Raw genomic sequence first — 139856 nt, forward strand, 5'->3', positions numbered from 1 at the left:
TGGAGGATCGTAAACCACGCCTCCTCTGCGGAAAAATGCATAGCTGATAACCAGACAAATCTCATTTGTGATTAGTCTGGTGTTAGCCAGACTAGTTGCAGCTGAAATTATTTAAATAAGGCATTTAAGCAGCAGTTTAAGATGAACATCAGCCAATCAGGATGAAGCAAAAAAGAAAATAACGTTTTTTAAAAGGAATGATACAGAATTTCATATGCAAGTGAACATAATACTGATTAATAACAGAGAAGTATTAATGTCTGCTACCTTATCATACAGGAGAATCATTTTAGAGAATTCTAAATATCCAGAGAACTTTTCAGTGAGAAACAACAACATCACACATCAGATGACTGCTACAACGATACATACAGTAACTCTACTGTAACAGCAGCGACAACGATTCATGCATGATCATTTCCTTAATCTTTGAGGAGTTCAGTGGTAGTATCTAATGTAACTACAGCTACAACGATACATACAGTAATTATACTGTAACTATAGCTACAATGATACATACAGTAACTCTACTGTAACTGCATGGTTCTGTTTGGTGACATTAATACAATGTTACGACTCAACAGATATAAATTTATATCTAATTCTCTCCGCTGAGAATCTGTATGGATCATAGATTGACTGTTGACTAGTTTGAGACACTGTTTTAAAAGTAGTTTGAGGCTTTCTAGCCAATTTCAAGCCGAAGCTCAGAACAAAACCTGCTTAGTTACCATGGTGATCTAGCCAGGTTAAAAGAGAACCACCTTGGAGATACTGATAACCAGGGTTAAACCTCAGGTTACCTCACTGACCTTCAAATCCTGCTTCGTAGTACAGGCCTCTGAAATCACACAACAGGGATAGCTGGTTTCGGGATTTCAGGTCTAAATTAAAACATAGCATGACTATCTTGAAATACAAAATGAAGAAGGGACAACTTTCAGGCAACTTTGGTCAACCGAGAATGTTTTTATTTTGTTTTGCTGTTAGAAAAAAATAAAGTTGTAATTGTTACACTTCTACAATCAAATATTGAATTAAAATATCAGTTTGTGAACTTTTGTTTTGTAAAACAAAACAAAAATGAACAGAAGTAAATGAATATATCACATCATGGAGAAGAAAGTGTTTTTTAATTATATTGTAGGTAAATTTCATAGACTCAGAAAAAATATTTATAAAAGTTACTACAAGCTTTGAAGCATTTAAAAAAGACTTGAAAAAGATTGAAAAAGAGGTTTGCATCTCTTCATGTGGGCTGCTGGCTGGAGGCTCTGCCTCTTTGTTCTCCTCAGTTTGATGAAACTTTGAGGACGAGCGGCCAGCACATTTATGAAAGGTTTCTCTCATCTGTGGACTCTCATGTGTCTCTTTAAATGCCCACTTTGTGTAAAAGATGTATGACAAACTGAACAGCTGAAACGTTTCTCTCCTGTGTGGGTTCTCATGTGTGCCTTTAAAGTTCCACTCTCTGTAAAACTTTTCTTACAAACTGAGCAGCTGAAAGGTTTCTCTCCTGTGTGGAGTCTCATATGTACACTTAAATGTCCACTCCGTGCAAAAGATTTCTTACAAACTGAGCAGCTGAAAGGTCTCTCTCCTGTGTGGAGTCTCATGTGTGACTTTAAAGTTCCACTCACTGTAAAAGTTTTCTTACAAACTGAGCAGCTGAAAGGTTTCTCTCCTGTGTGGAGTCTCATGTGTTTCTTCAGATAGCACTTGTAGCCAAATCTTTTCTCACACTTAGAGCAGCTAAATCGTTTCTCGCCGGCACAAAACGAGGAATCTCTGACAGGGCCGCCATCTTTTTCCAAACAGTTCAAACCTGACTGAGGTTCTCTGGTCTCAGGTTCAGAAGAGTCTGCAGGGTTGTCACCAGTATCAGGTTGTAAATGTGGATCTGGATCAGAGCAGCTGAAATGTTTCTCTCCTGTGTGGAGTCTCATGTGTGCCTTTAAAGTTCCACTCTGTGTAAAAGTTTTCTTACAAACTGAGCAGCTTACAGGTCTCTTTCCTGTGTGGAGTCTCATGTGTTTCTTTAAACTTCCGTTCTGTGTAAAAGTTTTCTTACAAACTGAGCAGCTGAAAGGTCTCTTTCCTGTGTGGAGTATCATGTGTTTCTTTAAACTTCCATTCCGTGTAAAAGTTTGCTTACAAACTGAGCAACTGAAAGGTCTTTCTCCTGTGTGGAGTGTCATGTGTTCCTTTAAATGTCCACTCTGTGTAAAAGTTTTCTTACAAACTGAGCAGCTGAAAGGTTTCTCTCCTGTGTGGAGTCTCATGTGTAACTTTAAATGTCCACTCTGTGTAAAAGTTTTCTTACAAACTGAGCAGCTGAAAGGTTTCTCTCCTGTGTGGACTCTCATGTGTTTCTTTAAAAGCTCACTTTGTGCAAAAGATTTAGCACACACTGAGCAGCTGAAAGGTTTCTCCCCTGTGTGGCGTCTCATGTGTACCTTCAGATAGCGTTTGGAGGCAAATCTTTTCCCACACTCAGAGCAGCTAAATTGTTTCTCATCAGCACTAAATCTGGAATCTCTGACAGGGCCGCCATCTTTTTTCAAACAGTTCAAACCTGACTGAGGTTCTCTGGTCTCCTTCCAATCAGCACTGTCATCAGTCTCAGGTTCAGAAGAGTCTGCAGGCTCGTCACCAGTATCAGGTTGTAAATGTAGATCTGGATCAGAGTTCCTGTCTGGTTCTGGTCCTCCACAGTCCTCTCCATCAGCTTCTGTTTCCATCTGTTCAGTCTGTGTTTGATGAAGCTGTGAGGACTGAGGTTTCTCTTCATCTTCACTCTTCACAGGGACAGGAGTGAATGTGAACTTGGTGATATCAGCCTCCTCCAGCCCCTGAAGCTGCTCTCCCTCCTGACTGCTCCAAGGTTCCTCCTGTTCCTCTCTAATGTGTGGGGGCTCTTGCTCCTCCTGGTCCTGGTCTTGGTCCGGAGTGGATCTTCTCTCCTGCTGTTCAGAGGGAAACTCCTCTTTAACCACCAACAGCTGCTGGGCATCTGTAGAGAAGGGTAAACACACACAGAGGCTCTTACAGCAGCTAAAGTAGGGCGGCCACGATGCGTCTCACTGTTCACACCATTGTGGTGCATGTAAAAAACGATCGATTTCTTTGTCAAAGAAGCCTTTTGAAGCTGGATGGAGATGTTTGTGGTGGCAGCCATTAAACAGATGAACTTGACCACTGAAATCATCAGAAATTCTTGTATATATATTCAATACAATTAATTCCATATTTAATTGTCTAGAGCTTCTGTTGACTTCAGATTCCTGCTCTAATGTAGCTGATCATCACAGGTTGCAGCAGCACTGCTATTAAAAGTTGAGCTGTGTGTCTGTATGAAATGAGCTCTGTGTAAATATGAGAATTTCAGATGATTTCAGCGGTCCAGTCCGTCCGTTTACTGGCTTGCAACCATAATCGTCTCTGTCTAGCCTGCAACTGCGCCAGAAGAATTTGGTTGCTGCTAATTTTTGTACATTATTTCTTATGACTGCAGCACTGATGCCTTATTTCCAAACTTAAATAATTAATATTTTTTATTTGAGGGTGTCACATGTCACAACATATTAGTGTATGTTTTCTTTGATACTGTGGTTTTTGTTTATGTTTGTATGTGTGTCTATATGTTTGGTGTATGTTTTGTGTAATGTAACCTCTAATATGCAGGGAAAAGATACTATAAATGACCAAAAATGCTATGCTGAGTCTGGACAGCCTGCCAAGAACAGGACTGAGAATAGATGACATTAACAAATGTAGTCTTAGAAACAAAATAACTGATAGTTTGTATTTCGTCTGAAGTTGTGCATGTACAAGCACTCACTGAAACTCACTTGGATGACACAATTAATGATTCTGTTATCAATTTTAATGGGTACAAAATATTTAGGAGGGACAGAAATGTATTTGGAGAAAGCATGGCAGCCTATGTCTATGCCTATGATGCAATTTTTTTTAGCATTGCTGTGCATCTAATTTCTGTTCCTGTGTGTTACATATTCAACTTGTGCGCTAAGAAAGGTGTTTTCCTGTAGGTCTGGAAATTTGCCAAAGTTATCCCGTTACCTAAAGATTCTGCTGCACCTTTCTCTGGTGCGAATTGTAGACCAAAAAGTCTGCTACCTGCTTTAGGGAAAGTAATGGAATGGGTCATGTTTGATCAAATTCAAAATTACTTTGACATCAATAATTTAAATAGTGATTTTCAATATGCGTTTCATGGAAGTTTGTCTGATATTAAATATGTTGACAGTGGGGTTCCTCAAGGGAGTTGCCTTGGGTCGCTATTATTTTCAATTTTTGTCAACGATTTCCCACTTGTGTTGGATAAAACTAGAACAGTTATGTATGCAGATGATTGTACAATATATTCAGCTGAAACGTCCGCAGTAGGATTAAATAATAAGTTACAGCATGATTTAAGGTTAGTGGCAGAATGGGTGACCAGTGGTGGTTCTACACAGGGGCCTCCAGGGGCCCCCAGGGGCCCCTGCCCCTGTGAAGAAGCCTTTGGCCCCTGCTGTGGCACCTGTGTCAAATTAATAATAAAATGGTCAATTTATAACGATGAACAATGGAACAATTCTAACCATTTTTTTGTTCAAACAATATCTCATTGTACACAAAAGAAACCCAGAATGTGAAGATTGTATAATAGTTTAACTCTATGGAGTCTTAAAGGGCTATTTTGTCCATTTTTTAATCGTTTTCATGTCTTTACATGTCTTTGTAAGTCATTTTGTGTCTTTTTTATGGTAATTTTGTATCTGTTCTTGTGTCTGTTTTAGTTATTTTGTTTCTTTTTTGGTCATTTTGTGTCTTTTTTTGAAATTTTTATGTCTTCTGTGGGGTTATTTTTTGGGTTATTTTTTTGTCTTCTCATTTTGTGTCTTTTTTGGTCATTTTGTGTCTTTTTCAAGACATTCAAAGATTTTGAATGCTTAAATATCATCTTTGCCATTTTTTCATGTACTAATGTGCCCCTCTGATTAAACACTGGCCCCTCCTTGGCCCCCACAGTAAAAATGGTCTAGAACCGCCACTGTGGGTGACTGAAAAACAAATTGATATTGAATGTGGGAAAAACTAAATCTATTGTTATTGGGTCAAAGTATTTGCTGAGTGATGTACCTTCCCTGTTGTTCCTGTTGAACAAGTTTATGATACTAAACTTTTAGGCATAATTGTTGATCAACATCGAGCATGGTCGAAACATATTGATAATATTGTTAACAAAATTGGAAGAGGGGTCGTCATAGTAAAAAGAGTGTTAAAAATTACATCCCAAGATATCATCAAGAAAGTTGCAAATACATTAGTTTTGTCGCAGCTAGATCATAGTTTTCTGATTTGGTCTAGTGCTTCAATGAAAGATTTAAACAAATTGCAAGTTGCCCAAAATAAAGCAGCAGGCTGTGTCTTACAGTGTTCCTATAGAACAAATGTGACACATATGCATGAGCAACTTGGTTGGCTAACTATCACTCGAAGAAGCTCTTACGCGTTGTTGAACTTGCTCAGGAATATAACTGTAAATAAATCTCCAAACATTTTGTATTGTTTTTCTCACGTCAGTGGAGTCGACATATTTATCTGACAAGACATGATACTGAGGGGAGGTTTACTTTGCCCAGGGAAAATACTAATGTCTTAAAGAAATGTGTCCTGTTCAGAGCCGTTCTGGAGTGGAACTCCTTGCCACCTTATACCATATTAATAGATTCCAAAGAGAGGTATACATTTTTGCTTAAACAGTTTCTCTTAATGTTGCAGCTGCAGTAGCTAAACTGTTCAGGTGCACAAGGGTCTTTGTATAAACAATCTTCCTATCCTGTGAGACCACTTTTTCTTTTTCTTTATTTATCTTTTTTTTTTGGTATCTGTTTGTATGTTATGCTATGGTGTTTGTGTGTTGTGTATGGACTCTTAATTGTACTGTACAAGTGTTGCGTCATGTCTTGTGATACATGTTTATCAGCGTCTATGATTGTGTTGTGACTGTATTGACGGTTGTTCTTGTTCTTGTTCTTGTTCTTGTTTTTTTGATCGTCTCGGAGAATGGACAATTTGATTTAATGATTGGACTCCAGGAAGAATAGCTATGCTAATGTGCTGGAGCTAATGGAGATCCAATAAATAAATAAATAAATAAATAGCGTCAAAGGGAGTCTTTGACAAAGTAATCAATAGGATATAATAGGTACATTAAATCTTTTTTTTTTCTTTTTTTAACTATTCTTGTTTTGACATCCAAGTGCACAGCCAGACATAATCCACCCCTTAAACTCTTCTATTCCCTCTTTTTTCTTATTGTTTTCATAGATTGGTTATTAATAGTAGTTGTTTCTGCAAACTTAAACTAACATTTACAAACATAGTAGCAGTTCTTCTTTCCATAACATACACAAATACTGACTTTTAAATAAAATAACCTGCTCTCTGTTACCCAAGTAAAGTAACTAACCTGCTCTGTGTAAGTGAAGTAAAGTATCTAACCTGCTCTGTGTAACTGAAGTAAAGTAACTAACCTGCTCTGTGTAACTGAATCTGAGGGTTGAAAACAGCATCCAGTAGTCTCTGTTGTCGCTCGTTCTTCTCTTCTGAACGACAAAGTTGCTCCTCGTACTCTGCTATCGTTCTTTCAAACAGCCCAAATATCTCTTCAGCAGCCGCAGTCAGTCGCTGCTCCACCAGCGCTCTCACCGTTTGGACTTTAGACATTTTTCACACAGTGACACCAACTTTTTCTTCACACAAACTCCGTCAGAAACACAATTTGCTCTCCATGAAGCACTCACACTAACTAGCGCCGTGGTGCTAACCAGCTAGCATGCTAAGCTAACATGAATGAGTTTGTAGTCTACCGGGAGATGAGTCAGAGGTAAAACATCCAGAAAGAAAAGGTGAACAGCACAAAGTCCATTCAGACAGGTTTATCCGGACACACAGAGGCTCTGACGGATCACAACACAAACTTTCTCACACAAAGAAAGTGACTCCACTGTTTCTACTGACGTTGGACGGCATATCGCTGAAAGAGCAACATCCGGTTCCGCTGCAACTTCGTGGGCAACCTTCAAAATAAAAGTCGATCGGCCATTCTCTGGAATAAAATCATAAAGGGAGAACTTTTGTTTTGAGACGCTTGTGACCAAAGTGTTTCTGTAGTTTTTTTGCACCTTTTGAATTAGCATTTTGTTAAATTTACATTCTTTATTTTTAAACTATCTTTTCTTCTGTGCTTAAACTGCTGCTTAATTTTTTTCCCTCAAGATAAATAAATGACTTTTTAACATGCAGGGTGATCTACATTATTAGGGATTCATATTTTCATACATTTATAAAGATGAGTACAGTAGCTACTATGTAAATAAGCTGTTTTTCCTTTTAAACAGTAAATTGTTTAAAGATTAGAGACATTTATTTTGAAGATCAGATAGATAGATAGATAGATAGATAGATAGATAGATAGATAGATAGATAGATAGATAGATAGATAGATAGATAGATAGATAGATAGATAGTACTTTATTCATCCCAAGCTGGGAAATTACAGTGTAGCAGCAGCATTACACACAGAGACAATATGTCACAATTAAATAAGAACAACAACCTAGGCATACTTCAAGCAATAAAATATAAAAATACAATAAAAATACAATAAAAAATTAAAGTGTCGAAAGAAGGAGTATGTATTAAGGAGTAGAATTCCAGTGCAGAATAAACATGAATATGCAGTATAAAATTGTTGGTGGAATGAAACAAATAAGGTGCAATGAACAGTGTGCATAAAAAACACATGAAGTGCATAACGACGGTTTGTAATGAACCAGACTATTTGTTATTGTACAGTATGATGGCATGTGGCAGGAAAGATTTTTGTATCTGTCCCTTTGACAGCGGAGCTGGAACAGCCTGTGAGAGAAGGTGCTCCGCTGTCTTTCTACTGTGTGATGGAGAGGCTGCTGATCATTGTCCATGATGGAGAGGGTGCTGATCATTGTCCATGATGGAGAAGGTGCTGATCATTGTCCATGATGGAGAGGGTGCTGATCATTGTCCATGATGGAGAGGGTGCCGATCATTGTCCATGATGGCCAGCAGTTTGTTCAGTGTTCTCCTCTCCACCACAGTCCCAAAAGTTATTTACAGTCCTCCACCTCCTCCACCACCTCCCCACTGATCTGAAGCGGCTGTGAAAGCATCTTCTTACTCCTGAAGTCGATCACCATCTCTCTGGTCTTGTTGACGTTCAGCTTCAGGTGATTCTGTTCGGACCACTCTACAAATCTGTCCACCAGTGTCCTGTACTCACCCTCCTCTCCCTCTCTTATACACACGACAACAGCTGAGTCGTCAGAAAACTTCTGCAGGTGACATAACTCAGAGTTGTACTGAAAGTCAGTGGTGTATAAGGTGAAGAGGAAGGGAGAAAGCACAGTTCCCTGTGGAGCTCCTGTATCACTGACCACCACATCAGACAGGATACTGCCCAGATGGACAAAAAAAAGGAGATCCTTCAGTAATCGACACCCATCCCCCGCAGCTTCTCACCCAATAGCAGAGGTTGAATGGTGTTGAAAGCACTGGAGAAATCAAAGAATGTGATCCTCACAGTGCCTCCTCCACCATCCAGATGCATATGGGCTCGTTGCAGCAGGTAGATGACAGCATCGTCAACTCCTAAATGGGGCTGGTAGGCAAATTGCAAGGGCAATTGTCTCAACTTCTTGGGGACTGGGACCAAGCAGGACGTCTTCCACAGCAGCAGGACTTTCTCCTGACTCAGACTCAGGTTGTACAGGTGTCGTAGTACAGGAGACAGCTTGCTGGCGCAGGTCTTCAGGATCCTGGGTGTGATACCATCCGGACTTGCAGCTTTACGCTGATGTAGTCTTTCCAGCTGACTCTTTACCTGGCCTGTAGTCACTGCTGAGTGGGGGTTGGTGCAGATGTCATCAGTGTAGGAGGAGGAGGAGGGGGTGGGGGAGAAGGAGGGGGGGAAGATTGGGGAGGTGCTGCACTGGAGAGTGCTGGGGGGAGGGCAGAGCCATTCGGGACAGTGTGGGTGTGTGCGGGGCAGGGGGTGTAGAAGGGGTGAGCTAAACCTGTTAAAAAAGTGGTTAAACTGGTTTGCTCTGTCCAGGCTCCCTGACATCTGCCTGTCTTTCCCCTTCATCCCTGTGATGTGTTTCATTCTAGTCCACACATCTCTCACACTGTTCTGTTGGAGTTTGGCCTCCAGCTTCCTCCTGTAGGTGTCCTTGCTTGTCCTCAGCATCTCCCTGAGTTCGTGCTGCACTCTCCTCTGCTCCTCTCTGTCTCCAGACATGAAAGCCCTTGGCTACAACAAGCCCTGGATTACCAGTGACCTGAAGGCACTTCTTGTTCAGAAGTGCCTTCAGGTCACTGGTAATCCAGGGCTTGTTGTTGGAGAAGCAACGTACGGTCCGGGCTGGCATGGTGGTGTCCTCACAGAATTTGATATACTCTGTGATGCAGTCAGTCATATTGTCAATGTCCTCCCCATATGGCTCACACAGTACATCCCAGTCTGTCGACCCAAAGCAGTCCTGCAGTGCCTCAGAGGCCTCATGTGTCCACCTCCTCACCGTCCTGGTGTGCACAGGCTGCCTTCTCACAAGAGGAACATATCTTGGAGTCAACATGACCAAGTTGTGGTCCGACCTGTCGAGGGGGGGGGGGCTGTTGCCTCATATGCATCCATGTCATTAGCATACAGGAGATCCAGTGTCTTATTGTCTCTGGTGGGGCAGTCAACATATTGCTGGAGGTTATTTAATGTTTTTCCCAGAGAGGCATGATTAAAATCACATGTAATAACCATGAATGCATCCGGGTGTTCAGTCTGTAGTTTAGCAGTGACGGAGCTGATAACTTCACAGGCCACCGCTGCATTAGCTGACGGGGGGATGTAAACAGCGATAAACATGGTAGACGTGAACTCCCTCTGCAAATAATATGGGCGCATTCCCACCGCCAGTAGTTCAATGTCCGTGGTACAGAGCCGTTCCTTCACACTGACGTGTCCGGGGTTTCACCACCTCTCACTCACATAAAGTGGAAGCCCGCCACCTTTCTTCTTCCCACTTTTGGAACAGTCTCTGTCTCCTTGAACCAAACTGTAGCCAGGAACATCAACGCCGCTATCCGGGTTATGTGAGTGCAGCCAGGTTTCACTGAAGCACAAAACGCCACACTCACGGTATTCCCTCTGGGTCTTCACCAGCACTGCAAGCTCGTCCGTCTTATTTCCCAAAGACCTCATGTTTCCCATTATAATCGCCGGGACTGCTGGCTTATATTTCCTCCATCTCCCCCTCCGCAAGGCTCCAGACCTGCAACCCTGGCGTCTCCTCCGCAACTCCTGCAGGACCGCAAGTCTGTATCCAGGCAACAGTAGAGGCTTACACAGCGCAATCAGCTGTTCGCGCCTGTAAACAATGCCCTCATAACTACCGGCAAGGTTCTCTGTTACAAAGAGTAGAAAAAGTAACAGAAGAACGCGGAGAATGGTAGTAAAACTTAGTCCAGCCATTGTCACAACGTTTGTGAACAGGATGTGATTGATAAAAAACAACAACAAAAGGAATAAAAACCAACAAATAAACAAAAGTTACAAGACACTACGGGAGCTTCGGCTACAGGTTGCCACCTGGAGTGGCGCCAGAGACGAATGTGAAATCTCTCAGAGGTAACAGCATTTCAACAAGCACTGCATTTTAAATAAAAGAATATTGACCTGAACATATGTTTTATTTCTTTATTTCATTAACATGGAGCTGTTTATTAAATACAAAATGTCTCAGCTTTCACTCTTTATCTCTCACTGTGAAATAAAGACTAGAAATGACGAGTTTACAGTGCATTCAGAAAGTATTTAGGAGTTGATGTATTTATTCAACCACTCCATGTGCTCTCAATGCCTACTGTTGATGTCTACCCTGACAGCTGCACAAACAGCACACTGACAGTTACTCTGTAAACTGACATTTAAACATGATGATCATGAAGTTGATTTAGATCTGAAACTGTCCCATAATGAAGGATTCATCCACATATATTTAATTTTGGCGAACTTCAAGAATAAATTATTTAACAGCATATTATTCTTGATTAACAGGCGTTAGTTAGGCCCAATAAGTATTTTTTAAGCTGAAAAACCAGCAGTTTAAAAAAACTAATTTCAGCATAAAACATAACATTGTAAGGAATAATACAGTATTTCATATGCAAGTGAACATCATACTGATTAATAATATAATGAAGTATTGATGTCTGCTACCTTATTTTACAGGAGTCATTTCAGAAAACTCTAAATGTCCAGAGAACTTTTCAGTGAGAAACAACAACTTCACACATCAGCTGACTGCAACAACAACACATACAGTAACTCTAATGTAACTGTAGCTAAAACTGTACATACAGTAACTCTACTCTAACTGCATGGCTCAGTTTGGTGATATACAATGTTACGGCTCAACACATTAAATTAAGTTCTAATTCTCCCAGCTAAGAATCTGTATGGATCATAGATTGACTGTTGACTAGTGTGAGACACTGTTTTAAAAGTAGTTAGAGGCTTTCTAGCCAATTTAAAGCCGAAGCTCAGAACAACACCTGGTGAGTTACCATGGTGACCTAGCCAGGTTAAAAGAGAACCACCTTGGAGATACTGACAACCAGGGTTAAACCTCAGGTTACCTCACTGACCCTCAAATCCAGCTTCGTAGCACAAGCCTCTGAAATCACATAACAGGGATAGCTGGTTTAGGGTCTAAATTAAAACATAGCATGCCTATCCTCGTACCACAAACTGAAGAAGGGACAACTTTCAGGCAACTTTGGTAAACCAAGAATGTTTTTATTTTCTTTTGCTGTTAGAAAAAAATAAAGTTGTCATTGTTACACTTCTACAATCTAATATTTCATTAAAATATCAGTTTGTGAACTTCTGTTTTGTAAAACAAAACAAAAATGAACAGAAAGGAAATGAATATATCACATAGTGGAAAAGAAAGTGTTGTTTACTTATATTGTAGGTAAATTTCATACACACAGAATAAATATTAATGAAAGTTACTACAAGTTTTAAAGCATTTAAAAAAGACTTGAAATAGTTTATCAAATCCTTTAAAAAGATTGAAAAAGAGGTTTGCATCTCTTCTTGTGGGCTGCTGGCTGGAGGCTCTGCCTCTTTGTTATCCTCAGTTTGTAGAAACTTTGAGGACGAGCGGCCAGCACATTTATGAAAGGTTTCTCTCATGTGTGGACTCTCATGTGTTTCTTTAAATGCCCACTTTGTGTAAAAGATTTATGACAAACTGAACAGCTGAAAAGTTTCTCTCCTGTGTGTAGTCTCATGTGTGCCTTTAAAGTTCCACTCTGTGCAAAAGTTTTCTTACAAACTGAGCAGCTGAAAGGTCTCTCTCCTGTGTGGAGTCTCATGTGTGACTTTAAAGATCCACTCCATGTAAAAGTTTTCTTACAAACTGAGCAGCTGAAAGGTCTCTCTCCTGTGTGGAGTCTCATGTGTGCCTTTAAATGTCTGCTCTCTGTAAAAGGTTTCTTACAAACTGAGCAGCTGAAAGGTTTCTCCCCTGTGTGGAGTCTCATGTGTGACTTTAAATGTCTACTCTCTGTAAAAGTTTTCTTACAAACTGAGCAGCTGAAAGGTTTCTCTCCTGTGTGGACTCTCAGGTGTCTCTTCAGATTGTACTTGTAGACAAATCTTTTCTCACACTCAGAGCAGCTAAATCGTTTCTCACCAGCACTAAATCTGGAATCTCTGACAGGGCCGCCATCTTTTTTCAAACAGTTCAAACCTGACTGAGGTTCTCTGGTCTCCTTCCAATCACCACTGTTATCAGTCTCAGGTTCAGAAGAGTCTGCAGGCTCGTCACCAGTATCAGGTTGTAAATGTGGCTCTGGATCAGAGTTCCTGTCTGGTTCTGGTCCTCCACAGTCCTCTCCATCAGCTTCTGTTTCCATCTGTTCGGTTTGTGTTTGATGAAGCTGTGAAGACTGAGGTTTCTCTTCATCTTCTTCACTCTTCACAGGGACAGGAGTGAATGTAAACTTGGTGATATCAGCCTCCTCCAGCCCCTGAAGCTGCTCTCCCTCCTGACTGCTCCAAGGTTCCTCCTGTTCCTCTTTAATGTGTGGGGGCTCCGGCTCCTCCTGGTCCTGGTCCTGGTCCAGACTGCAGCTCCTCTCCTGCTGCTCAGAGGGAAACTCTTCTTCACTCACTGACAGCTGCTGGACATCTGCAGGAAACCCAGCAACCCAGAGTGAGGAAAAATACACACTCTGTGTATTCATCTCTGTTTGACACAGATTCTTTAAACTACAGTTCCCAAAATGCTTTGGGAATATCAACATGAACCATAAAGTAACTTAAAATCCTGCTCTGTGTAACTGAAGTAAAGTAACAAACCTGCTCTGTGTGACTGAAGTAAAGTAACTAACCTGCTCTGTGTGACTGAAGTAAAGTAACTAACCTGCTCTGTGTAACTGTAGTAAAGTAACTAACCTGCTCTGTGTAACTGAAGTAAAGTAACTAACCTGCTCTGTGTAACTGAAGTAAAGTAACTAACCTGCTCTGTGTAACTGTAGTTAAGTAACTAACCTGTTCCGTGTAACTCTAGTAAAGTAACTAACCTGCTCTGTGTAACTGTTATAAAGTAACTAACCTGCTCTGTGTAACTGAAGTAAAGTGACAAACCTGCTCTGTGTGAGTGAATCTGAGGGTTGAAAACAGCGTCCAGTAGTTTCTGTTGTCGCTTGTTCTTCTCTTTTGAACGACAAAGTTGCTCCTCGTACTCTGCTATCGTTCTTTCAAACAGCCCAAATATCTCTTCAGCAGCCGCAGTCAGTCGCTGCTCCACCAGCGCTCTCACCGTTTGGACTTTAGACATTTTTCACACAGTGACACCAACTTTTTCTCCACACAAACTCCGTCAGGAACACAGTTTGCTCTCCATCAAACAGTCACTCTGACTAGCGCCGTGGTGCTAACCAGCTAGCATGCTAAGCTAACTTGAATGTATTTGTAGTCTACCGTGAGATGAGTCAGAGGTAAAACATCCAGATAGAAAAGGTGAACAGCACAAAGTCCATTCAGACAGGTTTATCCGGACACACAGAGGCTCTGACGGATCACAACACAAACTTAATCACACAAAGAAAGTGACTCCACTGTTTCTACGGACGTTGGACGGCATATCGCTGAAAGAGCAACATTCGGCTTTGCTGCAACTTGGTGGGACACCTTCAAAATAAAAGTCGATCGGCCATTCTAAGTTGGAATTAAATCATAGAGTGAGAATGTTTGTTTTGAGACGCTTGTGACCAAAGTGTATCTGTTGTTTTTTTGCACCTTTTGAATTAATATTTTGTTAAATTTACATTATTTATATTTAAACTATTTGTTCTTTTGTGCTTAAAATGCTGCTTAACAAATTCAATCAAGATAAATAAATAACTTTTTAACATGCAGGGTAATCTACAAACATTTTTAGAGATTCATATTTTCATACATTTACAAAGATGAGTACAGTACTATGTAAATAAGCTGTTTTTCCTTTTAAACAGTAAATTGTTTATTTAAAGATTACAGACATTTATTTTGAAGGTGAGCCTTCAAGTGTAATCTCTCAGAGGTAACGGCATTTCAACAAGCACTGCATTTTAAATAAAAGAATATTGACCTGAACATGTTTTATTTCTTTATTTCATTAATATGGAGATGTTTATTAAATATAAAATGTCTCAGCTTTCACTCTGTATCTCTCACTGTGAAATAAAGACCGTAAATGACGGGTTTACAGTGCATTCAGAAAGTATTTAGACCAAGGCATGTGGTGATTTCTGGCAAAAATAATAAGTGTGAATTAATGAGTTGATGTATTTATTTAACCACTCCATGTGCTCTCAATGCCTACTGTTGATGTCTAACCTGACAGCTGCACAAACAGCACACTGACAGTTACTCTGTAAACTGACATTTAAACATTATGAACATGAAGTTGATTTAGATCTGAAACTTTACCATTATGAAGGATTCATCCACATATATTTAAATTTTACCAAATTAAAAAATTGATTATTTTAAAGGCTATTATTCTTGATTAACAGGCGAACAACAGACATTTTCCAATAAGTATTTTTTTAAGCTGAAAAACCAGCAGTTTAAAACAAACATCAGCGTAAAGCATAAAACATAACATTGTTTTAAAGGAATAATACAGTATTTCATATGCAAGTGAACATCATACTGATTAATAATATAGTGAAGTATTGATGTCTGCTACCTTATTTTACAGGAGTCATTTCAGAGAACTCTAAATGTCCAGAGAACTTTTCAGTGAGAAACAACAACTTCACACATCAGCTGACTGCTACAACGACACATACAGTAACTCTACTGTAACTGCATGGCTCAGTTTGGTGATATACAATGTTTCAACTCAACACATTAAATTCATATCTAGTTCTCTCCGCTGAGAATCTGTATGGATCATAGATTGACTGTTGACTAGTGTGAGACACTGTTTTACAAGTAGTTTGAGGCTTTCTAGCCATTTTCAAGCCGAAGCTCAGAACAAAACCTGGTGAGTTACCATGGTGACCTAGCCAGGTTAAAAGAGAACCACCTTGGAGATACTGATAACCAGGGTTAAACCTCAGGTTACCTCACTGACCTTCAAATCCTGCTTCGTAGTACAGGGCTCTGGACTCAGTTAACAGGGATAGCTGGTTTAGGGTCTAAATTAAAACATAGCATGCCTATCCTCGAACCACAAACTGAAGCAGGGACAACTTTCAGGCAACTTTGGTAATCCAAGAATGTTTTTATTTTGTTTTGCGGTTAGAAAATAAAGTTGTCATTGTTACACTTCTACAATCTAATATTTAATTAAAATATCAGTTTGTGAACTTTTCGTTTTGTAAAACAAAACAAAAATGAACAGAAAGTAAATGAATATATCACATTGTGGAAAAGAAAGTATTGTTTAATTATATTGTAGGTAAATTTCATACACAGAATAAATATTTATGAAAGTTACTAAAAGCTTTAAAGCATTTAAAAAAGACTTGAAATAGTTTATCGAGTCCTTTAAAAAGATTGAAAAAAGAGGTTTGCATCTCTTCATGTGGGCTGCTGGCTGGAGGCTCTGCCTCTTTGTTCTCCTCAGTTTGATGAAACTTCTAGGATGAGCGGCCAGCACATTTATGAAAGGTTTCTCTCATGTGTGGAGTCTCATGTGTTTCTTTAAAGTTCCACTCTGTGCAAAAGTTTTCTTACAAACTGAGCAGCTGAAAGGTTTCTCTCCTGTGTGTAGTCTCATGTGTGACTCTAAATGTCTACTCTCTGTAAAAGATTTCTTACAAACTGAGCAGCTGAAAAGTTTCTCTCCTGTGTGGAGTCTCATGTGTGACTTTAAATGTCTACTCTCTGTAAAATATTTCTTACAAACTGAGCAGCTGAAAGGTTTCTCTCCTGTGTGGAGTCTCATGTGTAACTTTAAAGTTTCCCTCCATGTAAAAGTTTCCTTACAAACTGAGCAGCTGAAAGGTTTCTCTCCGGTGTGGAGTCTCATGTGTCTCTTCAGATTGTACTTGGAGCCATATTTTTTCCCACACTCAGAGCAGCTAAATCGTTTCTCACCAGCACTAAATCTGGAATCTCTGACAGGACCACCATCTTTTTTCAAGCAGTTCAAACCTGACTGAGGTTCTCTGGTCTCCTTCCAATCACCACTGTCATCAGTCTCAGCTTCAGAAGAGTCTGCAGGCTTGTCACCAGTATCAGGTTGTAAATGTGGATCTGGATCAGAGCTCCTGTCTGGTTCTGGTCCTCCACAGTCCTCTCCATCAGCTTCTGTTTCCATCTGTTCAGTTTGTGTTTGATGAAGCTGTGAGGACTGAGGTTTCTCTTCATCTTCTTCACTCTTCACAGGGACAGGAGTGAATGTGAACTTGATGATATCAGCCTCCTCCAGCCCCTGAAGCTGCTCTCCCTCCTGACTGGTCCAAGGTTCCTCCTGTTCCTCCTTAATGTATAGGGGCTCTGGCTGTAGAACCGTTTGGACCGCCGTATCTTGGCTCAGACTTCCTCCTTCTATGAACTCTTCCTCTGCTGCAAGATTCCCTCTGTGGATCTTTGGGAGGTGAGTGGTGTCACTCTCCTGTTCTTCTTTAATGTGTGGGGGCTCTGGGTCCTCCTGGTCCAGAGTCGAGCTTCTCTCCTGCTGCTCAGAGGGAAACTCCTCTTTAACCACCAACAGCTGCTGGGCATCTGTAGAGAAGGGTAAACACACACAGAGGCTCTTACAGCAGCTAAAGTAGGGCTGCCACGATGCGTCTCACTGTTCACAACATGGTGGTGCATGTAAAAAACGTTTGATTACTTCGTCAAAGAAGCCTTTTGAAGCTGAACGGAGATGTTTGTGGTGGCAGCCATTAAACAGACGAACTGGACCACTGAAATCATCAGAAATTCTTGAGTGTGTATATAAATATATATATATATATATATTTAATATAATTAATTCCATATTTGTGTCTAGAGCTTTTGTTGACTTCAGATTCCTGCTCTAATGTAGCTGATCATCACAGGTTGCAGCAGCACTGTTATTAAAAGTTGAGCTGTGTGTCTGTATGAAATGAGCTCTGTGTAAATATGAGAATTTCAGATGATTTCAGCGGTCCAGTCCGTCCGTTTACTGGCTTGCAACCATAATCGTCTCTATTTAGCTTCAAAGATAATGAAATAATACTTTGACAAAGTAATCAATAAGAATGAAAGTCAGTTTTTTTTCTATTCCTGTTTTGACATCCAACCACACAGCAAGGCATTACCCCCTGAAACTCTTCAGTTTCTCTCTTTTTTCTTATTGTTTTCATAGATCTGTAATTTATAGTAGTTGTTTCTGCAGATTTAAAGTAACATTTACAAACATAGAAGCAGTTCTTCTGTCCGTGACACACACAAATCCTGCTTTTAAATAAAATAAAATTTTCTGTGTAACTGAAGTAAAGTAACTCACCTGCTCGGTGTAAATTAAGTAAAGTAACTAACCTGCTCTGTGTAACTGAAGTAAAGTAACTAACCTGCTCTGTGTAACTGAAGAAAAGTAACTTACCTGCTCTGTAACTAAAGTAAAGTAACTAACCTCCTCTGTGTAACTGAAGTAAAGTAACTAACCTGCTCTGTGTAACTGAAGTAAAGTAACTAACCTGCTCTGTGTAAGTTAAGTAAAGTAACTAATCTGCTGTGTGTAACCGAAGTAAAGTAACTAACCTGCTCTGTATAACTGAAGTAAAGTAACTAACCCGCTTTGTGTAAGTGAAGTAAAGTAACTAACCCGCTTTGTGTAAGTGAAGTAAAGTAACTATCCTGCTCTGTGTAACTGAAGTAACTACCGTGCTCTGTGCAACTGAAGTAAAGTAACTAACCTGCTCCTTGTAACTGAAGTAAAGTAACTAACCTGCTCTGTGTAACTTAAGTAAAGTAACTAACCTGCTCTGTGTCACTGAAGTAAAGTAACTAATCTGCTCTGTGTAAGTTAAGTAAAATAACTGATCTGCTGTGTGTAACCGAAGTAAAGTAACTAACCTGCTCTGTATAACTGAAGTAAAGTAACTAACCTACTATGTATAACTGAAGTAAAGTAACTAACCTGCTCTGTGTAACCAAAGTAAAGTAACTAACCTGCTCTGTGTAACTGAAGTAAAGTAACTAACCTGCTCTGTGTAAGTTAAGTAAAGTAACTAATCTGCTGTGTGTAACCGAAGTAAAGTAACTAACCTGCTCTGTATAACTGAAGTAAAGTAACTAACCCGCTTTGTGTAAGTGAAGTAAAGTAACTAACCCGCTTTGTGTAAGTGAAGTAAAGTAACTATCCTGCTCTGTGTAACTGAAGTAACTACCGTGCTCTGTGCAACTGAAGTAAAGTAACTAACCTGCTCCTTGTAACTGAAGTAAAGTAACTAACCTGCTCTGTGTAACTTAAGTAAAGTAACTAACCTGCTCTGTGTCACTGAAGTAAAGTAACTAATCTGCTCTGTGTAAGTTAAGTAAAATAACTGATCTGCTGTGTGTAACCGAAGTAAAGTAACTAACCTGCTCTGTATAACTGAAGTAAAGTAACTAACCTACTATGTATAACTGAAGTAAAGTAACTAACCTGCTCTGTGTAACCAAAGTAAAGTAACTAACCTGCTATGTATAACTGAAGTAAAGTAACTAACCTGCTCTGTGTAACCAAAGTAAAGTAACTAACCTGCTATGTATAACTGAAGTAAAGTAACTAACCTGCTCTGTGTAACCAAAGTAAAGTAACTAACCTGCTCTTTGTGAGTGAATCCGAGGGTTGAAAACAGCGTCCAGTAGTTTCTGTTGTCGCTCGTTCTTCTCTTTTGAGCAACGAAGTTGCTCCTCGTACTCTGCTATCGTTCTTTCAAACAGCCCAAATATCTCTTCAGCAGCCGCAGTCAGTCGCTGCTCCACCAGCGCTCTCACCGTTTGGACTTTAGACATTTTTCACACAGTGACACCAACTTTTTCTCTACACAAACTCCGTCAGAAACACAGTTTGCTCTCCAAACAGTCACTCTGGCTAGCGCTGTGGTGCTAACCAGCTAGCATCCTAAGCTAACTTGAATATAATAATAATAATAATAATGTTTCTACGTTAGTCTACCGGGAGATGAGTCAGAGGTAAAACATCCAGAAAGAAAAGGTGAACAGCACAAAGTCCATTCAGACAGGTTTATCCGGACACACAGAGGCTCTGACGGATCACAACACAAACTTTCTCACACAAAGAAAGTGACTCCGCTGTTTCTACGGACGTTGGACGGCATATCGCTGAAAGAGCAACATCCGGTTCAGCTGCAACTTGGTGGGACACCTTCAAAATAAAAGTCGATCCGTCATCCTCTGGAATTCAATCATTAAGGGAAAAAAATGTTTTGAGACACTTATGACCAAAGTGTTTGTGTTACTTTTAAATCTTATGGATTCGTAATTTGTTGAATTTACACTTTTTATATTTAAACTATTTGTGCTTTTGTGCTTAAACTGCTGCTTAACAATTTCCCTCAAGATAAATAAATAACTTTTTAACATGCAGGTAATCTTCAAACATTTTTAGAGATTCATATTTTCATACATTTACAAAGATGAGTACAGTTCTATGTAAACAAGCTGTTTTTCATTTTAAACATTAAATTGTTTATTTAACGATTACAGACATTTATTCTGAAGGTGAACCTTAAAGTGTAATCTCTCAGAGGTAACAGCATTTCAGCAAGTACTGCATTTTAAATAAAAGAATATTGACCTGAACATATATGTTTTATTTCTTTATTTCAATAACATGGAGATTTTTATTAAATATAAAATGTGTCAGTTTTCACTCTGTATCTCTCACTGTGAAATAAAGAGCGAAAATGGCGAGTTTACAGTGCATTCAGAAAGTATTTAGACCAAGGCATGTGGTGATTTCTGGCAAAAAAAAAGTGTGAATTAATGAGTTGATGAATTTATTTAACCACTCCATGTGCTCTCAATGCCTCCTGTTGATGTCTAACCTGACAGCTGCACAAACAGCACACTGACAGTTACTCTGTAAACTGACATTTAAACATTATGATCATGAAGTTGATTTAGATCTGAAACTGTCCCATAATGAAGGATTCATCCTTGTATATTTAGTTTCTGGAAATTCAAAAAATAAATTATTTTAAAGCCTATTATTCTTGATTAACAGGCTAACAGACATTTTCCAATGAAGCATAACACATAACATTGTTTTAAAGGAATAATACAGTATTTCATATGCAAGTGAAAATCATACTGATTAATAATATAGTGAAGTATTGATGTCTACTACCTTATTTTACAGGAGAGTCATTTCAGAGAACTCTAAATGTCCAGAGAACTTTTCAGTGAGAAACAAAAACTTCACACATCAGCTGACTGCTACAACGACACATACAGTAACTCTACTGTAACTGCATGGCTCAGTTTGGTGATATACAATGTTACGACTCAACACTTTAAATTTATATCTAATTCTCTCCGCTGAGAATCTGTATAGATCATAGTTTGACTGTTGACTAGTGTGAGACACTGTTTTAAAAGTAGTTAAAGGCTTTCTAGCCAATTTCAAGCCAAAGCTGAAAACAAAACCTGGTGAGTTACCATGGTGACCTAGCCAGGTTAAAAGAGAACCACCTTGGAGATACTGATAACCAGGGTTAAACCTCAGGTTACCTCACTGACCCTCAAATCCAGCTTTGTAGTACAGGCCTCTGAAATCACATAACAGGATAGCTGGTTTAGGGATTTCTGGCCTAAATGAAAACATAGCATGCCTATCCTGGAATCACAAACTGAAGAAGGGACAACTATCAGGGAACTTTGGTAAACCAAGAATGTTTGTAACTGAAGTAAAGTAAATAACCTGATCTATGTAACTGAAGTAAAGTAACTAACCTGCTCTGTGTAACTGAAGTAAAGTAACAAACCTGCTCTGTGTAACTGAAGTAAAGTAACTAACCTGTTCTGTGTAACTGAAGTAAAGTAACAAAGCTGCTCTGTGTAACTGAAGTAAAGTAACTAACCTCCTCTGTGTAACTGAATCCGCGGGTTGAAAACAGCGTCCAGTAGTTTCTGTTGTCGCTCCATCTTCTCTTTTGAATGACAAAGTTGCTCCTCGTACTCTGCTATCGTTCTTTCAAACAGCCCAAATATCTCTTCAGCAGTCGCAGTCAGTCGCTGCTCCACCAGCGCTCTCACCGTTTGGACTTTAGACATTTTTCACACAGTGACACCAACTTTTTCTCCACACCAAACACACAAAGTTTGCTCTCCATCAAACACTCCATCAAGTCACTCTGACTTGCACCGCGGTGCTAACCAGTTAGCATGCTAAGCTAACTTGAATGAATTTGTAGTCTACCGGGAGATGAGTCAAAACATCCAGAAAGAAAAGGTGAACAGCACAAAGTCCATTCAGACAGGTTTATCTGGACACACAGAAAGAGAGAAGAAAGAAATAAAGAAAGTGACTCCGCTGTTTCTACGGACGGAAAAAACGAAAACAGTGCCCCCTTTTCCTTTTTTCGTTTTAAACCAAAAACGAAAAAAAGATTTTTGCTATCAGCATCAAAAAACCAAATAACCAAAAAACCTAAATGAAATAACGGCCGTTATTTGTTTTTTGCAAATTCATTTTTCCCTCGGACAAAAAACGGAAAAGACGGAAAAGTCTCTTCAAAATAAAAGTCCCGTATTAATAAGTACTTATTATCAAGCATAAAAAGGATTTAAAAAAACATATAAGTTCAGTTCAGTATCAGTTCAGTTCAGTATTCACTTTATTGTCATTGATCAAGTAACAAGTACCATTACAATGAAATTGGCCATCATCCTATCCAAACGTATACAACACACACAAACAATCAATATGACGAAGGTAAACAGGACAGGACGACAGGGTGAGAAGAGAGAGAAATACAGCACACTTGAGGAGAGGAAAGGAGGAAAAAAGCGTGAAAAAACCCTCAGCACATCAGCATAATAATACATTTTCACAACAACATGAACAGGCTTTTGACATGCCACATGGTAAGGCATTCTACGGACCCGCCTGTCTCGCTGGGGGTACAAAGCGTCGGAGGCGTTGGAGATGACCTTCCTTCCTGGGCCAGGGCAAAGGCAGACAGTTCAACAGGTGGTTGTGGGAGTTGAGAGGGGGGAGGATGGGATGGTAGTGTCTCACTACATTCCTCAGCAGGGAAGATTAGCAACGGCCTTCGAGCCAAGGCTGTTGTTTGGGGAAGCCAGATAAGATTGGAATTTGTACTGGGGGAGGAAGTTGCAGCGATTTTCTGCTACTAATCCTTAAGATGGTAAAAAATGTCCCTACTGGTCTCCGATTCGATCCCTTTCCAGGGCTGTCACCCTTCCCTGAATGGTATCCACGGTGCGGTTTGTAACCACAGTCTGAGTTCCGACAGCCCTGGCCATTGATTCAATCATCAAGAGCAGCTTGATGGGGCCTTTTACAGCTGACACCGTTTCCTTTGTGTTTCGATAAACTAGAGCAAAGCCCAATCCCATCAGCAAAAACCCTTTTATCACTTTTCCGAATAGGTAAAGATCTTCAATGTTTGAGACATGTCAGAGACAGAGGTGCCAGGCACAAGACACGCCACCTGCTCCAGGCGTCCATCGTGTAACCGGCCACAAAAGTCCCCTCGGGACAGGCGGACTCCCCTGAGCCGCGGCTTCTCGTCGAGAAGATGGTGTCAATTGCGTTAAGAGACCAGTTGATCAAATCCATGGTTTTTGGTTTTTGAGAGCAGTGTAGAGAGAGTCTTCCAAAAGTTAGACAGTGGACGAGACGAGACGAGACGAGAGGAGCGAAGCAGGGAAAAACACAGGGAGGGAGAGAGAAAAAAGATGCGACCGCCTCCGTTGAGTGTCAGCAACAGACCGTAAGTCTAATCGTAGTATAGTACTAGTATAAGCTACTGTTCTCTGAACCATGCATGGTTCACATTTATTAACATAATTATTATTGATTATTAATTATAATCATAACTAATACCGGCGGGTGAGCCAGGCATCAGTTATAGTAGCCTATACTGTGTTCACTAGCATCGGCTACTGTTCTCTGAACCATGCATGTTTCACATTTATTAACATAATTATTATTGATTATTAATTATAAATATAACGAATGCCAGGCCTAACGCCATTAATGAAAGCTATCGCTATGAAAGAGTATTGGTTTTTTTTCAAGATAAATGAAGTAGGACATTAAAAGATTCCCTTTGATTAGAGGCTATAGCACACTCAGAACATTGTCATATCATTTAATTACAGCCATAGGCGGCGGGTGAGCCTGACGTTTGGGAGACTATCTGACCTGACATGTTATACAGCCCGGTCGCCGGTGCTGCTGGTCGCTTCTGAAGTACTTTTATGTTGTTTATCTTATCACCATGGCAACGCGTTGTCACCGGCAACTTGTCAGCATAGTGACGAACCGGCAGCAGCTGCAGCGACAATCTCACACACATTATAAACACAATAATTATTGAAAATGAGAATTTGTGAAGTTCTGGCTTCAGTGCTGATGTTTAGTTATTACATGAAGAGTAGACCTGAGGGCTGTAACTCCTGCTCATTTCACACCTACTTTCTCCACTTTCCCCAGCATCATTTACCACTTACCATAACTTAAGACAGGTACCATGTCATTTGCAGAATTTACTTCCGAATCAGTTTAAGTATATTGACTGAATTAGGGTTCTGTACACTACAAAACAATGCTTTTGCTCTTTGCTCATGGCAGCTGTAACAAGTCATTATAGTATAAGTGTCAGCAGCCAAGCTTCATCCATATTCCAGGGATATATTATGTTTTGTCTTACAGCCTACTTACTTGTATGACTTGGAAAAAGAATATGTTGAGAAATGGATCTATAGTATGGAAATTGTTTCATAACAGGCTGTCTGGAATACAAAGCAACCGTCTGGAATAAAAAGCAAACTTACTCTCTCATATGCACATTCATGGAAGTCTTGTGTTGTCATCCCAAGACAAAACACAAACAATACAGTAATGTAATAATACACATGTTTAAATGCACAATAATGAGTCATTCAGGGAGTTATTAAATGTTTTTTTTATTACAACACACAAACCACATTCTCTCATCCATACTCTGTAAGTAGAGCAATGTGAAGGTTTCACACATGGTGGTTGGATCACTCTTGACGTGAAATGTCCTTAGTGTGTAAGTAGAGCGTACTTTCCCTGAAATTAGTGAGTAAGTAGAGCATACTTTCCCTGGTGTACAGACTAACAGTGAGGACTGGGCTGGATTATGAAAGTAGCACTGTTCTCCCGTCCTTGCTGTGTATCTTGGCATTCAGATGTTAACCTTATTTGGAACACAGTTACCTCAATGCTTCACAAGATAACAATTCAACCAGGACAGACAAATAAGGATGAAGAGAGACGGACTGAAAAACGAAATGACATTTATCATGATAAAAGATTGAAAAAACAAACAAAACAAAGCCTCTTCCCGCCGGCCTCAGTGCAGGTCCCATACCATACGGTGATACAGAACACCAGCAGGCTCCCATACAAGAGTGGTAGAAGGTCTCCATCAGTTCGGTGCCTTAAATGTTCTTTCTGAGGACCCTGGACGGACAATGTGGTGGTCCTCCTCACTGTTGTGTATGTGTCAGGATCACTGGAGATGACAGTAAAACACCCTGCCATACAGTCAACAGTGGTCATGTCAGAGCCAGTAATGGACTCTTGCATTGTGTTCACTTGAAAACAGCCAAAAGGCTGCAGGTGTACAGACAAGGAGGGAGGATCATTTTCATGGTTTGAATGTGTTAAAACAAAACAACTGTATTGGTGTCTGTGTGCTACGCATTAACTAATAGAACTAGCACTTTGACCCAAACACATTGTTTGATCCCAGAGATTGCCCTTGTGTAGGGACTTCTGGACCAGCTTCCCACTAAGGGGTCAGATTCCTTTTCCTGGGGAAATTATCTCAGCAGGTATTTTGGGAACCTATAATTTAAGCTGGTGGTGAGGAGACGCGCCTAGCTTCTGACTGCCTTGGTCCGGACACCTATCCTGCTTCCTCCAGAGTGGCACCTGTTGAGAAACCCTGGAATACAGATACCACACTGGCCACGCCCGGTTAATGGCAGCTCTCCTCTTATTGATCTGTGCACTTGGAATTTGCTAGGTTAATTTTAGTGGCTGTGAAAATAAGCGGTGGATCTTTAAAGTCAGTTTTTATTAACCCCTTGGACCTTTTGGAGGGTGTGGTGGATTCAGTTTGAAGGCTACAGAGAAGATCATCACATATTGGTATGAACCTAGATGATCTTAGGAATCCTTTTGCGCAAAATATGTTGTCATCTCTTGTTGGGAAGGCGGTGAAATTTGATGTTTATTTGTCTAATGAGCATCTTTAGATTTTTGTTTTAGAGGTTTTTTTTGTTTTTCAAAACAGAAGTTCACAAACTGATATTTTATTTAAATATTTGATTGTAGAAGTGTAACAATTACAACTTTATTTTTTTAGCAGCAAAACAAAGTAAAGACATTCTTAGTATACCAAAGTTGCCTGAAACTTGTCCCTTCTTCAGTCTGTGGCACGAGGATAGGCATGCTATGTTTTAATCTATGCCAGAAATCCCTAAACCAGCTATGCCTGTTATGTGATTTCAGAGGCCTGTATTACGAAGAAGGATTTGAGGTTCAGTGAGGTAACCTGAGGTTTAACCCTGGTTATCAGTATCTCCAAGGTGGTTCTCTTTTAATCTGGCTAGGTCACCATGGTAACTCATGCTGCGGAGCTAACCTGGTCGGGACCAGGTTTTGTTCTGAGCTTCTGCTTGAAATTGGTAAGAATGCCTCGAACTACTTTTAAAACAGTGTCTCAAACTAGTCAACAGTCAATCTATGATCCATACAGAGTCTCAGCGGAGAGAACTAGATATAAATTCATATCTGTTGAGTCGTAACATTGTATAAATGTCATCAAACAGATCCGTGCAGTTACAGTAGAGTAACTGTATGTATCATTGTAGCTGTAGTTACAGTACAGTTATTGTATGAAACATACTCGTAGTTAAAGTAGAGATACTGTATCGTAGCTGCAGTTACAGTAGAGGTACTCGTTGTAGTTGCAATTACCGTCTAGTTACTCTATGTATTGTTGTAGCTACAGTTACTGTAGAGATACTGCATGTATCGTTGTACTTACAGTTACAGTAGAGTTACTGTATGTATCGTTGTAGCAGTCAACTCATGTGTGAGGTCTTTGTTTCTCACTGAAAAGTTCTCTTGACATTTAGAATTCTCTGAAATTACTCTCCTGTATAATAAGGGAGCAGACATTAATACTTCAATATTTTATTAATAAGTATGATGTTCACTTACATATGAAATACTGTATAATTCCTTGAAAACAGAATGTTAGGTTAATTTGATTTATCCTGATTGGCTGATGATCATTTTAAACTTCTGGTTAAATGCCTTATTTTAATAATTTAGCTGCAACATTAATAAATGTGAAAAGAGTGAAGTGCTCTTAATACTTTCTGAATTATTAGGCCTATTATTGTTATTATTATTATGACTGATATTGTGGCTTGAAGCATCGAAAACAACATGCTTGAGAAATATTTTTAGTCTATTTTAATAATTTGTCTCCCTGTGTGTTTGTAAGAGGAAGTGTATCATTTCAGAAATTTTGGACTTTTACTTTGAAAGCCATCAAATCCTCTGCCCCGGAAGCTGTCGTCTTCACTGCGGCTAACTTCACGCTGTTTAATCAAGACGGCAGCTCGTTGGAGTTTCTTTATTGTTCGTGAGAAAGTTTGTGTTGTGATCCGTCAGAGCCTCTGTGTGTCCGGATAAACCTGTCTGAATGGACTTTGTGCTGTTCACCTTTTCTTTCTGGATGTTTTACCTCTGACTCATCTCCCAGGAGACTACAAACACATCCAAGTTAGCTTAGCATGCTAGCTCGTTAGCACCGCGGCGCTAGTCAGAGTGACTGTTTGATGGAGAGCAAACTGTGTTTCTGACGGAGTTTGTGTGGAGAAAAAGTTGGTGTCACTGTGTGAAAAATGTCTAAAGTCCAAACGGTGAGAGCGCTGGTGGAGCAGCGACTGACTGCGGCTGCTGAAGAGATATTTGGGCTGTTTGAAAGAACGATAGCAGAGTACGAGGAGCAACTTTGTCGTTCAAAAGAGAAGAACGAGCGACAACAGAAACTACTGGACGCTGTTTTCAACCCTCAGATTCAGCTACACAGAGCAGGTAAGTTACTTTACTTCAGTTACACAGAGCAGGTTAGTTACTTTACTTCAGTTACACAGAGCAGGTTAGTTACTTTACTTCAGTTACACAGATCAGTTTAGTTCCTTTACGTCAGTTACACAGAGCAGGTTAGTGACTTTACTTTAGTTACACAGATCAGTTTAGTTCCTTTACGTCAGTTACACAGAGCAGGTTAGTTACTTTACTTCAGTTACACAGATCAGTTTAGTTCCTTTACGTCAGTTACACAGAGCAGGTTAGTGACTTTACTTCAGTTACACAGAGCAGGTTAGTAACGTATGTATCTAAAATACCTGCAGTTACATTAGAGTAACAGTAGTTACTGTGTGTAACATTGTTGTAGAGCACTTTAATTAATGTACTTCACCTACACAGAGCAGGTTTGTAAGTTGAGTTATGGTTCCAGTTGATATTAATTCAGCATTTTGGAAACTGTAGTTTCAATTATCTCTGTCAAACAGAGATGAATACACAGACTGTGTATTTTTCCTCACTGTGTTTCTGTGTTTCCTGCAGACGTTCAGCAGCTGTCGGTGGGTGAAGAAGAGTTTCCCTCTGAGCAGCAGGAGAGGAGCTGCAGTCTGGACCAAGACCAGGACCAGGAGGAGCCAGAGCCGCCACACATTAAAGAGGAACAGGAGGAACCTTGGATCAGTCAGGAGGGAGAGCAGCTTCAGGGGCTGGAGGAGGCTGATATCACCAAGTTCACATTCACTCCTGTCCCTGTGAAGAGTGAAGAAGATGAAGAGAAACCTCAGTCCTCACAGCTTCATCAAACACAAACTGAACAGATGGAAACAGAAGCTGATGGAGAGGACTCTGGAGGACCAGAACAAGACAGGAACTCTGATCCAGATCCACATTTACAACCTGATACTGCAGACTCTTCTGAACCTGAGACTGATGACAGTGCTGATTGGAAGGAGACCAGAGAACCTCAGTCAGGTTTGGACTGTTTGAAAAAAGATGGCTACCCTGTCAGAGATTCCTCGTTTCGTGCTGGTGAGAAACGATTTAGCTGCTCTGAGTGTGGGAAAAGATTTGGCGACAACTACGATCTGAAGAGACACATGAGAATCCACACAGGAGAGAAACCTTTCAGCTGCTCAGTTTGTAAGAAAACCTTTGCACGGAGTGGAACTTTAAAGTTACACATGAGACTCCACACAGGAGAGAAACCTTTCAGCTGCTCATTTTGTGAGAAAACTTTTGCACAGCGTGGAACTTTAAAGTCACACATGAGACTCCACACAGGAGAGAGACCTTTCAGCTGCTCAGTTTGTAAGAAAACTTTTACAGAGAGTAGACATTTAAAGGCACACATGAGACTCCACACAGGAGAGAGACCTTTCAGCTGCTCAGTTTGTAAGGAAACTTTCACATGGGGTGGATCTTTAAAGTCACACATGAGACTCCACACAGGAGAGAGCCCTTTCAGCTGCTCAGTTTGTAAGAAACCTTTTACAGAGAGTAGACATTTAAAGGCACACATGAGACTCCACACATGAGAGAGACCTTTCAGCTGCTCAGTTTGTAAGAAAACTTTTACATGGAGTGGATCTTTAAAGTCACACATGAGACTCCACACAGGAGAGAAACTTTTCAGCTGCTCAGTGTGTGCTTAATCTTTTGCTCAAAGTAGGCATTTAAAGTCATACATAAGACTCCACACAGGAGAGAAACCTTTCATAAATGTGCTGGCCGCTCATCCTCAAAGTTTCATCAAACTGAGGAGAACAAAGAGGCAGAACCTCCAGCCAGCAGCCCACAAGAAGAGATGTAAACCTCTTTTTCAATCTTTTTGAAGGATTCGAAAAAGATTTTCAAGTTTTTTTTAAAATGCTACAAAACTTGTAGTAACTTTTATAAATATCTTTTTCTGTTCGTATGAAATTTACCTACAATATAATTAAACAATACTTTCTTTGCCATGATGAGATATGATTTTAATTTCTTCTTTGTTTATTTTTATTTTATTTTTTTACAAAACAAAAGCTCACCCACTGATATTTTAATTCAATATTTGATTATAGAAGTGTAAAAATTACAACTTTATTTTTTTTAACAGCAGAACAAAATAAAAATATTCTTGGTTTACCAAAGTTGCCCGAAAGTTGTCCCTTCTTCAGTTTGTTATTCCAGGATAGGCATGCTGTGTTTTAATTTAGACCCGAAATCCCGAAACCAGCTATCCCTGTTATGTGATTTCAGAGCCCTGTACTACGAAGAAGGATTTGAGGGTCAGTGAGGTAACATGAGGTTTAACCCTGGTTATCAGTATCTCCAAGGTGGTTCTCTTTTAACCTGGCTAGGTCACCATGGTAACTCACCAGGTTTTGTTCTGAGCTTCGGCTTGAAATTGGCTAGAAAGCCTCTAACTACTTTTAAAACAATGTCTCACACTAGTCAACAGTCAATCTATGATCATTACAGATTCTCAGCGGAGAGAATTAGATATACATTCATCATTCATCGTTGTACATTCATCATCAACTTTTCATTAGCATCTTTTTCACATTAATCATACTGGATCAACATCAATCATTACATTTCCATTCGTGTATCACATCATCTATTAGGAAAGTGCCCAAAACTCACCAATTGTTGTTACCCTGCTGGAAAGTCCCTGATTTCCACAGTCTCATACCACTTAGCTGGTGTGTGGCGAGTAGAGATCTCAACTCACTTGACAACATAACTCAGGAAACAAAAGATTACAAACACATTCTCATTGATTTAAAACACAAAAACAACCAACTTGCAGAATAACACATTAAAAGAAACAAGGGACAATTATGAACAAAACAAAATAGGATTTATATTATAACTATAAAAAAACATATCCCCTCTAGGTCAGGAATGGGCAACTTAAATGCTGCCAGGTATGATGAAACTGCAATTTCAAATATTTAAAATAATAAAATAATAGTTTACAGCACAGTAACTTAACATATTTCATGCTCAAATGCATGTACACTGCAAAAAAGGTGTTTAGTCTAAAAACAAGTTAAAAACAGTAAATCTGAGGGAAATGATCTTGCTGCATGGACAGATAATTTACCTTGACAAGATTTCTTAAAATTAGATTATAAAAATGTAGAAATAAGCATGTTGAACACTTAAAATAAGAAATAACTCTTAAAACAAGATAAATGATCTAACACTTCTAAATCTAATTTTGTTTTATCTTAAGAACCAAATAATTTGCAGTGTATAACAGTATAAATAGGTATACAAAAGGTTTGAAGCAAATAAAAAATAACCACTCACTGTGATTTCTTTTCTTTTTTTTTTCAGTGCAAGAACAGCAGACCAACATTAATTGAGTGAGTGTATCGGCCAGAATATTTGGAATCCCTCTTCCTTATGAAAGACAAAGGGAATGTTGAATCACTTTATTTTTCTCTTGGTGTTGCGATACATTAAATTGTACTGTAACTAACTGTCAGTATCACAGTATTAGTATTGTTAAAGCCTATTTACACTGACATAAGCCGTCTGTGTTTTTGTTTTTGTCTAATTTGGCCATCAGGCAACTCTTATTCCACAGTACTGCGTTGTCAGAGTTATTTTCTACCCGATTCATGTGAATGTGTCACAGAGAAGGAAGTCATGACATGCAAAGGATATGCAGCTAAAAAAAGAGAGCTAATTTATCAGTTCTTATGTAAATCTAATGATTACATTTTAAATTCTCCTAAGTTTTGATTAACAAGAAAAATATTAATGCTATATTATTTAAAGTAAGTCTATAACACAACAAAATGTAGAATAAATGAAGGGCTCTGAGTACTTTTTAGATGCTGTATTTACACATGTTTTACTTTACATATTTTGAATTTGAAAATGCACGATGGGACCTGAGAAAGCAGCAGGGCAAGCTGCCAGCTGTTGCCAAGGGGAAAGTTATCCTCATGGCAAGCTCCCTGCTAAGTGGAATTTATTTTTGTGTTGGGGATACAACTGCTAAAATGGATCAAATACCTGAAACTGTGTGAGAATTCCAAGCATCAATAAAGCGTTGCAGTGCGATGCTTGCTAGCTGACAGGTCAGCTTTGACACACAGTATCGGACTGTGGTTCTCCATAGCAACAGGTGAACCAAGGCTGCCTTCAGTGGATAGGTGACACGGTTGTTAACTTCAGGCCACACACGTTCCATCCTGTGGTTCTGTAAAAATGCAGAGCAGAAGGGAATTTAAAAACACTGACTAAGTTTTTTGTTGTTTTCGGTGAACGTTCAAGTCCCAATCGTCAATTGAACACATTTTAGGAGATAATAATATTATTCCAAGATATATTTTTATTTTTACATGCCATATAACTCAGAAAAAAATAGTGGGAAAAGAAATGCATATCGTTAGCCTAATAGCATATTTGCCTAAGTCATATTTGAACGTTTTCGGGAAACAAGAAAAAACACAATTTTTAGTAAGCCCATTGGTATTTTTAGTTGATATTGTAACAGTAAGTTCAAATAGGAGTGTGAACAAGTTTGCATAAAAAATTAAACACATCGATTTCATAACAGATAAAAGTGACTTAGGCAGAATATGCCTTGACTAAGGCAATTTTTCTCTTACATATAAATAATGTAGTTTGGTTTGTGTGTAGCGGCAAAAATGCCTAAGTCAAGGAGATGAAAGTGATTTTGGACTCTAACAAGTGTTCTGATAGGCTGAGAACATAGGCAATAAGGCAGAAAGATGCAGCAGTGGTAGGAGAGTAAAGTTAGGCAGATATCACAATTTGGCCAAAAAATGACTTAGGCAATTATGCTATGAGGCTAACGATATAATTTCACGACCACTGTCTGATATAATTTAGTAACATGTATAGATATAGACACACGGGAGCTATGTACAGAAACCAAGACACTCCACTGTCCAAGTACTGAAAAATACATAATATAACACATAATATATCATGTTGAGAGAAATAATGTTTAGAATTTTTTTTACATACACGTGTTGATGCTGTCTGCTGATATGGTGCCTTATCCTGCTGAAACCTGTACCGACAGTTTCTCTTGCATGAATAGCGAGAGATAAAGTTCTCCTCCATGGTCCACCCTCACTTGGTCCCAAACAGCATTCCTGCTTAATCAATGAAAAGGGAAATAAAAGATAAAAAGAACTTGCACATTACACATCCTATCACAAGTTAATAAGACATATTTCATAATTTAATTTCCTATTTGATTACAGTGCTGCTTTTGAGAATGTATCCTTTCATTTATAAGACCACCCAAATACATTACAACTTTTTTCTTGTCCTTTAACACAGCTATTCTCAACCTTGGGGTCCCGACCCCAATCGGGGTCGCGAGATGATTTCTGGGGGTCGCCAAATCATTTTAGAAGTCAGCTCTGTCTCCACTGTGTTAAAGTGTTCATGTGTTGTAGTCTTTTTGGTCACTTAGTGGCTTTTTTTTTGTTGATAATTTTGTGTTTCTTTTAGTCATTTTGTGTCGTTTTTTGGTCATTTTGTGTCTTTTTTGGTCAAATTTAGTCTTTTTTTTGCTGGGGAAAGTGGAGAAAGTAGGTGTGAAATGAGCAGGAGTTACAGCCCTCAGGTCTACTCTTCATGTAATAACTAAACATCAGCACTGAAGCCAGAACTTCACAAATTCTCATTTTCAATAATTATTGTGTTTATAATGTGTGTGAGGTTGTCGCTGCAGCTGCTGCCGGTTCGTCACTATGCTGACAAGTTGCCGGTGACAACGCGTTGCCATGGTGATAAGATAAACAACATAAAAGTACTTCAGAAGCGACCAGCAGCACCGGCGACCGGGCTGTATAACATGTGGTCAGATAGTCTCCCAAACGTCAGGCTCACCCGCCGCCTATGGCTGTAATTTAATGATATGACAATGTTCTGAGTGTGCTAATCAAAGGGAATCTTTTAATGTCCTACTTCATTTATCTTGAAAAAAAATATCATAGCGATAGCTTTCATTTATGGCTTTAGGCCTGGCATTAACTTTATAATTATAATTAATAATCAATAATAATTATGTTAATAAATGTGAAGCATGCATGGTTCAGAGAACAGTAGCCTATAATAGTGTACGATTATACGTTTTTTTAATCCTTTTTATGCTTGATAATAAATACTTTTTAATACGGGACTTTTATTTTGACGGGACATTTATTTTCCGCTTCCGATGTGTCCGACGTCATATCAATAAATGAGAAACGAAAAAAGGAAAAAATGAATTTGCAGAAACCAAATAATGGCCGTTATTTCATTTAGGTTTTTTGGTTATTTCGTTTTTTGATGCTGATAGCAAAATCCGTTTTTGGTTTAAAACAAAATAAGGAAAAGGGAGAATTTTTGTTTTGAGACACTTCTGACCAAAGTGTTTGTGTTACTTTTGCACCTCATGGATTCGTAATGTGTTGATTTTACACTATTTATGTATAAACTATTTGTGCCTTTGTGCTTAAACTGCTGCTTAACAATTTCCCTCAAGATAAATAAATAACTTTTTAACATGTAGGATAATCTACAAACATTTTTAGGGATCATATTTTCCTACATTTACAAAGATGAATACAGTACGATGTAAACATTATTTTTTTATTTAAAGATTACAGACTGAGGTGAGCCTTAAAGTGTAATCTCTCAGAGGTAACAGCATTTCAACAAGCACAGCATTTTAACTAAAAGAATATTGACCTGAACATATGTTTTATTTCTTTATTTCATTAATATGTAGATGTTTATTAAATATAAAATGTCTCAGCTTTCACTCTCTCACTGTGAAATAAAGAGCGGAAATGGCGAGTTTACAGTGCATTCAGAAAGTATTTATACCAAGGCATGTGGTGATTTCTGGCAAAAAAAAAGTGTGAATTAATGAGTTGATGTATTTATTCAACCACTCCAGGTGCTCTCAATGCCTCCTGTTGATGTCTAACCTGACAGCTGCACAAACAACACACTGACAGTTACTCTGTAAACTGACATTTAAACATTATGATCATGAAGTTGATTTAGATCTGAAACTGTCCCATTATGAAGGATTCATCCACATACAGTTGAAACCAGAAGTTTACATACACTATATAAAAAGACACATATGCTTTTTTTTCTCACTGTCTGACATGAAATCAGACAATCACTTTTCCTGTTTTAGGTCCATTAGGATTACCAAAATTATTTCTATTTGCTAAATGCCAAAATAATGAGAGAAGGATTTTTTTAGACAATTTTTTATTACTTTCTTCAAAGTCAGAAGTTTACATACACTAACATTATTATGCCTTGAAACAATTTGGGAAAGCCCAGATGATGCTGTCATGTCTTTGGAAGCTTCTGATAGGTTTATTGACAACATTTGAGTTAATTGGAGACACACCTGTGGATGTATTTTATGGCACACCTGAAACACACTGCTTCTTTGTGTAACATCATGGGAAAGTCAAAAGAAATCAATCAAGATATCAGGAAGAGAATTGTGGACTTGCACAAGTCCGGTTCATCCTTGGGTGCAATTTCCAGATGCCTGAAGGTTCCACATTCATCTGTTCATATAATTATACCCAAGTATAAACACCATGGGAATGTCCAGCCATCATACCGCTCAGGAAGGAGAAGCATCTTGTGAAGATGCTGGCTGAAGCTGGTAAGAGTGTGTCATTATCCAGTGAAACGAGTCCTTAGACATGGGCTGAAAGGCCACTCTGCCAGGAAGAAGCCATTACTCCAAAAGAAACATAAAAAAGACAGATTACAGTTTTGTCAGACCAAAAAGTAAGGTATTTGTCCCTGTGTGCATTTGCAAACTGTAATCTGGCTTTTTTATGTTTCTTTTGGAGTAATGTCTTCTTCCTGGCAGAGTGGCCTTTCAGCCCATGTCTCAGGACTCATTTCACTGGATAATGACACACTTTTACCAGCTTCAGCCAGCATCTTCACATGGTCTTTGCTTTTGTTCTTGGGTTGATATGCACATTTTGGACCAAAGCACGTTCATCTCTGGGACACAGAGCCCGTCTCCTTCCTGAGCGCTATGATGGCTGGACATTCCCATGGTGTTTATACTTGGGTATAATTATTTGAACAGATGAATGTGGTACCTTCAGGCATCTGGAAATTGCACCCAAGGATGAACCAGACTTGTGCAAGTCCACAATTATCTTCCTGATATTTTGGTTGATTTCTTTTGACTTTCCCATGATGTCACACAAAGAAGTAGTGTGTTTCCGGTGTGCCTTAAAATACATCCACAGGTGTGTCTCGAATTAACTCTTAATGTTGTCAATAAACCTATCAGAAGCTTCCAAAGACATGACAGCATCATCTGGGCTTTCCCAAATTGTTTCAAGGCATAATAATGTTAGTGTATGTAAACTTCTGACTTTGAAGAAAGTAATAAAAAATTGTCTAAAAAATCCTTCTCTCATTATTCTGGAATTTAGCAAATAGAAATAATTTTGGTAATCCTAACGGACCTAAAACAGGAAAAGTGATTGTCTGATCTCATGTCAGACAGTGAGAAAAAAAAGCATATGTGTCTTTTTATATAGTGTATGTAAACTTCTGGTTTCAACTGTGTATTTAGTTTTTGCCAAATTCAAAAATAAATTATTTTAAAGCCGATTATTCTTGATTAACAGGCTAACAACAGACATTTTCCAACAAGTATTTTATACGCTGAAAAACCAGCAATTTAAAACAAACAAAAATGTATATCTAATTCTCTCCGCTGAGAATCTGTATGGATCATAGATTGACTGTTGACTAGTGTGAGACACAGTTTTAAAAGTAGTTGGAGGCTTTCTAGCCAATTTCAAGCCGAAGCTCAGAACAAAACCTGGTGAGTTGCCATGGTGACCTAGCCAGGTAAAAATAGAACCACCTTGGAGATACTGATAACCAGGGTTAAACCTCAGGTTACCTCACTGACCCTCAAATCCTGCTTCGTAGTACAGGACTCTGAAATCACAGAACAGGGATAGCTGGTTTAGGGATTTCGGGTCTAAATTAAAACACAGCATGCCTATCCTCGTATCACAAGCTGAAGAAGGGACAACTTTCAGGCAACTTTGGTAAACCAAGAATGTTTTTATTTTATTTTGCTGTTAGAAAAAAATAAAGTTGCCATTGTAACACTTCTACAATCGAATATTTAATTAAAATATCAGTTTGTGAACTTTCATTTTGTAAAACAAAACAAAAATGAACAGAAAGGAAATTAATATATCACATCATGGAAAAGAAAGTATTGTTTAATTATATTGTAGGTACATTTCATACACACAGAATAAATATTTATAAAAGTTACTACAAGCTTTAAAGCATCTAAAAAAAGACTTGAAATAGTTTATCGAGTCCTTTAAAAAGATTGAAAAAGAGGTTTACATCTCTTCATGTGGGCTGCTGGCTGGAGGCTCTGCCTCTTTGTTCTCCTCAGTTTGATGAAACTTTGAGGATGAGCGGCCAGCACATTTATCAAAGGTTTCTCTCATGTGTGGACTCTCATGTGTCTCTTTAAAGCTCCACTCTGTGCAAAAGTTTTCTTACAAACTGAGCAGCTGAAAGGTCTCTCTCCTGTGTGGACTCTCATATGTACATTTAAATGTCCACTCAATGTAAAAGTTTTCTTACAAACTGAGCAGCTGAAAGGTCTCTCTCCTGTGTGGATTCTCATGTGTGCCTTTAAAGTCTCACTCAATGTAAAAGTTTTCTTACAAACCAAGCAGCTGAAAGGTCTCTCTCCTGTGTGGATTCTCATGTGTGCCTTTAACTGTCCACTTTGTGCAAAAGATTTCGCACACACTGAGCAGCTGAAAGGTTTCTCTCTTGTGTGGAGTCTCATGTGTGACTTTAAATGTCCCCTGTGTGTAAAAGTTTTCTTACAAACAGAGCAGCTGAAAGGTTTCTCTCCTGTGTGGAGTCTCATGTGTAACTTTAAAGTTCCACTCTGTGTAAAAGTGTCCTTACAAACTGAGCAGCTGAAAGGTTTCTCTCCTGTGTGGAGTCTCATGTGTGACTTTAAAGTTCCACTCCGTACAAAAGATTTCTTACAAACTGAGCAGCTGAAAGGTTTCTCTCCTGTGTGGAGTCTCATGTGTGTCTTCAGATCGCACTTGTAGCCAAATCTTTTCCCACACTCAGAGCAGCAAAATTGTTTCTCACCAGCACTAAATCTGGAATCTCTGACAGGGCCGCCATCTTTTTTCAAACAGTTCAAACCTGACTGAGGTTCTCTGGTCTCCTTCCAATCAGCACTGTCATCAGTCTCAGGTTCAGAAGAGTCTGCAGACTCATCATCAGTATCAGGTTGTAAATGTGGATCTGGATCAGAGTTCCTGTCTGGTTCTGGTCCTCCACAGTCCTCTCCATCAGCTTCTGTTTCCATCTGTTCAGTCTGTGTTTGATGAAGCTGTGAGGACTGAGGTTTCTCTTCATCTTCTTCACTCTTCATAGGGACAGGAGTGATATCAGCCTCCTCCAGCCCCTGAAGCTGCTCTCCCTGCTGACTGGTCCGAGGTTCCTCCTGTTCCTCTTTAATGTGTGAGGGCTCTGGCTCCTCCTGGTCCTGGTCCAGACTGCAGCTCCTCTCCTGCTGCTCAGAGGGAAACTCTTCTTCTCTCACCGACAGCTGTTGAACGTCTGCAGGAAACACAGAAACACACAGTGAGGAAAAATACACAGTCTGTGTATTCATCTCTGTTTGACACAGGTTGTTGAAACTATAGCTTCCAAAATGCTTTGGGAATATCAACAGGAACCATAATTTAACTTACAAACCTGCTCTGTGTAGGTGAAGAATATTAATTACACTGCTCTACAACAATGTTACACACAGTAACTTCTGTAACTCTGAAGTAACTGCAGGGATTTAACAAATGTAAGTTACGAACTTGCTCTGTGAAAGTGAAGTAAAGTAACTAACCTGCTCTGTGTAACTGCAGCAATGTAACTAACCTGCTCTGTATAACTGAAGCAATGTAACTAACCTGCTTTGTGTAACTGAAGTAAAGTAACTAACCTGCTCTGTGTAACTAACCTGCTCTGTGTAACTGAAGTAAAGTAACTAACCTGCTCTGTGTAACTGAGGTAAAGTAACTAACCTGCTCTGTGTAGCTGAATCTGAGGGTTGAAAACAGCGTCCAGTAGTTTCTGTTGTCGCTCGTTCTTCTCTTTTGAACGACAAAGTTGCTCCTCGTACTCTGCTATCGTTCTTTCAAACAGCCCAAATATCTCTTCAGCAGCCGCAGTCAGTCGCTGCTCCACCAGCGCTCTCACCGTTTGGACTTTAGACATTTTTCACACAGTGACACCAACTTTTTCTCCTCACAAACTCCGTCAGAAACACAGTTTGCTCTCCATCAAACAGTCAGTCTGACTAGCGCCGTGGTGCTAACTAGCTAGCATGCTAAGCTAACTTGAATGTGTTTGTAGTCTACCGGGAGATGAGTCAGAGGTAAAACATCCAGAAAGAAAAGGTGAACAGCACAAAGTCCATTCAGACAGGTTTATCCGGACACACAGAGGCTCTGACGGATCACAACACAAACTTTCTCACACAAAGAAAGTGACTCCACTGTTTCTACGGACGTTGGACGGCATATCGCTGAAAGAGCAACATCCGGTTCAGCTACAACTTGGTGGGACACCTTCAAAATAAAAGTCGATCCGTCATCCTCTGGAATTCAATCATAAAGGGAAAAAATGTTTTGAGACACAAATGACCAAAGTGTTTTTGTTACTTTTAAACCTTATGGATTCGTATTTTTTTTTAAATTTACACTTTTTATATTTAAACTATTTGTTCTTTTGTGCTTAAAATGCTGCTTAACAATTTCCCTCAACATAAATAAATAACTTTTTAACATGCAGGTAATCTTCAAACATTTTTAGAGATTCATATTTTTATACATTTACAAAGATGAGTACAGTACTATGTAAATTAGCTGTTTTTCATTTTTAACAGTAAATTGTTTATTTAAAGATTACAGACATTTATTTTGAAGGTCAGCCTTAAAGTGTAATCTCTGAGGTAACAGCATTTCAGCAAGCACTGCATTTTAAATAAAAGAATATTGACCTGAACATATATGTTTTATTTCTTTATTTCGATAACATGGAGATTTTTATTAAATATAAAATGTCTCAGCTTTCACTCTGTATCTCTCACTGTGAAATAAAAAACGGAAATGACAAGTTTACAGTGCATTCAGAAAATTTTTAGACCAAGGCATGTGGTGATTTCTGGCAAGTGTGAATTATTGAGTTGATGTATTTATTTAACCACTCCATGTGCTCTCAATGCCTACTGTTGATGTCTAACCTGACAGCTGCACAAACAGCACACTGACAGTCACTCTGTAAACTGACATTTAAACATTATGATCATGAAGTTGATTTAGGTCTGAAACTGTACCATAATGAAGGATTCGTCCATGTATATTTAGTTTCTGGAAATTCAAAAAGATAATTTATTTTAAAGCCTATTATTCTTGATTAACAGGCTAACAGACATTTTCCAATGAAGCATAAAACATAACACTGTTTTAAAGGAATAATACAGTATTTCATATGCAAGTGAACATCATACTGATTAATAATATAGTGAAGTATTGATGTCTGCTACCTTATTTTATAGCAGAGTCAATTCAGAGAACTCGAAATGTCCAGAGAACTTTTCAGTGAGAAACAAGAACTTCACACATCAGCTGACTGCTACAACGACACATACAGTAACTCTACTGTAACTGCATTGCTCAGTTTGGTGATATACAATGTTTCAACTCAACACATTAAATTTATATCTAGTTCTCTCCGCTGAGAATCTGTATGGATCATAGATTGACTGTTGACTAGTGTGAGACATTGTTTTAAAAGTAGTTAGAGGCTTTCTAGCCAATTTCAAGCCGAAGCTCAGAACAAAACCTGCTGAGTTACCATGGTGACCTAGTCAAGTTAAAAGAGAACCACCTTGGAGATACTGATAACCAGGGTTAAACCTCAGGTTACCTCACTGACCCTCAATCCTGCTTTGTAGTACAGGCCTCTGAAATCACATAACAGGGATAGCTGGTTTAGGGATTTCTGGCCTACATTAAAACATAGCATGCCTATCCTCGTACCACAAACTGAAGAAGGGACAACTTTCAGGCAACTTTGGTAATCCAAGAATGTTTTTATTTCGTTTTGCGGTTAGAAAATAAAGTTGTCACTGTTACACTTCTACAATCTAATATTTAATTAAAATATCAGTTTGTGAACTTTTGTTTTGTAAAACAAAACAAAAATGAACAGAAAGGAAATGAATATCACATCGTGGAAAATAAAGTGTTGTTTAATTTTATTGTAGGTAAATTTCATACACACAGAATAAATATTTATAAAGTTACTACAAGCTTTAAAGCATTTAAAAAAAAGACTTGAAATAGTTTATCGAGTCCTTTAAAAAGATTGAAAAAGAGGTTTGCATCTCTTCATGTGGGCTGCTGGCTGGAGGCTCTGCCTCTTTGTTCTCCTCAGTTAGATGAAACTTTGAGGATGAGCGGCCAGCACATTTATGAAAGGTTTCTCTCCTGTGTGGAGTCTCATGTGTCTCTTTAAATGCCCATTTTGTGTAAAAGATTTATGACAAACTGAACAGCTGAAAAGTTTCTCTCCTGTGTGGGTTCTCATATGTACATTTAAAGCTCCACTCACTGTAAAAGTTTTCTTACAAACTGAGCAGCTGAAAGGTCTCTCTCCTGTGTGGAGTCTCATATGTACATTTAAATGTCCACTCAATGTAAAAGTTTTCTTACAAACTGAGCAGCTGAAAGGTCTCTCTCCTGTGTGGAGTCTCATGTGTGACTTTAAATAATCACTCACTGTAAAAGTTTTCTTACAAACGAAGCAGCTGAATGGTTTCTCTCCAGTGTGGGTTCTCATGTGTGCCTTTAAAGCTCCACTCACTGGAAAAGTTTTCTTACAAACTGGGCAGCTGAAAGGTTTCTCTCCTGTGTGGGTTCTCATGTGTGCCTTTAAAGCCCAACTCACTGGAAAAGTTTTCCTACAAACTGGGCAGCTGAAAGGTTTCTCTCCTGTGTGAAGTCTCATGTGTGACTTTAAAGTTCCATTCACTGTAAAAGTTTTCTTACAAACTGAGCAGCTGAAAGGTTTCTCTCCTGTGTGGTGTCTCATGTGTTTCTGTAAAGTATCAATCCGTCTAAAAGATTTCTTACAAACTGAGCAGCTGAAAGGTTTCTCTCCTGTGTGGAGGCTCATGTGTGACTTTAAAGTTTCCTTCCGTGTAAAAGTCTTCTTACACACCGAGCAGCTGAATGGTCTCTCTCCTGTGTGGACTCTCATGTGTGCCTTTAAATGTCCAATCCGTGCATAGGTTTTCTTACAAATTGAGCAGCTGAAATCAGAGTTCCTGTCTGGTTCTGGTCCTCCACAGTCCTCTCCATCAGCTTCTGTTTTAAATTTTTCAGTTTGTGTTTGATGAAGCTGTGAGGACTGAGGTTTCTCTTCATCTTCTTCACTCTTCACAGGGACAGGAGTGAATGTGAACTTGGTGATATCAGCCTCCTCCAGCCCCTGAAGCTGCTCTCCCTCCTGACTGGTCCAAGGTTCCTCCTGTTCCTCTTTAATGTGTAGGGGCTCTGGCTGTAGCACCGTTTGGACCACCGTGTCTTGGCTCAGACTTCCTCCTTCTATGAACTCTTCCTCTGCTGCATGATTCCCTCTGTGGATCTTTGGGAGGTGAGTGGTGTCACTCTCCTGTTCTTCTTTAATGTGTGGGGGCTCTGGGTCCTCCTGGTCCAGAGTGGAGCTTCTCTCCTGTTGCTCAGAGGGAAACTCCTCTTTAACCACCAACAGCTGCTGGGCGTCTGTAGAGAAGGGTAAACACACTCAGAGGCTCTTACAGTAGCTAAAGTAGGGCTGCCACGATGCGTCTCACTGTTGACAACATGGTGGTGCATGTAAAAATCGATCGATTACTTCGTCAAAGAAGCATTTTGAAGCTAGAGGGAGAGGTTTGTGGTTGCAGCCATTAAACAGAAGGACTGGACTACTGAAATCATCAGAAATTCTAATATATATATTTTTTTAATTAACATATGTAATTGTCAAGAGCTATTGTTGACTTCAGATTCCTGCTCTAATGTAGCTGATCACCACAGGTTGCAGCAGCACTGCTATTAAAAGTTGAGCTGTTTGTCTGTATGAAATGAGCTCTGTGCAAATATGAGAATTTCAGATGATTTCAGTGGTCCAGTCCGTCCGTTTACTGGCTTGTAACCATAATCGTCTCAGTTTAGCTTCAAAGGGAGTCTTTGACAAAGTAATCAATAAGAATGAAAGACACTTTTTTTTCGTATTCCTGTTTTGACATCCAACCACAGAGCCAGACATCATTACCCCCTGAAACTCTTCTGTTTCCCTTTTTTTTCTTATTGTTTTCATAGATTGTTTATTAACAGTAGTTGTTTCTGCAGACTTAAAGTAACATTCACATGCATAGAAGCAGTTCTTCTGTCTGTAACACACACAAATCCTCAGACAAACCTTGATATTCAGCCTCTCTAACTTTGGCCGTTTACACAGCAGCAGTATCGCCTGTCAACGAAGCGCGCCAAACCTCTGTTAAAGGAAGCGCATCTGTCAACGGGATGCATCTGCAAAAACAATATCTGATCTTTTGCGGTTCATCTTCAAAGTCATCAAGAATTATGGAGCAGCCCCAAGTCAAACGAAAGGTTTCTGCTGTGTGGGACCATTTTGATCTCATATCGGAAAATAAGGTATTTGTTTTAATTTCCTTGTTGTTTCATCATGTTTCTCTCAGAGTTTCCACTTGATATATCTGAATTCAAATTCATTTCAAAGTGACTCTTAGTTTACTATTCATATTGTTTTCTGCAGGTTAAATGTCGCATTTGTAAGACAAAACTTTCATATTTAAACAAGAGCACCTCCTCAACGCTGAGGCATTATAGGGCCAGGCATGAAAATGAAGTCCAAGATACACCCAGGATAAACTCAGGTATACAGCCATTCTACAACTTACTCACAGTTGCTTTCTTGATAATTAATTCCTATTAATTTATTCTTTACCTTATTTTTAACCATCAAGCTTCCAGGAAGCAGATGCTGGATGAGGCTCTCTTGAATTTCATTCTGAAGGACTGCCAGCCCCTCAGTGTTGTGGAAAATGAAGGGTTCAGGGAACTGGTTGAGGCCCTACAGCCCTCATATATTTTGCCAACCAGAAAGGTTTGTACTATCTAAAGTAGTAGTTGATATATCCAATTTATTTAATCTTTAATTTAAATATATTGATTTGCTTTTGATTTGACTTCACTTGGTGTCATTTTCAGACCATCAAACAAATGTTGGCCAAAAAGTACGAGGAGGAACGGGAACGAGTGAAAATGGAAGTACAGCAAGCTGTGGCAGTAAGTTTAACAGCTGACATGTGGACATCTGTGAACATGGAGGCTTACTTGGCTCTTACCTGTCACTACATTAATGAGAATATGCAGTTGTGTACATCTGTTTTGGGTGTGCAATACTTTCAACAAAGTTACACTGCTGACAATTCGGCCCAAGTCAAAAGGGGCATGATGGAGGACTGGGCCATAACCAGTAAAGTAAAGTGTCTTGTGACCGACGCAGCACCAAACATGATTGCATCCACTAGACAGCTCCACATTCGCCACTCAATTTGCATTGCACATAGTCTCAATTTAATAGTTAGGAAGTCATGTGATCAGATCCCCACACTTGCATCCATCAGACACAAAGCTAAGCACATTGTCACATACTTCCGATCGAGCACCACAGCCAAGGAGAAGCTTGCTCAAGTGCAGCAACAGATGGGACGACCAACCCTGAAACTCATCAATGAGGTGCCAACACGCTGGAACAGCACCGATGAAATGCTGAAAAGGCTACATGATGAGAGTGAACCAGTGTGGGTATCTCTGGCCTCTCTAAAAACAGATTTGACTCCACTTACAGCTGATGAGTTCACCATCATAGGAGAAACACTTCTTGTGCTTGCTCCTTTCCATCAAGCGACAGTGGAGTTGTCTGAAGAGAGGCGAGTGTCAGGGTCAAAGGTCATCCCGATTGTTACGACCCAGACACGGCAGAACTTAATCTAGGGGAATGTAGGGAGGCAACAATTAAAGCAAAGACACAAGAACTAAGGACCGTCTGCAATCGCAGGGTTTTATTAACCAAAAAGCAAAGGTATCACAAACAAAAGGCTTTCTAAGTACTAGAACGACACAACGCCGGCCACCAACGTCCACACAGCACACACAGTGCACGCCACGACCCACTCGCTGCAGGAGCACACTCCTTGCTGATAAAGCCGGCCGCTGTCAATCAGCTAATCAGCCGATTGATGCCGGGAGGTAATGGGCGGTACCTGCAAGAACAGACAAGAGAAACAAAGCAACAAGCCATACACACAGGCCCGTAACACCGATGATGAAAATGCTATATCTTGCACTAGAGCGTAATGCTTCAACCTTGCACACACAGGCAGCCATACACCTGCATGAACACCTGAAGCGTCGAGTCACAGACACTGCTTCCAATCTGGAGTCATTAAGTGTGTTGACCCTAGCAACACTTCTAGACCCCAGATTTAAATCACTCGGGTTCCGCAGTTCCTCCAAGTGCAATGAGGCCATCAATAGACTGCGCTCGAATGTGCGTCTGTAATCTATATATGATCTAATATGATATATATATGATCTAATCTATACATTTCATATATATGAAATAATACAATATAAAATATAATTACTTAAATTATATTATTGTATATACTAGGTCATCAAATCAGTGTCAGTTGAGTCTGTCAACTAGGTTGCCTGTAGGGATTTTTAAGGTCCAGCAGGTGTCAGTATTCACTCAGTGACACAGTATCGACACAGTATCAATACAATTTGGCAATGTGTTGAAACGCTTCATGACGCCTCATCTACCCATCACTATACGTAACATATAGTAACTAAACTGCTCTGTGTAACTGAAGTAAAGTAACTAACCTGGAGGGTCTCAGGGTCTTATACACACACAAACTTCCATATACAGACATGCATACATCCTTCCCCTAACCACCCCCCAACCCACGCCTTCGATGCTTCGTTCCCCAAGCGAGACAGGCGGGTCTAGGAGCTGCACAGCGGATGGCTGCGGATCCGGATGGCGGACCCCTCTCTTGGCATGTCATAAGTCTATTCATGTTGTGAAAGCGTATTATGATAATGTTGTTGAGGTTTTTTTCCATGCTTTTTTCCTCTCCTCATGTGTGCTGTATTTCTCTCTCTTCATACCCCATCTTCCTGTCCTGTTTACCTTTGTCATATTGTTTGTGGGTGTTTTATACGTTCTGGAAGGGATGATGGCTCAGTTTCGTTGTACTTGGACTTGTTACTCTGTGCAATGACAATAAAGGGTTTATTCATTCAACCTGTTCTGTGTAACTGAAGTAAAGTAACTAACCTGCTCTGTGTAGCTGAATCTGAGGGTTGAAAACAGCGTCCAGTAGTTTCTGCTGTCGCTCGTTCTTCTCTTCTGAACGACGAAGTTCCTCCTTACACTCCGCTATCCTTCTTGCAAACGGTCCAAATATCTCTTCAGCAGCCGCAGTCAGTCGCTGCTCCACCAGCGCTCTCACCGTTTGGACTTGTGGATCTGGATCAGAGTTCCTGTCTGGTTCTGGTCCTCCACAGTCCTCTCCATCAGCTTCTGTTTCCATCTGTTCAGTTTGTGTTTGATGAAGCTGTGAGGACTGAGGTTTCTCTTCATCTTCTTCACTCTTCACAGGGACAGGAGTGAATGTGAACTTGGTGATATCAGCCTCCTCCAGCCCCTGAAGCTGCTCTCCCTGCTGACTGGTCCAAGGTTCTTCCTGCTCCTCTTTAATGTGTGGGGGCTCTGGGTCCTCCTGGTCCTCGTCCAGACTGCAGCTCCTCTCCTGCTGCTCAGAGGGAAACTCTTCCTTCACCACCAACAGCTGCTGGACATCTGTAGAGAAGGGTAAACACACACAGAGGTTTAGGATTAAGATTAGATTAAGATTAATTACTTTATTAATCCCACAATGGGGATATTCATCCTCAGCATTCAACCCATCCTCTTTTTTTCACACACAAGTGAACACACCATGCAAGGAGCAGTGGGCAGCACATTACTGCACCTGGGGAACCAGCGACTCTCCAGTTACAAGTCCGATTCCCAACCTCTGGGCCACGGACTGCTTTGCATGGAATGCGTCTCACTGTTCACCACATGGTGGTGCAGGTAAAAACCAATCAATTACTTTGTCAAAGACACCTTCTGGAGCTAGACGGAGAAGTTTGTGGTTGCAAGCCATTAAACAGACGGATTGAAACGCTGAAATCATCAGAAATTCTCAAAAATATATTTAATAATTATTTAATTGTCTAGAGCTTTTGTTGGCTTCTAATTGCTGCTCTAATGTAGCTGATCATCACAGGTTGCAGCAGCACTGCTATTAAAAGTTGAGCTGTGTGTCTGTATGAAATGAGCTCTGTGTAAATGTGAGAATTTCAGATGATTTCAGCGGTCCAGTCCGTCTGTTTACTGGCTTGAAACCATAATCGTCTCCGTCTACCTTCAAAGGGAGTCTTTGACAAAGAAATCGATAAGAATGAAAGGCAGTTTTTTTTTCTATTCTTGTTTTGACATCCAACCACAGAGCCAGACACCACTACCCCCTGAAACTCTTCTGTTTCCCTCTTTTTTCTTATTGTTTTCATAGATCGGTTATTAATAGTTCTTTCTGCAGATTTAAAGTAACATTTACAAACATAGAAGCAGTTCTTCTGTCCGTAACACACTCATATCTTGACTTTTAAATAAAATAACCTGCTCTGTATAACTGAAGCAAAGTAACTAACCTGCTCCGTGTAACTGAAGCAAAGTAACTAACCTGCTCTGTGTAACTGAAGTAAAGTAACTAACCTGCTCTGTGTAACTGAAGTAAAGTAACTAACCTGCTCTGTGTAAGTTAGGCTGAGGGTTGAAAACAGCGTCCAGTAGTTTCTGTTGTCGCTCGTTCTTCTCTTTTGAACGACAAAGTTGCTCCTCGTACTCTGCTATCGTTCTTTCAAACAGCCCAAATATCTCTTCAGCAGCCGCAGTCAGTCGCTGCTCCACCAGCGCTCTCACCGTTTGGACTTTAGACATTTTTCACATAGTGACACCAACTTTTTCTCAACACAAACTCCGTCAGAAACACAGTTTGCTCTCCAAACAGTCACTCTGACTAGCGCCGCGGTGCTAACCAGCTAGCATGCTAAGCTAACTTGAATGTGTTTGTAGTCTCCTGGGAGATGAGTCAGAGGTTAAACATCCAGAAAGAAAAGGTGAACAGCACAAAGTCCATTCAGACAGGTTTATCCGGACACACAGAGGCTCTGACGGATCACAACACAAACTTTCTCACGAACAATAAAGAAACTGCTACGAGCTGCCGTCTTGATTAAACAGCGTGAAGTTAGCCGCAGTACAGACAACAGCTTCCGGGGCAGAGGAGTTGATGGCTTTCAAAATAAAAGTCCGAAATTTCTCAATAGACAGACTTCCTCTGACAAACACACAGGAAGATAAAATATTAAAATAGAATCAAAATATTTCTCAAGGTTGTTGTTTTTCATGCTTCCAGCCACAATAGTGTTCAAAATAATAATAATAATAATTACAATAGGGTCCTCGCACCGTAAGTGCTCGGTCCCTAATAATAATAATAATAATAATAATAATAATAATAATAATAATAATAATAATAATAATAATAATAAGAAGAAGAAGAAGAAGAAGAAGAAGAAGAAGAAGAAAGTATTAAGAGCACTTCACTATTTTCACATTTATTAATATATTATTGTTGCAGCTTAGCCTGGGTATAACCATACTGCCTTGCGCGCTCGATTTCATTTCGAACTGCGAAAGGGTCTGGAGTCCATGGCTGATTCTTAGCCCTGTTTTAGGGATCCAATCACAGAACGGAGAGGGACGGCAAGACGATGACGGGTATTATCGGACAGATGGAAGCTTGTAGTTTTGTAGTTGGCTTACGGATCCAACATGGCTGCAGCAGGCTCCAAGCTCTCTTTGGATCTAGCTGTAGACAGTGTTCTAGATAGTTTAGAGCCAAAGTTTATTTTAAAAGAAGAGCAATGATTTTCTTTACACTCCTGTTTCACCACGAAAAGGGATGTTTTAGCATTGCTTCCGACAGGATTTGGTAAAAGCCTAATCTACCAACTAGCCCCGCTACCGCTCACTGCTGTAACACCGGTGATCTCGCTACGAGCCGGGGGACAGCGGAGCCGCCGAGAGACCTGCAGCAGCTTGAATATTGCTGTAATATAGATGATTATGATAGACATTCGTCGTGCCCAATAAACGGCTCTGGAGGATCGTAAACCACGCCTCCTCTGCGGAAAAATGCATAGCTGGTGTAGTGACCCGATTGCTACTCAAAAAAGATGCCACTATTATGATGAGATCCCGTCTATAGTAATTTACGCGCACAAATGAAATGTCCACTTTCCGTAACTATTAACTCAGTTTATTATAATGTTTCCAAACAAATATATACTTCTTTCTTAAACAAATAAACTTATATTTCCAACTTATACATCACATTTCTGCGGTCAAAAAACTGGCTGTGTCCCAAAGTCAAGGAAGGATGCTCAAACGGCTGGATTTGAAGGACACTACGTCATCAACATCCGCCGAAGGACTGTCCCAATGTCGAGGATGCTCCGGAGGACAGAGTCCTTCTTTTGCCCAAATTCCGAGGATGCATGTGTGTATCCTCCGTGCGCTCCGACTACCCATAAAGCATTGCGCACACCGGTCTACCGGGAGATTTAAAAATGGCGAGCGTAGAAACAGCGACGCCGGCGGCACAATATACATTTAAATATGTAGATATATTCAGTTTACACTGAATGTTATCACATAACTTACAAAACCTGTGTTCAAAGTCAAGCAAAAACATATGAATAAGCATATGCCAGAATATTAAGCTTAAAGATAATAAACGTCATCTTGATACATTGCCGGTTAAGTTAATTAATGCCGTCTCAGTCGCTAAAGTTATTGTTAAAAATATGCGTCCGATGATGATGTACTATGTGCAACTATGCCATTCAGAAAGTTATACATTTCTTTATTGTGTTTACAGGGACCGAAAGTCCGCCATTATCCGTTATTGTTTTTTTTTATAAATAACTGTTATTGTAGGCTACTGTAGCCTACTGTAAAATAAAAAATAAAAAATCACAGAACATATTTCCATGATGAATTATGCGCCGCTACATTCATGGCACTAAGTAGCGGCCGAATTCAGCCAGGATCAGTTAAATATTCAGGTTTAATCCACTTTATGGTTTTTACTTGATAAATCGTGGAGATTCAACCTTAAAGCATCTTCTTCCATTTTCACAAATATGTGTCAGAGTGCTGATGCCAGAGACACATTCATGTCGTGAACTGATTTTGAAATTGCGGCGCTGAATTTATTTATTTATTTTTTATGAAACTGATAAGAACAGATACTACACTTGATCTTAGCCAAAGGTCCGAGAGCGGCGTTGAAGTTAAGCAGGACGTCCAATTACGCAATGACGCACAGCTGCACACTCCGAAGGCTGTCCCATGTGTGCATTACACCAGTCAAAGGAAGGACTCTTGCCATGCCTTCGGAGGACCCGACTCTGAAGGAAGGATCCTACCAAGGAAGGATCCTTGACATTGGGACACAGCCTATATCTCATTTGTGATATCGTCTGGTGTTAGCCAGACTAGTTGCAGCTGAAATTATTTAAATATGGCATTTAACCAGCAGTTTAAGATGAACATCAGCCAATCAGGATGAAGCAAAAAAAGAAAATAACGTTCTGTTTTAAAGGAATTATACAGTTTTTCACATGCAAGTGAACATCATACTGATTAATAACATAGAGAAGTATTTATATTTGCTACCTTATTATACAGGAGAGTCATTTCAGAGAATTCTAAATATCCAGAGAACTTTTCAGTGAGAAACAACAACATCACACATCAGATGACTGCTACAACGATATATGCAGTAACTCTACTGTAACTGCACGGTTCTGTTTGGTGAAATTAATACAATGTTACGACTCAACAGATATAAATAAATCTAATAAAATATCTGATTCTCTCCGCTGACACTCTGTAAGGATCATAGATTGACTGTTGACTAGTGTGAGACACTGTTTTAAAAGTAGTTAGAGGCTTTCTAGCCAATTTCAAGCAGAAGCTCAGAACAAAACCTGGTGAGTTACCACGGTGACCTAGCCAGGTTGAAAGAGAACCACCTTGGAGATACTGATAACCAGGGTTAAACCTCAGGTTACCTCACTGACCCTCAAATCCTTCTTCAAAATACAGGGCTCTGAAATCACATAACAGGGATAGCCGGTTTAGGGATTTCTGGCCTAAATTAAAACACAGCATGCCTATCCTTGAACCACAAACTGAAGCAGGGACAACTTTCAGGCAACTTTGGTCAACCAAGAATGTTTTTATTTTGTTTTGCTGTTAGAAAAAAATAAAGTTGTCACTGTTACACTTCTACAATCAAATATTTAATTAAAATATCAGTTTGTGAACTTTCGTTTTGTAAAACAAAACAAAGATGAACAGAAAGGAAATGAATATATCACATCATGGAAAAGAAAGTGTTGTTTAATTATATTGTAGGTAAATTTCATACACACAGAATAAATATTAACAAAAGTTACTACAAGCTTTAAAGCATTTAAAAAAAGACTTGAAATAGTTTATCGAGTCCTTTAAAAAGATTGAAAAAGAGGTTTGCATCTCTTCATGTGGGCTGCTGGCTGGAGGCTCTGCCTCTTTGTTCTCCTCAGTTTGATGAAACTTTGAGGATGAGCGGCCAGCACATTTATGAAAGGTTTCTCTCATATGTGGAGTCTCATGTGTCTCTTTAAGGCTCCACTCACTGTAAAAGTATTCTTACAAACTGAGCAGCTGAAAGGTCTCTCTCCTGTGTGGAGTCTCATATGTACATTTAAATGTCCAATCATTGTAAAAGTTTTCTTACAAACTGAGCATCTGAAAGGTCTCTCTCCTGTGTGGAGTCTCATGTGTGCCTTTAAAGTATCTCTAACTGTAAAAGTTTTCTTACAAAATGAGCAGCTGAAAGGTCTCTCTCCTGTGTGGGTTCTCATGTGTGCCTTTAAAGCTCCACTCACTGGAAAAGTTTTCTTACAAACTGAGCAGCTGAAAGGTTTCTCTCCTGTGTGACGTATCATATGTGACTTTAAAGTTCCACTCACTGGAAAAGTTTTCTTACAAAATGAGCAGCTGAAAGATTTCTCTCCTGTGTGGAGTCTCATGTGTAACTTTAAAGATCCACTCCGTGTAAAAGTTTTCTTACAAACTGAGCAGTTGAAAGGTTTCTCTCCTGTGTGGCGACTCATGTGTGACTTTAAAGTTCCACCCTGTGTAAAAGTTTTCTTACAAACTGAGCAGCTGAAAGGTTTCTCTCCTGTGTGGATTCTCATGTGTGTCTTCAGATAGTTCTTGAAGCTAAATCTTTTCCCACACTCAGAGCAGCTAAATCGTTTCTCACCAGCACGAAATGAGGAATCTGTGACAGGACCACCATCTTTTTTCAAACAGTTCAAACCTGACTGAAGTTCTCTGGTCTCCTTCCAATCACCACTGTCATCAGTCTCAGGTTCAGAAGAGTCTGTTTGATGAAGCTGTGAGGACTGAGGTTTCTCTTCATTTTCTTCACTCTTCACAGGGACAGGAGTGAATGTGAACGTGGTGATATCAGCCTCCTCTAGCCCCTGAAGCTGCTCCCCCTCCTGACTGGTCCAAGGTTCCTCCTGTTCCTCTTTAATGTGTGGGGGCTCTGGGTCCTCCTGGTCCTGGTCCAGACTGCAGCTCCTCTCCTGCTGCTCAGAGGGAAACTCTTCCTTCACCACCAACAGCTGCTGGACGTCTGTAGAGAAGGGTAAACACACACAGAGGTTTGGATTAAGATTAGATTAAGATTAATTACTTTATCAATCCCACAATGGGGATATTCATCCTCAGCATTCAACCCATCCTCTTTTTTTCACACACAAGTGAACACACCATGCAAGGAGCAGTGGGCAGCACATTACTGCGCCTGGGGAACCAGCGACTCTCCAGTTACAAGCCCGATTCCCAACCTCTGGGCCACGGACTGCTTTGCATGGAATGCGTCTCACTGTTCACCACATGGTGGTGCAGGTAAAAACCAATCAATTACTTTGTCAAAGACACTTTCTGGAGCTAGACAAAGACGTTTGTGGTTGCAAGCCATAAAACAGTTGGACTGAACCGCTGAAATCATCAGAAATTTTCATAAATTTGTTTAATAATTATTTAATTGTCTAGAGCTATTGTTGACTTCAGATTCCTGCTCTAATGTAGCTGATCATCACAGGTTGCAGCAGCACTGCTATTAAAAGTTGAGCTGTGTGTCTGTATGAAATGAGCTCTGTGTAAATATGAGAATTTCAGATGATTTCAGCGGTCCAGTCCGTCTGTTTACTGGCTTGAAACCATAATCGTCTCAGTCTAGCTTCAAAGGGAGTCTTTGACAAAGAAATCAATAAGAATGAAAGGCAGTTTTTTTCTATTCTTGTTTTGACATTCAACCACAGAGCCAGACATCATTACCCCCGAAACTCTTCTGTTTCCCTCTTTTTTCTTATTGTTTTCATAGATCAGTTATTGATAGGAGCTGTTTCTGCAGATTTAAAGTAACATTTACAAACATAGAAGCAGTTCTTCTGTCCGTAACACACACAAATCCTGACTTTTAAATAAAATAACCTGCTCTGTGTAACTGAAGTAAAGTAACTAACCTGCTCTGTGTAACTGAATCTGAGGGTTGAAAACAGCGTCCAGTAGTTTCTGTTGTCGCTCGTTCTTCTCTTCTGAACGACAAAGTTGCTCCTCGTACTCTGCTATCGTTCTTTCAAACAGCCCAAATATCTCTTCAGCAGCCGCAGTCAGTCGCTGCTCCACCAGCGCTCTCACCGTTTGGACTTTAGACATTTTTCACACAGTGACACCAACTTTTTCTCCACACAAACTCCGTCAGAAACACAGTTTGCTCTCCAAACAGTCACTCTGACTAGCGCCGTGGTGCTAACCAGCTAGCATGCTAAGCTAACTTGAATGTGTTTGTAGTCTACCGGGAGATGAGTCAGAGGTAAAACATCCAGAAAGAAAAGGTGAACAGCACAAAGTCCATTCAGACAGGTTTATCCGGACACACAGAGGCTCTGACGGATCACAACACAAACTTTCTCACGAACAATAAAGAAACTGCTACGAGCTGCCGTCTTGATTAAACAGCGTGAAGTTAGCCGCAGTACAGACAACAGCTTCCGGGGCAGAGGAGTTGATGGCTTTCAAAATAAAAGTACGAAATTTCTCAATAGACAGACTTCCTCTGACAAACACACAGGAAGATAAAATATTAAAATAGAATCAAAATATTTCTCAAGGTTGTTGTTTTTCATGCTTCCAGCCACAATAGTGTTCAAAATAATAATAATAATAATTACAATAGGGTCCTCGCACCGTTAGTGCTTGGTCCCTAATAATAATAATAATAATAATAATAATAATGATAATGATAATAATAATAATAATAATAATAATAATAATAATAAGAAGAAGAAGAAGAAGAAGAAGAAGAAGAAGAAGAAGAAGAAGAAGAAGAAGAAGAAGAAGAAGAAGAAGAAGAAGAAGAAGAAGAAGAAGAAGAAGAAGAAGAAGAAGAAGAAGAAAGTATTAAGAGCACTTCACTATTTTAACATTTATTAATATATTATTGTTGCAGCTTAGCCTGGGTATAACCATACTGCCTTGCGGCCTTGCGCGCTCGATTTCATTTCGAACTGCGAAAGGGTCTGGAGTCCATGGCTGATTCTTAGCCCTGTTTTAGGGATCCAATCACAGAACGGAGAGGGACGGCAAGACGATGACGGGTATTATCGGACAGATGGAAGCTTGTAGTTTTGTAGTTGGCTTACGGATCCAACATGGCTGCAGCAGGCTCCAAGCTCTCTTTGGATCTAGCTGTAGACAGTGTTCTAGATAGTTTAGAGCCAAAGTTTATTTTAAAAGAAGAGCAATGATTTTCTTTATACTCCTGTTTCACCACGAAAAGGGATGTTTTAGCATTGCTTCCGACAGGATTTGGTAAAAGCCTAATCTACCTACTAGCCCCGCTACCGCTCACTGCTGTAACGCCGGTGATCTCGCTACGAGCCGGGGGACAGCGGAGCCGCCGAGAGACCTGCAGCAGCTTGAATATTGCCCAGAAAATCAGTGGATGTGTGTTGCTGAATAACATGAGGGGGAATAAGGCGTAAAAATAAAGAATCTTGCAGAAAGCGAGAACTGGAGAAGCAAAGCAGGAAGCAACACTCTCACAGACACACACACACCAACAATGCCGGTAGACTGAGCTGAAACCACAGAGCAACCAGAGCCAGAACATGCTGCAGAAAAACATTGCAGAAGCAGAATTGAGCATTTTAGTCCCAAAGTAGAGATGGGCTAGTCTGGCTATGTAAACATCAGTCATGTTCGCGCTCGATGTTTCCTTGAATTTCTGTCGCTCTACATTCGACATCTGGTATAACTGATACAATTGGCTAAGAGCTACATACAGATGCTTATGATAGACATTCGTCGCGCCCAATAAACGGCTCTGGAGGATCGTAAACCACGCCTCCTCTGCGGAAAAATGCAAAGCTGGTAACCAGACAAATCTCATTTGTGATTAGTCTGGTGTTAGCCAGACTAGTTGCAGCTTACACTTCTACAATCAAATAAGGGATTAAAATATCAGTTTGTGAACTTTCGTTTTGTAAAACAAAACAAAAATGAACAGAAAGGAAATGAATATCATATCACATCATGGAGAAGAAAGTGTTGTTTAATTATATTGTAGGTAAATTTCATAGACACAGAATAAATATTTATAAAAGTGACTACAAGCTTTGAAGCATTGAAAAAAGACTTGAAATAGTTTATCGAGTCCTTCAAAAAGATTGAAAAAGAGGTTTGCATCTCTTCTTGTGGGCTGCTGGCTGGAGGCTCTGCCTCTTTGTTCTCCTCAGTTTGATGAAACTTTGAGGATGAGTGGCCAGCACATTTATGAAAGTTTTCTCTCAAGTGTGGACTCTCATGTGTTTCTTTAAGTACTCACTTTGTGCAAAAGATTTAGCACACACTGAGCAGCCGAAAGGTTTCTCTCCTGTGTGGAGTCTCATGTGTGCATTTAAATGTCCACTCCGTGTAAAAGTTTTCTTACAAACTGAGCAGCTGAAAAGTTTCTCTCCTGTGTGGAGTCTCATGTGTGACTTTAAATGTCCACTCCGTGTAAAAGTTTTCTTACAAACTGAGCAGCTGAAAGGTTTCTCTCCTGTGTGGAGTCTCATGTGTCTCTTCAGATAGCACTTGTAGCCAAATCTTTTCCCACACTCAGAGCAGCTAAATCGTTTCTCACCAGCACTAAATCTGGAATCTCTGACAGGGCCGCCATCTTTTTGGTCTGCAGGCTCGTCACCAGTATCAGGTTGTAAATGTGGCTCTGGATAAGAGTTCCTGTCTGGTTCTGGTCCTCCACAGTCCTCTCCATCATCTTCTGTTTCCATCTGTTCAGTCTGTGTTTGATGAAGCTGTGAGGACTGAGGTTTCTCTTCATCTTCTTCACTCTTCACAGGGATAGGAGTGAATGTGAACTTGATGATATCAGCCTCCTCCAGCCCCTGAAGCTGCTCTCCCTCCTGACTGGTCCGAGGTTCCTCCTGTTCCTCTTTAATGTGTAGGGGCTCTGGCTGTAGCACCGTTTGGACCACCGTGTCTTGGCTCAGACTTCCTCCTTCTATGAACTCTTCCTCTGCGTCATGATTCCCTCTGTGGATCTTTGGGAGGTGAGTGGTGTCACTCTCCTGTTCTTCTTTAATGTGTGGGGGCTCTGGGTCCTCCTGGTCCAGAGTTGAGCTCCTCTCCTGTTGCTCGGAGGGAAACTCCTCTTTAACCACCAACAGCTGCTGGGCGTCTGTAGAGAAGGGTAAACACACACAGAGGCTCTTACAGCAGCTAAAGTAGTCTGTAAACTGACATTTAAACATTATGATCATGAAGTTGATTTAGATCTGAGACTGTACCATAATTAAGGATTCATCCATGTATATTTAGTTTCTGGAAATTCAAAAAATACATTATTTTAAAGCCTATTATTCTTGCTTAACAAGCTAACAGACATTTTCCAATAAAGCACAAAACATAACATTGTTTTAAGGGAATAATACAGTATTTCATATGCAAGTGAGCATCATACTGATTAATAATATAGTGAAGTATTGATGTCTGCTACCTTATTTTACAGGAGAGTCATTTCAGAGAACTCTAAATGTCCAAAAAACTTTTCAGTGAGAAACAAAAACCTCGCACATCAGCTGACTGCTACAACAACACATACAGTAACTCTACTGTAACTGCATGGCTCAGTTTGGTGATATACAATGTTACGACTCAACACATTACATTTATATCTAATTCTCCCCGCTGAGAATCTGTATGGATCATAGATTGACTGTTGACTAGTGTGAGACACTGTTTTAAAAGTAGTTAGAGGCTTTCTATCCAATTTAAAGCCAAAGCTCAGAACAAAACCTGCTGAGTTACCATGGTGACCTAGCCAGGTTAAAAGAGAACCACCTTGAAGATATTGATAACCAGGGTTAAACCTCAGGTTACCTCACTGACCCTCAAATCCTGCTTCGTAGTACAGGGCTCTGAAATCACATAACAGGGATAGCTGGTTTAGGGATTTCGGGTCTAAATTAAAACATAGTATGCCCTATCCTCGTACCACAAACTGAAGAAGGGACAACTTTCAGGCTACTTTGGTAATCCAAGAATGTTTTTATTTTGTTTTGCTGTTAGAAAAAAAGAAAGTTGTCACTGTTACACTTCTACAATCTAATATTTAATTAAAATATCAGTTTGTGAACTTTCGTTTTGTAAAACAAAACAAAAATAGTCAGAAAGGAAATGAATATATCACATCATGGAAAAGAAAGTGTTGTTTAATTATATTGTAGGTAAATTTCATACACACAGAATAAATATTTATAAAAGTTACTACAAGCTTTAAAGCATTTAAAAAAGACTTGAAATAGTTTATCGAGTCCTTCAAAAAGATTGAAAAAGAGGTTTACATCTCTTCATGTGGGCTGCTGGCTGGAGGCTCTGCCTCTTTGTTCTCCTCAGTTTGATGAAACTTTGAGGACGAGCGGCCAGCACATTTATGAAAGGTTTCTCTCATGTGTGGACTCTCATGTGTCTCTTTAAATCTCCATTCACTGTAAAAGTTTTCTTACAAACTGAGCAGCTGAAAGGTCTCTCTCCTGTGTGGCGTCTCATATGGACATTTAAATGTCCACTCAATGTAAAAGTTTTCTTACAAACTGAGCAGCTAAAAGGTTTCTCTCCTGTGTGGGTTCTCATGTGTGCCTTTAAAGCTCCACTCACTGGAAAAGTTTTCTTACAAACTGAGCAGCTGAAAGATTTCTCTCCTGTGTGGAGTCTCATGTGTAACTTTAAAGATCCACTCCGTGTAAAAGTTTTCTTACAAACTGAGCAGCTGAAAGGTTTCTCTCCTGTGTGGAGACTCATGTGTGATTTTAAAGTTCCACCCTGTGTAAAAGTTTTCTTACAAACTGAGCAGCTGAAAGGTTTCTCTCCTGTGTGGATTCTCATGTGTGTCTTCAGATAGTTCTTGTAGCTAAATCTTTTCCCACACTCAGAGCAGCTAAATCGTTTCTCACCAGCACGAAATGAGGAATCTGTGACAGGACCACCATCTTTTTTCAAACAGTTCAAACCTGACTGAGGTTCTCTGGTCTCCTTCCAATCACCACTGTCATCAGTCTCAGGTTCAGAAGAGTCTGTTTGATGAAGCTGTGAGGACTGAGGTTTCTCTTCATCTTCTTCACTCTTCACAGGGACAGGAGTGAATGTGAACTTGGTGATATCAGCCTCCTCCAGCCCCTGAAGCTGCTCTCCCTGCTGACTGGTCCAAGGTTCCTCCTGTTCCTCTTTAATGTGTGGGGGCTCTGGGTCCTCCTGGTCCTGGTCCTGGTCCAGACTGCAGCTCCCCTCCTGCTGCTCAGAGGGAAACTCTTCCTTCACCACCAACAGCTGCTGGATGTCTGTAGAGAAGGGTAAACACACACAGAGGTTTGGATTGAGATTAGATTAAGATTAATTACTTTATTAATCCCACAATGGGGATATTCATCCTCAGCATTCAACCCATCCTCTTTTTTTCACACACAAGTGAACACACCATGCAAGGAGCAGTGGGCGGCACATTACTGCGCCTGGGGAACCAGCGACTCTCCAGTTACAAGCCCGATTCCCAACCTCTGGGCCACGGACTGCTTTGCATGGAATGCGTCTCACTGTTCACCACATGGTGGTGCAGGTAAAAACCAATCAATTACTTTGTCAAAGACACTTTCTGGAGCTAGACAAAGACGTTTGTGGTAGCAAGCCATAAAACAGTTGGACTGAACCGCTGAAATCATCAGAAATTTTCATAAATTTGTTTAATAATTATTTAATTGTCTAGAGCTATTGTTGACTTCAGATTCTTGCTCTAATGTAGCTGATCATCACAGGTTGCAGCAGCACTGCTATTAAAAGTTGAGCTGTGTGTCTGTATGAAATGAGCTCTGTAAATATGAGAATTTCAGATGATTTCAGCGGTCCAGTCCGTCCGTTTACTGGCTTGAAACCATAATCGTCTCTGTCTACCTTCAAAGGGAGTCTTTGACAAAGAAATCAATAAGAATGAAAGGCAGTTTTTTTTCTATTCTTGTTTTGACATCCAACCACACAGCCAGACATCATTACCCCTGAAACTCTTCTGTTGCCCTCTTTTTTCTTATTGTTTTCATAGATCAGTTATTGATAGGAGCTGTTTCTGCAGATTTAAAGTAACATTTACAAACATAGTAGCAGTTCTTCTGTCCGTAACACACACAAATCCTGAGTTTTAAATAAAATAACCTGCTCTGTGTACCTGAAGTAAAGTAACTAACCTGTTCTGTGTAACTGAAGTAAAGTAACTTACCTGCTCTGTGTAGCTGAATCTGAGGGTTGAAAACAGCGTCCAGTAGTTTCTGTTGTCGCTCGTTCTTCTCTTTTGAACGACAAAGTTGCTCCTCGTACTCTGCTATCGTTCTTTCAAACAGCCCAAATATCTCTTCAGCAGCCGCAGTCAGTCGCTGCTCCACCAGCGCTCTCACCGTTTGGACTTTAGACATTTTTCACACAGTGACACCAACTTTTTCTGCACACAAACTCCGTCAGAAACACAGCTTGCTGTCCATCAAACAGTCACTCTGACTAGCGCTGTGGTGCTAACCAGCTAGCATGCTAAGCTAACTTGAATGTGTTTGTAGTCTCCTGGGAGATGAGTCAGAGGTAAAACATCCAGAAAGAAAAGGTGAACAGCACAAAGTCCATTCAGACAGGTTTATCCGGACACACAGAGGCTCTGACGGATCACAACACAAACTTTCTCACGAACAATAAAGAAACTGCTACGAGCTGCCGTCTTGATTAAACAGCGTGAAGTTAGCCGCAGTGAAGACGACAGCTTCCGGGGCAGAGGAGTTGATGGCTTTCAAAATAAAAGTCAGAAATTTCTCAATAGACAGACTTCCTCTGACAAACACACAGGAAGATAAATTATTAAAATAGAATCAAAATTTTTCTCAAGGTTGTTGTTTTTCATGCTTCCAGCCACAATAGTGTTCAAAATAATAATAATAATAATTACAATAGGGTCCTCGCACCGTTAGTGCTCGGTCCCTAATAATAATAATAATAATAATAATAATAAGAAAGTATTAAGAGCACTTCACTATTTTCACATTTATTAATATATTATTGTTGCAGCTTAGCCTGTGTATAACTATACTGCCTTGCACGCTCAATTTCATTTCGAACTGCGAAAGGGTCTGGAGTCCATGGCTGATTCTTAGCCCTGTTTTAGGGATCCAATCACAGAACGGAGAGGGACGCCAAGAGAACAAGACGATGACGGGTATTATCGGACAGATGGAAGCTTGTAGTTTTGTAGTTGGCTTACGGATCCAACATGGCTGCAGCAGGCTCCAAGCTCTCTTTGGATCCAGCTGTAGACAGTGTTCTAGATAGTTTAGAGCCAAAGTTTATTTTAAAAGAAGAGCAATGATTTGCTTTACACTCCTGTTTCACCACGAAAAGGGATGTTTTAGCATTGCTTCCGACAGGATTTGGTAAAAGCCTAATCTACCAACTAGCCCCGCTACCGCTCAAGCCGGGGGACAGTGGAGCCGCCGAGAGACCTGCAGCAGCTTGAATATTGCCCAGAAAATCAGTGGATGTGTGTTGCTGAATAACATGAGGGGGAATAAGGCGTAAAAATAAAGAATCTTGCAGAAAGCGAGAACTGGAGAAGCAAAGCAGGAAGCAACAATCTCACAGACACACACACACACCAACAATGCCGGTAGACTGAGCTGAAACCACAGAGCAACCAGAGCCAGAACATGCTGCAGAAAAACATTGCAGAAGCAGAATTGAGCATTTTAGTCCCAAAGTAGAGATGGGCTAGTCTGGCTATGTAAACATCAGTCATGTTCGCGCTCGATGTTTCCTTGAATTTCTGTCGCTCTACATTCGTCATCTGGTATAACTGATACGATTGGATAAGAGCTACATACAGATGCTTATGAAAGACATTCGTCGCGCCCAATAAACGGCTCTGGAGGATCGTAAACCACGCCTCCTCTGCGGAAAAATGCAAAGCTGGTAACCAGACAAATCTCATTTGTGATTAGTCTGGTGTTAGCCAGACTAGTTGCAGATGAAATTATTTAAATATGGCATTTAACCAGCAGTTTAAGATGAACATCAGCCAATCAGGATGAAGCAAAAAAAGAAAATAATGTTGTTTTAAAGGAATTATACAGTATTTCATATGCAAGTGAACATCATACTGATTAATAACATAGAGAAGTATTAATGTCTGCTACCTTATTATACAGGAGAGTCATTTCAGAGAATTCTAAATATCCAGAGAACTTTTCAGTGAGAAACAACAACATCACACATCAGATGACTGCTACAACGATACATACAGTAACTCTACTGAAACTGCACGGTTCTGTTTGGTGACATTAATACAATGTTACGACTCAACATATATAAATTTATATCTAATTCTCTCCGCTGAGACTCTGTATGGATCATAGATTGACTGTTGACTAGTGCGAGACACTGTTTTAAAAGTAGTTAGAGGCTTTCTAGCCAATTTCAAGCCAAAGCTCAGAACAAAACCTGGTGAGTTACCATGGTGACCTAGCCAGGTTAAAAGAGAACCACCTTGGAGATACTGATAACCAGGGTTAAAGCTCAGGTTACCTCACTGACCCTCAAATCCTTCTTCAAAATACAGGGCTCTGAAATCACATAACAGGGATAGCTGGTTTAGGGATTTCTGGTCTAAATTAAAACACAGCATGCCTATCCTTGAACCACAAAATGAAGGAGGGACAACTTTCAGGCAACTTTGGTCAACCAAGAATGTTTTTATTTTGTTTTGCTATTAGAAAAAAAAACTTGTTGGTGTTACACTTCTACAATCAAATAAGGAATTAAAATATCAGTTTGTGAACTTTCGTTTTGTAAAACAAAACAAAAATGAACAGAAAGGAAATGAATATCATATCACATCATGGAGAAGAAAGTGTTGTTTAATTATATTGTAGGTAAATTTCATACACACAGAATAAATATTTATAAAAGTGACTACACGCTTTGAAGCATTGAAAAAAGACTTGAAATAGTTTATCGAGTCCTTCAAAAAGATTGAAAAAGAGGTTTACATCTCTTCATGTGGGCTGCTGGCTGGAGGCTCTGTCTCTTTGTTCTCCTCAGTTTGATGAAACTTTGAGGATGAGCGGCCAGCACATTTATGAAAGGTTTTTCTCAAGTGTGGACTCTCATGTGTTTCTTTAAGTACTCACTTTGTGCAAAAGATTTAGCACACACTGAGCAGCCGAAAGGTTTCTCTCCTGTGTGGAGTCTCATGTGTGCATTTAAATGTCCACTCCGTGTAAAAGTTTTCTTACAAACTGAGCAGCTGAAAGGTTTCTCTCCTGTGTGGAGTCTCATGTGTGACTTTAAAGTTTCAAACCGTGTAAAAGTTTTCTTACAAACTGAGCAGCTGAAAGGTTTCTCTCCTGTGTGGAGTCTCATGTGTGACTTTAAAGTTCCACTCAGTGTAAAAGTTTTCTTACAAACTGAGCAGCTGAAAAGTTTCTCTCCTGTGTGGAGTCTCATGTGTGACTTTAAATGTCCACTCCGTGTAAAAGTTTTCTTACAAACTGAGCAGCTGAAAGGTTTCTCTCCTGTGTGGAGTCTCATGTGTCTCTTCAGATAGCACTTGTAGCCAAATCTTTTCCCACACTCAGAGCAGCTAAATTGTTTCTCACCAGCACAAAATGAGGAATCTCTGACAGGGTAGCCATCTTTTTTCAAACAGTTCAAACCTGACTGAGGTTCTCTGGTCTCCTTCCAATCAGCACTGTCATCAGTCTCAGGTTCAGAAGAGTCTGCAGGCTCGTCACCAGTATCAGGTTGTAAATGTGGCTCTGGATCAGAGTTCCTGTCTGGTTCTGGTCCTCCACAGTCCTCTCCATCAGCTTCTGTTTCCATCTGTTCAGTCTGTGTTTGATGAAGCTGTGAGGACTGAGGTTTCTCTTCATCTTCTTCACTCTTCACAGGGATAGGAGTGAATGTGAACTTGATGATATCAGCCTCCTCCAGCCCCTGAAGCTGCTCTCCCTCCTGACTGGTCCGAGGTTCCTCCTGTTCCTCCTTAATGTATAGGGGCTCTGGCTGTAGAACCGTTTGGACCGCCGTGTCTTGGCTCAGACTTCCTCCTTCTATGAACTCTTCCTCTGCGTCACGCTTCCCTCTGTGGATCTTTGGGAGGTGAGTGGTGTCACTCTCCTGTTCTTCTTTAATGTGTGGGGGCTCTGGGTCCTCCTGGTCAAGAGTTGAGCTCCTCTCCTGTTGCTCGGAGGGAAACTCCTCTTTAACCACCAACAGCTGCTGGGCGTCTGTAGAGAAGGGTAAACACACACAGAGGCTCTTACAGCAGCTAAAGTAGTCTGTAAACTGACATTTAAACATTATGATCATGAAGTTGATTTAGATCTGAAACTGTACCATAATTAAGGATTCATCCATGTATATTTAGTTTCTGGAAATTCAAAAAATACATTATTTTAAAGCCTATTATTCTTGCTTAACAAGCTAACAGACATTTTCCAATAAAGCACAAAACATAACATTGTTTTAAGGGAATAATACAGTATTTCATATGCAAGTGAGCATCATACTGATTAATAATATAGTGAAGTATTGATGTCTGCTACCTTATTTTACAGGAGAGTCATTTCAGAGAACTCTAAATGTCCAAAAAACTTTTCAGTGAGAAACAAAAACCTCGCACATCAGCTGACTGCTACAACAACACATACAGTAACTCTACTGTAACTGCATGGCTCAGTTTGGTGACATTAATACAATGTTACGACTCAACACATTAAATTTATATCTAATTCTCCCCGCTGAGAATCTGTATGGATCATAGATTGACTGTTGACTAGTGTGAGACACTGTTTTAAAAGTAGTTAGAAGCTTTCTATCCAATTTAAAGCCAAAGCTCAGAACAAAACCTGCTGAGTTACCATGGTGACCTAGCCAGGTTAAAGACAACCACCTTGGAGATACTGATAACCAGGGTTAAACCTCAGGTTACCTCACTGACCCTCAAATCCTGCTTCGTAGTAAAGGGCTCTGAAATCACAGAACAGGGATAGCTGGTTTAGGGATTTCGGGTCTAAATTAAAACATAGTATGCCCTATCCTCGTATCACAAACTGAAGAAGGGACAACTTTCAGGCAACTTTGGTAATCCAAGAATGTTTTTATTTTGTTTTGCTGTTAGAAAAAAATAAAGTTGTCACTGTTACACTTCTACAATCTAATATTTAATTAAAATATCAGTTTGTGAACTTTCGTTTTGTAAAACAAAACAAAAATAGTCAGAAAGGAAATTAATATATCACATCATGGAAAAGAAAGTGTTGTTTAATTATATTGTAGGTAAATTTCATACACACAGAATAAATATTTATAAAAGTTACTACAAGCTTTAAAGCATTTAAAAAAAGACTTGAAATAGTTTATCGAGTCCTTTAAAAAGATTGAAAAAGAGGTTTACATCTCTTCATGTGGGCTGCTGGCTGGAGGCTCTGCCTCTTTGTTCTCCTCAGTTTGATGAAACTTTGAGGACAAGCGGCCAGCACATTTATGAAAGGTTTCTCTCATGTGTGGAGTCTCATGTGTCTCTTTAAAGCTCCACTCACTGTAAAAGTTTTCTTACAAACTGAGCAGCTAAAAGGTTTCTCTCCTGTGTGGGTTCTCATGTGTGCCTTTAAAGCTCCACTCACTGGAAAAGTTTTCTTACAAACTGAGCAGCTGAAAGGTTTCTCTCCTGTGTGACATATCATATGTGACTTTAAAATTCCACTCACTGGAAAAGTTTTCTTACAAACTGAGCAGCTGAAAGATTTATCTCCTGTGTGGAGTCTCATGTGTAACTTTAAAGATCCACTCCGTGTAAAAGTTTTCTTACAAACTGAGCAGCTGAAAGGTTTCTCTCCTGTGTGGGTTCTCATGTGTGCCTTTAAAGCTCCACTCACTGGAAAAGTTTTCTTACAAACTGAGCAGCTGAAAGGTTTCTCTCCTGTGTGACGTATCATATGTGACTTTAAAGTTCCACTCAGTGTAAAAGTTTTCTTACAAACTGAGCAGCTGAAAGGTTTCTCTCCTGTGTGGAGTCTCATGTGTAACTTTAAAGATCCACTCCGTGTAAAAGTTTTCTTACAAACTGAGCAGCTGAAAGGTTTCTCTCCTGTGTGGAGCCTCATGTGTGACTTTAAAGTTCCACCCTGTGTAAAAGTTTTCTTACAAACTGAGCAGCTGAAAGGTTTCTCTCCTGTGTGGAGCCTCATGTGTCTCTTCAGATCGTACTTGTAGCCAAATCTTTTCCCACACTCAGAGCAGCTAAATTGTTTCTCACCAGCACTAAATCTGGAATCTCTGACAGGACCATCATCTTTTTTCAAACAGTTCAAACCTGACTGAGGTTCTCTGGTCTCCTTCCAATCACCACTGTCATCAGTCTCAGGTTCAGAAGAGTCTGTTTGATGAAGCTGTGAGGACTGAGGTTTCTCTTCATCTTCATCACTCTTCACAGGGACAGGAGTGAATGTGAAAGTGGTGATATCAGCCTCCTCCAGCCCCTGAAGCTGCTCTCCCTGCTGACTGGTCCAAGGTTCCTCCTGTTCCACTTTAATGTGTGGGGGCTCTGGGTCCTCCTGGTCCTGGTCCAGACTGCAGCTCCTCTCCTGCTGCTCAGAGGGAAACTCTTCCTTCACCACCAACAGCTGCTGGACGTCTGTAGAGAAGGGAAAACACACACAGAGGTTTGGATTAAGATTAGATTAAGATTAATTACTTTATTAATCCCACAATGGGGATATTCATCCTCAGCATTCAACCCATCCTCTTTTTTTCACACACAAGTGAACACACCATGCAAGGAGCAGTGGGCAGCACATTACTGCACCTGGGGAACCAGCGACTCTCCGGTCACAAGTCCGATTCCCAACCTCTGGGCCACGGACTGCTTTGCATGGAATGCGTCTCACTGTTCACCACATGGTGGTGCAGGTAAAAACCAATTAATTACTTTGTCAAAGACACTTTCTGGAGCTAGACAAAGACGTTTGTGGTAGCAAGCCATAAAACAGTTGGACTGAACCGCTGAAATCATCAAAAAATTCTCATATATTTGTTTAATAATTATTTAATTGTCTAGAGCTATTGTTGACTTCAGATTCTTGCTCTAATGTAGCTGATCATCACAGGTTGCAGCAGCACTGCTATTAAAAGTTGAGCTGTGTGTCTGTATGAAATGAGCTCTGTGTAAATATGAGAATTTCAGATGATTTCAGCGGTCCAGTCCGTCCGTTTACTGGCTTGAAACCATAATCGTCTCCGTCTACCTTCAAAGGGAGTTTTTGACAAAGAAATCAACAGGAATGAAAGGCAGTTTTTTTCCCTATATTTGTTTTGACATCCAACCACAGAGCCAGACATCATTACCCCCGAAACTCTTCTGTTGTCCTCTTTTTTCTTATTGTTTTCATAGATCAGTTATTGATAGGAGAAGTTTCTGCAGATTTAAAGTAACATTTACAAACATAGTAGCAGTTCTTCTGTCCGTAACACACACATATCCTGACTTTTAAATAAAACAACCTGCTCTGTGTAACTGAAGTAAAGTAACTAACCTGCTCTGTGTACCTGAAGTAAAGTAACTAAACTGATCTGTGTAACTGAAGTAAAGTCACTAACCTGCTCAGCGTAACTAAAGTAAAGTAACTAACCTGCTCTGTGTAACTGAAGTAAAGTAACTAACCTGCTCTGTGTAACTGAAGTAAAGTAACTAACCTGCTCTGTGTAGCTGAATCTGAGGGTTGAAAACAGCGTCCAGTAGTTTCTGTTGTCGCTCGTTCTTCTCTTTTGAACGACAAAGTTGCTCCTCGTACTCTGCTATCGTTCTTTCAAACAGCCCAAATATCTCTTCAGCAGCCGCAGTCAGTCGCTGCTCCACCAGCGCTCTCACCGTTTGGACTTTAGACATTTTTCACACAGTGACACCAACTTTTTCTCCACACAAACTCCGTCAGAAACACAGTTTGCTCTCCATCAAACAGTCACTCTGACTAGCGCTGTGGTGCTAACCAGCTAGCATGCTAAGCTAACTTGAATGTGTTTGTAGTCTACCGGGAGATGAGTCAGAGGTAAAACATCCAGAAAGAAAAGGTGAACAGCACAAAGTCCATTCAGACAGGTTTATCCGGACACACAGAGGCTCTGACGGATCACAACACAAACTTTCTCACACAAAGAAAGTGACTCCGCTGTCTCTACGGACGTTGGACGGCATATCGCTGAAAGAGAAACATCCGGTTCAGCTACAACTTGGTGGGACACCTTCAAAATAAAAGTCGATCCGTCAGTCTCTGGAATTCAATCATAAAGGGAAACAATGTTTTGAGACACTTGTGACCAAAGTGTTTGTGTTACTTTTAAATCTTATGGATTCGTATTTTTTTGAATTTACACTATTTATATTTAAACTATTTGTGCTTTTGTGCTTAAACTGCTGCTTAACAATTTCGCTCAAGATAAATAAATAACTTCTTAACATGCAGGATAACCTACAAACATTTTAGAGATTCATATTTTCATACTTTTACAAAGATGAGTACAGTACTATGTAAATAAGCTGTTTTTCCTTTTAAACAGTAAATTGTTTATTTAAAGATTACAGACATTTATTTTGAAGGTGAGCCTTAAAGTGTAATCTCTCAGAGGTAACAGCATTTCAGCAAGCACTGCATTTTAAATAAAGTAATATATATGTTTACAGTGCATTCAGAAAGTATTTAGACCAAGGCATGTGGTGACTTCTGGCAAAAAAAAAGTGTGAATTATTGAGTTGATGTATTTATTTAACCACTCCAGGTGCTCTCAATGCCTCCTGTTGATGTCAAACCTGACAGCTGCACAAACAGCACACTGACAGTTACTCTGTAAACTGACATTTAAACATTATGATCATGAAGTTGATTTAGATCTGAAACTTTACCATTATGAAGGATTCATCCATGTATATTTAGTTTCTGAAAATTCAAAAAATAAATTATTTTAAAGCATATTATTCTTGATTAACAAGCTAATAGACATTTTCCAATAAAGCATAAAACATAACATTTTTTAAAGGATTAATACAGTATTTCATATGCAAGTGAGCATCATACTTATTAATAATATAGTGAAATTTTGATGTCTGCTACCTTATTTTACAGGAGAGTCATTTCAGAGAACTCTAAACGTCCAAAAAACTTTTCAGTGAGAAACAAAAACCTCGCACATCACCTGACTGCTACAACAACACATACAGTAACTCTACTGAAACTGCATGGCTCAGTTTGGTGATATACAATGTTACGACTCAACACATTACATTTATATCTAATTCTCCCCGCTGAGAATCTGTATGGATCATAGATTGACTGTTGACTAGTGTGAGACACTGTTTTAAAAGTAGTTAGAGGCTTTCTATCCAATTTAAAGCCAAAGCTCAGAACAAAACCTGCTGAGTTACCATGGTGACCTAGCCAGGTTAAAAGAGAACCACCTGCTTCGTAGTACAGGGCTCTGAAATCACAGAACAGGGATAGCTGGTTTAGGGATTTCGGGTCTAAATTAAAACATAGCATGCCTATCCTCATACCACAAACTGAAGAAGGGACAACTTTCAGGCAACTTTGGTAAACCAAGAATGTTTTATTTTGTTTTGCTGTTAGAAAAAAATAAAGTTGTTATTGTTACACATCTACAATCTAATATTTAATTAAAATATCAGATTGTGAACTTTCGTTTTGTAAAACAAAACAAAAATGAACAGAAAGGAAATGAATATATCACATCATGGAAAAGAAAGTGTTGTTTAATTATATTGTAGGTAAATTTCATACACACAGAATGAAAATTTATAAAAGTTACTACAAGCTTTAAAGCATTTAAAAAAAGACTTGTAATAGTTTATCGAGTCCTTTAAAAAGATTGAAAAAGAGGTTTGCATCTCTTCATGTGGCTGCTGGCTGGAGGCTCTGCCTCTTTGTTCTCCTCAGTTTGATGAAACTTTGAGGACGAGCGGCCAGCACATTTATGAAAGGTTTCTCTCATATGTGGAGTCTCATGTGTTTCTTTACATTCCAACGTTGTGTAAAAGATTTATGACAAACTGAGCAGCTGAAAAGTTTCTCTCCTGTGTGGGTTCTCATGTGTGCCTTTAAAGCTCCACTCACTATAAAAGTTTTCTTACAAACTGAGCAGCTGAAAGGTCTCTCTCCTGTGTGGAGTCTCATATGTACATTTAAATGTCCACTCAATGTAAAAGTTTTCTTACAAACTGAGCAGCTGAAAGGTCTCTCTCCTGTGTGGAGTCTCATGTGTGACTTTAAAGTATCTCTAACTGTAAAAGTTTTCGTACAAAATGAGCAGCTGAAAGGTTTCTCTCCTGTGTGGGTTCTCATGTGTGCCTTTAAAGCTCCACTCACTGGAAAAGTTTTCTTACAAACTGAGCAGCTGAAAGGTTTCTCTCCTGTGTGAAGTATCATGTGTGACTTTAAAGTTCCATTCTCTGTAAAAGTTTTCTTACAAACTGAGCAGCTGAAAGGTTTCTCTCCTGTGTGGTGTCTCATGTGTTTCTTTAAAGTATCAATCCGTCTAAAAGTTTTCTTACAAACCGAGCAGCTGAAAGGTTTCTCTCCTGTGTGGAGACTCATGTGTGACTTTAAAGTTCCACTCACTGTAAAAGTTTTCTTACAAACTGAGCAGCTGAAAGGTCTCTCTCCTGTGTGGAGACTCATGTGTGACTTTAAAGTTCCACTCACTGTAAAAGTTTTCTTACAAACTGAGCAGCTGAAAGGTTTCTCTCCTGTGTGGATTCTCATGTGTGTCTTCATCCTGCTCTTGTAGCCAAATCTTTTCCCACACTCAGAACAGCTAAATCGTTTCTCACCAGCATGAAATGAGGAATCTGTGACAGGACCACCATCTTTTTTCAAACAGTTCAAACCTGACTGAGGTTCTCTGGTCTCCTTCCAATCACCACTGTCATCAGTCTCAGGTTCAGAAGAGTCTGTTTGATGAAGCTGTGAGGACTGAGGTTTCTCTTCATCTTCTTCACTCTTCACAGGGACAGGAGTGAATGTGAAAGTGGTGATATCAGCCTCCTCCAGCCCCTGAAGCTGCTCTCCCTCCTGACTGGTCCAAGGTTCCTCCTGTTCCTCTTTAATGTGTGGGGGCTCTGGGTCCTCCTGGTCCTGGTCCAGACTGCAGCTCCCCTCCTGCTGCTCAGAGAGAAACTCTTCCTTCACCACCAACAGCTGCTGGACGTCTGTAGAGAAGGGTAAACACACACAGAGGTTTAGGATTAAGATTAGATTAAGATTATTTACTTCATTAATCCCACAATGGGGATATTCAACCTCAGCATTCAACCCATCCTCTTTTTTTCCACACACAAGTGAACACACCATGCAAGGAGCAGTGGGCAGCACATTACTGCACCTGGGGAACCAGCCACTCTCCAGTTACAAGCCCGATTCCCAACCTCTGGGCCACGGACTGCTTTGCATGGAATGCGTCTCACTGTTCACCACATGGTGGTGCAGGTAAAAACCAATCAACTACTTTGTCAAAGACACCTTCTGGAGCTAGAGAAAGACGTTTGTGGTTGCAAGACATAAAACGGATGGACTGGACCACTGAAATCATCAGAAATTTTCATATATTTGTTTAATAATTATTTAATTGTCAAGAGCTATTGTTGACTTCAGATTCCTGCTCTAATGTAGCTGATCATCACAGGTTGCAGCAGCACTGCTATTAAAAGTTGAGTTGTGTCTGTATGAAATGAGCTCTGTGTAAATATGAGAATTTCAGATGATTTCAGCGGTCCGTCCGTTTACTGGCTTGAAACCATAATCGTCTCCGTCTAGCTTCAAAGGGAGTCTTTGACAAAGAAATCAACAGGAATGAAAGGCAGTTTTTTTTCTATTCTTGTTTTGACATCCAACCACACAGCCAGACATCATTACCCCCGAAACTCTTCTGTTGCCCTCTTTTTTCTTATTGTTTTCATAGATCGGTTATTGATAGGAGCTGTTTCTGCAGATTTAAAGTAACATTTACAAACATAGAAGCAGTTCTTCTGTCCGTAACACACACAAATCCTGACGTTTAAATAAAATAACCTGCTCTGTGTAACTGAAGTAGAGTAACTAACCTGCTCTGTGTAACTGAAGTAAAGTAACTAACCTGCTCTGTGTAACTGAAGTAAAGTAACTAACCTGCTCTGTGTAACTGAATCTGAGGGTTGAAAACAGCGTCCAGTAGTTTCTGTTGTCGCTCGTTCTTCTCTTTTGAACGACAAAGTTGCTCCTCGTACTCTGCTATCGTTCTTTCAAACAGCCCAAATATCTCTTCAGCAGCCGCAGTCAGTCGCTGCTCCACCAGCGCTCTCACCGTTTGGACTTTAGACATTTTTCACACAGTGACACCAACTTTTTCTCCACACAAACTCCCTCAGAAACACAGTTTGCTCCCCATCAAACAGTCACTATGACTAGCGCTGTGGTGCTAACCAGATAGCATGCTAAGCTAACTTGAATGTGTTTGTAGTCTATCGGGAGATGAGTCAGAGGTAAAACATCCAGAAAGAAAAGGTGAACAGCACAAAGTCCATTCAGACAGGTTTATCCGGACACACAGAGGCTCTGACGGATCACAACACAAACTTTCTCACTAACAATAAAGAAACTGCTACGAGCTGCCGTCTTGATTAAACAGCGTGAAGTTAGCCGCATTAAAGACGACAGCTTCCGGGGCATAGGAGAGGATGGGTTTCAAAATAAAAGCCCCAAATTTCTGAAATGACGGACTTCCTCTGACAAACACACAGTAAGATAAATTATTAAAACAGACTCAGAATATTTCTCGAGGTTGTTGTTTTTGAATCTTCCAGCCACAATAAGGGTCATAAAATAATAATAATAATAATAATAATAATAATAAATACTAATAATAATAATTCAGAAAGTATAAGAACACTTCACTCTTTTCACATGTATTAATGTTGCAGCTAAAATGATTTAAATAAGGCATTTAACCAGCAGTTTAAGACGAAAATCAGGATAAAGCGGGAATAAAATAAAATAACATGCTATTATAAAGGAATTATACAGTATTTCACATGCAAGAGAACATCATACTGATTAATAACATAGAGAAGTATTAATGTCTGCTACCTTATTATACAGGAGAGTCATTTCAGAAAATTCTAAATATCCAGACAACTTTTTAGTGCGAAACATCAACCTCACACATCAGCTGACTGCTACAACGACACATACAGTAACTCTACTGTAACTGCATGGCTCAGTTTGGTGATATACAATGTTTCAACTCAACACATTAAATTTATATCTAATTGTCACCGCTGTGAATCTGTATGGATCATAGATTGACTGTTGACTAGTGTGAGACACTATTTCTAAAAGTAGTTAGAGGCTTTCTAGCCAATTTCAAGCCGAAGCTCAGAACAAAACCTGGTGAGTTACCATGGTGACCTAGCCAGGTTAAAAGAGAACCACCTTGGAGATACTGATAACCAGGGTTAAACCTCAGTTTACCTCGCTGACCCTCAAATCCTTCTTCGTAGTACAGGCCTCTGAAATCACATAACAGGGATAGCTGGTTTAGGGATTTCTGGCCAAAATTAAAACATAGCATGCCTATCTTCGTACCACAAACTGAAGAAGGGACAACTTTCAGGCAACTTTGGTAACCCAAGAATGTTTTTATTTTGTTTTGCTGTTAGAAAAAAATAAAGTTGTCACTGTTACACTTCTACAATCTAATATTTAATTAAAATGTCAGATTGTGAACTTTCGTTTTGTAAAACAAAACAAAAATGAACAGAAAGGAAATTAATATATCACATCATGGAAAAGAAAGTGTTGTTTAATTATATTGTAGGTAAATTTCATACACACAGAATGAAAATTTATAAAAGTTACTACAAGCTTTAAAGCATTTAAAAAAAGTTTAGCGAGTCCTTTAAAAAGAGGTTTGCATCTCTTCTTGTGGGCTGCTGGCTGGAGGCTCTGCCTCTTTGTTCTCCTCAGTTTGATGAAACTTTGAGGACGAGCGGCCAGCACATTTATGAAAGGTTTCTCTCATGTGTGGAGTCTCATGTGTTTCTTTACATTCCCACTTTGTGTAAAAGATTTATGACAAACTGAGCAGCTGAAAAGTTTCTCTCCTGTGTGGGTTCTCATGTGTGACTTTAAAGCTCCACTCACTGTAAAAGTTTTCTTACAAACTGAGCAGCTGAAAGGTCTCTCTCCTGTGTGGAGTCTCATATGTACATTTAAATGTCCACTCAATGTAAACGTTTTCTTACAAACTGAGCAGCTGAAAGGTCTCTCTCCTGTGTGGAGTCTCATGTGTGACTTTAAAGTATCTCTAACTGTAAACGTTTTCTTACAAAATGAGCAGCTGAAAGGTTTCTCTCCTGTGTGGATTCTCATGTGTGCCTTTAAAGCTCCACTCACTGGAAAAGTTTTCTTACAAACTGAGCAGCTGAAAGGTTTCTCTCCTGTGTGGGTTCTCATGTGTGACTTTAAAGCTCCACTCACTGGAAAAGTTTTCTTACAAACTGAGCAGCTGAAAGGTTTCTCTCCTGTGTGAAGTATCATGTGTGCCTTTAAAGTTCCATTCACTGTAAAAGTTTTCTTACAAATTGAGCAGCTGAAAGGTTTCTCTCCTGTGTGGAGACTCATGTGTGACTTTAAAGTATCAATTCGTCTCAACGTTTTCTTACAAACTGAGCAGCTGAAAGGTCTCTCTCCTGTGTGGAGCCTCATGTGTGACTTTAAAGTTCCACTCACTGTAAAAGTTTTCTTACAAACTGAGCAGCTGAAAGGTTTCTCTCCTGTGTGGATTATCATGTGTGTCTTCATCCTGCTCTTGTAGCCAAATCTTTTCCCACACTCAGAGCAGCTAAATCGTTTCTCACCAGCATGAAATGAGGAATCTGTGACAGGACCACCATCTTTTTTCAAACAGTTCAAACCTGACTGAGGATCTCTGGTCTCCTTCCAATCACCACTGTCATCAGTCTCAGGTTCAGAAGAGTCTGTTTGATGAAGCTGTGAGGACTGAGGTTTCTCTTCATCTTCTTCATTCTTCACAGGGACAGGAGTGAATGTGAACTTGGTGATATCAGCCTCCTCCAGCACCTGAAGCTGCTCTCCCTGCTGACTGGTCCAAGGTTCCTCCTGTTCCTCTTTAATGTGTGGGGGCTCTGGCTCCTCCTGGTCCTGGTCCTGGTCCAGACTGCAGCTCCTCTCCTGCTGCTCAGAGGGAAACTCTTCCTTCACCACCAACAGCTGCTGGACGTCTGTAGAGAAGGGAAAACACACACAGAGGTTTGGATTAAGATTAGATTAAGATTAATTACTTCATCAAACCCACAATGGGGATATTCATCCTCAGCATTCAACCCATCCTCTTTTTTTTTTTACTTTGTCAAAGACACTTTCTGGAGCTAGACAAAGACGTTTGTGGTAGCAAGCCATAAAACAGTTGGACTGAACCGCTGAAATCATCAGAAATTCTCATATATTTGTTTAATAATTATTTAATTGTCTAGAGCTATTGTTGACTTCAGATTCTTGCTCTAATGTAGCTGATCATCACAGGTTGCAGCAGCACTGCTATTAAAAGTTGAGCTGTGTGTCTGTATGAAATGAGCTCTGTGTAAATATGAGAATTTCAGATGATTTCAGCGGTCCAGTCCGTCCGTTTACTGGCTTGAAACCATAATCGTCTCCGTCTACCTTCAAAGGGAGTCTTTGACAAAGAAATCAATAAGAATGAAAGGCAGTTTTTTTTCTATTCTTGTTTTGACATCCAACCACAGAGCCAGACATCATTACCCCCGAAACTCTTCTGTTTCCCTCTTTTTTCTTATTGTTTTCATAGATCGGTTATTAATAGGAGTTGTTTCTTAAGGATTTACATTTAGCTCTTTTAAATATCAGATCTCTGGTTGGCAAATCTTTCTTAATCAATGATTTTATTCACAAGCACAACCTTGATTTTATGTTTTTAACTGAAACTTGGTTAAGTCAGCATAATAGTGCAGCAGTTCTTATTGAGTCAACCCCCCCCCCCAAATTTTAGTTTCTTCAGTGAAGCAAGAATACATAAGAGAGGAGGTGGAGTTGCCACCCTGTTCAAGGACAGCTTCCAATGCAAAAACATGTCTTATGGTCAGTTTGACTCCTTTGAATATGTTGCCATTCAGTTAAAATCACCCTATAGAGCAATCTATTTGACCATCTACAGACCCCCCAAATATGATGCAAGGTTTTTTGATGACTTCGCCAAACTACTGTCTGTTGTGTGCATAGATTTTGACTGTGTTGTTTTAGTGGGTGATTTTAACATTCATGTTGATAATCCTGAAGATGGGTGTGCTAAAGAACTTTTAAATATTCTGGATAACTTTGGGCTTTCTCAGCATGTCACAGATCCAACACATAACAGAGGACACATATTAGATCTAATTATTACCAAAGGTCTGAATATCTCTGGGATTGTGGTGAACGATGTTGCTCTTTCTGATCACTACTGTGTTCTGTTTAAAATGACCACACTTGCCAATCCAACAAAAGGTGAAGCAGAGGTAATCAGGAAGCGCTATGTAAATGAAAACACTTGTGCATTATTCACCCAGGATTTTACACCATCACCAACCCTGCCCTCAGCTCTAGTTGATGACCTTGTTAACAGTTTTAGTTCCAATGTTATGACTGTTATTGACTCCATCGCCCCAATTAAGACCAAAGTTCTGTTGGGGAGGAAAAAGTCACCCTGGAGAAACGCCAAACTGGTTAAAGTGCAGAAAAAAGTATGTAGACAAGCTGAACGCAGGTGGCGAAAGAACAAACTCCAAGTATATTACGATATTTATAAAGGAGGGTCTTCGCAACTATAATCAGGAACTGAAGAATGCAAGGCAGTCATATTTTTCAGAGATTATCAATAGAAACAGTAATAATGCCCGCACACTTTTTTCTGTAGTAGACAGACTGACAAATCCCACAGCATCAGTCCCTCCTGAGCTGCTGTCTAACAAGTCATGCAATGACTTTGCAGCCTTTTTCACAAACAAAATATTACAGATAAGACAAGCAGTGTGCAGCTCCAGCTCAGGAATGATAACACTGGTGCCTTCCCATCCTCTAGTCAAGCTAGGACATGTTAGCCTCCTAGATTACACAACACTAACGGAAACGGTTTCAAAATTAAAGCCCACAACCTGCTGCCTTAATATTCTGCCTTCAAACTTTTTTAAAACTGTTTTCAACTGCATAGCTCCGGATGTACTGCAGATAATAAATACTTCTCTCCAAGCAGGACAGTTTCCACAGACTTTGAAAACTGCAGTAATAAAACCCCTCCTAAAAAATCTAATCTGGATTCCACAACAATTAGTAACTATAGGCCAATATCAAATCTGCCATTTCTGGGGGAAATCATTGAAAAGGTTGTTTTTGAGCAAATTCATGCTTTTATGATGCAAAACAATCTTTTTAACACATTTCAGTCTGGATTTCGGCGACACCACAGCACTGAGACTGTACTTATCAAAGTCTTAAATGATATTCATCTGAACACTGACGCAGGCAAATCCTCTGTCCTGGTTTTACTGGATCTCAGTGCTGCATTTGACACAGTTGATCATAACATACTAGTCAGCAGACTGGAACAGTGGGTGGGGCTCACTGGCACTGTGCTACAATGGTTCAAATCTTACTTACAAGATAGGGACTTTTTTGTGTCAATTGGAAACCATGAGTCTTAGCGAACTATGATCACATGTGGGGTTCCTCAAGGGTCCATCCTCGGGCCGCTTCTATTCAACATCTATATGCTACCGCTAGCTCAGATTATGGAACATCACAACATCTCCTACCATACTTATGCCGATGACACACAACTCTACATTTCAGTGTCCTCACATGACTACAGTCCCTTACTCTCATTGAGTAACTGTATTCATCAAATCAATGAGTGGATGTGCCAGAACTTTCTACAGCTAAATGCAGAGAAGACAGAGGTGATCATTTTTCGGCCCTAAAAATGAAAGATCTAAGATCAGCGCTCACCTTGGCTCTATGTCATTGACAGCTACAAATCAAGCCAGAAATCTTGGTGTAATTATTGACTCAGACCTGAACTTCAACAGCCATCTAAAGCTTATCACTAAATCTGCCTATTGCCACCTGAAAAACATAGCTAGAACTAAGGGGCTTCTGTCCAAACAAGACATGGAAAAACTTATCCATGCATTTATTTTTAGTAGGTTGGATTACTGCAATGGCATCTTCACAGGTCTTAACAAAAAATCAATCAGGCAGCTGCAGCTGATCCAAAACGCTGCCGCCAGAGTCCTCACAAACACCAGGAAACTGGACCATATTACACCGGTTCTTAAATCACTACACTGGCTTCCTGTGAGTCAGAGGATAGATTTTAAAATCTTACTGCTGGTCTACAAAGCACTGAATGGTCTCGGACCAAACTACATGCTTGATCTGCTCCCTCTCTACGAAGCATCCAGACCCCTTAGGTCATCTGGAACTGGCTTGTTGTGTCCCCCAAGAACAAGAACTAAGCAGGTGAGGCAGCTTTCAGTTATTCTGCTCCTCACCTGTGGAACAAACTACCTGCAGATCTGAGGTCTGCCCAAACGGTCAGCTCCTTTAAATCAGGACTAAAAACACTATTGTTTACTGAAGCGTACTCTTAACTTTAACACTTATCTGCTCTACTCTACTGCCCTTACTTTTTAACTACACAATGTTTGACTTGTGGTTTTTATTATTTTATCTCTTTTTTTTATCCTGCTGTATCTTATTTTATCCTATTTATATTTTCATTTCTATTTCCCTGTTTTAATTGTGTCTTGCTGTTTTAATGTGTATGTAAAGCACTTTGAATTACCTTGTGTTGAATTGTGCTATACAAATAAACTTGCCTTGCCTTGCCTTTCTGCAGATTTAAAGTAACATTTACAAACATAGAAGCAGTTCTTCTGTCCGTGACACACACAAATCCTGACGTTTAAATAAAGTAACCTGCTCTGTGTAACTGAAGTAGAGTAACTAACCTGCTCTGTGTAACTGAAGTAGAGTAACTAACCTGCTCTGTGTAACTGAAGTAAAGTAACGAACCTGCTCTGTGTAACTGAAGTAAAGTAACGAACCTGATCTGTGTAACTGAAGTAAAGTAACTTACCTGCTCTGTGTAAGTGAAGCTGAGGGTTGAAAACAGCGTCCAGTAGTTTCTGTTGTCGCTCGTTCTTCTCTTTTGAACGACAAAGTTGCTCCTCGTACTCTGCTATTGTTCTTTCAAACAGCCCAAATATCTCTTCAGCAGCCGCAGTCAGTCGCTGCTCCACCAGCGCTCTCACCGTTTGGACTTTAGACATTTTTCACACAGTGACACCAACTTTTTCTCCACACAAACTCCGTCAGAAACACAGTTTGCTCTCCATCAAACACTCACTCTGACTAATGCCGCGGTGCTAACCAGATAGCATGCTAAGCTAACTTGAATGTGTTTGTCGTCTACCGGGAGGTGAATCAGAGGTAAAACATCCAGAAAGAAAAGGTGAACAGCACAAAGTCCATTCAGACAGGTTTATCCGGACACACAGAGGCTCTGACGGATCACAACACAAACGTTCTCACGAACAATAAAGAAACTGCTACGAACTGCCGTCTTGATTAAACAGTGTAAAGTTAGCCGCAGTAAAGACGACAGCTTCCGGGGCATAGGAGACGATGGCTTTCAAAATAAAAGCCCCAAATTTCTAAAATTACAGACTTCCTCTGACAAGAACACAGTAAGATAAATTACCAAAAACAGACTCAGAATATTTCTCAAGGTTTTTTTTTTAAATATTTCAGCCACAATAAGGGTCATAAAATAATAATAATAATAATAAAAATTCAGAAAGTATTAAGAGCACTTCACTCTTTTCACATTTATTAATGTTGCAGCTAAAATTATTTAAATAAGGCATTTAACCAGCAGTTTAAGACGAACATCAGGATAAAGCGGGAAAAAAATAAAATAACATGCTGTTATAAAGGAATTATACAGTATTTCACATGCAAGAGAACATCATACTGATTAATAACATAGAGAAGTATTAATGTCTGCTACCTTATTATACAGGAGAGCCATTTCAGAAAATTCTAAATATCCAGACAACTTTTCAGTGCGAAACATCAACCTCACACATCAGCTGACTGCTACAACGATGCAAACAGTAACTCTACTGAAACACATTTAAATTTATATCTAATTCTCCCCGCTGAGACTCTGTATGGATCATAGATTGACTGTTGACTAGTGTGAGACACTGTTTCTAAAAGTAGTTAGAGGCTTTCTAGCCAATTTCAAGCCGAAGCTCAGAACAAAACCTGCTGAGTTACCATGGTGACCTAGCCAGGTTAAAAGAGAACCACCTTGGAGATACTGATAACCAGGGTTAAACCTCAGGTTACCTCACTGACCCTCAAATCCTTCTTCGTAGTACAGGCCTCTGAAATCACATAACAGCTGGTTTAGGGATTTCTGTCCTAAATTAAAACATAGCATGCCTATCCTCGTACCACAAAGTGAAGAAAGGACACTCTCTGACACAAAGAACATTTATTTGCATAGAACCATTGAAAAACAAAGCACCAGAACATGCTAACAGAGGACATAGAGCAGATTTGAACCTGAAATTGACATGTCAACAGGACATTAAGAGGTTGATTAAACAAAAACACTGAAACTAAGGTCAAATTTAAATGTTGAACTGCAGTTTTGGTAAAAAAAAAAAAAAAATATAGAAAAAATAGCTGAACTGTTCAACTCCTGGTAAACCATCACGAGACAGAAGTTAAAAAGACAATATTTCAGCCTAACCTGGACAGCAAACTAAAGAATGGACACTATCTGACACAGAGTAAAAGTATTTGTATAGAACCATTGAAAAACAAAGCACCAGAATGTGCTAACAGAGGACACAGAACAGACTTAAACCTGAAATGAACATGCCAACAGGTCATTAAGAGGCTGATTAAACAGAAACCCTGAAACTAAGAAACAACAACTGTGATGAGGACCTTTTCACTGAATTTACAGCAGACTGAGTTCTGCTAGTTTACTTCCAATCACCACTGTCATCAGTCTCAGGTTCAGGAGAATCTCCAGTATCCTCATCAGTCTCTGGACCATCTTGATCCGAGTTCCTGGCTGCTTCTGGTCTTCCACAGTCCTCTCTATCAGCTTCTGTTAGCATCTCTTCATGTGGGCTGCTGGCTGGAGGCTCTGCCTCTTTGTTTTCCTCAGTTTGATGAAACTTTGAGGATGAACGGCCAGCACATTTATGAAAGGTTTCTCTCAAGTGTGGACTCCCATGTGTTTCTTTAAATATCCACTTTGTGCAAAATATTTTGAGCACACTGGGCAGCTGAAAAGTTTTTCTCCTGTGTGGAGTCTCATGTGTGCCTTCAAAGTTCCACTCTGTGTAAAAGTTTTCTTACAAATTGAGCAGCTGAAAGGTTTCTCTCCTGTGTGGACTCTCATGTGTACATTTAAAGTTCCACTCTGTGTAAAAGTTTTCTTACAAACTGAGCAGCTGAAAGGTTTCTCTCCTGTGTGGAGTCTCATGTGTCTCTTCAGATCGCGGTTGTAGACAAATTTTTTCCCACACTCAGAGCAGCTAAATCGTTTCCCACCAGCACTAAATCTGGAATCTCTGACAGGGCCGCCATCTTTTTTCAAACAGTTCAAACCTGACTGAGGTTCTCTGTTCTCCTTCCAATCACCACTGTCATCAGTCTCAGGTTCAGAAGAGTCTGCAGACTCGTCCTCAGTATCAGGTTGTAAATGTGGATCTGGATCAGAGTTCCTGTCTGGTTCTGGTCCTCCACAGTCCTCTCCATCAGCTTCTGTTTCCATCAGTTCAGTTTGTGTTTGATGAAGCTGTGAGGACTGAGGTTTCTCTTCATCTTCTTCACTCTTCACAGGGACAGGAGTGAATGTGAACTTGATGATATCAGCCTCCTCCAGCCCCTGAAGCTGCTCTCCCTCCTGACTGGTCCAAGGTTCCTCCTGTTCCTCTTTAATGTGTGGGGGCTCTGGCTCCTCCTGGTCCTGGTCCTGGTCCAGACTGCAGCTCCTCTCCTGCTGCTCAGAGGGAAACTCTTCTTCACCCACCGACAGTTGCTGAACGTCTGCAGGAAACACAGAAACACAGATTGAGGAAAAATACAGTCTGTGTATTCATCTCTGTTTGACACAGATTGTTGAAACTATAGCTTCCAAAATGCTTTGGGAATATCAACAGGAACCATAACTTAACTTACAAACCTGCTCTGTGTAACTAACCTGCTCTGTGTAACTGAAGTAAAGTAACCAACCTGCTCTGTGTAACTGAAGTAAAGGAACTAACCTGCTCTATGTAACTGAAGTAAAGTAACTAACCTGCTCTGTGTAACTGAAGTAAAGTAACTAACCTGCTCTGTGTAACTGACGTAAAGGAACTAACCTGCTCTATGTAACTGAAGTAAAGTAACTAACCTGCTCTGTGTCACTGAAGTAAAGTAACTAACCTGCTCTGTGTAACTTAAGTAAAGAAACTAACCTGCTCTGTGTAACTGAAGCTGAGGCTTGAAAACAGCGTCCAGTAGTTTCTGTTGTCGCTCGTTCTTCTCTTTTGAACGACAAAGTTGCTCCTCGTACTCTGCTATCGTTCTTTCAAACAGCCCAAATATCTCTTCAGCAGCCGCAGTCAGTCGCTGCTCCACCAGCGCTCTCACCGTTTGGACTTTAGACATTTTTCACACAGTGACACCAACTTTTTCTTCACTTCCTCTCAGTTTGTCTCAGACGAGCCGCGATGCTAACCAGCTAGCATGATAAGCTAACTGGCTGTTTGTAGTTCGGCGGATAAATATATAAATATTTATGTGAATATTGAGTCAGCGGGAAATGTTCCGTGTTTGTCCTTTCAGACAGATTTATCCGGACTCACAGCGGCTCCGAAGGAGCTCAACTCACGCTGTCACACGTCGAATAAGAGGCTCGTCGGCGTCATATTGCTAACGGCAACTCCGGTTACATCACTTCCGGTATCATGCAGCCCTTCAAAATAAAACCTCCAGAAGCCTTTCAGTTCCACAATAATGTAAACAAACTGTAATATCATTCACTGTGCAGTATAAATACTTTTATCTGTGTAATAGTGCAACTTCCCTGTTCATAATGGTCCTCATTTTTTATATCTATTCTCTTTATATTGTTTTACCTTCTTGTTCATTTTGATCAGACCAGGGTTATAACAGTTTTGGATTTTCATTAGTTTTATTTTCAATTCCGTTGTAATTTTTTTTTTCAAATTCAGTTAGTTTTAATTCGTTTTTCGAGTGAGTTTCTTGTTTAAATTATTTTTTATTTTTGGGAAAATGCTTAGTTTTGGTTTAGTTTGAGTTTTTTTAGTAATGGGGTATTTTTTGGGTGCCAGATTTAAAAAAGTCACAATAAATGTTTCCTTTATTTCCTTTGTCTGATCCATCTCAGCCCCAATAAGTTTATTAAATTATAAAACCAGATAGATAAAATAGATTTCATACCAACCAAAAAGGTTTACGTATGAAAAAAGTTGACAAAGACGAAAACGATCCTTCGTTTTCGTCTTTGTCAACTTTTCACTATAATTTTAGTTAGTTTTGTAACCACACAATACAGTTTCAGTTTGTTATCATTTTTTAAAAAAACTCTTTATTTTAATTTCAGTTAGCGAAAAAAAAAATTCAATACCAGTTTTCATTATTTTGTTAGTTTTCGTTAACTATAATAACCTTGGATCAGACTTTATTTATCCTTCAGTCATCACAGCGGCTCAACAAACAGACACATAGATATAGAAAAACAGAATAAAGAATATTAGAAATAATACATATTATAGACATTATATACATCGATTTCTGCTATTTGGCATTATTAATAATATATCGTTTTTCTGTTTGTTTGTTTTCCTGATTGCATTTTACAGATATTGCACATTGGAGGAAATATATTTTAGCATGTTAAATAGGTTAATTAAGTTGTAGCATGTAGTGGTATGAACCTCAATGAATAAATATATTAAATATGTGCAGAGATATACACAGTATAGTATACGTGGTATATGACATTTATAAAATAGAAAAAATACAGAAGTCCTAATGTGGTCAGAGTAACGAGAAAGTTTGTTATTGTTTATACTTATTTTGCTGCTGGAACACTAAAACTGTCCTCATGGAGGGACTAATACAGGAAAGAGTCATCTCTATAAACACTAAATCATTTAAATGTTAAGTGTGTGGAGAGGAGGAAGAGGAGAAAAAAGAGGAAGAGGAGAAGAGATGAGGAGACTCAAAAAGCTTTTTTATTTTAAACATTTTTATTTTTCAACACAATCAACACACATACACACACACAGATGTGAGGTTTGTTATTGTGCAGACAACAATAAAGTAATTAAATAAAACAGCCTGAGAGAACATAGATCTGCACAAAAATCATAATATTTAATCAGAATATTAGAGAACAGTAATTATTCTATTAATATACAGAAGCAGTCTCACCTTCTCACTCCCTGGTTGATTTACTTTCATTAAATCTTCTACATTCTAGATTCATATTCAAGAAAATCAAATCTCTGATGGAACACGTGTGGAATTATGTTATTAAAATAAGTGTTAAACAAACCAGAATATGTTCTATATTTCAGATTAATTTTTTGCTTTGGGAAAAAACATTTTTTCTTTCAGGACGAGTAACGTCATTCAAGACGTTTGAAGCTTGCTGGTTCGGGGAACGGTCCGACTCTTGGTCAGATTTACAGGTACACCTCAAAATATTGGAATATCATGAAAAAGTTAAATATTCTCATACATCATATAGATTCATGACTCGTATAGTAACGTAGCTGCTCTCCCTCCTGACTGCTCCACAGGTCCTGATTACTGATTTTTGGCCACGTGAATCTCTCGTCACAGACGCTGCAGCTGAACGGTTTCTCTCCCGTGTGCGTTCTCATGTGTAGCTGTAAATGTTCACATCGTGAGAAGCGTTTGTCGCACAGTGAGCAGCCGTAGGGTTTTTCTCCTGTGTGACATTTTAAAATGGTTCTGGAGTTTGGTCTTCTGCACAAACTTTTTACCACAAACTGAGCAGCTGAATGGTTTCTCTCTTGTTTTCATGTGCATCTTAAGATTTGAATTCTGGTTGAATCGTTTACCGCACTCAGAGCAGCGGAAGGATTTCCCATCAGCATTATATCCAATGTTCTTCAGAAAGCCTAAACCTGACTCAGGTTTTCTGGTCTCCCTCCAAAAGTAACTGAGAGCAGACCTTATATTTATATATTATATAGATTCATTGTGCGTAGAGTGAAATATTTCAAGCCTGTTTTTCTTTTAATTTTGATGATTCTGGCTTAGAGATAATGAAAACACAAAACTCAGAGTCTCAGAAAATTAGAATATTACATAAGATCGATTAAAAAAAAAGAAGGATATTTTAAACACAAATGTCAGGTTTCTGAAAAGTATGTTTATTTCTATACAATACTATTTTCTGTACCAATACTTGGTTGGGCTCCTTTTGCATGATTTACTGCATTAATACTTGGTGGCATGGAGGAGATCAGCCTGCTGTGGACTCCAATATTTAACTTTTTCCACAATATTCCAATATCCTATTCTAATTATGAGCTAAAAAGTCAAAATTATGAGATAAAAGTCAATAATGAGATAAAAATTCGAAATTATAAGATAAAAAGTCATAATATACGAGTTTCACTTTCTGAAATAGACAAAAAATTATATTGAACTTTTTCATGATATTCTAATTCTTTTTTAAGATGTATCTGTATATAAAGCCCAATGGATCCCCACAAAATCAAGTCCAAGCACAGTGGCAAAGATATTCTTAAATAAAAATGAATAAAGTCATCATCATCATCAGTATTCATCAGCTCAATCACTGTCTAATCTTTGGAAAACACTGCAACAGTTTTAACATAAACATCTCATGTCCTATTGGATTATTGAAATCATACTGACACGTTTTTTGACAATAGACTCTTAACATTACCCACACATTAATCAGAAACAGATTAAATGAATTAATGAACCACACAAAGTCAAATTATATTGGCCCATAACAAACAGTTAAAATGACAGTAAATGTTTTGACCAGCAGGGGGGTTTGTGAACCAATTGGATGGAAAGCAACAAGGCTTTATGAAGCTTCATCTGGCCATCACTGGAAAAAAATCTAAAGTATTAAGCATATTCTGTTTTTATTTTGTTTACTACATAATTTCACACGTGATCCGTCATAGATTTGATTATCTGTAGTATTAATATACAATGTTAAATAATAAAAATAAATAACAACCATTGAATGGGAAGGTCTATATCTACCTACCTACCTAAATACCCACCCACCCACCATCCATCCTACCATCCTACCATCCATCCATCCATCCGTCCTACCATCCATCCATCCATCCATCCATCCGTCCATTTTGAGGACATTTGTAGCAGCGACTGACTGTCTGACGCTACGGAACAAAGATTTTATCCACCCATCCTTCCAACCAATCAACCAACCATCCATCCATCCATCCATCCAACCAACCAACCAACCAACCATCCATCCATCCATCTGTCCATTTTAAGGACATTTGTAGCAGTGACTGACTGTCTGACGCTACGGGACAAAGATTTTGTCATTTGGGTTCTCCGTCCTCTCGTCTGTCTCTCGTCCTCGCTGTCGGACATGAGACACGAGGAGACGTTCGTAGTGCTGCTGAGGAATAATATATTCATGTTTACATTCAGTTAGTTTGACTGACAGGCAGACGATGGTGAAGCAGCTTTACAGAAGAACCATGTGCATGTTTTCCTGTTGCACTGCAGCCATGGGGACTTCATGGTGCATTCAGGTACAACTTCAAGTGTCACCTGGCACCTGAACCTTGTGTTCTCCTCTACATGAAGACATTTCACCACAGATTAGTGGAAACATTTACACACAATCCTCCAAAGCATCCAGACGAATCTCCAGATCCTCCTGGAAGAAGAACTCCAACGTTTTAAATAAGGGTTAACTGAGTTGATAATCACCTGCTGAGGGCTGAGTGAGGCTTCACCACTGATCAGAAAGATCAAAAACTGTCAAAAATGTGTCTCTAAATAAAAACTCTGAATTAGTTCAGTGGAGCTGCAGAGTCCCGACCACACACAGAATGAAAAAAAAAATTAAATAAAACTCTTCACACCACAATCAGGTTAATATATCTTTCACTAAAAAACTATTAATGATGCAGAGAGATCAATTTCCTCATATATCTCGAATCAAATTGTATTCACGATTTCACCCAGATTAATTGCAATTACATTTTACTTTTTGCAAATCATGAAGCCCGACTGTGCATTATTCATCATCCTGCAGATCAGCTGCTAACCAGCTAACTAACCAGCTAACTAACCTGCTACCTGACATGCTACATGCTACCTGATAAAACCTCAACACAAACTCAAGCAGAGTGGCAGAAATATTTTTCCTGTCCTCATTCAAACACTTCAGGATCAACACCATGACGACGTCACCAATACTGTCCAATGAACGGGTTACATGTCAGACCATGTGACTGTAGACCGTCTGGGTCAGAGGTCCTGTGAGGTCCTGGTCCTCCACAGTCCTCTCCACCAGCTTCTGTTTTCATGCGTTTGATGAGTCTGTGATGAAGCTGTGAGGACTGAGGTTTCTCTACATCTTCTCCACTCTTCACAGGGACAGGAGTGAATGTGAACTTGGTGATATCAGCCTCCTCCAGCCCCTGAAGCTGCTCTCCTTCCTGACTGGTCCACAGGTCCTGAAGCTGCGACGACTCGCCGCCGCACTTGTGGTTTTTGTACTGATTGAGCCACGTGAATCTCTCGTCACAGACGCTGCAGCTGAACGGTTTCTCTCCCGTGTGCGTTCTCATGTGTAGCTGTAAATGTTCACATCGTGAGAAGCGTTTGTCGCACAGTGAGCAGCCGTAGGGTTTTTCTCCTGTGTGACATTTGAAATGGTTCTGCAGATGGGCCTTCTGCGCAAACTTTTTACCACAAACTGAGCAGCTGAACGGTTTCTCTCCTGTGTGCGTTCTCATGTGCGTCTTAAGATTTGAATTCTGGTTGAATCGTTTGCCGCACTCAGAGCAGCGGAAGGATTTCCCATCAGCATTATATCCAATGTTCTTCAGAAAGTCTAAACCTGACTGAGGTTCTCTGGTCTCCCTCCAAAAGTAACTGAGAGCAGACCTCAACTCAGAGGAGTCTCCAGGCTTCTCACCACCGACGGGATGATAGTAGCCATTTGGATCATCGGTCCTGAGTGGTTCTGGTCCTCCACAGTTCTCTCCAGCAGCTTCTGTTTCCATCTGTTCAGTCTGTGTTTGATGAAGCTGTGAGGACTGAGGTTTCTCTTCATCTTCTTCACTCTTCACAGGGACAGGAGTGAATGTGAACTTGGTGATATCAGCCTCCTCCAGCCCCTGAAGCTGCTCTCCCTGCTGACTGGTCCAAGGTTCCTCCTGTTCCTCTTTAATGTGTGGGGGCTCTGGCTCCTCCTGGTCCTGGTCCTCTTTAATGTGTGGGGGCTCTGGCTCCTCCTGGTCCTGGTCCTCTTTAATGTGTGCAGGCTCTGGCTGTAGCACAGTTTGGACCGCCATGTGTTGGCTCAGAGTTCCTCCTTTTATGAACTCTTCCTCTGCTGCATGATCCCTTCTGTGGACCTTCAGGAGCTGAGTGGAGTCACTCTCCTGTTCCTCTTTAATGTGTAGGGGCTCCTGGTCCTCCTGGTCCTGGTCTAGACCGGAGTCCTGCTGCTCAGGGGGGACCTCTTCTTTGGTCACAGGCAGCTGCTGAACGTCTGCAGGACAGAAAACAGTAAACAATACGATGTAGTTTATATCTTGATAAATAATTGAGAATGTAAGATTTAGAAACTGATGAACAACTGAAACAAAACAAACTGATTCTGCAGCGGACACAAAGATTAAAGTTGAGGACCGTGGACTCACTGACAGTCCCCTCTGGGAACATTTTAGACTCGTTTCTCTAGTCCGCAACTCACATGTCTCTCAGATCAAACAGATTAAATGTGTCTGTCCTCACTGAGACAGAGACAGCTCACTGCTTTAAATATGTCAAGTTTATTTTTGTGCCGTTTAGTGAAGCGTTTTTCTGCACATTGAGCTATTTAAACACACACATATCTGCTGGATGTGTTTAATTTAACAGCTGATAAGCGCTCCCGGTCTGTTTGTTTTTTAGATTCCTCTCACTGCTACAGTCAGAAAGAAAATCACCAACACACACACAATGTGTGTTTGGACCTCTGACGACCCGGACAGGTTGATAGTATTTGGTTCGGCCAAACGGTCTGAACACACTGTTGCATTATGCCGTTCGTTAGCCGCGAGCTAACGTTAGCTAACAATTAAAGTTGTGTTAATCACAAAAAGCTATTAATACTTCCTGTCACTAAACACATGCAGCTTTCAAAATAAGAGGACAGTGTGGTAAATCCACCACAGAATTTACCCGACTGTTAAAATAAGATACCTTAAATAAAATATACAAGAACCTTTATTCTCCTTTACAATATTTCATTAAAATGTGCAATGATAAGATCAGTGTATATGATGGAATGGTGGCATTAGAATGTGTGAGGCACCAAATTTGAGCTTTTATGAAAAATAAATTCTCCAGATTGGGACATGCCCCCGGACCCCCCGAGCCAGCTATTTATCAACACTGTCTGGCTGCTCCATGTCCTAGTTGAAAGCATGTTGACTGTGAAAAATGTTATGGTGTTTACTCACATTTAGCTCTCAAAGTGGATGGGACTGACGCATTGTACTTAAAAATGTACAAAATTTTCTCCTGGTGGGGCCCCCTGACCCCCTAGATGGTTATTTTTTAAATTATTATTTATTATTTTATTTGCTAATACTCAAGAATCAAGAGCATTATTATTATTTATTTATTATAAATACAGACTATAAAATCATATTTTCTATATATTTTCGTAGTATTTTGTAATATCGTCAAGTATGTCGTTACTGCAAAAATACCCTGAAATATTGTGATAATCTTTTAGGGCCCTATCGCCCAGCCCTAACGGCAACACAACGCCAAATAACTTTATATTATAAATAATGTAAATATACTTTCAGTAGATTGAAATGAAATTTCAAATGAAAAATGAAATTTTTTAGGTGCACCAGCACAAAATTAAGGTGCACCCAAATTTTTCATTGCCTCGCCTCGCCTTTAACGCCATAAGGTCACCTTTTTATCGCTCTCCATAACTTTCATATAGTGTGAATGATTTTGCTTGTTTTTATTTCATTGAACTGCTCTCACTAAAAGCAAAATTATATATATGTCATAAATTCAATCACTTTTTTCTGTTCCGTTTATCAGTGTTTGAATAACCAGAATGAGCAACAGTTCAACTAACCTGCTCTGTGTAACTGAAGTAAAGTAACTAACCTGCTCTGTGTAACTGAAGTAAAGTAGCTAACCTGCTCTGTGTAACTGAAGTAAAGTAACTAACCTGCTCTGTGTAACCAAAGTAAAGTAACTAACCTGCTCTGTGTAACTGAAGTAAAGTAACTAACCTGCTCTGTGTAACTGAAGTAAAGTAACTAACCTGCTCTGTGTAACTGAAGTAAAGTAACTAACCTGCTCTGTGTAACTGAAGTAAAGTAACTAACCTGCTCTGTGTAACTGAAGTAAAGTAACTAACCTGCTCTGTGTAAGTGAATCTGAGGGTTGAAAACAGCGTCCAGTAGTTTCTGCTGTCGCTCGTTCTTCTCTTTTGAACGACAAAGTTGCTCCTCGTACTCTGCTATCGTTCTTTCAAACAGCCCAAATATCTCTTCAGCAGCCGCAGTCAGTCGCTGCTCCACCAGCGCTCTCACCGTTTGGACTTTAGACATTTTTCACACAGTGACACCAACTTTTTCTCCACACAAACTCCGTCAGAAACACAGTTTGCTCTCCATCAAACAGTCACTCTGACTAGCGCCGCGGTGCTAACCAGCTAGCATGCTAAGCTAACTGTTTATATTTGTAGTCCGGCGGATAAAGATGTAAATATTTATATAAATATTGAGTCAGCGGGAAATGTTCCGTGTTGGTCCTTTCAGAAAGATTCATCCGGACTCTTGGCGGCTCTGAATGATCCGGTTTAAACCCTTTTAAAGAAACAAAGAGAAGCTGATGCTCCTTCTCGACGCCATTTTCTCGCTGCGGGAGAGAATTCAGCTTCCGGTGTTTTCCGGAAGTGACGTGTAGAGCGTCATCAATGACGGACACAAAACAGTGTAACACCTCCAGTCTTTTCTTTATCAATTCTCTTGACGGCAAAATAAAAACAGGTTGAAATAAAAAAAATATTAAGTATAAGAAAATACAGGTGTTACAGCAGCACAAGTACAGAGTAAAAAAACATTAAGATAACAATATAATAAAATAAAAAACTAAAGATAATATAAAAAATAAAATAAAAGAAAGATAAATTAAAGATAAAAACAGATTAAATATTAAATAAAATAATTAAAGATAAAATAAAAAAGGAAAATGAAAATAAAATAAAGATAAATTGAAAATAACAACACAATAAAGATTGAATTAAATAATTAATGTTAAAATAACAAAAAAGATTAAAAATTAAAGATCAATTAAAAATTACAATAAAGATAAAAGAAAATAAGAAAACTAAATAAAAATAAGATAAAATAAAGATACAAACGAATTAAAGATGAAATGAAATAATTAAAGATATAGCAAAATATATCTATAGTAAAATTAAGATAAAAATAAAAAATAAAGATAAAACAAAATAAATAAGAATAATTTAAAGATAAAATAAAGATGAAATAAAATAATGAAAGATAAAATAAAAATGAATTATCGCTATATTAAAGATGACATAAAAATAACATTAAATAAAAATTAGAACTATTAAACATAAACAATCAATAAATCAGAAGTCTTCAATAAAAGAACAAATAAATCAGATAAATAGAAAAAGCTTATACAAATAAAAATAAATACGAGAAACATTAAAACAAAAAATTTGTAAGATTTAAAGTTTCTGCAAAATCACAAATAAAAACAGAGAAAGATGGAGAATACATCTGATATTAACTCATGTTGTTTTTTCACCATTAATAAACTGAACTTTTTTTTAATCGATAACAGAGCAAACAGATGTTTAACAGCTGTTTCTGTTTCTTTCTGTTCTTTATTTCTGAGTAAAACAAGATAAATCCGCAGTGGAAATTTAGTCGTTAGAGCAGCTCAAAAATACAAACAGAAAGATATAAAAACAAAATAAATAATAAAAATAAGACATTTACTAACAGTTTATACAGAAATACTGACAGGGCTGCTGTTTGGCATTTATTAATAATATTCATATTTGAGAAAAATGTTAAATAGGTTGTTTGTAGAAAAACAAACAATGAAAAAAACGTTCATCAGATCTGCCGAAAGTAACGGAGAACATTTACCGAAGTACTTTACTGTAATTTGTACTTCTACTGCACTACATTCAGCTGACAGCTAATGATAAAATGACAATAAATAATAATAATAATAATAATAAGAGAGCCCTGTCCAAACTGTAGCTCCTATCATTGGTCCGACTTCACTTTGAGCATCCTGAGTTCTACCTGAACGTCTACATATGTGTTTTGTGAAGAAAAATGAAGAAATTGTTTTTTTTAGAGCGATCAGAAGAAATTGGTAGCTCTGATTTTCTCCAGAAATGTTCCCTCCTTTTTCCCATGGTGGTCTATGCGGCTGTGGGTGGTGTTGGTAGATCATCTCTACACCCAAACTAGAACTATGACAGCTTTACCACACCAATGTGAGGGAGAAGACAAATTTTCTAAGTTTCTATGTATAAATTATTCCTGTAGAGTGGTATCCGCGGCCTTGAGCGTAGTTTCCAAATGTATTTTTTGACAATTTTTTCTCTCCCTCTGCACTCTAGTGATGATGTCATCCACTCTATCTCTCCATTAGGTAAGATTGGGGGGATTTTTTGGCGTGTTTTTGACGAATAATTTGAAAACCGTTTGCCAAATCATAGCACACTTGTCTCTCCACACATGGCTCTCTCAAGCTCGCTCAATAATAAAACAATGATCAGATCTGGTTGAACGAGATTAACCGATTTCAAACATTCTGAAGAGATTTCTCACTGAGTGAAACTGGAATGACGTGTTTTCAGTTGTTGTCGACTGAAACTGTAAAGGATGATGAAGTAATAACAGCAGCAATCCAAACAATATCTGTTTATTGATTTTTCTTCAATAATAACTTGTGTTATGCAAGACAACACACATAATAAACACATGGTTAAAACAGTAAACTCTGAGCTGCTGAGGTTTGTAATGATAATAAAAAATAATACTATTATAGTTGCTTGTGTAGCACTTATCAGAACAACTTCTGAATCAATTTAATGTGGATGAGTGTTCTTGTCCGGTCCTGGTTCTGGTTCTGGTTCTGGTCCTGAGCTGCCGGATGGAGGCTCCACCTCTCTGCTGTCTTCAGAGCGACTCTGATGGAGCCGTGACGACTGAACGCCGACACATTTGTGTCTCTTGAGGTTGTACGGCCAGCTGAAGGTTTTGTGGCAGACGGAGCAGCTGAGCGGTTTCTCTCGGCTGTGGACTCTCATGTGCTGGGTCACGTTTCCTGCTATCTTGAAGCCTTTCCCGCACACGGAGCAGCTGTACGGTTTCTCTCCCGTGTGACTCCTCATGTGGATCTTCATCTGGCTGCTGTGGATGAAACCTTTCCCGCACACAGTGCAGCTGAACGGTGTCTCTCCTCCGTGCGCCGACATGTGCTGCGTCAGCTGGATCTTTTGTCGGAACCTCTGCCCGCAGGCCGAGCACTCGAAGGGTTTCTCTCCGGTGTGGATGCTCATGTGGCTGTGCAGGCAGCCGCTCTGCGTGAAGGATTTGTGGCAGACGGAGCAGCTGTACGGTCTCTCTCCTGTGTGAGTTCTCATGTGGGACTTGAGGTGTGTGTTACAGGTGAACTTCCTCCCACACTCGGAGCAGCTGTACGGCTTCAGACCGTGAGTGATGGGAAGATTTTTACTCTTCAGAGAGTTCGAACTTGTTTGAGGTTCTCTGGTGTCCTGCCAGTCCCAGCTGTCGTCTGTCTCTGGTCCAGAAGAGTCTCCAGTCTGCTCCTCTGGATCAGAGTTCCTGTCTGGTTCTGGTCCTCCACAGTCCTTTCCATCAGCTTCTGTTTCCATCTGTTCAGTTTGTGTTTGATGAAGCTGTGAGGACTGAGGTTTCTCTTCATCTTCTTCACTCTTCACAGGGACAGGAGTGAATGTGAGTCCCTGAAGTTGATCTCCCTGCTGACTGCTCCAAGGTTCCTCCTGCTCCTCTTTAATGTGGATGAGAGTTCCTGTCCGGTCCAGGTCCTGGTCCTGGTCCTGGTCCTCTTTAATGTGTGGGGGCTCTGGCTGCTCCAGGTCATGGTCCTGTTCTTGGTTCAGGTCCTGGCTGCACCTCCACTCCTGCTGCTGTTCTTCACCAACAATCACTTTCTGGATGTCTGAAGGTAAATCTGAAACACAGACGTTGTTCATTGATGAATATTTGAATAACTTATGTTGAATTCCAACACTGACTAACACATTTAATAATCTACTGAAAAGCACATCTGATGGTCTTTAATGACTGTGAACTAAACGTTTTTCGATGTTTAGACAGAAAAAGCACTTTGCACTTAATTACAGCAAAAAAAAGAAGTTTAAATCTTGTGTTTTGTAGTTCTCTAATTACTTGTCTTTTTTTGGTCATTCTGTTTCTTTTTTAACTAACTTAGTTTTTTCTGTCATTTTGTGTCTTTTTTGGTAATTTTGTGTCTTTTTAAAGTAATATAGTGTTTTGTCAATAATTTTGTGTCTTTTTTGTGTTTTTTAGTGTGTCTGAAAGGACATTTACATCACGTAAATTATCATGTCAACTGCCAGAATAATACATTTGTTAACAAATTAGTGTAGAGCTAAACTAAACATTAAAGAAATCAAATGTTTGCCATCCAAATTTTTGTAGTTACAGCACATTTTGTCACCCTTCTCGAAAACTTCAGATCTCAGCTGACCCCAGTCACTACCGGTGTTCCTCAGGGCTCTGTCTTGGGCCCCCTCCTCTTCATTATCTACCTCCTCCCTCTACGCTGATGACACACAGCTCTATCTCTCCTCCAAGCCCGACTCACCCCTCTCTGACTGTCTCTCTGAAGTTTAATCCTGGTTCACTCACAGCTTTCTCCAACTCAATAGCAGTAAAACTAAAAACCTGTTCTGGCCAAATCTGATCCCCTCACGATAAAAATCGACAACTCTGTAGTTTCACATCAACAATATCACTTGATAAGCATATTTCCACCTGCGCAACATCAACCGTCTCCGTCTCTTACACCTCACAGTACCGCCATTCGTTAACCCTTTGGAGGCTATTTTGATGGTTTTTGACTTTTTTTCATTCTGCCTGTACAAACGACTTAAAAAAATGTTTTTCATTCCATGCTGGTATAATTTTTTTTTCAGCACAACCTCACCTGATTATTATTTTGTCACTTTGACTTACTGGATCAACATTTGGAACACAAAAACACACCAAAAACCACACACAAAAAACATAAAACACAAAAAATGACAAAAAACACATAAAAACAAAAAAAACATAAAACAAAAAAAAAAAGACCAAAAATGTACATAAAACACAAAAAATACACAAAAACACAAAACATTACAAAAACACAAAAAAATTGCAAAAAACTGAAAAAATGGCAAAAAACTGAAAAAATTGAAAAACACACAAAAACACACGTAAAAACAAAAAACACAAAAAATTACAAAAATGACAAAAAACATACAGAAAAAACACAAAAATGACAAAAAACACAGAAAAAATGACAAAAAACAGAAAAAATACACAAAAAACACGTAAAAACACACATTAAATCACAAAATAAATCACAAAAACACATAAAAAACACAAAATAAACAGTAAACACAAAAGATTGCATTAAAAATGGTGAATGCACACTGCAAAATTCAATAAAATCTCTGCAAAAACTTCAGTAATATGTTACACTTGGTCGAGGTGGTTTTTAAATTTGCTGAAAGAGTTGACGTGCTAAATGGGAGATGGAAAGTTGTGGAAAAGCCAAAACTTTAGAGTGAAGCTGCCAGCAGGGAACATGCTGCTTCGTTTCTACGTCGCTATCTCTCAAACTTCTCCATAAACTCCGACTGCTCCAGAATTCAGCACCAGAACCTCCATGAATCACATCTATGTCCTCCAACAACTGCAACAAAATTCTTCTTCTTTCCGGGTTCACAAAGTATTCTAAAGACTAAAAAGCTTCTTTAGTGCCACTTTTTTTCTTAACTTTGCTCTTAAGACAAAATTTAAGAAGATTTGGTATTCATAAAGAAATTCTGATCTTTTCTTTAGTTTTTTTCTTCATTTTCTTCTTCTGTTTTTTCCTGAGATAGAACTTGGGAACTATTGAGATTCTTGAAAACAAAGTTCTCAGATTTGTTGACAACTTTAACCCTCCGGAGTCCACAAAAGCACCGGAGCATTATTTCTTCATGATAAAGAAAAACTAAAGTATAAAATATAATATAAAAACGAAGCGGTGTCGGTGTTGAAACTACATGCCAGTTTTTGTTTGATGACAATAAGTAAAATATAGAACTAGACTTTATCCTGATTTTACCTCTTACATGTTATATTTGTGACCTGAGTTCACATTTGAAACATTAATAAATTCTAAATCGAGCATGATTATGTTTTGAGTAGAAGTACAAAAATTTTTTTTTTATTTATCCGATTTTACGTTTTTTTGTGTTTCTTTTGGGTTCAAAATGTTGTTCCAGTAATTTTAAGTAAAAACATGAAAATGAAGCAGTTACGTTTAGTTTAAAGGCTGCAGTTTCCCTACGACAATGCTACAAAACCACTTCTCTACATTTACATTTAGCCAGTGGCGGGCGGTGCATTTCACACTTAGGCCTTCAGTGATGTCCAACTTAGTCAATAAATACCTTTCATTATGCAGCATTTATAACACCAGGACTGGAGAGTAGTTAGAAACACACTGAAGCACTACTAGGCATTGCATCACCTCAGTTGTTTACAAAATGGGCTATTATCCGGCGCATTTTAAAAGTCAACAATACCTAACCCTAACCCTATTAAAACATATCTGATATGCTACTGTCAAAACTTAAAAATAAAAGGGTCTTTAAAATTATCTTTCCAAAAAGTTTTATTAAATGAGTCCACAAAGAATATGCAAGCTTTAACAAGATTGTACAATACATTGCAAAATTGCAGTTTAATATCAGAAAGACACTAACAAGACGGCCATTCTTTGGCGACAGCGACACAATAAACAAGTCTCTGTGTGAAAAAACGTTTTCATGTCAAAACGTGACGAATCACGACTTTCTGTGACTTGTTGCTTTGAGTACAACCACACAGCCAGATTATTTACATACCGTTAACAGTCCCGGGTGTGACTCTGTTGATCCTCATGGCCCTGCCGTGGCTCAAACCAGTAAGTATCCATATTATTATATATATATATATTATATCCAATCACAGGACGCGTAAATGTCTTGTTCAACGTGAGGCCAGCTAGAGCATAGACATATATACATACATATACATATATATATATATATATATATATATATGTATATATATATATATGTATGTATATATGTCTATGAGCTAGAGGGCCTTACTGACACAACTCGTGATCTGATTGGCTATCGCAACTATCTATCAACTGTATTTGCCCGTTCACTTACAGTGCACAGACGCCCGCATTGTTGATTCTGAAGGCCCGGGCAGATTTCATACAGCCTGGCAACATAAGATAGCTGAATTCTGATTGGATAAAAACTCTAACCTAAAAACAACAGCACTGGAAGGAGCATTAATATGACATGAGGAGAATATGAATACTTTTAGATATTTAGGGAAAGTAAATAAAAAATTAAATTAACCTTTATGATGATTATGATCATGATTTCTGGTTATGTTAGGCCAGCAGAGAAGGCCCACCACTGCATTTAGTGGTTTTAGCAGACGCTTTTATCCAAAGAGAGTTAGAGGGAAAAAAGGGGAAGAATCAAGGTTTAGTGTGATAAGAGCTTCTGGACTTTAGACGGTTAAAGTTGTGAAGAAACATGAGAATAAATCAAGAATCTCACTTGTTCTCAAGTTCTATCTGAGGAAAAGAAGAAAACAACTAAAGAAAAGACAAGAATTTCTTCATGAATTCAACACATTCTTAATTTTGTCTTACAAGCAAAGTTAAAAATAAAAAAAGTGGCACTTAAGAGGCTTTTTTTTCATAAGAATGTTTTGTGAATCTGGCTCCTGAAGTTAAAAATCAGGAAAAAACAGTCCTGAGAAGTTAAATCCTGGTTCACTCACAACTTTCTCCAACTCAATAGAAAAAAACTACACCTTTTGTTTTAATTTACTTGGTAATATTAATATCATTTTTATATAATATATATAGTTCAAGAGTTTTATTGTCATTATACAAGATAACAACATTTTCACGGCTTAAAGACATACAATAAGTGAAAAAGGAACACGTTAGAATAAAACAAAGAATAAAAAACATAAAATAGATATGACTGCACGTGATTTTTGCTTTATTTTTTATTATTTTTTCTATTTCATAGCTACTTGTTTTTAATCCAACTTGTTAAACTTAATATATGTAGAAGCCTTGTTGGCTTTCTTTCGCTACCTTGCACCTTCGCTTTGTTGTTATTTCTTTATCGTTTTCTTTTTGTCTTATTATTATGCAAAATAAAAAAACTTCAAACTAGCAACTTCGTTGCTTTAGCTTCAGTCAGTTTGAATGTTGTTATTATCACCATCATCAACACCAAGATTTATTACATGCAGAGGTCAATTTATTGATCAATTTAACCCATTGACGCCGGGAAAGCATTACCGCATTTCTACCATTAAGGCCTGGAAAGAGGATATGTCATTTTGTAGTATTTGTATTTTTTTCCACCTATTTTCGGTCTCTTGGCCAATGAAATGCATCAGAATACATGTGGGAGTGTCGCAATGCATCATGGGACTTTTCCAGAACTTTAAATCATGGAGGAAGACGACTATAGCGGAGGAGCTCAGCAGGAAGTGACGGAAGAGATCTGATGAAAACAGCACCGATGATTTTATTGCTGATCTGGACTTTGAACCCTCGGAACCAATCGACCGGCATTTATGGATGAGGAATATGTTTTTAGACGACATATTTTCACCGAAGAACAGACAGATTTGTGGCCATCTGGAGATAATAATAATATTATTAATAATATATTAATATTCATAATAATATTAGGCTAATTGATTGTGATGATGATATAAGAAATCATGACTGTTTATGTCTTATATTACTTTATGCCTCGTTGAGTACCCTGAAAAGTGCAATATATAAAATGTATTATTATTATTTATTATTATTATTATTATTTTTTTTTTATTAGAGTAGGCTAATGAGAACTATGTCTTGTTCTTCCAGTGGTCATATCATGTTAGCATCTTGCTAATGGGCATGTATTAGTATTATGCATAGGATTTTTATTCAGTCAAATGTAACATTTGCTGAGTTTGTTGATTTTTTAAAAAACTTTATTGAAGGTTTGGACAAATAAACTCAACTTCGTATGAAAGCCACGGGTATAAGCTCTCAAATACTTTTTGAATTTCAGTTTTATCTGCTACAGAGGCTGAAAAATCTATTATTTAGTAGGTGTTGAATTTCCAGAAAAACTTCAGGTTTTAGGGGGTCATTTGAAAATCGCCCAGAGGTTTTACAGGCGCTTTAGGCCTTAATGGGTTAAGGACCAAATTATGGAATAAAAACATTTTCCCACCTGGCAAAGAACTCCGTCTCTATAAAATGTTTCTAAAGACGTCTAAAAGCCATTTAACTGCTGTTTTAACATTCTGATTCACACACAAACACACTTTTATATCATGTTCATTTCTGTTTTTGTTATTGTCATTATAACGTGTTGATGTTATAAATCTGTTTTTTCTATTATCAGTTTATTACTTTCTAATAACTATGATATTTTAGGTGGAGGCTTTGAATAAATAATCCCATCTGGGTTTCTGCTTCTTCCTGAACTTTACATTATATGATATCTTTGTCATTTTATGTTATTATAACTGTGCAAATAAATCTAAAACCATCTGCTTGTTATTTCTCATATTAAAATCTAGTGTTGTTATGGATATCCCTGTGGGGCGTTTGAGGTGTTTTATGTCTCACCTTGATGAGTCCAACAGTCTGACTCCTCCTCTTTAACAACCACTTCCTGTTTGACCTGCAGGTCCCAGCTGGGAGTCACCTCCATCCTGCTGCAGCTCTGACACAAAACAACAACAACAACAGCAGAAGAAGAAGAAGAAGAACCTTTAACAGGATACTGTTCAGGATTCTGCCATCACAGAGTTTCCATCAGGAACCTGAACGCACCGCGAGAATTTTAAATCAGCAAATAAAAACAGAAAGAAACAGAAAGTTATGAGATTCTGACAGATTGTTTTCTCCTGACATGAAGATTATCTTCATATTACACACACACACACACACACACACACACATATATAAATGTGTGTGTGTATGCATTTTTAATGGCTGGTACAACTAAAGGTACATTTGTTTGGACAAAGAGTTTAATTTAAGAGCTGATATCTATATATATATATATATATTTAAATATGTATATCGGGGCACACATCACACATTTGATTTATCAGCTCAGATCTGCGTCTGTTTCTGTTTTACGTCTGGTTGATTAATGAATCTTTCTGTTTGTCACAATTAAACTTCAGCTGCTGAAACTTGAGTGTTTGATGTTCATGAGGCTCATTTATTATTTTTTCATGAACAATCTGATCAGATATTAAAACAGGAAACTGTGACTGATTCATGTTTCTCCTTCAGTTAACGAGGAAAAGAGAATTATTAATGTTTATAGATGTTTTATGATTATTATCGTTTTGTATCAGAACATGTAGAAAGAAACAAGAAATAATCAAACTGAACAATTCTATTTACATCAAAACGAAATGAATTTAAATCAGATAGTAATGATTATTATTATTATTATTATTATTATTGTTGTTGTTGTTGTTGTTGTTGTTGTTATTATTTTACTTTACCAGCAGAAACTGTTCATCTCTCAGAGTAATCTATTACTGAAACATCCGGGAACATTTCATCAAACTAAACGGAACTAAAACTGAATTAAAACTTATTTAAACTAAAGTGAAAGAACATGTTAGCAGGAGCTAGCTGCTAGCGGCTAACGCTAGCTTAGCAACATTAGCTTCAGTAAACACGTTTCCGGCGGCAGAAAGTAAAACAAACCTGCTCTTTGTAGTTTAGTTTCAGCTTTTCAAACCACATCCAGCAGTTTGTGATGTTCTCTTCCTTTATAAAGAAACACTGGAGGCTTTTACTGCTCCGGCCGAGAAACACGGATCACATACTAAACATTAGTTCCGGGGGCGGAAGGAATACGGGGCGGACCGGCCACTTCCTTCCGGGGCACTGTCGGAAAAAATACTACAAAATAAAAGTAAATCGATTAAACAAATTCAATAAATAAATAATAATAATAATATCAACACTACTACTGCTACAAATAATAATAACGGCCGAAAAACTACTACAAAATAAAAGCAAATCAATGAAACAAATTAAATAAATAAATAATTATTAAAATAATAATAATAATAATATAACAAAATAACCAATAGACCAATATATACCAATATTAATAATAATAATAATAATAATAATAATAATAATAAGGGCCGAAATACGACAAAAAAATGAAACAAATGAAATTAATAAATAAATTACTATTATTATTATTATTATTATTATTTTTATTATTATTTTATTAATAATAATAATAATAAAAACGGCTGAAAAAATACTACAAAATAAAAGTAAATGAATGAAATAAATAAATCATTATTATCATGAATAATAATAATCTTTAATTTATCCAATTAGCAGGCTGTGTTAATATTAACAATGATAATAGTAATAATAATAATAATAATGGCTGGCTGGAAATAGACTGACGGAGATAAAAATCATTGTTGACTCTTTTCTTTTTTAAATAACACCTTATAGTTATTTTAATGACTATAAATATGTTTATATATTTCTGTTATTGCGAACATTTGGTTCTTGCACCTAATTGAAATTTTTTGTTTATATTTTGTTTAATTTACACTCTTTATATTCTAACTAAACTATAAGTAACTTATTAATAATAACAACCGGACGGAGAAAAATAAAAGTGTTATTTATTTTTTAATGACAGTTATATTTATGACACAATTCATCTGCTTATATTACAATTATATTTAAAGCACATCAACTCATTTTATAGACAAATTAAACACAAACTTCCTGTGTGGAAAAGAAGCTTTTTTTTTTTTTTTTTTTTTTACATTTCTTTTAAAGCTAAGGATTTAAATTACTGAAGAAATTTTTTTGGCTTTTAAAATAAATAATTTCATAATATTTATTCTGCTATAATAAAATATATTAACATTATAAAATATTAGTTACAGCGCAGATTAATCATGCTGCACCAAATGCAATTTTTTAAAATGTAATTTAAAGTAGAAAATGTACAAAAATATAATATGATTCGAGGCGAGTGACGTCATTGATGACGTTCGAAGCCTCGTGGTTGAGGAAATGGTTCGACTTGTGCACCCCTGCCTCCTCAGTCCCATCCGAACGAGTTTTTTCGAAAGCTGGAGAGGTTGTCTCCAAAAAAGAAACCGACTGAGTCCAAGCACAGTGGAGAAATTGTTGTTTTTAAACTGCAATCAATAAAGTCACAAGCACAAATGATGTCCCATCTCTGCCCCGTGCTTTGAAAACACTGGAACATTTTTAACAAACACCTCATGTCCTATTGGATTTATTTTATCATTGACTGAAATGATGCTGGTAAAGTAAATAATAATGATTACTATATATTATTATTAATAATTACTAATACACTGCTATTAGCATTACCCACATATTAATCAAAACAACAGATAAATAAATGAACCACACAAAATCAAATTAAGGTGTTTTTATTTCTGTTGGCAGTGATTATTCCCATGCACCAAGAGGCCTCACAAACAGCTCAAAGGTCAATGACGATGTGGACCAGCAGGGGGTTTGTGAGCACATGAAGCCTCAAGATATGAACCTTTTCTCGAACCAGTTGGCTGGAAAGGTTCAAGGCTTCATGAGGCTTCATCTACCCATCACTAGAAAGAAGCATAAATAAAACAATAAATAATAAACAAACAATATGAAACAGAAAAAATATAAAATATTTACAATTTAAACAAGAAGAAATAGAACATAAAAATATATTTAAAAATTTAAAAAGCAACATCAGACAGAACTACAACATGAATAATTCAATTATTTTATTAACTATAAGAATAAAATATCAAACATGAAGCTTCTTGTGGTTCATATCATCATTTTTTATTCATTTCTTTATTTAAATATTAAACATTTGAGTTCATAATGACTTCAGGGTCACAAATAAAATGTTATGAAAATGAGTCTGAATGTTATAAAAAAAAGATATTTAATATTAATGAAAATAAATAAATAGTTAATTATACGGACACTGAGTCCAAATCCAAAACCAAACTTTTTTAATGTTCTTCAATGTAAAAATTCAGTTTATGGATTAAAAATCTGAATCTACAGAAATGATCTGATGGATGCTGAAGGTATAAAAATACTAAATACTTGTTTTTCTTTTGATTTATTGACGTTTTATTGTGTTTTATTGTCCAACACTAACTGGATCCACCAACACTAATGGGATCCACCAACAGTGACTGGATCCATCAACACTAACGGGATCAACCAACACTAAATGGATCCAACGACACTAATTGGATCCACCAACACTGATGGGATCCACCAACACAACTGGATCCACCAACACAGATGGGATCCACCAACACTGACGGGATCCACCAACACAACTGGATCCACCAACACAAACTGGATCCACCAACACTAAATGGATCCAACGACACTAATTGGATCCACCAACACTGATGGGATCCACCAACACAACTGGATCCACCAACACAGATGGGATCCACAAACACTGACGGGATCCACCAACACTGATGGGATCCACCAACAGCACTTTTTCATATAAAGCAGCTTTAGAATGAGACGCAGCATTCAAGTGTTGACTTGCAGGAAAACTTTTGGAAGAACTTGAAGATTTTCATGACGTTTGGATTTAAATAAATATTTTTCTACATTTCTCAACAACAAAAGTTAAGCTAAGGGATGTGTACATCTTAATGTTTATTTTGACGCTATATTGATCTGGGAAGCTTTACGACACCGCAGAACATTGAAACATCCAAATGAACAACTGCAGATCATTTATCATAATATCAATAATTCTACTGACAGAAACAGAGCAGAGTGTCCAGCATCAGTCAGAGTCACTCCCGTTCTTTGTGGGTTTTCATGTGTTTCTTCAAACCTGCACTCTGTGTAAAAGACTTCTGGCAGACGGAGCAGCTGAACGGTTTCTCTCCTGTGTGAACTCTCATGTGTCTCAGTAAAGTTCCACTCTCTGTGAAGGATTTCTCACATATGGAGCAGCTGAAGGGTTTCTCTCCCGTGTGGATTCTCATGTGTGTCTTTAATTGAGAACCCCCTCTGTAAGATTTCCTGCAGACGGAGCAGCTGAACGGTTTCTCTCCTGTGTGTGTCCTCATGTGCGCTTGTAGCGTTCCCTTCAGGGCGAATCTCTGCCGACACACGGAGCAGCCGAACGGTTTCTCTCCTGTGTGGCTTTTCATGTGTGCCTTTAGACGTCCACTCTCTGTGAAAGATTTCTCACAGACGGAGCAGCTGTACGGTTTCTCTCCTGTGTGGTTCCTCATATGTATCTTCAGAGTTCCGCTGTCTATAAATCTTTTCCCACACTCAGAGCAGATATACCGTCTATCTCCCGTGTGGAATCTCATGTGTGTCAGCAAATAATCTTTGCGTGAGAATGATTTCTCGCAGACGGAGCAGCTGAACGGTTTCTCTCCCGTGTGGACTCTCATGTGTAACTGCAAGTTCCCATTATGTGTGAAATCTTTTTTACAGACTGAGCAGCTGTAAGGTTTCTTTTCTGTATGAGTTCTCATGTGCCGCTGCAGAGTTTTCTTGAGGGGAAATCTTTGCTCACACTCAGAGCAGCTGAACGGTTTCTCTCCTGTGTGGACGGCCAGGTGCTGCTTCAGAGATTGACTTTGTGTGAACTTTTTATTACAAAGCGAGCAGCTGAACGGTTTCTCCTCGTTGTGGACGATCATGTGTTTGTTCAGATTTTGCTTTTGAGCAAATGTTTTACTACAAACTGAGCAGCTGAACGGTTTCTCTCCCGTGTGGATCCTAATGTGCTTCACAAACTCTCCTCTCCATTTAAAAGCTGTTTTACAAACTGGGCAGCTGTAACGTTTAAACTCTGCATGAACTCTTAAGTGCAAAGTCAAATTTGACCTTTTGAAAAATGTTTTACCACAGACAGAGCAAAGAAACTGTTTCTCTCCCGTTTGGGTTCCTAAGTGTTCCTGCAGATCTCCGTTGTGACAGAAGTTCCCGTCAGATTCAGAGGAGTTTACTGAGGTTTTTAGAGGATCAAAGTCCGCATCACAAAGAGACTCTTCATCGTTCTGCAGAGAGTTTAAACCGGACTGAGGTCTCCTCGTCCCCTCCCAGTCCCAGCTGTCTTCAGTCTCAGCTTCAGAGTCCTGTGAAGACTCGAGACCATCTGGATCATCGGTCCTGAGTGGTCCTGGTCCTCCACAGTCCTCTCCAGCAGCTTCTGTTCCCATGTGTTTATGAGAAAAAAGTGACAAATTTACAAGAAAAAATTGACAAAATAAGCAAAAAAAAGTGACAAATTTACAAGAAAAAAGGTGACAAATTTAATGGGAACAAGTGACACATTTACGGGAAAAAGACTGTCAAATTTACAAGAAAAAAGTGACAAATTTACAGGGAAAAAGTGACAAATTCACGAGAAAAAATGACAAATTTACTGAAAAAAATTGTCAAAATAAAGAAAAAATTGTCACATTTACAAGACAATTTATGGGGAAAAATTTTTGGGGAAAAAGTGACAAATTAACAAGAAAAAGTGACAAATTTACAAGGAAAACGTGACAAATTTACAAGGAAAAAGTGACAAATTTATAAGGAAAAAGTGACAAATTAACAAGAAAAAAGTGTCAAATTTATGGGGAAAAAGTGGACCAATTTATGGCGAAAAGTGACAAATTTATGGCGAAAAAATGACAAATTTATGGGGGAAAAGTGACAAATTTACGAGGAAAAAGGGTCAAATTTATGGGGAAAAAGTGTCAAATTTATGAGGAAAAAGTGACAAATTTATGGGGAAAAAGTGACAAATTTATGGGGAAAAAGTGACAAATTTATGGCATAAAAGTGACAAATTTATGGTGAAAAAGTGACAAATTTATGGGGAAAGAGTGACAAATTTATGGTGGAAAAGTGACAAATTTATGGGGAAAAAATGACAAATTTAAGGGGAAAAAGTGACAAATTTAAGGGGAAAAAGTGACAAATTTACGAGGAAAAAGTGCCAAATTTATGGGGAAAAAGTGGACCAATTTATGGCGGAAAAGTGACAAATTTATGGGGAAAAAGTGGACCAATTTATGGCGGAAAAGTGACAAATTTATGGGAAAAAGGGATTCATTTATGGGGAAAAAGTGACAAATTTATGGGGAAAGAGTGACAAATTAACAAAAAAAGTGACAAATTTATGGGGAAAAAGTGACAAATTAGTGAGGAAAAAGTGACAAATTCATGGGGAAAAAGGGATTCATTTATGGCAGAAAAATGACAAATTTATGGGGAAAAAGGTCAAATTTATGGGGAAAAAGTGACAAATTTACGAGGAAAAAAGTGACAAATTTATGGGGAAAAAGTGACAAATTTATGGGGAAAAAGTGACAAATTTACGAGGAAAAAGGGCTCAAATTTATGGGGAAAAAGTGACAAATTTACGAGGAAAACGGGTCACATTTATGGGGAAAAAGTGACAAATTTATGGGGAAAAAGTGACAAATTTATGGCGTAAAAGTGACAAATTTATGGGGAAAAAATGACAAATTTATGGGGAAAGAGTGACAAATTTATGGGAAAAAGTGACAAATTTATGGGGAAAAAGTGACAAATTTACGAGGAAAAAGGGCTCAAATTTATGGGGAAAAAGTGACAAATTTACGAGGAAAACGGGTCACATTTATGGGGAAAAAGTGACAAATTTATGGGGAAAAAGTGACAAATTTATGGCGTAAAAGTGACAAATTTATGGGGAAAAAATGACAAATTTATGGGGAAAGAGTGACAAATTTATGGGGAAAAAGTGACAAATTTATGGTGGAAAAGTGACAAATTTATGGGGGAAAAATGACAAATTTATGGTGGAAAAGTGACAAATTTATGGGGAAGAAGTGACAAATCCATGAGGAAAAAGGGTCAGCTGTGTGTCACAGATTGTGTCCCTGGATGATTTGTTGACATAAAGAAATCAAACCAGAGACACACTGAGACTTTGTGTTCCTGAGACCAAATGGGTTCCTCAGTCTCTCTGTTCCTACCTGAAGCTTCGTCTTCTTCAGTCTTCACAGGGACGGATGAGTCTCCGTCCTCGCCGACGGGCCGTAAGAGACGATGTGGACCGCCGGTCCTGAGTGGTTCTGGTCCTCCACAGTCCTCTCCATCAGCTTCTGTTTCCATCTGTTCAGTTTGTGTTTGATGAAGCTGTGAGGACTGAGGTTTCTCTTCATCTTCTTCACTCTTCACAGGGACAGGAGTGAATGTGAACTTGGTGATATCAGCCTCCTCCAGCCCCTGAAGCTGCTCTCCCTGCTGACTGGTCCAAGGTTCCTCCTGTTCCTCTTTAATGTGTGGGGGCTCCTGGCCCTGGTGCTGGTCCTGGTCCAGGCTGGAGTGTTTCTGCTCAGGAGGAACTTCTTCCACCAACAGCTGCTGAGCGTCTGCAGAGAATAATTAAACACATCAATTCTTTATTAAACAGCAAACCTGATGTAACTAAACTAAAAGGTAACTAAAGTAACTAAAGTAGCTAAAGTAACTAAAGTTACTGAAGAAAAAAGTAACTGAAGTAAAAAAAGTAATTAAAGTAAAAAAAGTAACTAAAATAACTGAAGTATTAAAGTAACTAAAATGATGGAAGTAACTGAAGTAAAGTAATTAACCTGCTCTGTGTAACTGAAGTAACTAACCTGCTCTAACTGAAGTAAAGTAACTAACCTGCTCTGTGAGACTGAAGTAAAGTAACTAACCAGCTCTGTGTAACTGAAGTAAAGTAATTATCCTGCTCTTTGTAACTGAAGTAAAGTAACTAACCTGCTCTGTGTAACCAAAGTAAAGTAACTAACCTGCTCTGTGTAGCTGAATCTGAGGGTTGAAAACAGCGTCCAGTAGTCTCTGTTGTCGCTCGTTCTTCTCTTCTGAACGACAAAGTTGCTCCTCGTACTCTGCTATCGTTCTTTCAAACAGCCCAAATATCTCTTCAGCAGCCGCAGTCAGTCGCTGCTCCACCAGCGCTCTCACCGTTTGGACTTTAGACATTTTTCAGCTTGTTTCTCTCCTAAAACGGTAGAATGAAGCGACGCCTCTTCAGCAGCTCCACCATCTTTTTATAACAACAACAACATGCTGTAAGATCAAGTGCTTCCGGGGCCCGGCGCTCACCTTCAAAATAAACGTTTCTGCATTTGTTCAAAACAAATATTTCATTGTGCAGACAGAATGCAACATTCTGCAGCAATGGAAGAGACAGTTTGATAAAAACAGATAAGAAATGTGCTGACGGACCAAAGTCATTTTAGTGGTTAATTATTTTAACTAAATATAACATATTTAGTCACATTATCTCATAAAATTATGCAACAAAAGAACGATGTGAGATTTTCAAGCAAAGTATAGCTAACATACGAAGAACTTGATTATTATTGTGTATTACTGTGTATCATTTTAATGTATTATTGTGTATTATTATTGTGTATTACTGTGTATCATTTTAATGTATTATTGTGTATTATTATTGTGTATTATTGTTGATTATTATTGTATATTATTGTGTATTATTTTTGTGTATTATTGTTCAGTATTATTGTATATTATTGTGTATTATTTTGTATATTATTGTATATTATTGTGTATTATTATGTAGTATTATTGTGTATTATGTTTTTTGAATGTGTATTATTAATTATTGTGTATTGTGTATTATTATTGTTCATTATTGTGTATTGTGTATTATTATGTAGTATTATTGTTTATTATTGTGTATTATTATGTATTAATGTGTACTATTCTGTATTATTATGTATCTTCATTGTGCATTGTTTATTATTGTGTAATATTATTGTGTATTGTGTATTATTGTGTATTATGTATTATGTATTATTATTGTGTGTTGTATATTACTATGTATTGTTGTTTAATACTATTGTGTATTATTGTGTATTTTTGTGTATTATTATCGTGTATTATTGTGTATGATTGTGTATAATTGTGTATAATTGTGTATTATTGTGTATTTTGTATTATTGTGTGTTATTGTTCATTATGTTGTATTATTATTGTGTATTGTGTTTTATTGTACTATTATGTAATATTATTATTGTGTCATTATCATTTTTACTATTATCAATCATTATTAAGTAATTCCATTCACTTCAGCGCTTTTATTTTGAAGGCCAATAAACGACGCTGCACCGGAAATGACGGTATCAGGAAGCGATCTGTTGTTTCCTGCTCGGCCCGTTAGATGCTTCAGAGCCTCTTTGTGCGAGTCTAAAGCGGATTTATTCGACTTTCTCCGTGTGAAAATGTCCAAAAATCAAATGCTGAGAGTTTTTGTCAGCCAGCGACTGACTGCGGCTGCTGAAGAGATATTTGGGCTGTTTGAAAGAACGATAGCAGAGTACGAGGAGCAACTTTGTCGTTCAAAAGAGAAGAACGAGCGACAACAGAAACTACTGGACGCTGTTTTGAACCCGCAGCTTCACTTACACAGAGCAGGTTAGTTACTTTACTTCAGTTACACAGAGCAGGTTAGTTACTTTACTTCAGTTACACAGAGCAGGTTAGTGACTTTACTTCAGTCACACAGAGCAGGTTAGTTACTTTACTTCAGTTACACAGAGCAGGTTAGTGACTTTACTTCAGTCACACAGAGCAGGTTAGTTACTTTACTTAGGTTAGTAACTAATATCCAGTCAGATAAAACAGCTAACTGATTATCTCATTTAATAACCCTAAAAAAATCTAACAAACGGTTTCTCAGTGGTTTACAGTAGTATCAGATGAACTTAAAAACATACTAAAAGTAAGAAACAATATTTGACTCCAAGAAATGCCCCGATTTCAAAACCCCCAGGTCTTTAAAATGACCATTTCTCCTTCTAGTCAGGAGGCGGAGCTAAATAAAAGGGACACGCCGGACAAAAGCTCCACATTTTTTCCACATGCTCTCTATCACCATGAGTTTACATTTTTGATGGGAGACACTTCATCAAGATTGTGGATTGGAGATGGCACCCATATAAAATCTATGAGAACCAATATATCTTCCAAGCCACTCAGAAGGTCCATCTTGATGTCAAAATCTACATTTTCTAGGTCAAAGAATAATGTAAAGCTCTTGAGAATATCACTAGATGATTATTTAATTAATAGATATGTTCATTTTGTATTCACGTAATTTCCAACTCATTAATATAGGTAATATACGGTGCATATATTCTAAAAAATGAATAACATGCATAGATTTAATTGAACTTTATTAGCTTCACTCGTATTATTTATTACATTTACAACCACAAAGATGTGATCAGTTCCAGTCAGCCTTCTACCTTCACCACACACACTTTACAGTTTCCCTTCACTAATTATTATTATTATTATTATTATGGCTTCTTGTCCATCTGGAAAATGACACCTTTCTTTCTTTCTGTCTTTCTTTCATCTCTCTCTCCCTCCTCCTCTCTCGCTCTCTCTTCTTCTTCTTCTTCCTCCTCCTCCTCATCCTCTCTCTCTCTCTCATGTCTTTGTCTCGTGTTGGTAGCTTCCTTTCTAGAGGTCAGATTTTGGTAAACTTTTAGTATGTTATTTACATCTAATACCACAAGAAACAGCTGACATTTTTTTACGGTTAGATGTTTTTTTTCTTTCATATATGCGCCCGCCTAATAATAAATGTCAACTTCTCTGAAGTTATTTGGAACCGACGAGTCTCAAACAGTCTCAGCCGTCGCTGGAATCTAATCCTGCAAATATTACTGTGAAATATTAATCCCATGTCATTGTTGAGATAACATTAGTTTTATTAGTTTAATGTGATCTCGGCTATCAGTAGATGTAGAGACACTAGAACTTCTTCTGATACTGAAGGAACCTAAAGACCAAGGTTATTATAGTTAACAAAAACTAACGAAATAATGAAAACTAGAATTGAAAAAACATTTTTGTTAACTGAAATAAAAATAAAAACAAGAGTTAAAAAAAAAAAGATAACTATCTGAAACTGTATTTTGTGGTTCCAAAACTAACTAAAACTAACTAAAATTATAGTGAAAATGTCCTTAGTTTTAGTCTTTGTGAACTTTTTTCATACGTAAACCTTTCTGGTTGATATGAAATCTATTTCATCTATCTGGTTTTATGACTTAATAAACTTATTGGGGCTGAGATGGATCAGACAAAGGAAATAAAGGAAACATTTATTGTGACCTTATTGAATCTGGACCCAACAAATACCCCATTACAAAACAACTACAACTAATAAAAACTAACCTAAAACTAAGTATTTTCCAAAAAATAAAAACCAGCAAACTCACTTTAAAAACTAATTAAAACTAACTGAATTTGAAAACAAAAAATCACAACGAAATTAAAACTAAAACTAGAGAAAAATCCAAAACTATTATAACCTTGCTAAAGACATGATGATTCTCTGGAGCTGTTAAAACTCTGTGTGTTTTGTTTTTAATGGTGACAAACCAAAGCATGTTTAGGCTACATCATTTATCATTAAAACATCATTTAAAATAAATACACCCTGTGACCCTCTCTCCATCATAATAATAATAATAATATTTGGATATTATATAGGCTATTAGGCTTCATATATCATGATGTATAAATGAAATATTCCAACCTTTTTTTGGTAATTTTGTATTTTTTTTAGTAATTTTGTGTATTTTTGATTTTTTATGTCTTTTTTTAGTAATTTTGTGTATTTTTTAGTGGCTTTGTGTATTTTTTTTGTAATTTTTCTGTCTTTTTTGTAATTTTGTGTATTTTTTTAGTAATTGTATGTCTTCTTTTAGTAATGTTATGTATTTTTGATAATTTTATCTTTTTTAGTAATTTTGTGTATTTTCTTAGTAATTCTTTTATTTTTGTAATTGTATGTCTTAATGATAATTTTGTGTCTTTTGTTAGTAATTTTGTCTTTTTTCGTAATTTTATGTATTTTTGATAATTTTATCTTTTTTAGTAATTTTGTGTATTTTCTTAGTAATTCTTTTATTTTTGTAATTGTATGTCTTAATGATAATTTTGTGTCTTTTTTAGTAATTTTGTCTTTTTTAATAATTTTGTGTCTTTTAATTTATTTTATGTATTTTTTGAAAATTGTGTGTATTTTTTTGACATTTTGTGTATTTTTTAATAGTAATTTTATGTATTTTTTTTTTATAATTTGTGTCTTTGTTAGTAATTTTGTGTATTTTTTAAATAATTGTGTATTTTTTTTAAATTTTATGTCTATGATAATTCTGTCTTTTTTAGTAAACCTCAATCAAACTGTTTTTTTTACTGAAATCTGTTTCTAATAATGCAACTTTTTTATTTATTTTAATCTTTGTGTGTGTTTTACTGTTTTCTGCAGACGTCCAGGAGACGTTGGTGGGAGAAGAAGTTCCTCCTGAGCAGCAGGAGTGGAGCTACAGGCTGGACCAGGACCAGAACCAGGACCATGACCAGAACCGGGACCAGAACCAAGACCAGGAACAGAACCAGGACCAGAACCAGAACCAGAACCAGGAGCCCCCTCGTGTTAAAGAGGAGCTCTGGAGCGGTGAGGAGGGAGAGCAGCTTCAGGCTGACGTCAGGTTCCCGTCTGTCCCCGTGAAGAGCGAGGAGGACGAGGAGAAACCTCCTCCGTCGTGTTTCTATCAGAGGACGGAGTGCGGAGCGACGGCACGATTAAAAACAGAAGCTGAAGGAGAAGACTGTGGAGGACCGGAGCTGGCCAGAGTCTCTGATCCAGGAGTCCCTCTAGGAGCAGTTAGAGATTACCAAATGTCCCACTTTAACACAGACGTGGCAGCAGAGAGCTGGACGGACAGCGGGGCGTCTTCTCACGTCTCCTTGTATTTAAACGTCCTCAAAGATGTGAGTGAGTTCAGGAGACACGCTGCCAAGAAGTCCTTCGGCTGCCCCGAGTGCGGGAAAACGTTCCTCCACAAGGGGAACCTGAAGAGCCACATGATGTGCCACACCGGAGAGAAACCGTTCAGCTGCCCCGTGTGCGGAAAGCGATTCCGGCAGAACTCCAACCTGGTCACGCACGTGAGGACGCACACGGCGGAGAAACCGTACAGCTGCTCCGTGTGCCACAGCACCTTCAGTCAGCGCGGCGCCCTGGGGCAGCACATGAGGATCCACACGGGGGAGAAACCCTTCAGCTGCCCCATCTGCGGCAAGAGCTTCACCCAGAAAGGCTCCATGACGGAGCACATGACGGTGCACACGGGAGAGAAACCGTTCAGCTGCAGTGTCTGTGGGAAAGGCTTCCAGCGGCCCGTCCACGTCAAGAACCACCGCTGTGTGCCCTTCACAGACGCTTGTGTTGGTTTCAACCAGCCCGGGATGTGGCAGAGTTAACCCACTGACTGTATAAATAATGGACGTAGTCACTGTGACGTTGGAAGCATCGAGTTTATCGCTACACTCGTCGCCATCTTGTGTCGCCATCTTGTTTCTGATATGTGGAGCAGACCATATCTGGAATGGAAACGTTAAAATAAACTGTCATTAAATGAAATGAAAATACAGTGAAAAGGTCAAAGTTATGAGATCAAACTGCTAAACGTTCTTTTTTATATCTATATAATGTTTTTTTATCACTTTATTGACACGTTGCCGTGGAAACGCATTGTTTTGCTTCTCTCCTGATGACGGCTCGCCTTGTTAGTGACCTGTCAATCAAAGGTAGCCCCGCCCCAAATCATACGATTCTTTATCTTCTATTTTCTTCTAAATGGGGCCATTACTAGAACTATTGACATCAAATTGTCTTGAAGAATATTTTTTACTTGTGATTGAGACCATAGTGTTGTCCTGAAAAACATTTCTGAGCTAATAAATCAAGTGAGAAGTTTTCTCATTTTGTATTGAAATTAATGGACTGAAATGCTTCTGCAGCCACCGTCAGCGCCCCCTGCTGGAGTTTTTGGTAGAATGCAGCTTAAGGCACTTCCTGGTTTTGCCTCCCTGCTCAGACCAGGAGGTTGTCGCCTGAGTTGTCCAACCAACTCATCACATTATCACTGAAAGAAACGGTTTTTAATAAGCACACTGCAATAAAGGTGTTTAGACTAAAAACCAGATCAAACAGTAAATCTGAGGAAAATGATCTTGCTGCATGGACAGATAATTTACCTTGACAAGATTTCTTAAGTTAAGATTATTAAATCTAGAAATAAGCATGTTTGTGTCTTATTTGAGTCAAATGTATTTTTGGGTAATTTTTTGTCTTTTTGGGAAATTTTGTGGGTTTTCTGGTCATTTTGTGTCTTTTTTTAGTAATTTTATGTTTTTTTTGTAATTTTATGTCTTTTTTGTAATTTTGTGTCTTTTGTCGTTATTTTATGTATTTTCTAGTAATTTTGTCTTTTGTAGTAATTATTTGCCTTTTTTTTAGTAATCTTATGTATTTGTTTTTAGTAATTTTGTCCTTTTTTCAGTAATTTTGTCTTTTTTTAGTAATTGTGTTTTAGTAATTGTATGTATTTTTTTTAGTAATTTTGTTTTAGTAATTTTATGTATTTTTTTAAATTATTTTGTGCCTTTTTTTTGTAATTTAGTAATGTCTTTTCTAGTTATTTTATGCCTTTTTGAGTAATTTTATGTCTTTTTTTGTAGTTTTGTGTCTTTTTGATAATTTCGTGTCTTTTTTTTAGTATTTTTTATGTCTTTTCTGGTCAAATGTTGAACACTTAAAATAATAAATGAACTCTTAAAACCAGATAAAGTAAAGCTGCCAGCAGTGATGAACTGGCCCGAGCAGAGTGACCTGATGATTATTTGGTTCTTACCAAGATAAAAAAAAAACTTTAGATTTAGAAGTGTTAGATCATTTATCTGGTTTTAAGAGTTAATTTCTTATTTTAAGTGTTCAACATGCTTATTTCTAGATTTAATAATCTTAATTTAATAAATCTTGTCAAGGTAAATTATCTGTCCATGCAGCAAGATCATTTCCCTCAGATTTACTGTTTGACCTGGTTTTGAGTAATATTTGTCCTTTTTTCCTGAACTACAGTTATCTGACAGCTTTTGTTACTTTTCAGATCGAGATTTAACATAAAAACATGATCAGTTTAAAGTGATTATTAATCATTAAAGCACATAACAGGATATTAAGGAGATAAAAAGATGAAGAGTTAAATGCTGCTGACATGAATACATAAATAATAATAATAATGGACAGTTAGTAAGTTACTTTATTAAAATAAAAAGTGTCTTCTTAATATTAAGTCGGCTGATTTACATAATGTTTAATGTTGAAATAATAATAATTCATATGTGAAACATTCTTTTGTTTCTCCATATTTATTGTAACTGGAATATGTTTGAGTTTGATGTTTTGATTGACACTAATAATAAAAGATCTTCTCTCTGTTTGCTGTCATTCATTATTAATATTCATATGCAATAAGACAATGTGTCAATCATGAACTGGTATTCTGTATTAATGTGTAAAACATTAAATATCTCTATAGTGGGGCGGATTAGCTCAATATTTTACAACAATCGTTCACTTTGTGATAAAAGCATGAAATTTGGTAGATGTGTTGGTGAATATGTTTCGAACAAATCTGGATATTGGGCCACCTCAAAAGCGCCCCCTAGTGGCCGTGGCAGGCATTTGTTATACAAATAAATCAATGATGAATAAAAACTGCCCTTTTAATAATACCAACTGGTGATGAATTGTATATTGTTGGAAAGCCTGATTAATCACCTTTACAACGAGGTACAGCTTGTAAGGATCGTGCATTCATGGAATGAGCAACGGGGCTAAACGTGTGGGTAGCACCCCCCAAAAATGTGCATGCCCTGTGTAGTGGGGCGGATTAGCTGAACAATCGTTCATTTTGTGATAAAAGCATCAAATTTGGTACACTCATTGCTGAATACATGTTTAATGAATCTGGATATTGGGCCATCGCAAAAAAAATTCTGATGGCTGTGGCGGCCATTTTTAAAAAATGGCCATTTAAAAGCGGCCATTTTTAAAAATGGCCGCTGGTGGTTACTGCCGAGGAATGCTTTGCCCACCCTACAGCTGCTGTTTCATGTTTTCAGCACCACAAATATAATTTAGAGACATGTTAAAGTGACAAAAGCTTTATTACAGTCTCATAGAAAAGAACATTAACTTTGTATAACATTTTATTAGGTCTTGATATTCCCATTCACAGGCTACGGCCTCCTCTTTGGCTTGTATTCTTCTGTTGCTCCTTAAAAAGAAAAAGTAATTTTCAATATTGTATGACCTGCAACAATAAAAACAAAACACAGTTAGAAAGAGAAAAAAATCATACATTTTAAAAATTCTACTAGGGTTACTTGTAGCAGGTTACTCTTTCTGGCAAAATCCTTGTACTGAGGTGTGTGACTTAGTCAGGCGGCTTAGCCAAATAAAGGGGACACGCCGGACAAGAGCACCACATTTTTTCCACATACTCTCTATCATTATAGGTTTCAATTTTTAGTAGGAGCCACTTCATCAAGATTGCGGTGATGGCAGCCATATAAAGTCTATGAGAAATGCTATATCTTCCAAGCCACTTAGAAGGTCAATCTTGGTGTCAAAATATACATTTTCTGGGTCCAGGAATCATTTAAAGCTATTGAGAATATCACTAGATGATTATTTGATCAAATAGATATGTTCATTTTCACTCAGACTGGGCAACTCGCTTCAAGTGCTGCAGCAGGGTATCCTGAGTTGAAACTGTTTGGAATAAATGTTCACGGGAGAGTGTGGATTAGCTGCCATGTACACTGCTCAAAAAAATCAAGGGTACGCTTTCATCTCATGTCAGATCTTGATCAACAAATTATTTACAGTGAGTCATCTAGTGATATTCTCAATAGCTTTAAATGATTCTTTGACCCAGAAAATGTATATTTTGACACCAAGATTGACCTTCTAAGTGGCTTGGAAGATATATTGGTTCTCATAGACTTTATATGGCTGCCATCTCCTATCTGCAATCTTGATGAAGTGGCTCCTACCAAAAGTTGAAACCTTTGGTGATAGAGAGCATGTGGAAAAATTTTGGTGCTTTTGTCCGGCGTGTCCCCTTTCTTCTCAAATCTGGTCCTAAGCCGCCTGACTAACTGTGATGGAGTTATAAAATACATTTAAAAAAAGATTAAAAAGAACCACATGGGCAAAGGAGACATTACATATAGTGTGTGTGTGCCTGTGTGTGTGCCTGTGTGTGTGTGTGTGTGTGCAGAGAGAGATGTCCACATTCCACAGGACATAATTTAACAGTGTCTTATTAAGCTTTCACACCCAACAGCCACTGATACATGTTCCAAGCTAACTAGCTAGCTTAAGTACCTATTTTTGCTATCTTGCTAATTTATTTTTCGGCCAAGGCCCATGATGATTGTTTTTCTCTTTAGCCTTTATGATGTTCATAGCATATTTTATTCATAATTATAACAGGTGAAATAAAATATTGAGACATACCTTGATAGACAGTCCACTGCACTGCTTGTCCCAGGAAGCAAATGCTAGCTAGCTCATTTGCTAGCTAGCTCAATGGCTAGCCCGATTGTGGTGGGGCAGGAAAAATAACTGAAAGAGTGTCTAACTGGATTTTTGTTAATTTAATATGTGTATTTACATTTTTTTAATTTACGTTTGTATATTTAGTTTAAATTTTTTAAATATTTTAAGAAATAATTTAAATATTTTTTGTAATTTTAACGAAGAAAATGACTGCTATGGCCACTAGGGGGCGAATTTGCGATGGCCTAATATAGAGATTTGTTTGAAACAAATCCACCAACACATCCACCAAATTGTGTGCTTCTATCACAAAATAAACAATTCTTGTGATTTATTGAGCTAATCCGCCCCACAGGGGATGCACATGAATGCACGATCCTTACAAGCTGTACCTCGTTGTAAAGGTGACTAATCAGGCTTTCCAACAATATACAATTCATCACCAGTTGGTATTATTAAAAGGGCAGTTTTTATTCATCATTGATTTATTCGTATAACAAATGCCTGCCACGGCCACTAGGGGGCGCTTTTGAGGTGGCCCAATATCCAGATTTGTTTGAAACATATTCACCAACACATCTACCAAATTTCATGCTTTTATCACAAAGTGAACGATTGTTCAGCTAATCCGCCCCACTACTAGAATAACTCAAGTTGTTTTTACTATAATATGACGATATGACGTGTTTTTACAGTTTTATTTACATTAAATTTAAAGTTTTACTGTAAGAAAAACAAAAATTCACTGTAATTCATTACATTAAACTTTTCAACACTGAATTTTTTTTTCCAGGTATGTATATAATTTAAAATTAATTTACAGATTTTAACTTTAATTTATGGTTAATATTTGTGATAAAAGTAATTTAATGTAGAAATAATAATAATAATGACAATAATACTACTAATAATAATGATAATTATTATTATTATAATGATACTAATAACAATGATAATAATAATTATAATAATAATGACGACTATAATAATAATAATGACAATACTACTACTACTACTACAAAAATATATATAATTCAAAATTAATTTACAGATTTCAACTTATGGTTAATATTTGTCCTAAAAGTAATTTAACGTAGAAATAATAATAATGACAATAATAATGATAATAATTATAATAATAATGCTAATAATAATAATGATGAAAATAATAATGACAATACTACTACTACTAATATATATATATAATTTAAAATTAATTTACAGATTTCAACTTTAATTTATGGTTAATATTTGTATTAAAAGTAATTCAATGTAGAAATAATAATGACAATAATAATAATAATAACAATGTTAGTGATGGTAATAATGACAGTAATACTACTACTACTAATAATAATAATGATAATAATAATGATAACAATGTTAATAATAATAATAATGATAATAATAATGACAGTAATAATGATAATAATAATATTGCAGTGAGGTCTGATCCTGCATAAAGCTGAAACATGGCAACATGTTTTTGAGTCCAATTAAAAAACGGAATTTCCACCAAAAGTCGAACAATATTAACAGATTTATTACCTTCATGAAGTCTGACGACTCTTCAGAGGAACGTTTCAGCAGATCTCCAGCAGGGGGCAGTCAAACACAACTTCATCACATTACACATGTTATAACAACAACAACAAACAAACAAACAAACAAACACTGGGAAGTTTGTGCTGATCTCGACACCAAACAGTGTAAATATTAATATATCAACCTCACCTATGACAACTACACTGCAAAAAAGGTGTTTAGTCTAAAAACCAGATCAAACAGTAAATCTGAGGGAAATGATCTTGCTGCATGGACAGATAATTTACCTTGACAAGATTTATTAAATTAAGATTATTAAATCTAGAAATCAGCACGTTGAACACTTAAAATGAGAAATTAACTCTTAAAACCAGATAAATGATCTAACACTTCTAAATCTAAAGTTTTTTTTTTATCTTGGTAAGAACCAAATAATCATCAGGTCACTCTGCTCGGGCCAGTTCATCACTGCTGGCAGCTTTCATTTATCTGGTTTTAAGAGTTCATTTATTATTTTAAGTGTTCAACATGTGACCAGAAAAGACATAAAAAAATACGACACAAAATTTAAAAAAACAAACATAAAATCACTCAAATACGAGACAAAATTCCAATAAAAAGACAAAATTACTAAAAACATACATACAATTACTAAAAGACGCAAAATTACTAAAAAATACACAATTAATAAAAGACACAAAATGAATTAAAAAAATATACATAAACTTACTAAAAAATACAGAAAATTACTAAAAAAGACATAAAATGAGCAGAAAAGACACTACATTTCCCAAACAAGTAAAAATAATGAAACAAATAATTTGCAGTGTGATCATTATGTTTCACTCTGACTCACTAAATCAATATTTAAAAATAAACAAATAAACTATCTGATAACTTCGCTAACAGCAAAACATCAAGTAGGTCCAACACCAGACATAATAAAGCAGCTAATATTACTTATATTATAACTCGTACCCTCACCTATAAGACCTGATCATTATGTTTCACTCTGACTCACTTAATCAATATTTAAAAATGATATGATCATAGATCACGACAAAACAACGGAGACCACACGTGTATTCAAGTTATAAGAAAATAATGCTTATTTAATTAATTGAAAACAACACAAAGAAACTTAATAATGTGAGTCAGAATATCAGTGGTGAGGTGTACAGGTGCTCCGCAGCATACATTAAATAATCCCAACCCCAAAGATAATTCTTATTCGGGAACTTAAGTCAGACTGAAAAACATAATAGTAAGGCTACCTTTAATTTTGTTTACATTACCAGTTTGTCACAGCACTCTTCCTCCCCGCTCCGCTACCTGGAGACCTGTAGGAGCATTTGAACACAGAGCAGCAGAGAAACATGATCGAAAGGAAAAACACAAATAAGGTAACATTAAAACCCTCTGGAGTCCAAGAAAGCTCCGGAGCTCGACTTCTTCATGACGTCACGACGTAAAAACGTTCAGCAGCACGGAGCGCTGTCTGCTGTCAGCTCAACTCTAAAGTTTTGGCTTTTCTACAAGTTTCCATTTGTCCCAGTTAGCGTCAACAGCAGCAAAAGTGAAAACCACCATGACCAAGTGTAACATGATTTTACTGACGTTTTTGCAGAGGTTTTTCAAATTTTGCAGTGTGCATTCAGCATTTTTAATGCAATATTTTGTGTTGAATGGTTTTTGTGATTTTTGTCTGTGTATTTTTCTGTTTTTTGTAAGACAAAATGTTTTTTGTGTGTTTTTTTTTGCATGTTTTTGTGGGATTTTTTTGTAATTTTTATTTTTTATTTTTTGTGTTTTTGATTAAAACAATTGTTTTTTTGTGGGGTTTTTTACGTGTGTTTTTTGGTTTTTTTTGTGGGTTTTTTGTGGGGGTTTTATGTGGAATTTTTTTGTGGAATTTTTTTGTGTTCAAAATGTTGATCCAGTTAGTCAAAATGAAAAAAAAAAAATGATCATGTGGTATAGGTGAGGTTGTGCTGAATAAAGATGATACCAACATGGCATGGTAAACATTTTTTATGTGATATATACAGGCAGAATTAAAAAGTGTCTAAAACCAACAAAATAGCCCCAGACTCCATAGAGTTAACCAACGGCCACCTCAAATGACAAAACCTTTGTTTTGTCATTTGCTCCACCATATACAGTCTATGCCTGAAGACATTCACAAAGTCAAGCAAATTCTGCAGCTGACAAGTTTTGCTGAAAACAGCGACATCCTCTTCCAATCTGGGCCAAAAGAAATGCTGCAAGACTGGATGCCAAGTTCCATGAACAGCCCCGTCATCATGGGAGGCTTTTATGACAGACTCTAAACTTCTCAGGCACCTCAATCTGTACTATGGGTTTTCCCACACAACCACCACCCTGTACAGAACATTTACACACCACCGCACCACTTTGTAAGCACCCATGAGCTGCAGTTTCCATGACTACCACTGGAGACACCAGATCACACAAAGGCCTCACTGAGGGATCAGTTTCTTGCTTCATAGTTCCACATGACCAACAGCGCACCAACCGTCCACAATACACATCCAACCTATCAGAGTTCATCCCACTAACTGCCTCACCAGAATCTAACCTAAGCTCCCCCTGGTCTTCAGGAGGCTAATTGCTGTGTGTAATTATGCACTAAAGCCCGGTTTTTGTTGCAGCCCGGTAGCTCGATGCAGCAACCAGCAATGGAAGCTTCCTGCAACGCCGGATTGTCTCCAGAGACAACTGTTGAAAGCACCAAAATGAGAAACAAAACAAAAAGCTCTCTCCCGTAAAACAATACGAAACAACCAAACCTAACAACCAAAATGGTGGAACAAACTTTCCCAAAGGTTACTTACCAAGAAGGTCCACAATCAACTTCCACCACTCCAAACTAGTCCAAACAAAAACACTAAATTAGTCCTAAATGGACGAGTGGATGAGCCCCCGTTTAGTCATGAAGCGGCTCAAACATCACGACAAAACAAGGGAGACCACACATGTATTCAAGTTATAAGGAAATAATGTTTATTTAATTAACTCTATGGGGTCTTACAGGGCTATTTTGTCCATTTTTGAATCCTTTTCATGTCTTTTTGTGTCTTAATAAGTCATTTTGTGTCTTGTGCTTTTTTGTGGTCATTCTGTCTTCTCATTTTTTGTCTTTTTTGGTAATTTTGTGTCTTTTTTGCCATTTTGTTTCTTTTTGTGTCTTTTTTTAGTCATTTTGTGTCTTTTTTTAGGTCATTTTGTGTCTTTTTTAGTCCTTTAGTCCAACATAAAATGGGATTTTCATTTTGTGTTTTTAACTGGCCTCATGGAGTTTACAGCCAGAACTTTAGAGGTAAATTTACAGTAGGGCTCCACGCTGCTTTGTTTTCTAGTCTGGATGGAGTCAACAAGTCTGGATTATTCTGAGCTTTTGGAGTCTCCACAGGGTTAATTGAAAACAACACAAAGAAACTTAATGATGTGAGTCAGTATATCAGTGGTGAGGTGTGTGCATGCAGGTGATGTGGTGAAATGCAGGTGGAGAAGCTGAAAGTAACTAACGAACGAAACAAAACCAACTGAAACAAACCAAGGTGGAGGAGAGAGAAATAATAATTCCCAGCATGTTTTTATTTCTATCTGAGTGTCTTGTGGTCTCAGCGTGGAGCTGCAGCAGTGAGCAGGAAACAGCTGCAGCTCTCTGACTCTGTGTGTTTGCATACATGTGTCCTCCTCTCTGCTTCCAGCCATAAGAGGCTGCTGTCCATCAGTGGCTGTCCAGGCCTTTCACACACACATGACGATGTCACTGACTCTGCTGCTGGCCACCCTGGGGCTCCTTGTTCAGGGTAAGACTCTCTGCAGCATTTACCTTCTTCCATCTCTTCTCCACCTTAAACATCTTTCTCCTCTTTCTCATCTTTTCAGCCTCATCAGGAGAAATCCTCCTGACTCAGTCTCCTGGATCTCAGTCTGCTGTTCCAGGACAGACTGTCTCCATCAGCTGTAAAGCCAGTTCATTTGTTAATATCTTCCTCCACTGGTACCTTCAGAAACCTGGAGAAGCTCCTAAACTCCTGATGTATAGAGTTTTAAACCGTCAGTCTGGAGTTTCAGATCGTTTCAGTGGAAGTGGATCTAAAACTGACTTCACTCTGACCATCAGTGGAGTTCAGGCTGAAGATTCAGGTTTTTACTACTGTCAGCACAGTTACAACTACCCGTTCACACAGTGAAAAAGCGTCGTACAAAAACCTCCCTCAGCTGCAGAGGAACTGATCTGAATCAACAGCTGCACAGAAACTAAAAGTGTTTCTAAAGACACAAATGTAGTCACTAATAATTCACTTTGAACATCTTACTGATCAATAAGTTTCATTTAACTCAAAAAGTTCAACATTTAAGTCTTTTATTGGATTTAAACAATCAACTTCACGTCAGAAACAAACCTGTGAAGACTGATTTTATTTCTTCATTTATGAAAACACATGAACACTAAAACTGTAAATATTGTTTATTCACAGAGTTTGTGAATCAGTGAAGTTTTAATCGCCAGCTTGTTTCATTAGTTTCAGTCTGAATCAGTTTGTAAACAGTTTGTGGGTTTAAATCTGCACATCATTTTATTTCACTCTATGCTGACGATATTCTGATTATTATTCCAGATGTGTGAAATAATTTTCAGACGTCAGAAGTTTTATTGATATGATGATGTTTGTTCATGTCTTTAGTGACAACAAAGACATTTATTGTTGTTTCTGTCAGCTCAGTTTATCTGTAATTTCATACGTTCAGTGACACCTAAAAATAAAGTTCACATACATTTATAATAATAAATATTATGATTATTTATTCTCTCCAGCTCCCTGCACCAGCTGGGGATTTAGATTTCATATTGATTTCCTTTAATATTGACATGATAGGAGAATGTTTGTGTAGAGTTTGTTGTGTTCAGAGTCAGAGAGCCGTGTCTCTCTACAGTGAGAGGTTTTTGTACGGCGGCTCAATGAGTTTGTATCACTGTGGTACACGTACGGTGGAGGAACCAGACTGGATGTTAACTGTAAGTACCTTTGATTTGTACAACAACTCAAATTCAATTTGATATTACTTTTGGTATTTGATATTTGATATTATTTGAAATTTGATATTATGTGATATTATTGCATTCCATTCCATTCCCCACTCCACTTCCACTGAATCTGGAGGAGATTCCAGAATTTTTTTCTGATGTTCTGTAGATCAGGAATTTAATAGCTTCTCCAGTTTTCTGATGGTACCAGGACAGACGGTACTGTGAGCCAAAGGGAGCAACTTTTCTACTGACATTACAGTCAATAGAGACTGTAGACTGTAAACTAGAGTAGTTTGACCCAGCTGGACAGATTTGTCTGCTGCCTGAGTCAAGACAACAGTTTGTCCCAGAGAACCTGACGAGGGAGAAGAAACATCGGACATGAGATGCTGAGGTGAAACTCAGCCACAACCCAAATGATTTTAGGGGACAGAAAGATGATTTTCCTCACCCTGAGTGAAGCAGAGGAGGGTCCAGATGAGGATCAGAGTCATGTTTTTGATGAGGAGGATTTCTGTGGCTTCTGTTGTCATGAAGGACAGCTGTCAGTCATCCAGTGTTCAACTCTCAGGACTATAAAGTCTCCCAGAGCACTGGAGCATGGTGCTGCTGATGCAAAGTGGCTCTCTATGGAAATGCTCTGACTGACTCCAACAGGGACCTGGATTACTCTGATAAACTGATTGATCCATTGATCATCAGCACCATCAGAGTGTTGTTTAAGGATGTTTAAATACAGTTTTTGTTTTTTCTTGCTTCTTGAAAAACTTGGTACCAAAATGTCCGATTCAAGATCCCAAGAGCTGGCCGAAACAACTAAAAAAGTCAGTTATTACCTGTTAAATACAGTATAGGTATTGATCACAGTCACTTGTTATTTCATTTGCTCTCATCTATTATTTGTGTACCTCATTGGCTGCCAGGCACAGTTCCTGACACATACAGTCAGGGAAATAACAGAACAGGCCCTTGTTATCTTTTGTCCGTCTTATTTTATACTGTAAGGTTCATGCATATTTAGTTCTCTTGTGATTGGCTTGCTCACCTTTAACGTTATTCCTTTATTTTGCCAGAACATTTTCAGGAATTCAGGGAATAACTTGTTTCATTTTCATGTGTCATCAAATGCAGCAGGAGCCAACAGAGCTCATGACTCTGGAAGACAGCACTGAGCAGTCTGCAGCCACACCCAGCAAAGGACTGCTGGGCTACACAGAACCAACTCTTCAACCTGTTCTATGCCTTTCTTCACAATCCTTCACATTCATGGACTGGTAACGTTCTGGACAGAAATTAAAATAGCAACAAGAAAAAAGGCTCAGCACAAGATTTAACTGTAATAGATGGTTTGGTTTAATGTGTCTAGTTAAGTGTTATTGTTGTGACATTTGTGGAGCCATAAAACTTGAAGTTGAGTGTTAGTGTTGGTTTGCACAGACACAATGTTGTGTATGCACACACACACACACACACACACACACACACACATTAAAATTAAGATTCAGGTTTGCACACACTCTGAAACAGTGAACAGCAGTGAATGTGTCTTCTGCATGTAATCCATCCTTTGCACACCAGTCAACTCCATGTTAGGTCTCTGTACTTCTTAGATTGTGTGTTTTGTTTTCCTTTACTTAGCTTTTTTAAGAATAAATAGTTTTTTTGGAATAAACATGCTGTTTATTTAATGTTTTACATGTGTTAGTGATGCCAACCTCTTCTATGGAAAGAAACTCCAAATTCTTCAAACTTTACTGAATATTAATGTTGTAATTGGGTTATAATTGAGTCAATTATTATCATCAGTATGAATAAATCAGTTATTACTGATTACAATAAATTATTTCTGATAATTATTAATAATTCTGATCTAAATACACTCTGAACCATGAGACCCTCACAGGTGGTGTTCAGGTTGGAGGCATATGAAAAGCCCAACATTAGTGACGCCAGCGTGGAGCTGCAGCAGTGAGCAGGAAACAGCTGCAGCTCTCTGACTCTGTGTGTTTGCATACATGTGTCCTCCTCTCTGCTTCCAGCCATAAGAGGCTGCTGTCCATCAGTGGCTGTCCAGGCCTTTCACACACACATGATGATGTCACTGACTCTGCTGCTGGCCACCCTGGGGCTCCTTGTTCAGGGTGAGACTCTCTGCAGCATTTACCTTCTTCCATCTCTTCTCCACCTTAAACATCTTTCTCCTCTTTCTCATCTTTTCAGCCTCATCAGGAGAAATCCTCCTGACTCAGTCTCCTGGATCTCAGTCTGTTGTTCCAGGACAGACTGTCTCCATCAGCTGTAAAGCCAGTTCATTTGTTAATATCTTCCTCCACTGGTACCTTCAGAAACCTGGAGAAGCTCCTAAACTCCTGATGTATAGAGTTTTAAACCGTCAGTCTGGAGTTTCAGATCGTTTCAGTGGAAGTGGATCTAAAACTGACTTCACTCTGACCATCAGTGGAGTTCAGGCTGAAGATTCAGGTTTTTACTACTGTCAGCACAGTTACAACTACCCGTTCACACAGTGAAAAAGCGTCATACAAAAACCTCCCTCAGCTGCAGAGGAACTGATCTGAATCAACAGCTGCACAGAAACTAAAAGTGTTTCTAAAGACACAAATGTAGTCACTAATAATTCACTTTGAACATCTTACTGATCAATAAGTTGTATTTAACTCAAAAAGTTCAACATTTAAGTCTTTTATTGGATTTAAACAATCAACTTCACGTCAGAAACAAACCTGTGAAGACTGATTTTATTTCTTCATTTATGAAAACACATGAACACTAAAACTGTAAATATTGTTTATTCACAGATTTTGTGACTCAGTGAAGTTTTAATTGCAAACGAGTTTAATTAGTTTCAGTCTGAATCAGTTTGTAAACAGTTTGTGGGTTTAAATCTGCACATCATTTTATTTCACTCTATGCTGACGATATTCTGATTATTATTCCAGATGTGTGAAATAATTTTCAGACGTCAGAAGTTTTATTGATATGATGATGTTTGTTCATGTCTTTAGTGACAACAAAGGCATTTATTGTTGTTTCTGTCAGCTCAGTTTATCTGTAATTTCATACGTTCAGTGACACCTAAAAATAAAGTTCACATACATTTATAATAATAAATATTATGATTATTTATTCTCTCCAGCTCCCTGCACCAGCTGGGGATTTAGATTTCATATTGATTTCCTTTAATATTGACATGATGTGAAGAATGTTTGTGTAGAGTTTGTTGTGTTCAGAGTCAGAGAGCCGTGTCTCTCTACAGTGAGAGGTTTTTGTACGGCGGCTCAATGAGTTTGTATCACTGTGGTACACGTACGGTGGAGGAACCAGACTGGATGTTAACTGTAAGTACCTTTGATTTGTACAACAACTCAAATTCAATTTGATATTATTTTTGATATTTGATATTTGATATTATTTGAAATTTGATATTATTTGATATTATTGCATTCCATTCCATTCCCCACTCCACTTCCACTGAATCTGGAGGAGATTCCAGAATTTTTTTCTGATGTTCTGTAGATCAGGAATTTAATAGCTTCTCCAGTTTTCTGATGGTACCAGGACAGACGGTACTGTGAGCCAAAGGGAGCAACTTTTCTACTGACATTACAGTCAATAGAGACTGTAGACTGTAAACTAGAGTAGTTTGACCCAGCTGGACAGATTTGTCTGCTGCCTGAGTCAAGACAACAGTTTGTCCCAGAGAACCTGACGAGGGAGAAGAAACATCGGACATGAGATGCTGAGGTGAAACTCAGCCACAACCCAAATGATTTTAGGGGACAGAAAGATGATTTTCCTCACCCTGAGTGAAGCAGAGGAGGGTCCAGATGAGGATCAGAGTCATGTTTTTGATGAGGAGGATTTCTGTGGCTTCTGTTGTCATGAAGGACAGCTGTCAGTCATCCAGTGTTCAACTGTCAGGACTATAAAGTCTCCCAGAGCACTGGAGCATGGTGCTGCTGATGCAAAGTGGCTCTCTATGGAAATGCTCTGACTGACTCCAACAGGGACCTGGATTACTCTGATAAACTGATTGATCCATTGATCATCAGCACCATCAGAGTGTTGTTTAAGGATGTTTAAATACAGTTTTTGTTTTTTCTTGCTTCTTGAAAAACTTGGTACCAAAATGTCCGATTCAAGATCCCAAGAGCTGGCCGAAACAACTAAAAAAGTCAGTTATTACCTGTTAAATACAGTATAGGTATTGATCACAGTCACTTGTTATTTCATTTGCTCTCATCTATTATTTGTGTACCTCATTGGCTGCCAGGCACAGTTCCTGACACATACAGTCAGGGAAATAACAGAACAGGCCCTTGTTATCTTTTGTCCGTCTTATTTTATACTGTAAGGTTCATGCGTATTTAGTTCTCTTGTGATTGGCTTGCTCGCCTTTAACGTTATTCCTTTATTTTGCCAGAACATTTTCAGGAATTCAGGGAATAACTTGTTTCATTTTCATGTGTCATCAAATGCAGCAGGAGCCAACAGAGCTCATGACTCTGGAAGACAGCACTGAGCAGTCTGCAGCCACACCCAGCAAAGGACTGCTGGACCACACAGAACCAACTCTTCAACCTGTTCTATGCCTTTCTTCACAATCCTTCACATTCATGGACTGGTAACGTTCTGGACAGAAATTAACATAGCAACAAGAAAAAAGGCTCAGCACAAGATTTAACTGTAATCGATGGTTTGGTTTAATGTGTCTAGTTAAGTGTTATTGTTGTGACATTTGTGGAGCCATAAAACTTGAAGTTGAGTGTTAGTGTTGGTTTGCACAGACACAATGTTGTGTATGCACACACACACACACACACACACACACACACACACACACACACACACACACACACACACATTAAAATTAAGATTCAGGTTTGCACACAATCTGAAACAGTGAACAGCAGTGAATGTGTCTTCTGCATGTAATCCATCCTTTGCACACCAGTCAACTCCATGTTAGGTCTCTGTACTTCTTAGATTGTGTGTTTTGTTTTGCTTTACTTAGCTTTTTTAAGAATAAATAGTTTTTTGGAATAAACCCGCTGTTTATTTAATGTTTTACATGTGTTAGTGATGCCAACCTGTTCTATGGAAAGAAACTCCAAATTCTTCAAACATTGCTGAATGTTAATATTGTAATTTGGTTATGATTAAGTCAATCATTAACATCAGTATAAATAAATCAGTTATTACCGGTTACAATTAATAATTATTTCTGATAATTATTAATAATTCTGATCTAAATACACTTTGAACCATGAGACCCTCACAGGTGGTGCTCAGGTTGGAGGCATATGAAAAGCCCAACATTAGTGACGTCAGCGTGGAGCTGCAGCAGTGAGCAGGAAACAGCTGCAGCTCTCTGACTCTGTGTGTTTGCATACATGTGTCCTCCTCTCTGCTTCCAGCCATAAGAGGCTGCTGTCCATCAGTGGCTGTCCAGGCCTTTCACACACACATGATGATGTCACTGACTCTGCTGCTGGCCACCCTGGGGCTCCTTGTTCAGGGTGAGACTCTCTGCAGCATTTACCTTCTTCCATCTCTTCTCCACCTTAAACATCTTTCTCCTCTTTCTCATCTTTTCAGCCTCATCAGGAGAAATCCTCCTGACTCAGTCTCCTGGATCTCAGTCTGCTGTTCCAGGACAGACTGTCTCCATCAGCTGTAAAACCAGTTCAGCTGTTGATAATGACCTCCACTGGTACCTTCAGAAACCTGGAGAAGCTCCTAAACTGCTGATGTATAGAGTTTTAAACCGTCAGTCTGGAGTTTCAGATCGTTTCAGTGGAAGTGGATATGATATTGACTTCAATCTTACCATCAGTTGTGTTCAGGCTGAAGATTCAGGAGTTTACTACTGTCAGCATGATGAGGAGTACCCGTTCACACAGTGAAAAAGCGTCGTACAAAAACCTCCCTCAGCTGCAGAGGAACTGATCTGAATCAACAGCTGCACAGAAACTAAAAGTGTTTCTAAAGACACAAATGTAGTCACTAATAATTCACTTTGAACATCTTACTGATCAATAAGTTGCATTTAACTCAAAAAGTTAAACATTTAAGTCTTTTATTGGATTCAAACAATCAACTTCACGTCACAAACAAACCTGTGAAGAATGATTTTATTTCTTCATTTATGAAAACACATGAACACTAAAACTGTAAATATTGTTTATTCACAGAGTTTGTGAATCAGTGATGTTTTAAATACAAACAAGTTTAATTAGTTTCAGTCTGAAGCAGTTTGTAATCAGTTTGTAGGTTTAAATCTGCACATCATTTTATTTCACTCTATGCTGACGATATTCTGATTATTATTCCAGATGTGTGAAATACTTTTCAGACCTCAGAAGTTTTATTTATATGATGATGTTTGTTCATGTCTTTAGTGACAACAAATACAATTATTGTTGTTTCTGTCAGCTCAGTTTATCTGTGATTTCATACACTCACTGACACCTAAATATAAAGTTCACATATATTTATAATAAATATGACTATTATTTATTAACTCCAGCTCCCTGGGCCGGCTGGGGATTTATATTTCATATTGATTTCCTTTAATATTGACATGATGTGAAGAGTGTTTGTGTAGAGTTTGTTGTGTTCAGAGTCAGAGAGCCGTGTCTCTCTACAGTGAGAGGTTTTTGTACGGCGGCTCAATGAGTTTGTATCACTGTGGTACACGTACGGTGGAGGAACCAGACTGGATGTTAACTGTAAGTACCTTTGATTTGTACAACAACTCAAATTCAACATTTATGTTGTTGTTAATTGTATGAAAAGAAGCTCTATTTGATTATTTCTGCTGATAGTTGAAGTTTGATATTATTGCAGTGTCCATTACTTTAATGAGACACAGACTGAATTCTGTCTGATGAAGGAACTATTTAGTTCAACTGAATATTTTAAACTTGACAGTTTTGATATTCTTATCAATATAATTAAAGTTCAGAGAGTTATGTTGACCATTTTTAACATCATGATTTTATACACCTGATGATTTATTTACATCTAATAAATTAAATTAAATGGAACCAGAAGAACTTTATCAAACATGTGTTTAGTGAGTTTATAACATGGAAACTCTGCCTGTCTTCTATCTTCATCCCAGACTATTAAATTTAATAATCTGTCAAATCCTCATTAGAACAAACAAGTGTCATTAATGCAGCTGCAGCCACTTTAACCATGTCGTGTTGTTAAATGTTTTTCATCTATTTCTTAACAAAAGCAATGAAATGTTTTCTGTCTGTTTGTTGTCGAGGTCCAGCAGAGATGAAACATCATCGTCTCGTATGAGTTTATAATATTCATTGTTTTACAGTGAAGATAAATCTTTAGTTATTAAACTAAAGGGAGAAACTCTATCTTTAGGTCTGAGAGCGTCTGTTGCCACGGTTCACTGAGCTCTGAGAGGGAAGTGAAACTCTGTAGAAAGTTTCTGTTCTCTCTGTGTGACTCTCTCCATCTCGTCTCCTCCTCCAGTGGGTGGAGTCGTCCCCACCCTGACGGTGCTGCCCCCCTCCAGTGAGCAGCTGCAGCAGGGGACGGCCACACTCATGTGCCTGGCCAACAAGGGCTTCCCCTCAGACTGGAGTCTGTCCTGGAAGGTGGACGGCAGCAGCAGCAGCAGCAGCTGGGAGCAGAGCAGCAGCCCCGGGGTGCTGAAGGAAGGCCACTACAGCTGGAGCAGCACCCTGAGGCTCTCTGCAGACCAGTGGAGGAAGGTGGGCTCTGTGACCTGTGAGGCCACCCAGGGCTCCCAGACTCCGCTCTCAGAGACTCTGAGGAGAGACCAGTGTTCCCAGTCCTGATCTGACTCACTGCTTTTACTCTGCTACTGCTCTCAGTCTGCTCTCTTTCTCTGTTTCTCTCATGATGTTTCAACATTAACTTGTTCTTGCTTGTGTTGAAAGTTTTAACATTTTTCAACAATAAAGAATTCCATCGTATATTATAAAAGTGACCAGTCTTTTGAATTCCTTTCTTTCACGTGTTATATATCAGGAGCAACAACAATAAATGTCTTTGTTGTCACTAAAGACATGAACAAACATCATGACATCAATAAAACTTCTGAAGTCTGAAAAGTATTTCACACATCTGGAATAATAATCAGAATATCGTCAGCATAGAGTGGAAACAGTTTGTGGGTTTAAATCTGCACATCATTTTGTTTCAAACTGCTTCAGATTGAAACTAATGAAACAAGTTTAATTAAAACATTGCTGATTCACAAACTCTGTGAATAAACAATATTCACAGTTTAAGTGTTCATGTGTTTTCATAATTGAGGAATTGAAAACATTTTTCACAGGTTTGTTTCTGACGTGATGCAGATTATTTCAAATCCAAAAAAAGACTTAAATGCTATTTTTTTAGTTAAATTCATATTTAGTCAAACATATTCAGAGGAAGAGATGGATGTTTCAGGAATTTATTTCTTGCTGGTTTATACTTGTTTGCAGAATCTGTTGGTATTTATTTGCATTTTTTTTCCCGACTAGTAATTGGATGTTTGGAATTAAAATTCGGACTGAAAATGCATATTTGTTAGACAATACCGACAATATTCATGTTCCATAGAGGAAAGACAAAACTGAGTCCAGTGAAAATCAGGACTGAAGTACAAACTGATGTGATGAGGGGATGACCTGCAGCTGGAGAGACTGGCAGAGGATCTCAGGTGAGGAGAATGAGGTGATTAGGCAGAAAAAACACCTGAAAACTGATCAGCTGTAGAGAAAAAACTCTGGTTGAAAGGAAGGACTAACAGAACTGATGTGTAGGTATGTAAATGTATAAACAATGCATGAATGTGCAAACAACATTGTGAAGCAATTCTAGGATTCATAGTTAAGCTGCACCTGCTGAAGAAAGATTTGAGTTCACAATATAAGTTACAATCAGATCAGAAGTCAGTGCAGACCATCTGGCTTCTCTCAATCCTTTTTTGAATTAACATCAAGTCTTTAGTTTGGATTTCCCATTACACCAAGCTGAGTTTTGAAAAATTAAAATCAAATCATTATCCTGTGTAATAGAAATGAAAGATCATATTTCCTTATCTCTGACGTGATCTACAAAACTCTCTGTGTCTCTGTGTGCCAGATTAAATGTACTGTCTGTATCATGTATGATTTGTGTGTCATTAGATTGTAATTGATTGTAGATTGGGATTCACCACTGAAATGGTCTCACAGTTTTTACCTTGTTTAATAAATTTACATAAAAATCTTATAACAATTCAAGAAAAACCTCTTAAGGTCACTAAAAAGTACTTAGAGCCACTAAAAAGTACTCTTGGAGTGTTGTATCTTATATTTGTAACAGAAATGAAGCCAAAAGACACATTCATAATAAACACAATAAAATCTTTATTGCTTTATAAATGTTGAAAGCATCAAAATAAGCCAGAACATGTGTGAAAATGAGAGTTACAGAGTGCAGAGTGATTACCAACTGTACACTGCCTCACACGGGGCACCAATATGTTGGGATTTTAGGATGTCCCAAAATATGTGTAGGGATACCTCTAAACGGGGCACCATTTATATTGGGAACATAGGATTACAAATGAATGATAAATGATCTTGGGTAAAAATACAAATTTAATGACATATTAACTTATGATCTTCAAAAGTATAGATTAGTTAAATCTGATAGCTTTGTGATTTACCATTGAAATGGCTGCACCATGTCTACAGTCTTAAAAATATTTTGAAAAATGAATCTGGAAAAATGTACTTCTTACAATTGTCACTTTGGCACATTAATCTGATTCGTGCTCATGATATATAACACATGTGAGAGAAAGGAATTCAAAAGACTGGTCACTTTTAAAACATACGATGGAATTCTTTAATGTTGAAACATCATGAGAGAAACAGAGAAAGAGAGCAGACTGAGAGCAGTAGCAGAGTAAAAGCAGTGAGTCAGATCAGGACTGGGAACACTGGTCTCTCCTCAGAGTCTCTGAGAGCGGAGTCTGGGAGCCCTGGGTGGCCTCACAGGTCACAGAGCCCACCTTCCTCCACTGGTCTGCAGAGAGCCTCAGGGTGCTGCTCCAGCTGTAGTGGCCGTCCTTCTCCAGCACCCCGGGGCTGCTGCTCTGCTCCCAGCTGATGCTGCTGCTGCTGCTGCTGCCGTCCACCTTCCAGGACAGACTCCAGTCTGAGGGGAAGCCCTTGTTGGCCAGGCACATGAGCGTGGCCGTCCCCTGCTGCAGCTGCTCACTGGAGGGGGGCAGCACCGTCAGGGTGGGACGGGCATCACCTAGGAGACACCAATCAGATTAGAGGAGGGCGGCACCACACAGCTGTCAATCAACCAGCAGACATTTGGACATCTTTCCTGTGTGAGAGATGATCTTCTCCTTTAAGGAGTTTCTGTCAGATGGTTTCTCTGCTTCACTCACTCACACATTGTTTCACTTCCCTTTAAGAAGCCTCTCATGCATATCAGCACAGAGAGAATCATCATACAGAAAGAGCCGAAATACATCAAACTACACTAGATGCAAAACCTGAACTACATATATATAAGTTCTTAAATTCAACATAAATAAATAGAGAAAATAAACTGGCAACACCTAAATTTCCTTCGTGTGGAATTCAGTCATTATTTAATGAACTGTTCAAATGATTTAATGACTGAAAAAGCTTCAACAACACATGACACAATATAAAGATTATGAAAAAAATGTATCTCCAATCTTTATCTTTGTTCAATGTTAATTCATGAAGATAATTGAACATAACAACACTCACTATTGTGGTGGAAAACTAAACATCAAAAAACACAATTTAAATGAATTTGTATTATTAATTTAAATTGTTATTATAATATTAATCTGTGCAGAAACTTTTTTAAAGAAACAGTTGACCTACTTCCAACATCCAGTCTGGTTCCTCCACCAAAAGTCCACCACAGTGATACAAACTCATTGAGCCGCCGTACAAAAACCTCTCACTGTAGAGAGACACGGCTCTCTGACTTTGTCTGACTGAACTAAAAATAAAAACCCTAAAGATCCAACTTTACCTCTGAAGTTAGAAATAGTGTTTTATCCTATGATTTAAAATGTAATTTTCACTACAATGAGGTTTTGAAGTTATGTTGCTGAAGTCAACTTTGTCTCTGAGTGCAAAATCTTTGTCAAAAACTCATCAATAAAAATGGTTAAGCTACTATTTTTTTCCTGGACCATGAAATATAAAAACAGAAAGAAAGATGACTGATAAAATATTACAAATGTAAGATATTTGACTTACTTCCAAAATCCAGTCTGGTTCCTCCACCGAACGTGTACCACAGTGATACAAACTCATTGAGCCGCCGTACAAAAACCTCTCACTGTAGAGAGACACGGCTCTCTGACTCTGAACACAACAAACTCTACACAAACACTCTTCACATCATGTCAATATTAAAGGAAATCAATATGAAATCTAAATCCCCAACTGGTCCAGGGAGTTGGAGAGAATATATATTAATAATATTTATTTTAAATGTATGTGAACTTTATTTTTTGGTGTAAGAAAGTGTTTGAAATCAAAGATAAACTGAGCTGAAAGAAACAACAATAAATGTCTTTGTTGTCACTAAAGACATGAACAAACATCATCATATAAATAAAACTTCTGACGTCTGAAAAGTATTTCACACATCTGGAATAATAATCAGAATATCGTCAGCATAGAGTGAAATAAAATGATGTGCTGATTTAAACCCACAAACTGTTTACAAACTGCTTCAGACTGAAACTAATTAAACTTGTTTGCAATTAAAACATCACTGACTCACAAACTCTGTGAATAAACAATATTTACAGTTTTAGTGTTCATGTGTTTTCATAAATGGAGAATTGAAATCTTTCTTCACAGGTTTGTTTCTGACGTGAAGTTGATTGTTTCAAATCCAATAAAAGACTTAAATGTTGAACTTTTTGAGTTAAATACAACTTATTGATCAATAAGATGTTCAAAGTGAATTATTAGTGACTACATTTGTGTCTTTAGAAACACTTTTAGTTTGTGTGCAGCTGTTGATTCAGATCAGTTCCTCTGCAGCTGAGGGAGGTTTTTGTACGACGCTTTTTCACTGTGTGAACGGGTAGCTCGCACCCTGCTGACAGTAGTAAACTCCTGAATCTTCAGCCTGAACTCCACTGATGGTCAGAGTGTAGTCAGTACCAGATCCACCTCCACTGAAACGATCTGAAACTCCAGACTGACGGGTTGAAGCGTAATATATCAGGAGTTTAGGAGCTTCTCCAGGTTTCTGAAGGTACCAGGAGAGGTAGCCACTAACACTCGAACTGGCTTTACAGCTGATGGAGACAGTCTGTCCTGGAACAGCAGACTGAGATCCAGGAGACTGAGTCAGGAGGATTTCTCCTGATGAGGCTGAAAAGATGAGAAAGAGGAGAAAGATGTTTAACGTGGAGAAGAGATGGAAGAAGGTAAATGCTGCAGAGAGTCTCACCCTGAACAAGGAGCCCCAGGGTGGCCAGCAGCAGAGTCAGTGACATCATCATGTGTGTGTGAAAGGCCTGGACAGCCACTGATGGACAGCAGCCTCTTATGGCTGGAAGCAGAGAGGAGGACACATGTATGCAAACACACAGAGTCAGAGAGCTGCAGCTGTTTCCTGCTCACTGCTGCAGCTCCACGCTGACGACACTAATGTTGGGCTTTTCATATGCCTCCAACCTGAGCACCACCTGTGTGGGTTTCATGGTTCAAAGTGTATTTAGATCAGAATAATTATTAATTATAAGAAATAACTATTATTTGTAATAACTGATTCATTCATACTGATGTTAATAATTGACATGATGATAACAAATTTACAATATTAATATTCAGTAAAGGTTAAAGAATTTGGAGTGTCTTTCCATAGAAAAGGTGAGCATCAATCATATATGTAAAAATTAAATAAACAGCGTATGTATTCCAAAAAGTATTAATTCTTAAAAAAGCTAAGTAAAGTTAAACAAAACACACAATCAAACAAGTATAGCGTGTGTGTGTGTGTTAACTTATCCACACACATTAAAGATGAATAAGCCAATCACAAGAGAAGTAAATACGCTTAAAGCTTACAGTACACTTATATTTGGATAATTATAATGCTGTGCAGAGTAACTTGTAACTTTCCACTTCACTAGTGATTTTATAATCTCTTTCTCACAGGCCTGAGACAGCGCAGTATGTTCCCACAGAAGTTATCTTGTTCAGGCTTTGTTAATCATGGACATGCGGCTGTAAGAACAACACACACACACACATTGTGTATCACAACCCTGAAGAGACTTGGACAGCGTCGTATAAATTTACTACCTCTCTGAGTGAGAAAAATGGATTTAAGACCAAGTTGAAGTTCCCTTTAGTTTTCTTTATTATCAATCATCAAAATACACTGCCTTGGTACAGCGGAGGAGAACTTTGTCAATTTCGAGACTGCTGAATGAAAGGTGTCCCATGTCGAATGTAGCCCTTGTTCTCTCTGCAATTTCTTTCTATGTGTGAGAGTATTTAAGGGCACAGACCCACACTACATTTACTTTTTAACCTTATTTAGGTCCACATTCCAACCCTTCTTCTGTCAGATATGCACCTGTCCCCAGAGCCCCCAAACAGACTGGAGACTCTGTTCTGACCAAGGGTCAGGGTGAGGCCCCAAGGGTCAGGGTGTGGCCCCAAGGGTCAGGGTCAGCCCCTCTTACAGACGCAAAACTCCTATACCACATATGCCCTACCATGTATGGCATAATATATACTACAACAGCTTTTGGCCCGTCCATGTTATAGGTAACTATTCATTAGAACTTGGTTGTGTTTCAGTCCAACTTCTGTAGCGGATCAAATTGTGAATTATTACAGAAATCAAGGTTCATTCTGACTGGGATCCTGTGAGAGCTGAGTCAGTCTGAGTCCAGCTGCTGAACTTTACCTGTGACTTAAATAAAAAGCTGCATTGAGACCAGACTTTTTTCTCCGGTGTGTGTTTACTCTTGGGCTTCCAATCTACAAACCTGAGACCTTTACAGGTTTAACCCTCATCTTCCTGCTGTGAACCCAGACTAGACTGATTTCAGTACAACACTGACTGTACAAAGGTTCATTAACCAGTAATGACATCAGAGTTTTAGAGCGGGATGATTATTATTATCTTTTTGTTTTCTAACCTGAGGGATTGTTTTCATCACAATGCTTCATCTATGTTTTTCAATTTGTGCGAAATGACAATGAACACCTGATTATCAAATTCAAAATACATATGAGACATTTGTAGACATAACTTTATAAAAAGATGTTTAATAAAACTAAAAAAAAAGCAGTCAGGGCGTTTCCATAAAGAGCCACTTTGCATCAGCAGCACCATGCTCCAGTGCTCTGGGAGACTTTATAGTCCTGAGAGTTGAACACTGGATGACTGACAGCTGTCCTTCATGACAACAGAAGCCACAGAAATCCTCCTCATCAAAAACATGACTTTGATCTGCATCCTCATCTGGACTCTCCTCTGCTGCTGCTTCACAGGTAAAGTCCAGAGAATCAAACTCCTCTCCTCTATCAACATCCGTCCCTCTGAAATGAAGCCCACAAAACCATGACGCTGCTTTATGTTTCTGTCTCTGTGTCCTCAGAGTCCAGAGGACAGGTCACAGTGACTCAGTCTGGAGCAGTGAGCTCTGCTCCGGGAGGCTCCGTCTCCATCAGCTGTAGAACCAGTCAGGATGTTTATTTTGGGGGCACCTACTACTATTTAGCCTGGTACCAACAGAGAGATGGAGAAACTCCTAAACCGTTTATTTACCGTGCTAGCACTCGTCAGTCAGGGACTCCAGGTCGTTTTACGGGCAGTGGATCAAACTCTGACTTCACTCT

The 139856-nt window shown here is 38.5% G+C and overlaps 14 protein-coding genes, 1 long non-coding RNA gene, 1 other non-coding gene and 5 gene segments (V, D, J or C); 7 read left to right on the forward strand and 14 right to left on the reverse strand.

Annotated features, from left to right (window-relative positions):
* Positions 1-982: 982 nt before the first annotated feature.
* LOC131984816 (gastrula zinc finger protein XlCGF57.1-like) lies at positions 983-7020 on the reverse strand. Its single transcript, XM_059349795.1, has 2 exons — positions 6546-7020; positions 983-3013 (listed from the first exon to the last, which is right to left on the reverse strand). Exons 1-2 carry the CDS (start codon positions 6736-6738, stop codon positions 1347-1349), a joined length of 1860 nt encoding a protein of 619 aa, XP_059205778.1. The 5' UTR covers positions 6739-7020; the 3' UTR covers positions 983-1346.
* A 4879-nt stretch (positions 7021-11899) lies between these two features.
* LOC131984919 (gastrula zinc finger protein XlCGF71.1-like) lies at positions 11900-13883 on the reverse strand. Its single transcript, XM_059349889.1, has 2 exons — positions 13763-13883; positions 11900-13304 (listed from the first exon to the last, which is right to left on the reverse strand). Exon 2 carries the CDS (start codon positions 13027-13029, stop codon positions 12301-12303), a length of 729 nt encoding a protein of 242 aa, XP_059205872.1. The 5' UTR covers positions 13030-13304; positions 13763-13883; the 3' UTR covers positions 11900-12300.
* A 1976-nt stretch (positions 13884-15859) lies between these two features.
* On the reverse strand, positions 15860-39717 carry LOC131984934 (endothelial zinc finger protein induced by tumor necrosis factor alpha-like). The gene is made up of 5 exons (XM_059349899.1): positions 39035-39717; positions 38105-38573; positions 37427-37705; positions 17244-17340; positions 15860-17099 (listed from the first exon to the last, which is right to left on the reverse strand). Exons 1-5 carry the CDS (start codon positions 39225-39227, stop codon positions 16287-16289), a joined length of 1851 nt encoding a protein of 616 aa, XP_059205882.1. The 5' UTR covers positions 39228-39717; the 3' UTR covers positions 15860-16286.
* On the forward strand, positions 25992-27186 carry LOC131984937 (uncharacterized). Its single transcript, XR_009395599.1, has 2 exons — positions 25992-26772; positions 26879-27186. It is a non-coding gene; the product is annotated as an uncharacterized LOC131984937 (long non-coding RNA).
* LOC131984863 (zinc finger protein 32-like) lies at positions 27445-30081 on the forward strand. The gene is made up of 2 exons (XM_059349853.1): positions 27445-27926; positions 28464-30081. The coding sequence occupies exons 1-2, from the start codon at positions 27734-27736 to the stop codon at positions 29453-29455; spliced, it is 1185 nt and encodes a 394-aa protein (XP_059205836.1). The 5' UTR covers positions 27445-27733; the 3' UTR covers positions 29456-30081.
* Positions 39718-40846: 1129 nt separating the features above from the next.
* On the reverse strand, positions 40847-48463 carry LOC131984806 (zinc finger protein ZFP2-like). Of its 2 annotated transcripts, none has more exons than XM_059349784.1 (3): positions 47951-48463; positions 46434-46958; positions 40847-42799 (listed from the first exon to the last, which is right to left on the reverse strand). In XM_059349784.1, the coding sequence occupies exons 1-3, from the start codon at positions 48141-48143 to the stop codon at positions 41451-41453; spliced, it is 2067 nt and encodes a 688-aa protein (XP_059205767.1). In that variant the 5' UTR covers positions 48144-48463; the 3' UTR covers positions 40847-41450. The 2 variants fall into 2 exon arrangements, with proteins under 2 accessions (XP_059205767.1, XP_059205768.1); XM_059349785.1 differs by lacking the exon at positions 40847-42799 and adding an exon at positions 43999-45348.
* Positions 48464-50372: 1909 nt separating this feature from the next.
* LOC131985699 (U2 spliceosomal RNA) lies at positions 50373-50558 on the reverse strand. Its single transcript, XR_009395679.1, has one exon. It is a non-coding gene; the product is annotated as a U2 spliceosomal RNA (small nuclear RNA).
* A 935-nt stretch (positions 50559-51493) lies between these two features.
* Positions 51494-54339, reverse strand: LOC131984859 (gastrula zinc finger protein XlCGF52.1-like). Its single transcript, XM_059349849.1, has 2 exons — positions 53861-54339; positions 51494-52965 (listed from the first exon to the last, which is right to left on the reverse strand). The coding sequence occupies exons 1-2, from the start codon at positions 54051-54053 to the stop codon at positions 51914-51916; spliced, it is 1245 nt and encodes a 414-aa protein (XP_059205832.1). The 5' UTR covers positions 54054-54339; the 3' UTR covers positions 51494-51913.
* Positions 54340-55881: 1542 nt separating this feature from the next.
* LOC131984436 (zinc finger protein 213-like) lies at positions 55882-61065 on the reverse strand. The gene is made up of 3 exons (XM_059349255.1): positions 61044-61065; positions 58910-59104; positions 55882-57078 (listed from the first exon to the last, which is right to left on the reverse strand). Exons 1-3 carry the CDS (start codon positions 61063-61065, stop codon positions 56186-56188), a joined length of 1110 nt encoding a protein of 369 aa, XP_059205238.1. The 3' UTR covers positions 55882-56185.
* A 1437-nt stretch (positions 61066-62502) lies between these two features.
* Positions 62503-68152, reverse strand: LOC131984437 (zinc finger protein 619-like). Its single transcript, XM_059349256.1, has 4 exons — positions 67671-68152; positions 66124-66612; positions 63931-64204; positions 62503-62539 (listed from the first exon to the last, which is right to left on the reverse strand). The coding sequence occupies exons 1-4, from the start codon at positions 67861-67863 to the stop codon at positions 62503-62505; spliced, it is 993 nt and encodes a 330-aa protein (XP_059205239.1). The 5' UTR covers positions 67864-68152.
* Positions 68153-73666: 5514 nt separating this feature from the next.
* Positions 73667-79660, reverse strand: LOC131984840 (gastrula zinc finger protein XlCGF57.1-like). The gene is made up of 2 exons (XM_059349823.1): positions 79170-79660; positions 73667-75261 (listed from the first exon to the last, which is right to left on the reverse strand). The coding sequence occupies exons 1-2, from the start codon at positions 79360-79362 to the stop codon at positions 74036-74038; spliced, it is 1419 nt and encodes a 472-aa protein (XP_059205806.1). The 5' UTR covers positions 79363-79660; the 3' UTR covers positions 73667-74035.
* Positions 79661-80579: 919 nt separating this feature from the next.
* LOC131984871 (zinc finger and SCAN domain-containing protein 5B-like) lies at positions 80580-83029 on the reverse strand. The gene is made up of 2 exons (XM_059349862.1): positions 82579-83029; positions 80580-82168 (listed from the first exon to the last, which is right to left on the reverse strand). Exons 1-2 carry the CDS (start codon positions 82769-82771, stop codon positions 81333-81335), a joined length of 1029 nt encoding a protein of 342 aa, XP_059205845.1. The 5' UTR covers positions 82772-83029; the 3' UTR covers positions 80580-81332.
* Positions 83030-84359: 1330 nt separating this feature from the next.
* On the reverse strand, positions 84360-91650 carry LOC131984832 (zinc finger protein 184-like). The gene is made up of 2 exons (XM_059349813.1): positions 90792-91650; positions 84360-88907 (listed from the first exon to the last, which is right to left on the reverse strand). The coding sequence occupies exons 1-2, from the start codon at positions 90982-90984 to the stop codon at positions 87595-87597; spliced, it is 1506 nt and encodes a 501-aa protein (XP_059205796.1). The 5' UTR covers positions 90985-91650; the 3' UTR covers positions 84360-87594.
* Positions 91651-92215: 565 nt separating this feature from the next.
* LOC131984854 (zinc finger protein 32-like) lies at positions 92216-101709 on the reverse strand. 2 transcript variants are annotated; one of them, XM_059349841.1, is made up of 3 exons: positions 101522-101709; positions 100418-100514; positions 92216-94648 (listed from the first exon to the last, which is right to left on the reverse strand). In XM_059349841.1, exons 1-3 carry the CDS (start codon positions 101558-101560, stop codon positions 93519-93521), a joined length of 1266 nt encoding a protein of 421 aa, XP_059205824.1. In that variant the 5' UTR covers positions 101561-101709; the 3' UTR covers positions 92216-93518. The 2 variants fall into 2 exon arrangements, with proteins under 2 accessions (XP_059205824.1, XP_059205825.1); XM_059349842.1 differs by having other exon boundaries at positions 92217-94648; positions 100418-100503; positions 101522-101602.
* A 2573-nt stretch (positions 101710-104282) lies between these two features.
* On the reverse strand, positions 104283-108908 carry LOC131984438 (gastrula zinc finger protein XlCGF57.1-like). The gene is made up of 3 exons (XM_059349257.1): positions 108887-108908; positions 107848-108246; positions 104283-106043 (listed from the first exon to the last, which is right to left on the reverse strand). The coding sequence occupies exons 1-3, from the start codon at positions 108906-108908 to the stop codon at positions 104665-104667; spliced, it is 1800 nt and encodes a 599-aa protein (XP_059205240.1). The 3' UTR covers positions 104283-104664.
* A 1128-nt stretch (positions 108909-110036) lies between these two features.
* On the forward strand, positions 110037-115680 carry LOC131984862 (zinc finger protein 135-like). Its single transcript, XM_059349852.1, has 2 exons — positions 110037-110302; positions 113175-115680. The coding sequence occupies exons 1-2, from the start codon at positions 110110-110112 to the stop codon at positions 114170-114172; spliced, it is 1191 nt and encodes a 396-aa protein (XP_059205835.1). The 5' UTR covers positions 110037-110109; the 3' UTR covers positions 114173-115680.
* A 7971-nt stretch (positions 115681-123651) lies between these two features.
* LOC131984885 (Ig kappa chain V-III region MOPC 63-like) lies at positions 123652-132915 on the forward strand. The segment is given in 4 exon segments: positions 123652-123703; positions 123783-124077; positions 124880-124917; positions 132448-132915. Coding segments are annotated over 4 exon segments (714 nt in total).
* On the forward strand, positions 126888-127457 carry LOC131984904 (Ig kappa chain V-III region MOPC 63-like). The segment is given in 2 exon segments: positions 126888-127070; positions 127150-127457. Coding segments are annotated over 2 exon segments (360 nt in total).
* LOC131984896 (immunoglobulin kappa variable 2D-29-like) lies at positions 130309-131373 on the forward strand. The segment is given in 2 exon segments: positions 130309-130466; positions 130546-131373. Coding segments are annotated over 2 exon segments (360 nt in total).
* Positions 132916-134268: 1353 nt separating the features above from the next.
* On the reverse strand, positions 134269-137501 carry LOC131985358 (Ig kappa chain V region Mem5-like). The segment is given in 4 exon segments: positions 134269-135237; positions 135852-135889; positions 137075-137369; positions 137449-137501. Coding segments are annotated over 4 exon segments (720 nt in total).
* Positions 137502-139456: 1955 nt separating this feature from the next.
* LOC131984533 (Ig kappa chain V-III region MOPC 63-like) overlaps positions 139457-139856 on the forward strand; it is a 17054-nt gene continuing 16654 nt past the window's right edge. The window contains 2 exon segments of the V gene segment in view: positions 139457-139508; positions 139616-139856. The exon segment at positions 139616-139856 is cut by the window's right edge and continues 81 nt beyond it. Of these exon segments, the coding sequence occupies positions 139457-139508; positions 139616-139856 (293 nt within the window).

Source organism: Centropristis striata, chromosome 14, assembly GCF_030273125.1.
Source record: "Centropristis striata isolate RG_2023a ecotype Rhode Island chromosome 14, C.striata_1.0, whole genome shotgun sequence".
Classification (NCBI taxonomy): domain Eukaryota; kingdom Metazoa; phylum Chordata; class Actinopteri; order Perciformes; family Serranidae; genus Centropristis; species Centropristis striata.

What these genes read in the sequence shown, in the direction of transcription:
- LOC131984816 (XM_059349795.1), bottom strand. Translation starts at nt 6,738, where the DNA reads ATGTCTAAAGTCCAAACGGTGAGAGCGCTGGTGGAGCAGCGACTGACT. An exon ending in GATTCAGTTACACAGAGCAG is followed by an intron (nt 3,014 to 6,545) that starts GTTAGTTACTTT and finishes CCTTCTCTACAG; the next exon opens with ATGCCCAGCAGCTGTTGGTG.
- LOC131984919 (XM_059349889.1), bottom strand. Translation starts at nt 13,029, where the DNA reads ATGGAAACAGAAGCTGATGGAGAGGACTGTGGAGGACCAGAACCAGAC.
- LOC131984863 (XM_059349853.1), top strand. Translation starts at nt 27,734, where the DNA reads ATGTCTAAAGTCCAAACGGTGAGAGCGCTGGTGGAGCAGCGACTGACT. An exon ending in GATTCAGCTACACAGAGCAG is followed by an intron (nt 27,927 to 28,463) that starts GTAAGTTACTTT and finishes TGTTTCCTGCAG; the next exon opens with ACGTTCAGCAGCTGTCGGTG.
- LOC131984934 (XM_059349899.1), bottom strand. Translation starts at nt 39,227, where the DNA reads ATGTCTAAAGTCCAAACGGTGAGAGCGCTGGTGGAGCAGCGACTGACT. An exon ending in GATTCAGCTACACAGAGCAG is followed by an intron (nt 38,574 to 39,034) that starts GTTAGTTACTTT and finishes TGTTTCCTGCAG; the next exon opens with ACGTTCAACAGCTGTCGGTG. An exon ending in AGGACCCAGAGCCCCCACAC is followed by an intron (nt 17,100 to 17,243) that starts ATTAAAGAAGAA and finishes GAGCCCCTATAC; the next exon opens with ATTAAGGAGGAACAGGAGGA.
- LOC131984806 (XM_059349784.1), bottom strand. Translation starts at nt 48,143, where the DNA reads ATGTCTAAAGTCCAAACGGTGAGAGCGCTGGTGGAGCAGCGACTGACT. An exon ending in GCCTAACTTACACAGAGCAG is followed by an intron (nt 46,959 to 47,950) that starts GTTAGTTACTTT and finishes CCTTCTCTACAG; the next exon opens with ATGTCCAGCAGCTGTTGGTG. An exon ending in GATTCAGCTACACAGAGCAG is followed by an intron (nt 42,800 to 46,433) that starts GTTAGTTACTTT and finishes CCTTCTCTACAG; the next exon opens with ACGCCCAGCAGCTGTTGGTG.
- LOC131984859 (XM_059349849.1), bottom strand. Translation starts at nt 54,053, where the DNA reads ATGTCTAAAGTCCAAACGGTGAGAGCGCTGGTGGAGCAGCGACTGACT. An exon ending in GATTCAGTTACACAGAGCAG is followed by an intron (nt 52,966 to 53,860) that starts GTTAGTTACTTT and finishes CCTTCTCTACAG; the next exon opens with ACGTCCAGCAGCTGTTGGTG.
- LOC131984436 (XM_059349255.1), bottom strand. Translation starts at nt 61,065, where the DNA reads ATGGACTCCAGACCCTTTCGCA. An exon ending in GGACTCCAGACCCTTTCGCA is followed by an intron (nt 59,105 to 61,043) that starts GTTCGAAATGAA and finishes AGGAGGAACCTT; the next exon opens with GGACCAGTCAGCAGGGAGAG. An exon ending in GACCAGAGAACCTCAGTCAG is followed by an intron (nt 57,079 to 58,909) that starts GTTTGAACTGTT and finishes CCTTCTCTACAG; the next exon opens with ACGCCCAGCAGCTGTTGGTG.
- LOC131984437 (XM_059349256.1), bottom strand. Translation starts at nt 67,863, where the DNA reads ATGTCTAAAGTCCAAACGGTGAGAGCGCTGGTGGAGCAGCGACTGACT. An exon ending in GATTCAGCTACACAGAGCAG is followed by an intron (nt 66,613 to 67,670) that starts GTTAGTTACTTT and finishes CCTTCTCTACAG; the next exon opens with ACGTCCAGCAGCTGTTGGTG. An exon ending in GAGGAACCTCGGACCAGTCA is followed by an intron (nt 62,540 to 63,930) that starts GGAGGGAGAGCA and finishes ATGTGATTTCAG; the next exon opens with AGCCCTGTATTTTGAAGAAG.
- LOC131984840 (XM_059349823.1), bottom strand. Translation starts at nt 79,362, where the DNA reads ATGTCTAAAGTCCAAACGGTGAGAGCGCTGGTGGAGCAGCGACTGACT. An exon ending in GCTTCACTTACACAGAGCAG is followed by an intron (nt 75,262 to 79,169) that starts GTAAGTTACTTT and finishes CCTTCTCTACAG; the next exon opens with ACGTCCAGCAGCTGTTGGTG.
- LOC131984871 (XM_059349862.1), bottom strand. Translation starts at nt 82,771, where the DNA reads ATGTCTAAAGTCCAAACGGTGAGAGCGCTGGTGGAGCAGCGACTGACT. An exon ending in GCTTCAGTTACACAGAGCAG is followed by an intron (nt 82,169 to 82,578) that starts GTTAGTTTCTTT and finishes TGTTTCCTGCAG; the next exon opens with ACGTTCAGCAACTGTCGGTG.
- LOC131984832 (XM_059349813.1), bottom strand. Translation starts at nt 90,984, where the DNA reads ATGTCTAAAGTCCAAACGGTGAGAGCGCTGGTGGAGCAGCGACTGACT. An exon ending in GATTCACTTACACAGAGCAG is followed by an intron (nt 88,908 to 90,791) that starts GTTAGTTACTTT and finishes TCTGTCCTGCAG; the next exon opens with ACGTTCAGCAGCTGCCTGTG.
- LOC131984854 (XM_059349841.1), bottom strand. Translation starts at nt 101,560, where the DNA reads ATGTGGTTTGAAAAGCTGAAACTAAACTACAAAGAGCAG. An exon ending in AACTAAACTACAAAGAGCAG is followed by an intron (nt 100,515 to 101,521) that starts GTTTGTTTTACT and finishes GTTTTGTGTCAG; the next exon opens with AGCTGCAGCAGGATGGAGGT. An exon ending in AGACTGTTGGACTCATCAAG is followed by an intron (nt 94,649 to 100,417) that starts GTGAGACATAAA and finishes TCTGTGTTTCAG; the next exon opens with ATTTACCTTCAGACATCCAG.
- LOC131984438 (XM_059349257.1), bottom strand. Translation starts at nt 108,908, where the DNA reads ATGGTGGAGCTGCTGAAGAGGC. An exon ending in GGTGGAGCTGCTGAAGAGGC is followed by an intron (nt 108,247 to 108,886) that starts GTCGCTTCATTC and finishes TATTCTCTGCAG; the next exon opens with ACGCTCAGCAGCTGTTGGTG. An exon ending in TGAAGAAGACGAAGCTTCAG is followed by an intron (nt 106,044 to 107,847) that starts GTAGGAACAGAG and finishes ACATGGGAACAG; the next exon opens with AAGCTGCTGGAGAGGACTGT.
- LOC131984862 (XM_059349852.1), top strand. Translation starts at nt 110,110, where the DNA reads ATGTCCAAAAATCAAATGCTGAGAGTTTTTGTCAGCCAGCGACTGACT. An exon ending in GCTTCACTTACACAGAGCAG is followed by an intron (nt 110,303 to 113,174) that starts GTTAGTTACTTT and finishes TGTTTTCTGCAG; the next exon opens with ACGTCCAGGAGACGTTGGTG.